At 47.8% G+C, this 142,712-nt stretch overlaps 4 protein-coding genes across 10 annotated transcripts; all 4 read left to right on the top strand.

The window, feature by feature from the left end:
* The first annotated feature begins 4,033 nt into the window (after positions 1-4,033).
* On the top strand, positions 4,034-13,719 carry HIGD1A (HIG1 hypoxia inducible domain family member 1A). 3 transcript variants are annotated; one of them, XM_067530404.1, is made up of 4 exons: positions 4,034-4,147; positions 7,216-7,323; positions 9,300-9,434; positions 10,460-13,719. In XM_067530404.1, exons 2-4 carry the CDS (start codon positions 7,221-7,223, stop codon positions 10,522-10,524), a joined length of 303 nt encoding a protein of 100 aa, XP_067386505.1. In that variant the 5' UTR covers positions 4,034-4,147; positions 7,216-7,220; the 3' UTR covers positions 10,525-13,719. The 3 variants fall into 3 exon arrangements, with proteins under 3 accessions (XP_067386505.1, XP_067386506.1, XP_067386507.1); XM_067530405.1 differs by having other exon boundaries at positions 4,063-4,147; positions 7,197-7,323; XM_067530406.1 differs by having other exon boundaries at positions 4,085-4,147; positions 7,194-7,323.
* A 7,302-nt stretch (positions 13,720-21,021) lies between these two features.
* On the top strand, positions 21,022-63,625 carry CCDC13 (coiled-coil domain containing 13). Of its 4 annotated transcripts, none has more exons than XM_067530408.1 (15): positions 21,022-21,242; positions 23,350-23,498; positions 32,955-33,097; positions 35,576-35,665; positions 36,734-36,850; positions 38,125-38,229; positions 40,228-40,392; positions 42,242-42,418; positions 43,690-43,896; positions 45,053-45,195; positions 53,968-54,051; positions 54,898-55,026; positions 58,299-58,453; positions 61,831-61,945; positions 62,698-63,625. In XM_067530408.1, exons 1-15 carry the CDS (start codon positions 21,022-21,024, stop codon positions 62,855-62,857), a joined length of 2,160 nt encoding a protein of 719 aa, XP_067386509.1. In that variant the 3' UTR covers positions 62,858-63,625. The 4 variants fall into 4 exon arrangements, with proteins under 4 accessions (XP_067386509.1, XP_067386508.1, XP_067386510.1 ...); XM_067530407.1 differs by having other exon boundaries at positions 45,050-45,195; XM_067530409.1 differs by lacking the exons at positions 58,299-58,453; positions 61,831-61,945; positions 62,698-63,625 and adding an exon at positions 56,012-56,350.
* Positions 63,626-82,426: 18,801 nt separating this feature from the next.
* Positions 82,427-116,968, top strand: HHATL (hedgehog acyltransferase like). 2 transcript variants are annotated; one of them, XM_067530477.1, is made up of 11 exons: positions 82,427-82,532; positions 84,071-84,138; positions 84,707-84,820; positions 86,677-86,871; positions 88,384-88,593; positions 104,280-104,451; positions 106,820-106,964; positions 108,095-108,130; positions 111,330-111,531; positions 115,223-115,364; positions 116,682-116,968. In XM_067530477.1, the coding sequence occupies exons 1-11, from the start codon at positions 82,427-82,429 to the stop codon at positions 116,801-116,803; spliced, it is 1,512 nt and encodes a 503-aa protein (XP_067386578.1). In that variant the 3' UTR covers positions 116,804-116,968. The 2 variants fall into 2 exon arrangements, with proteins under 2 accessions (XP_067386578.1, XP_067386579.1); XM_067530478.1 differs by having other exon boundaries at positions 82,467-82,532; positions 116,695-116,968.
* A 9,446-nt stretch (positions 116,969-126,414) lies between these two features.
* On the top strand, positions 126,415-142,200 carry KLHL40 (kelch like family member 40). Its single transcript, XM_067530476.1, has 6 exons — positions 126,415-127,702; positions 133,162-133,322; positions 136,112-136,219; positions 137,346-137,531; positions 138,573-138,719; positions 140,488-142,200. Exons 1-6 carry the CDS (start codon positions 126,557-126,559, stop codon positions 140,597-140,599), a joined length of 1,860 nt encoding a protein of 619 aa, XP_067386577.1. The 5' UTR covers positions 126,415-126,556; the 3' UTR covers positions 140,600-142,200.
* The last annotated feature ends 512 nt before the right edge of the window (positions 142,201-142,712 follow it).

Raw genomic sequence — 142,712 nt, 5'->3', positions numbered from 1 at the left:
AGTGGACGCACTGTACCAAAAGGAGCAGGAGGTTTCAGACTCACCCCACGTACATGCAGCTGGCAAATCGTCATCTCACAGGGGACAGCGCTGTGTTCCAATTGTGAAACTATTTGCTGCAGGACAGAATGGTACGATAATATCGATCCGTTTGGCAGAGAAGTTGCTATAGCTGTTTGCCAGGAGACTACAGGTTTGGGTACTTGCCAACTAGTAAGCCACGCAAGACTGGCTTCTCAGAAAGAAAGGAAGAAAAATCCGCCAATGATTTGACATCGGCAGGAGCCCCAGCTCACGCAAATGAATTGGGATTTGGACTGAATGTTATCTTGGTTGCCAAGAGACCAGAAGATATTCATAGCAAAGCTCTCATCAGTGGGTGGGAAGAAACTTGCCGTTGCATCCCTTGATATAGGACATGTCATTCTGTATAGGATTTGTGGGGGGAAAGAGAAGTTGCAGCATCTTTGAATGTTTGGCCACTTCCAGTCCAGACATTTAGAGGGACCATTTACACCAGTAATGCCCAACCTTATGACTCAGGAGGGCCACATAAACTTAAGCACATTCTTGTGTGGGCCATACAGATTCTACATCTTTTAATAAGATTTCAAATCATCTGTCTTGATTCATATTTTAAGTTCGGCTTGTTTCTTATGTATTTATTTAGATACATTGTTTCTATGTACAGTATTGTCTATTTACACACTTGTTTAACTAAAATGATGTAAACATGATGACAAAACACTAATGAATCGGTCGTTCGTATATTGTGTTGAAGCAGGCCATGGGCCTTATGAAATGCTCTGGTTGGACACCCTTGATCTACACCATAGGACTGAACCATTTCAAGAGTAAACATTATAGCTAAGTGTTTATAGTGCTATTTGAGCCTGAAATAGTTCAGTCCACATCATTATACAGCATTTCCTACCATCTCCAACAGATAAGGAAACATGCTACACGTTAGTCTCCCTCTCAGAACATGCAACCTTAATTACATCCTCATATCTCCCCCTCCAGAAATAAATAATATCTCCTGCTTAAACTGTGCATGTATGTCAATGTATGTTGACCTGTATCACTGCTGAATGCTTCCTAAGACTGCTGAGGTTGTAATTAAGGCTTTGTATCCTACTGTAAGGGAGACTATGTATTACTATTTATTATTTGTATTCTCATTTTACCTCACAGGCCCAGTCACAGATCAGAACTCCATTGTGCTAGGTGCTGTACAAACACACAACAAAAGGACAGTCCCTACCACGAGGAGCTTACAATCTAAGTATAAGGAAAGAGACAACAGATGGATACAGACAGACGGGAGTTACAAGGAAATAATGAGGCAATATTGATCATGACGATAGGCAGTGGGCTTAGCACACCAAGATCTTAACGCTGTCAGGTTTCTTATAGGCTTCACAGCAAAGGAGAGTTTTGACCAGGGATCTGAAGAACAATAAAGTGACTTTGTGGATGTTTACAGGAGCTCCTCCCAGGCATGAGGGACAGCACAGGAGAAAGTTATAAGGTGAATTCTTAACAAGTGGATGATGAAGGCTGACATCATGGGCTGATCAGAGGTGAGAGGTGACCTTTTGAGACCGGATGAGAGAGGATACATAGGCTAGGGATATCCATTAAGGACCTTGGAAGTGAAGACAAGTAGCTTACATTTGATGTGATAGAGAAGAGGGAGACAGTGAAGTGTTGCAAAGGGAGAGGAGACATCACGTGTGTAGTGTGTTTGCTTGTCTGCTGGAAGCAGAAGGAAGTTACTTGGGAAGATACGGATTAGGTCGCTGTCAGTGGAAACGTGCTGTGTGAATAGTAGGATACAATTAAGAGGTGTCTCATAACTTGATATTAACTTGCTTTTTAGGGTTTGTGTTGGAAGATGTCACACTTAACCGATCTTAATTCCTTTCCAAAGTAGTTTTTCTTTATGGAATATATATATATATATTGCCATGTATGTAGAATGATCTGTAATGAGTTTAGCTGTCTATAAGACTCTGGAAACCTCTGGGACAGGGACTGTCTTTTTTGTTCTACACAATGGGGTCCTGGTCCTGGTCCATGGCTGGAGGTCCTGGGTACTAGGGTACTACAAAACAAATAATAGTATCTCTGTCTTTTCAATCATTCATAACTGTCTGAAAGTTTTGTCCTTCATGCTGAAATTTTCCATGTTTGGTCTTTGCCTAAACATGGTTTTGTTGTTTTAAAAGTTTGAGTCAAAGCAATTTAGCCATTTTTCAGCATGAGGAAAGTGGGGGGAAATACACTTCCCCTATATAAGTTCTTGCAACTTTTTTAAAAAAAGATTTCTAATGTGTAAGCACTTTGGGTCAGGGGCCAGATCTACAATTGTTTGCACAGCTCCTAGCACAATGGAATCTCAATTTCAGCTCTGAAACTGCAATGGCAGGGGTTAGAAAGTTTAAATTTGACAAGGTTAACAATTGCTTGTTCAGGAGAAGTGCCTGTGAATGATCTGATGCAGAGCTATAGAACTTTGGACAAGTTCTGAAGCTTTGAACTTTGTCACTACCATCATTAAAAAAGCACTACACGTTTGCATTTTTGGCAAGCTGCATTTTCAGAAGGCAGGTCAGCTGTGCATATGGGTGCGGCTAATGAAGCTGTATGGTGAACACACACTCCCTTAGAACATGCAAAGCAGGACTCTAACACAATCCCACAGTGCCCTCATAATTTCCTTTCTAATGGAAGGAAGCTTGCTAAATGGTTTTAAAACTGGTTCAGCTAACCTGATTTTAAAACCAGTTGGAGTCACAATGCAGAGTTGTTTAAAGTTGCCAGATTTGTGTTTCCTTAACTGTTTTTTTACATTACAAGGTGAACAAAACTGGTTTAAGTAAAAATGGGTCAATCTCTATTCTATTATTCTAAGCAGTTTTAAAATCAGCTTAGGTGAATTGGTTTTAAAATCAGCTAAAACAGTGAGTCTCAACCTTGTCCATACTTGGATCAACCCTGGGACATCCTTTCCCTCTAGCCAGAACCCTGTTCCCATTTAGCAATAAACCAAGGATTCTACTGCTACTTGTTTGCTACCCCACGTGCAGCCAGGGTGGAGAATCTGTAAGTTAGAACATTTCCCCAGTCTAGATAAGGCTGTCATTCACCTGGCGCTGGGAAGGCTGGTGAAAGGTGTGCAGGAGAATTTGTTACTAAATGGTTTTAAGGCACTAGAAGCATGGATAGGATCATTGGCCACAGGGGCTCAAGAGCTGCTAAGAGGCAAAGGGGGAGGAGGTGAACTGCCTTATAACTAGGTTTGTTGCTCATGCACTGCTGGAGCAATTGAGTTAGGATTTGGGATGAGGCGGGACCCAACCGGTAAGCAGCCTGGCTCCTCTCCAGACAGCAGCCTGGCCAAGTCTCACGCTCTCGGGCGTTCTGCTTCAAGCCCCACCTGCATGTGATTGGGTGAGACTCTCAGCTTTGGCTTTACACACATGTATATATATATATATATATATATATATATATATACACACACACACACACACACAGAGCCTTTTCTAGGCCTGGCAGCAAACAGTGGCTGGTTTTTGCACCCCCCGCCTGGGGCTTTTGCAAGCCTGGCTCGTGAGTGGCTGGGACGGGAGGGGTCGCGTGGCTCCAGCCAGCAGCCTGGTCCCGGTTCTGCCGAGTCACTGTTGTCCAGCCCGGCCCCTCCTTACTGCTGCGCGTGCCCGAGTCCCGGACTCCTTTGACCATATTAGGATCTGGCGGACGGGGCAGGCGGGGAAACGTCATGGCCTGTTTCCCATGACGTCACAAGCTTCCCATTTGATTGGCTGATAACGTGGAGGAGGGGCGAGGATAGCGAGCTCAAGCAGCGGCATTGGGTCCCGCGGGGGGAGGGGGCAGGGAGAGGCTCTGCGTTTCCCCGAGGCACGCTGGGAGTTGTAGTTCGGGGCGGGGCCGTAGGCGTGTAACCCCGAGGCACGTCCCCCCCGCGCGGGGTTGGGCTGAACTGTCAGCCAATAAGAGCAGGGGGTGGAGCCAGCGCCCGCCCGCCCGCTTACAGTGTCAGAAGCCGGCCGGTTTCGGGGCGAGCTGCGAGTGAGTGACAGCGAGTGTGTGTGCGTAGTCTGCGCTCGTGCCGTGAACGGTGAGTGCGGGCCGGGGGCCTGACTGGGGGGCGGCGGGACTGGAGCCGCTGGAGTTGAAGGGGCCTGACGGGGGAGGCCTGAGGAGAGGCGGCGGAGCCGGGGCGGGTGGCGAGTGGCGAGGGGAGCTGGCCCGGCCCGAGAGCTGCAGGGGGCCGGTCGCCGGAGCTGCCAGTCGCGGGGCCTCTGGTGGCCCCAGGTCACTGAGCGGGGGAGGGGCGCGGCGCTCACTGGGGAGGGCCTGGCTCGCGGGGAGAGGGACGCTGCAAGGACACGGGGGGAGGCTGGGGGAACGGGAGGGAGCTGGGCCGGGCTGGGCCGGGGGGGGGGGGTAACGGCGGGGGAGATCTAACGGGGGGGGGGTGGGCTGGGGGGGGGTAACGGGGAGAGGGGGCTGGTAACGGGGTGGGCGGGGGCTGGGCTGGGGGCCGTTAACGGGGTGGGGGCTGGGGCTGGGCTGTGGTGTAACGAGGGAGGGACTTCCTGCCGGTAGATGGGTGGCAGGTGACTGTCATGACGCAATAAGGCTGCACTTGAACAAATCGGGTCTGGGGGGGTCGCACTCACATGGCTCCTTGTGTTAGTCCTTGAGGCCTACCTAGCCCTACGCACACCCCCACTGGTGCCGTCCCCCTTTCAAACACTCCCGGTGAGTTCGGTGCCCAGCACGTCCTGGGGTTTGATCCCTTGCTAACGGTCTGGAAACCAATGCCCTGGGCTAGGCGAGGGCATGGCTTGTAGGGTTGTCTGGGGGGCTGACCTCCTTGTGATTCTACTGCCTCCTCACCTCGCTGTCTCCTCTCTGAAAGCCACCTCTGTGACCTCTGGCTGAGTTGAAGGTCATATCTAAACAAGTGTGTTCTCTTGCATTTGACTAAAAATCCTACCTTCTTCTCCCTCTGGGAGAACACACGAGCATTTAGTTTAACTCCACCTTCCCCTTTCACCAAAATGTCAGGTGCTGTTCTGCATGTTCTGTAGGCGCTGTAGGTCTCATTTTATAGTTCATGACTCTAAATTGTTACTTATCCATTTAGAACAGTGGTTCTTAACCTTTCCAAACTACTGTACCCCTGAAGCCTGAGTCCCACCCCCACGGGGCTGAGGCATGTAACTTAGTTTCATGGTGCCCCTGTGGCTCCAGGCAATTGCCTTTCTTGCCACCCCCAATACCAGCTCTGCACTTGCGACCCCTCTAAAACCCCAGGTTAAGAAACACTGATTTAGAAGATTGTCATAGCTGCTAAATACTGACAGTCAGATTAGACCTGGATATAGTCATAAAATATTGTGATTTCTCTCCTTCTGTACCATATATATAATGAAGTGGTTAAAACCTCCTGTGGAAATATAAATAAGCCACTCTATTTTTAATTTCAGGTGTATATATTCATATTTAAACACTAAAGACATCAAAGTTTGAAAATTATGGTTTGTCATGTGCATATACAGTAACTTGCTTTGAATGAAATAGCTCTTTAGAAATTATGAAAATGCTCCATGGTATTTAAGTGAATCCATTTACACTGCACTGTCGGAGATTGTAAGCTTTGTGAGGCACACGCTATCTTTATGCCCTGCAGTGCCGAGCACATTGTAGCAACACTCGGCCAATAAAAATACAACCTAATCAGCCTGGGTATGGGGTCTGTAATAGTTACTGAACTGACCATCTGAAGTTAGCCTTTTTTCGGCACTCCTGAATTATAGGACCATGCTAGTGCCAGAGTCTGAAGAAGGAAGTAGTCTTCGGTGACATTACTAGAGGCACGTCTTTTTTTAAATCCTTCCCTATGAATGAGCTTGCTGGAGATATTGAAATTGGGTCACTGGCAAGGCTTGATATAAGGTTTTCTTCATTTTGTGTAGTCACCAGCCTGAACAGTGGTGTTCTGCTGTAAGCAGTTACTCCTTTTCACCACTCGATCTTGATAGGAAAAACAACTTTCAACTTGAATTTTTAATTAAAGATGAAATAGTGTTGCATGGGAAAAGCATTCACTGATGTTGGAATGATCCTTTTTTTTTTTTTTAAAGTTGACATGTCCCACATGCAAGCTATGGTTTGTCCACCAAACAGGTCTGATATCAATACTAGACCCAGTACCTATTCTCTGTTTAAATATTAGATGTCTGGTTCTTCAGCAGAAATCTGAATTGACATAGTTTAAACTCAAACAAAGTGGAGTACACTGGTGGTGAATTTTTCCCTGCTTGTCAAATGTGTGGCTCACTAACCTTCTATAGTGGCTTACTGTTTTTCCTCACGAAATATTTCAGGGACTCTTTCCCTCCCCACACTTCCTTTAAATCCAGTGCTGGCATGGATGAGTAGCCCCACAGAAACAAACTGATGTGATCTGAGGACCGAAATTTTGCAAGCAAAGGCTTCTGATTCAAGCTCTCACTAGCTTAGTTTGTGGAAAAACCAGACTTGACTGTGCCTTTCAATGGCTATTAGCCAGGATGAGCAGGGATGCAAAACCATGCTCCGAAGTGTCCCTAGCCTCTGTTTGCCAGAAGCTGGGAATGGGTGACTGACAGGATGATCACTTGATGATTACCTGTTCTGTTCATTCCCTCTGAAGCACACTGTCGGAAGACAGGATATTGGGCTAAATGGACCATTGGTCTGACCGAATATGGCTGTTACGTTATGGTCTTTCATGAAGGTGCTGGGAACTCATTTCTTTGTGAAGAAAGTATGATGGGAAGCTGTTACCTAATGGCTTTCTATGTCACCAATCTGTTTAATATGGAATTATTCTACCAATGCACAGCCTTACTCTTGTATTGTAAAAGCCACTCATACATTCTTAGGTTTTTATATTCATAAACTTAAATTTAACTTGAAGGTTTATATGAACATAGTAATAGTTGGTGTATGGCTTAATCCACACCATCTCATCAGTTCAAGTTTTTTTGACTTCTAGCTGGTTTATAACTGACTAAACAGTGGAAGATGCTGTACTTTGTGGTATTTTCAAGGTCTTAGTTCTAAAGAACTCTCAAACTTGGAAAAAAAAACTTTTTTTTTAAATTCTAAAGCAGACTTCCTTCTTCTCTGCAGTCAACATGTCCTCCAGTCAGGAATCCGTTCTTTCTAGCTATGAGACTGATGACAGCCAGGCATCAAAACTGATGAAAAAATCTAAAGAGTCACCCTTTGTACCAGTTGGTAAGTTTCACTTATACAGTGCAGTGCTCTGGAGTAAGATGAATAAACCTGGGAAAATACACAATTGCCTAAGTGTTCTTGTAATGGGCGGTGAATATGGTAAACTTAGTCATACACTACAAACAGGAAACTGCTGTGAAATGTTACTTCCTCATTAGGTATGGTACTATGTTAATTTTGCACTACCTCTTGTACCTATAAGGTATTCTTTCTGGATTAATACTCTTATCTGGTAGCTTTATCAAACACTGTAGACTTAAAATGTCTCTGAACTCCTTGTAATTCCTTTTGTCTTCCATTTGAAAGAGAGCTGCTTACACACATCTTATTTCAAATTTTGGGTAGTGGATCCTATACTTGGGGGAAAATGTATCTTGCAGCAAGCCCAGAGGCCTGGAAGTACAGGGCTGTTGCAGTTCAGGGTAATTGCATCTGTGTTCCCTCTCTATGGTCCAGCAAAGGCCACGCTCGAGGTTTCCAACTCCTCTGGCCGTTACATCTCTTGGGAGGGGAAATATGAGTGTGTCTATCTTCTGACCTGGATACTTCCGGGCTGAACAGTTCATTGCCTTCACTGTTCCCAGCAAGACAGGCTGTCTAAGCAGACCTTCTTGCTTTCTCTTCAGAGGCAAACTGTGTAACTGCCCATTGTTTAGCTACTACATGAATTTGCTACATAAAATTGCTCCTATATGAACCAAGCAGCCATCAAATGATAACTTTTGACTGATACTAATCTGAGCTGGATTTAAATTGGTGATCTAGAGGTGAAATGCTCTGCCCATTACCAATACTTAGTTATCCAGTTCCCATGGCCTTGGGAGTTTTGCTGTCTAGGGTGCTGGAGTCCAATGTAAATGTGTCAACTTCTATACATGTGCAAACTTTTCCAAGTTTGGTTTGAAACAATTTGCAGATCTTGTGTCAGAACTAGTTTGCAGGCCCTAAAGTGCGCCCCCAAAAAAAAAAAAAAATTTGGTTTAACCTTATTGCTGTATATATGACCCACATGCAAGTGGAGGTTTACAGAGTCTACTCACATGGACTAGTAATTAATATTTGGGGTTAAGGTAAATCATATCCCATTTATCTAGGAAATTATTGGCATAAGAATATATGTCTATAATTTAATTGCCATCTTCCCATGAAACTGGCATATCACTGATTCCAAATACAGAATGAAAGCTCCCAAAATTGGGAACTGCAGGAGGCAAAATACTACTGCATGTGAGAGTACTTAAGTAGGCTATTGCCTGCAAGGTTCAGGTTTGGGAGTGTCTCAGACTTTATTTTCTGTCTGTGAAAAAGCTAAATTGAAATCTCATCTGTGAAAACAGTTTTTGTTGAACTAACTCTCCAAAGCATAGGACATTCAAGTGAATCCAGGGTCAAATTTGACACATACCAAGAATAGCAATCTTCATTTGTGGGTCTCTAAACCAAGAAATCTAGCACTGCTGTTAGTGCATGGATACAGTTTGAACTTAGTTCAGAGCTGAATTTAAGAACTCCTGTTTGTTTTGAACTATAGCTCTAAAGGGCATTCCTCTGAAAAGAGGAGGCAGGTAATTTGCTCTTATGGCAGTTTCTGACAAATATCACAGCAGGCCTGACATCCATCTTAAGACTACTATTCCCAGCTGTCTATCTGGAAAGAATGTTGTGCAATGATATGACAGTCTTATTTTTTTAACCCAGTTCTCCGTAACAGAGTACCAAAACTCTGTTGAGGGTCCACTCGGGACTGGCTTTTGAGTCAGGCTAGACGTAGCCTGGGTGGGAAAGGAATTACCTGTGAACTAATAGCCTACTCAACAGGAACTAACACTGTAGGTGTTACTGATGGGGCTTGTGGGGTTTTTTATAAGGAACTTTTGCTTTAAAAGTAAAAGCAACTGAAAATGTAGCAAGTCTTATGACTGAAAAACTTAAAATCATTGTGTAATTACTAAACACTTGTTTATTCTGCTTTATAGGAATAGCAGGCTTGATTGCAGTTGTAGGCTATGGACTGTACAGACTGAAGCACAGAGGCGATACAAAAATGTCTGTTCATCTGATTCACATGCGTGTGGGAGCCCAGGGCTTTGTTGTCGGAGCAATGACATGTGGTATGTATAAAATAGGCAGTTGTTGTCCAGCCCTAGTTATCTCTTAATGATGGCAGACTTACTTAAAAAACATTCTCTACACTACAGGATAAAATACCTTGGAGTAGCTTGTAAACCATTAACCATGTCTAACTGCACCGGAAACTTGCAATCACACCGTTCCGTTAGCAAGGCTGAGCTAGTAGACTGTCTGGTTTCTTTGCTCAGCGTCCTAATATTAGCATGCTGGGTATTTAAGTAGCCATGTTTGAAGACATCTTTCCAGTTTCTCCCTTCACTTTTTACATGTGTGTGCGCATGCACGAATGCACGAAATTGTATTAACATTGGGGGCAGTTGGCTTGACTCTTTCTCCAGAAGTGCTAAGTCAGTGAGGAAAACAAAAAATACAATTGTCCCATGTATGTTGTGGCTATTCTAGGGTGTTTCTCAACTCTTCTGCTTTCTCCAAAATTATTTGACCACTTCTAAGCCTTTCTTAAACTCATTTCTCCATGGGAAAGATCAGCAGTTGGCTACAGCTTGCATCTAAATTGAAGGTCTAGTTCAGGGTGGCCAACCAGTCAGAGATGAAGAGCAGCAAAGAACCACATTTACCTTTTCTGTTTCCCCGCATCTCTTACCCTCCAGGAAAGGTTGCTCAATTTCAAAGAGCAAAGAGATGCAAAGAACAAACAGCAAAGAGCGGGAGCTGCATTTGGATGACCAAAGAGCCGCATGCGGCTCGTGAGCCACGGGTTGGCCACCCCGATCTAGTTAGACCATAAGAGTGTGTGTGTGTGTGTGTGTGTGTGTGTGTGTGTGTGTGTGTGTGTGTGTGTGTGTGTAAAATATTGTCCTTCATTTTAACAAATTAGTTGTGGCTATTACTGAACTGAAATTCTGTATGGGAAGTAAGATTATAATGAATACAGACTCCCATGTTTTCTCTCTTGTTAGTAGTCTTCCTGTCCATAGCCAGTTCTTGAAATAGTCTTCTTCTTTAATAAAGGATGCATATTCAATTACTTGTATTTGCCTTTCAGGTGTGCTCTACTCAATGTATCGGGAATACCTGGCAAAACCCAATGAGCAGAAAAAGGATGACTAAACTCTGTGCGCGCCTGATGGTGGTCTATGTATTTCGGTTATAGACCTCACATTGAGGTGTCATTTTCTTTTCAATAAATACAAATTCAAGGATGTGGTTCTACAATACTGTACATGTCTTGTGCATGGTATTGAATCTTTAAGTTGCCAGTCTGAATCTAGCACAAGTTGGTGGTGACAAAACTACCACCATGTGTTGGCTCTTTTGGACTGAGACTACCATACACCAGTTCTAGTGGGTATTGTACAGCATAGTGCCTCTCTTCCCTTTCCCATCCCATCTCCCTACACACAACTGGTAACTTATGGCATTCTTGACCAGAAATACAAGGATTGTGAACAGACCTGGAGACCAGCTACCTTCCTGCATGGAAGAGGTGGTCCCTCCAGCTCATGGCAAAGGCACATAGGCAAGACTGCATGGAGAAAGTTGTTCTCTTGCCTATGTTGTTTCTGTCCTGTAGATAAAAGGACTTCAGTCTCCAAGGTTGCAGTCCAACACTTTCACTAGCACTAGACTCACAACAATTCTTAAACTTGCATAGAGCAAAAGTGGTTTTTTTTTAAAAAAACACTTTAGTTTAAGGTATGAGATGAGCATTCACTAGTGGATAAAACTATTTAAACTATTTATTACACCATACTAACAATCAGTGCACAGAAGCCCTGTTTTTAATAGATTATGGATTGCAGTTTCTTGGATTATTGAATTTGGTAACTGCTCGTTTGTTTTTTGCAGTATTAGATGTATAATGTAGCATTTTTAAATGACTTTTTGAAAACTAAATCTGTACTTGGTGATGCATTTTAAGTATGTAATTAGAGTGCCTGACTTAATTTGTGTGAATTTGCTGTTTCAATGGGAGCTCTAGACTGCTTAAATCTTGGCCTCTATTATCCTTGATATGAGATCATATGGAGCTCTCTTGCATTAGTGATTTATGGTAACTTCATTAAAATCGATCTCCGAGCCAAATATATTGATCAAATGAAGCATGAATCTGTAAACGTCCACTTTCTCAAACTTGCTGGCATTCCATGGAGATAGCATGGTGTCTAATAGTGTTTGTAATAAAGACAGTAAGCAGCTCCAACCTGTCTCATCTTTTACTGTGAATTAGACATGCGGAGACCTGAAGGCCATTGCTGGGTTCATACACAAGCAGCGTTGCTTAAGGAATCCCTGGATGTTATGAAACTCAATCCTGCCTTCCTGTTTTGTGGCCACCCCATCCCCTCTATGGGAATGGTTGCTACAGAAGCTACCTCCTACTCCAGGATGGGGGAGGGTGATGGCTTTGCAAGCAGCATGATAGGGTGGGCTCCTGGTGCTGCATGGCACTCTTTAGTTACCAGGTAACAGAGCCTTACATATTTACTGTATGTAAATTGGAAATGTATTACTGGTCTTAGGAAGTGATTCAAAATGAAGAGGTTATAAAACAGGATCATGCCTTATTGCTACATGAAATTGTTTATGGAATGTGGCGTAACAAGGCACACTGAAAACTCCATGATAGGAGGATAATTGGTATGGTGTAATTTTGAGTATGCAGATGTAGGGGGATAAAGGGCCTCGGTTCACACAGTGTTTCCAACTAAACTTGGACTTTGATGGTATGTTTTTAGTGTGTTGCTTGAAATCACGATACAGGAACCTGAACTTGACCAAAATCCCAACTAGACTCTGTCCAGGATGAGGGATGTCCCATCCTGAATGCAGGACTAGCTAGTGGATTCACAGCTGTCCCTTAACCCACAGTTCTAGTTGACCATTCAATTCATGCACATCATAGGGGTTTTAGACCTGTCTGATGGTGCAGGGAAGAACTGAATATTGTAAACATACCAAGGTTGCATCCTTCTTTTCAGTGCTCCTTGCAGATAAGATTACAGCTTATCAGCAATGAATACAGGATCTTGCCAACTTAGGTGTACACTCAGGACACATTGTATATCCCTAGGCAAATACATGGCCTTGATCCCTGGGAAATTTTTATATCTGTAACAAGATTGGAATAGGAATGTCAATTTGGAAGCGGGTGGATGGAGAGGAAAATTTGTAGGCACTATCTTGCAGGAGGATGCTAACAGAGTGATAAACTCAATATTAAAGGGACTTCAGGGATTGTTTACTTAAGGAAAGAGTCACTATTTAAAACATGCATAAAATAGCCCTGTTTCATGAAACCCAGGCAAAAATTCATCTGCTAATTGTCCATAATGAACAAGAGAAAAAAATACATGGGAAAGGAAATTATTTGTTCTGCAGGGGGCGACTATCTATTAAGCACCATAACATTTACTTTTCAATTTCTTGAATGAGGCAAGGTTCTAGCCTTAACTAAGGATGAGCAGTTACTCACCTGGTACTGTCCTAAGTGTTTTGGGGTCTATAGAAAGTGAAGATAGTTGTTCGCAGTGTTGCCCACAAATTTCTTTTGCCATGATTTGGCATGTAGGATCTGTGACTCCACACCCTAATTAAAATTCATTTTATTTAACAAGGAGCTGTATACTGACAAAATCCTTGTATGTCTCTGTGTCACTGTCTGGATTAGGAGTGATCTTTTATAATTTTTAGTATCAATAGTGCAAAATTACAATAAATTTGTGATATGCCATGTCCGGTACCATTGGAAAGATTATAATTTTCTAAATATATTGTTTGGGTATGTATCATCTTTAGTACTGTAAATTATAATTATATATGGCATATCTGTACTTCAACTTGTGCTGTGGTTCTGGGCAACACCCCAGAGAGATTGGCAGCAATAAGCCTGCTTAATGGCCAATTAAGGGAACTCAAAGGTACAATGAACCCAGGGCTACACCTTTGTGTCATCAGGACTTGCCCAGCTGACCCTGGACTCCATCTTGTTTCTGTGAATTTCCACAAGCATAGCAAAGGGACATGAAAGGCAGCTGCTCCATCCCATGTTTTCATTCTTGCTTCCTACCTCTGGATCAACTCATCTACAAGTGAAGCTGTGAAACAAAGGACTGAGACCCATCCAGCTACTGGATGTGCACCAGAGGGACTGTACAATCCTGGAAACCCCACAATTCTACTGAGAACCTGATATATATGGACTTTCAAATCATTTGTATTTATCTGATTTCTTTAATCATATAACACCTCTCATCTTGTTTGTTTCTTTCTTTTTATAATAAATCTTTAGTTTTCATTACTAAAGGATTGGCTGGCAGTGTGGTATTTTGGGCAAGATCCAAATTTATATTGATCTGGCAATGTGGCTGACTCTTTGGGTTCAGGAGAACATTTTGGTAGAGGAAATAGCATTTTAAATAACATCTCTTTACTGGACCTAGCTGACTGGGAGCCAGAGACTGAAATGCAGGAAAAAGGGCTGGGTATTTTTGTTGTTTTAGCTTCTTGATAACTGGTCTGGGGAATCAGAAGCACTGTTTGTAACTGGTTGGTGAATCTAACTGTAATGCTAGCCATCAGTTTGGCAGAGTTTGTTCTCCTTTTTGTAACCTTCCTTGACCTTGGCATTTTCAGGTGGGCCACCCTAAACACAGATGAGTCACAGTCTCATTCACAGTTTCTTTGCCTGTGTTTGATCCAGATGAGTATGTATATAGCCAATGCGCTACTGTCCACTCAATGGGTCACCTCAAAGTTGACATCTACTGAGAGCATCTCAGTGTACCCTTACTGGTGGTTTTCCAGCCAGAAACTCAAACCTGGAAAACCGCACAGGTGGCCTGTTGTTCTGAAAAAAGATGTCAGTTCATTTGCAGGTGTGATGTGTTTGAGATAAATGCAGTTTTGTGTGGAATGGAGTATGGGTACCAACAGCAGAATTGATCAGCAGCTGACTCAGTTTCACTGACCAAGTGAAAGGTACCAACAGAAAAAGTGGCCTATAGTTAAGTCCCTTTGTTTTCAGTTTAAATCTATATTTACCAAAAAAATCCTGGGTTTTACAAAAAGTATTATTTGTTTTCTCCCCAATTTTCACCCTACTTTTATATCATTCAAATATATAAAAAATAACTTGTTTTATTAGGAAAATACAATACATTGCATAAGATATATATGTATTACGATAATATATTAGTTTGTGTGTATACGAAAAGCTGCCTGTTGAAGTAAGGCTAGAAGATACACACAGATTACTGTGAGTCTGTGCTATCTAGGATTTTTGGAAATTACCCTGAAGGACTTCACATAAGACTGAGTGTTAATAAACATTTTAAAATATTGGGCCCAATTATTAAATGTAAATATTTATAGACTAAAGTTCCAAGTCTACAACAGTAAACTGTTTATTCCAGTAGTTCCCAACCCATGGCCTGCAGGATCTTTCAAAGAGTCCCACCACTCCCCTCCCACTGGCTGCAGAAGGGAGCGGCCACGTAAGAACCCAGGCGGAGCACGTTGCTGTGGGGCTACAAGACTGGGGCAGGTTCCTTGCTGCAGCCAAGAGGAAGGGAGATCAGCGCTCCCGTCCACCTGACTACAGAAGGGAGCTATTGCCTAGGGACCCAGGTGAAGCGCACGGGGTTACAGGATGTGTGTGGTTTCCCTGCAGCAGCCAGCGGGACAGACGATCAGCGAGGACTCTTTCTGTTGAACTGCAGTGAGGGGTGGGGAGCTTCTGGCAGAGGCTGATGGCCCTTCCCAGTTCTAAAAATGATTAACTGTGGCCCTTGACCCAAAAAGGTTGGGAACTACTGGTTTAGTCAAAGTTTTATGTGGGGATTAAAGATATATTGTTTCCCTAAACTCAGAGGTGGCATTGCACTTTGAGTTCTGTTGCTATTCTGCAGCAAACCACCCTGAATTCCAGCCATCCAAGCAGTCATTGACCAAATACTCTTTTCCCCGTCCGTCCGTCTGCCAAAACAAAGCAGGGTATTTACCCAGAAACATGATTAATAGTTGGCTGTTTGGGGTTTTTTGCACCCATTTTCAGCTGGTGTCTGTTGTTGCAGTAATAAACCCTGATCCACTCCCCGGGGGGAAATTAAAATAAAAACCCATAAGGAAGGGCCCTGCCTACGCGATGGGGAACGCACCCAGAGAGCAAGAATGAGACACATCAGTGACGTCACGTCACGCGCAGCGAGGGTGGGGGGAGGAGGGGACACGGCCGGGGGGGCGGGGCTCAGTCCAGCTTCACCCCCCCCCGAGCGGCGTCGCTTCAGGAGGGAATTCCCCGGATGTCGTAAAACTCCACGCCGCCGTCCTGCTTTCCGGCCGCCCCGTCTCCGCGGAGATGGTTGCTGAGGGAACCGCGTCCTCCTGAGGGAGGGAAGAGGACGGCGCGGGCGGGGTGGGGGCGCTGCCGGGCTCCGAGGCGGGGCGGGACGGGCTGAGGGGACCCGGTCACCGGCTCGCGGGAGCTACTTCAGGAGCCGCCGCAGCCCGGGAGGGGCCGCTGGAGGTCGGTGCGAGGTGACCCTTGCCGGGGCTGGCGGGGGGGCTTCTGGTGTAGCTGGCTCCAGGCCGTGCCCCGGCGGGAGCGGGGGCTCCTGGCCAGGCCTCTGGGGGCAGGAGGGGGGCTTCACTCTGTGCCCGTGGGGGGCAGGTGTGGCCCCGCCCTGTGCCCGTGGGGTGTCGGGGGGTGACCCCAGCCAAGGACTTCGCCAGGGCAGTGGCAGGAGCTGGGCTCGGCTTATCCCCCTGGGTTGAGGGCGCTAAGCCAGGCCGCTGGGGTGAGGGAGGCACCCCGCTGAGCCCCCTGGCAGAAGGGAGCGCTGAGCTGTGCCTGCGGGATGCATGGGGCTCACGCCCCTGGGCCCTGGAGCGCACTTGGCAGCCTCACCGACGCTGAATTGTAGTGTAGAATACCGGCACGATGCTGTATGTCCACATATAATCGACATACCCTTCTGTGTTTGCACACACCCCCCACCCCACCCCCCGTGCCCATGCGTATATCTATATATATATATGTACATTATATATGTATCCGACTCTTTAGTCACGTGTGGTGTTGCAGCACAACACAGTAACTGAACTACATTGGCACTTACACCATCGTCTTTCGAGATGGATGATTACCATTCGTTCACCCTGATGTATGTTTATATGTCTGACACCCTGTGTCTGAAAACAACACCCCCAAAAACCTCATGTTCGCCAGTGTCATATAATTGGCATGTTCTGTACAAAGTATGCCTTGTTTGGTGTTATTTTAAAAGTCTTGATCTGCTAAACATTAATATGCTGTTGGATCGTATGTGCTACCATAGTATGTGAAGTTATAAAATACTGTTGTAAATGCTACCAGAACATGTTGCAAGGTGGGAAACGCGCACAAACAGCCTTCCAGGCACAAGAGTGGAGTGGCCAGACAGGGTTAATGGCTATCTCTCACCCATTCAAGAATAGATTCCACAAATAGGAATTGTTTACAGTGAAGACTTCACTGTTGGAAGCACGTTTGCAGTGGGTTGCTTGACCAAAGGGAAGCAGCCGCCACATCACATGCATGGACTGATCCAGCAAGCTAAAACAGACTATAAAAAGGGGCGCTCCACTCCCATACAACTCACCTGAAGAGCCCTCTGGAAGACGAAAGGACTTTGAAAGGGACAAGGGGAGTCCCAGGCAGGGAAGGTTGCCTAGCCTGTGTTTAAGAGATTGCTCGTACTAGCTAACAAGAGTGAGGCATTGCTAATTCAAGAGCTTGTTAGTGTGTAGAACTTAGACTGTGATCTTATGTTTATTTCATTTGGTAACTACCTTTAATCTCTTTACACTTGCCACTTTTAATTACTTAAAATCCATTTTCCTGTAATTAATAAACTTGTTTAATGTTTTGTCCTAACCAGTGGGTTTTTGAGTGAAGTGTTTAGACAAACTGGTCAGTAACAAAAGCTGGTGCACGCTTCTACCACTTGAAGAGGAGGGTGGATTGGATAATAATCTTCACTGGTCAGGCATTTTGACTAGCTTTTTGACTTTTTGATAGTGTAATCCTGGGGTCCCTTGACACGATTGTTGTTTCATGAGTGGCTGGAAAGCATTCACTGAACTAAGTTGGGTGTCTGGTGCCACTTGCTGTTGGGTTGGTGCTAAATAGTTGATACGGGTACCCAGTGGTTCCACAGCTCCTAGGCTGTACCCAATATGCTTGCATATATAGTATATGTATATGTAATATGTGAAATAAATTTTGATCACTATAGATATTTTTTCTTACCTTAGAGATTTTTTTTTTTTTTAGATCCTGTCTGAGTTATTTTTCCTTTAAAAAAAAAAATACGTTTGGAATATTTTTAGTACTGGGTAGACAGCCCAGGAGACTAAAATCTGCTACCCACAGACCAAAGACCAGTCTTCCCCTACACTGCCTCATGTAGTTCCTCAATCCTGTTTTGATCTGACTGTCTGGAGGGAAAGTGTACTTTGTTCTTCATGCTTGTGACATCCTCAGCCTTTTTGTCAAGAAGGATGCCCAATAGTTGTCTGAGAGGGGTTGTATCACATATCTGGTCATGCTCCACCTGCTGGATACTCAACAGATTGCTGTGAAGGGATCCAAGCACTGAATCCCACATGCCTTCAGCTTGCTGGAGCTGGACAGAGTTTAGGTTCCGTTCTTGACTTTGGGCCTCTAGACCTGCACTCCAGCTGTAGACCTTATGTCTGACATCCCTCTTGGCAGTGGGGACCCTGCAGCCAAATTGTCTGGGTCCTGAAACTAGTGTCATCTCCCCCAAGCCTTCCCAGCAGCACTTCTGTGTTCCCCAGAATCCCACTGAAGGTGTGAATCTTCTGGTTTACATTTTACTTCTTCAGGGGTCTGTGACAGTGAACATCAACAGACACACAGACAGACTTTGCATAGGATTCTAAAACCCCATTCTTTACTTAGCACGAGAAACATACAGATCTATTCAAAATAATGAACATAAGATGTATGCGTTTCCCTGCCTTAGTATCGTGCTCCTCTGGAGAGTTCTTTGGGCTTGGGCAGAGCACTCTGGGATTACTGGAATCCTTCCCCTGCACCTCCTGATTTCTCTCCAGAAGCAGAAAGCCTCTTAAATCAGCTATCTTTTTTATGCTCCTTTGCTGGTCCTGCAGTTAAACTGCACACCCTATCCCCCACTATGAAAGCATTCCTGTCTTTTCCTCTCACCTGCCCAAATCTTCCTATGTGTGTCTCAAGTTTATACATCCTACCTCCACCTTATTTCTTTGTTCTGCTGAGGATTTTCCACTTGCCCTCTCTGCAGAGGAGTTGGAAGAGCTAGCTTCTCTGCTCAGGCAACGACCTTAACATATCCATTGTGTGATCAGACCACAATCAATAAGGATAATGACTATGAATTGTCCCTGGTCTGGTAAGTATGAGCTACCTGTCAGCAAATGGTGGATTCCACATTCACACAGAAGTGTATTCGATGAACAACAATTTACTAACAACTTGTAATATCAACCATAATTTACAGGTTGTACATAAACAGATTCCCCAAATTGTCACAGGTGCAAAGAATGACATTTGTTAGGAACTTGAGTGAGATTATTACAGGCCAAATGATTTGTACAGCACCTAGCACAATGGAGCCACAATCTTGTTTGGGTCCTATGAGCTCTACTGTAAAGAGATAAGAGAAGGCAGTTCAATCTCCATGGCCTGATTCAGTTCTTAGCCTTTTTGATACTTCCAACAATGGGGATAGGTGGGGGAACTGGACTGAAGCCAGCAAACTCATTTAATTCACACAAACCACTAACCTGCTACTAATCAACCTGGGTGGATTTGTGACCTTGGAGTGGAAGTTTTTCTAATTACCAAATCCCTTAATTAATCATTACTTCTGGTTAATTCTTCATTAAACCAGTACTGAAGGTTTCAGTCAAGAAAAATGGAATATTCTCAGAGAAATATATCTGTACTAATTACTTTTTGGAGGCCCAGACTTTGAACATTATTACTTTTTATGTATGTCATGCCAAAAGCGTTGTAGATGCTTTACAGTCAGCTAAGAAGACATTCTCCTTGCTCAGAGAATTTACATTCAAGATATATGTCAAATGCAGGAAGCAGAAGGCAGGGATCACTGAGCCAAAACTTAGCAAGATTGAAAAAGGGATTGAGCATTTATATGGATAACAGGTATATCCAGAATGAAAAGTTCCAGAGGGATAGCCGTGTTAGTCTGTATACAGCAAAAACGAGAGTCCTGTAGCACTTTAAAGACTAAAAGATTTAATTTCTGCAAGCTTACGCTTTCGTGGGCTGCAACCCACTTCGTCAGATGCAAGAAATAGAAATCAGATAGGGGGTTATATACATCCAAGGGTAAGGAACAGCAATGGGGAGGGTAGGTGTTAGCAAAGTCCATTCAGTTAGTGTAGATGAGGCCTACTCACAACCATTGATTAGAAGGTGAGACTGTGTGAACAGTGACAATTACTTCTTGGAATGAGAGAACCATTCCAAGTCCCTATTCAGACCCAGTTTGATTGTGTCAAGTTTGCATATGAGTTCCAGCTCTGCAGTTTCTTGCTGAAGTCTGTTTTTGAAGTTTCTTTGTTGAAGTATGGCAACTTTCAAGTCAGCTACAGAGTGTCCTGGGAGATTGAAGTGCTCTCCGACTGGTTTACGGATGTTACCATTTTTTAATGTCTGATTTGTGTCCATTTATTCTTTTGCATAGTGACAGTCCGGTTTGGCCAATGTACATGGCAGAGGGACATTGCTGGCACATGATGGCATATATTACATTAGTAGATGTACAGATGAATGAGCTCCTTATGGTGTGGCTGATGGGGTTAGGACCTGTGACGGTGTCACTAGAGTCGATGTGTGGGCAGAGCTGGCAACGGGGTTTGTTGCAGGGATAGGTTCCTCGGTTAGTGTTCTTCTTGTATGGTGTACGGTTGCTGGTGAGTATTTGCTTCAGGTTGGGGGGCTGTCTGTGAGCAAGGATAGGTCTGCCTCCCACGGCTTATGTTCAGAGTTATAATAGTTAATGATAAAAGATTTTGGAAGAGATATTAAACCACATGCTTCTGGTTTTAAGCAGAACTCTAACAATTTGGGATTAAGAGGAAACCTAATGTGGGACAAGATTATCCCACATCTGCCTAATGTGGGGTTTCTTGTACCTTCCTCTTAAAGCATCTGGTACTGGCCACTGTGAGAGACAAGAGCTTGGACTAGATGGACCACAGGTCTGATCCAGTCTGGCAATTTCTATGTTCCTATTAATCAGTAAAGTATAGCATATGTCTTGTTAGTACCTTGGTTTTTGTTTTGATTGTCTTTTAAAATGATTATTTAATTCATTGGTTTTTAAACTTCAAGTGTCGGGGAAGGCTACCTGTGGTCTGGTTTGTAAACCATTACCAGAGGGAAAGACTGGTTTGTGGCATCTAAGAGTCAGAGCAGAGGAGAGAAAGAAAGGATGCAAAGGGGCCTGTTACATGGGAGCCTAGTTTTGAAAATGCTATCATTCTATAATCTTTTGCTCTGATTATTTTTTCTTGTTTTGTTTTTAGTAAACTATGGAGTCAGACAAAGGACTGAATGAAAATTTAAAAATCCAGTTTAAGGCTCTACAGGAGCAACAACAGAAAAGGCTACAAAATCTGATGGAGAAAAAGAAAGAAAAGCAGCATGGTCAGAAAGGCAGCAATAATAACGAAAAAGAGACTTTTGGAGTCCAGGATGATTTAAATCTGTTTAAGGTAGATGGACAGCTGTCAAATGAAGATATCAGCAAAAGGTAAAGGAACAGTCTACCTTATTTGTGACGAAAGTTATAGAAACTGTACTTGGCCCTTCATCCTACAAACTCCCACTGACTTTAATATAAAAACTCACTACTGACTTCACTGATTGGAAATCTATCTGTAGTGCTTATCAGGCCCCCTATGTATCTGAGTACCTCATAATCTTCAATGTATTTATCCTCATAACGTCCCCGTGGGGGAGGAAATGCTATCTGTGATGCTTGCAGACTAGGTGCCAGCTCATGCCAAGGCCTCACTGAAGGGTTGCCAACATTGTATTTAAAAAATAAGGAACTGTTTTCTTAGCACCCCAGCCCCACCTCTCCTCCCATTATTATTATTGTTATTATGATTATTATTTTCTTATTATTATTTATTAATAACAATATAATTAATAAGCAGTATTCACCTACATTCTCCAGGGATATTTCTTGTTGCTTTTTGCAGCACTCAGCAACTTCCGATCTTGTTGTACAGAGATGAAAATATAAGGGGCATCCCTTGTAATAAGGGACATCCCTTGGCAGCCCAGTACTGACATATGCATAGCTGGAAACCAGTCTGGCTTACCTGGCCTGTCAGCATCACAATTGTATTTAACCTTCCACACCAGTAATGCTTTAAAGGACCATATCTTCTAAAGTTTATACAGGGAATATGTATCTAAAAATAAACATCTAATATGGGCACAGAAAACACCTCTTTTTGCACAGGCAGGATTTAGTCTCCATTCAGGAACTGACATTTATGGGGAACCTTTAAAGGTTAAAAGAGAGGAAAGATGGTCCAGTGGCTAGTGCACTAGCCTGAGCTCTGGGAGACCCCCATTCAATTCCTACTCTTCTACCCACATCTTGTGTGACCTTGGGCAAGTCATTTATATTCTCTGTGCCTCTCTGTTAAAAGGGGAGAATAGCACTGCCCTTCCTCAGAGGGGTGTTGTGAGGGTAACTACGTTAAAGATTGAGAGATGCTCAGATACTGTGGTGATGGGAGCCATGTAAGTACCTAAGATAGATAAGTTCCACTGTTATATACAGTGTAATTGTAGCAGTGTCAGTCCCAGAATATTAGAGAGACAAGGTGGGTGAAGTAATATCTTTTATTGAACTGACTTCTGTTGGTTAGAGAGACAAGCTTTTGAGCCACACAAAGCTCTTTTTCAGGTTTGGGAAAGTTATGCCTAGCATCACAGCAAAATGCAAGATGAAACAGATTGTTTAGCATAAGTAGTTAGCTCATATTGTAAGGGACCAGTGTAGGTAGAATAGCCTGTTACCTTTTTTTGTCCTATGACTGCAGTGGTGTTGTTTAGCGGGTTACAGATTGTTGTAAAAAGCCATAAAATCCAATGTCTCTGTTCAGGCCATGATTTTTGGTGTCTAACAGAGTAATGAATTTAAGTTCCCAGGCTCATCTTTTGAAAGTGTCGTGCAGGTTTCCTTTGAGGATGAGGACTGATAGGTCAGCTATAGAGCAATCTCTTAGTGAACAGTATTCTCCCACAAGTGATAGGGTGTTTTTGTCTTTTATCAATTTCCTGTGTGAGTTCATTCGAGAGCATGGTGATTGTCTGGTTTCACTCACATAATTGTCATTGGGGCATTTAGTGCACTGGATGAGCGCATGTTGTGATAGGCGTGTGTGGAATCCAGGGATCTTAAAAGGTGTGTTGTGGGAGGGTACTGATCATTGTAGCAGGTATAGAGAAAGAGACACTGAGGTGGGAACCTGTGTGGTTTTCTCGGAAGAACCAGCTATATAAAGCTAAGGACAATTAACTCAGTAACCTAGACAGGAATCCTACCAGAGCCACCTTTCTTGTGATATTTCCACTTCTTGTCCCAGCCAAAACCAAGAAGCACAAAAGCTTGTGTAAATGAAGGAAGAAGTTAACTGAATTTATTGACTCTCAGAACGTCAGTTCGTGATTTGGTCTGAGGTCCAGGACATACCACTCCACTTAATGTCCCTAGTAAACATAGCTCATTAGGCATGGTTTTAGATATAATCAAACTTATTATTAATTTTATTTTTACAAGTATTTATTTGAAGCCCATCATTGTGGTATCTGCCATGTTTGCTGATTTGTTTTTCTAGGTTGCTCGAAGATGAAAATGAGCAGCTTCAGGATCAGCTTCGAGAGATCGTAGATGAAAATGGCAGACTGTACAAACTGGTGAAAGAGAGAGATTTTGAAATCAGGCAGCTCCGAAAGAAATTAGAGGAGGAAAGATTAGCCTTGAAAGGTAAACAGAACAAATGTACAGACTTACTACTGCAGCTTTACAGGCCATCTAGTAGGAACTTGTGTTTGCTTAATGCTCATAACAATTGCTGGTAACAGGACTGTGGTAATAGTTTTTAGTGAACTTAAGTAAGCTCGTTGCAATGATTTCATGTCATCGCTTCACTTCCCACACGCTACAGCTCCCAGTACTCTGCACCTTCAACCCTTCCACTCTAGCACTACCCAGCTTGCAGGTGTTACTGTGGATTTTCGGTGGCACTGAGCATTCACAGATTCCACTGACTTTTTGGAGTTGGAGGTCAGCTCTTTGAAAATCATGCCCTGTAGAGTTAGAGCTGTAGTAATTCCCCTGCATTGATGCCACAGGAGGGAAACTGATGGCTCTGGGTCTGATGAATGAGTAAGGTCTTTTTAAAAAAGACTAACTGCCTGAGAGGGTTTGGAGCTGTCGCTATTTCCCAACTATATCACAGATGTGTCTTACAAGGGACCCTCTTTCTCCTGATCACTGCTGTATTTTAGGGTTCTTCTTCAAAAGCTTGCTCATGTCCATTCCACTATAGGTGTATGCACGCCTCCATGCATGGTTCCTGGAACTTTTTTCCCTTAGCAGATCACATAGGGCCGGCTCTGGCGCCCCCTGGAGCTCCTGTGCACATGCCACGGTATATTAGGTGCTGCCGGCCCTACGCCCCCTCAGTTCCTTCTTTCTGCTCATGACCGTTGCTGGAACTAGCCTTGCTCTCAGCAAGTACTATTCCCCTTCTTTGAACTTGTTTGTTATTCTAAGTAGTTTAGTTAGTTAAGTAGTTGTTAAGTGTTGTTAAAAAGAGTAGTTAGAGATAAGGCAAATCCCTGCGGGGACTTCAAGAAGCCGGGCTATGCCCTGGTCGCTGAGATTCAAGCCGTGTGCCTCCTGCGGAAAGGACTTGCTGCTCAGCGACTCCCACGACCGCTGCCTTAAGTGCTTGAGAGAGAAAAGAAAAGTGCAAGATCTGCAGGGCTTTTAAACAGAGGACTCAGAAGGACCGAGAAATCCAGTTAAAAGCCCTGCTGATGGAGGCAACACTCTGCCTGACGTCCGAGCTGGCCCACTTCATCTCGGCACTGAGCGTGACCTCGGTGCAGAGTGCACTGCCGGCACTGGCCTTGACTTGGCACTGCATCATCGCCGGCACCAAAGAGGAAGAAGCAGCACACAGAGCGTGGACACTCCCCTGCGCCGTCGATACGGGCAGGGTCGAGTTCGGAGATGCACCAGCCCCAGCGTGTTGAGTCTTCTCCGGTGCCTGCATCTCCAGTGAGGGAGCCTCCCTCGACTCCTGGGAGTGGGAGAGTGCCCCTGCCGACGCCGTCGACACTGGAGGCTTTTCAGGCAGCAAAAGCCTTGTTGGCCTTGCCTACGCCACCTCCGCCCCCCCACTACCTCCCACTTCACCAAGGGAGAAGGAGCCGGTCTGGTACCTCTAGCTCTTTGGAGCACACCACCGTTCATCGGCACCATTCATGGCGACAGAGGCAGTCCTTGTCGTCCCCCAGATCAGAGGCATCAAGAGTGCGGTCCCCAGCATGGAAGGGCGCCCAGGACCGAGGACGTGCATGGCACCACCGGTCCAGTGACTTAGGGTCTCCCGGGGGGACAGCCATCAGGAGAGCCGATGCCCCCACTCAGCGTCACAGTCTGTGGCACAGTCAGCCCCAGGTTGGCCCCAGGGTCAATGGCTGCAGCAGTGGCCTTATTGGGCCCCATGGGGTACCCAGATGGGACTAGGGCTCCAATCCATCCTTTCATTTGGGATGCAGTCTGTGCCTCAGGCACAGGAGGGGGCCCGTAGACACCACTTCTCGGATGAGGAGTCGGACCCCACAGAGGGACCCTCAACGGGTGCAAGCCTTCGCCAGGAGGGGACGCACCCGCAGGACATGCCTTGGCAGTCCTCTTCCTCCTCACCGGATGAGGCAGTCTCCAGGGACCACTCAGCGCCACTGGAGCATTTCAGGGCGCACCAGCAGCTGCTCATGAGGGTGGCCTCCAACTTGGGCCTGGAGGTGAAAGGGTTAGAAGAGGCCGAAGATAGCCTCTTTAATGTGCTGGCGGCGGCAGCCCCAGCGCGAGTGGCCCTCCCAGTCCATGAAAGGGTCCTTAAAATTGTAAAGGCCCTGTGGCAAACCCCTTCCTCAGTCGACCCTATGTCAAAGGTGGCCGAGAGAAAGCATTATGTCCTGGCCAAAGGATTTGAGTATCTGTTCACTCACCCGGCACCGGGAACCCTCCTGGTAGATGCAGCTAACCAGCATGACAGGCAAGGTCAGCCAGGGTCCACTCCCAAGAACAAAGAGAACAAAAAGATGGGTTTGTTTGGGAGAAAGGTTTACTCCACGGCAAGCCTGCAGTTCAGGATTGCCAACCATCAGGCCCTCCTGGGTAGATATAACTTCAACTTGTGGGACTCCCTAAGCTGGTTCGCTGAGGCCCTGCCCCAAGGCCAGGCCGCAGACTTTAATACCATCATGGAGGAAGGAACCACGGTGGCTAGGGCAGCGCTCCAGACGTCCTGTGACACTGCTGACTCAGCAGGTAGGGCCATAGCCTCCACCATCTCCATGAGAAGGTGCTCGTGGCTGCAGTCCTGCGTCAGTCACGGCCCGAGGCACAGCAGCAGCCAAGGCTTCTGCCCAGGCCTTTTCAACCCTATAGGAATAGGGGGTTTAGAAGGAGAAACCAGCCCCCCAGCTCATCCTCAGCCCCCCAGCAGGGGCCCCCAAGGGGTCGGGCAATCAGAGGAGACAGTTTTGATGGTGTGCCCGAGGGTGGTGTCCCAACTGCTTTCCTGGATCCACCCTGCCCCTTCCTAAACAGGTTAAGACCCTTCTATCCCGAATGGGCAAAGATCACTTCAGACAGTTGGGTCCTTGGGATAGTCTCAGGGGGATATGCCCTACAGTTTACATCTACCCCCACCCAACAGCCCTCCCCCTACGTCCCTCTTCAGGAACCCCTGTCACGAGCAACTCCTCTTGCAGGAAGTGGACACCTTCCTCAACATAGGAGCAGTGGAAATGGTCCCTCAAGACAGAAGGGGGAAGGGGTTCTATTTGAGGTACTTCCTCATCCCCAAGGCAAAGGGGGGTCTGAGACCCATATTAGACCTGTGTTGTCTAAACAAATATGTCAAATGACTCAGGTTTCGCATGGTCTCCCTAGCCTCCATAATCCCTTCCCTGGATCCAGGAGACTGGTATGCTGCCCTCGACCTCAAGGACGCATACTTTCATTTGTCTATCCTCCCCAGCCACAGGCGTTTTTTCCGTTTCATGGTGGCTGGCTCCCACTACCAGTTCACAGCCCTCCCCTTTGACATGTCCTCGGCTCCAAGGGTGTTAACCAAGTGCATGGCGGTAGTGGCTGCCCACCTGAGATGAAAAGATGTACAAATTTTTCCTTACCTGGAGATTGGCTGATGAGGGGCAGGTCCAGGTCCCAAGTGCAGGAGAGCGTGACCCTCACTTGCTCCATGTGCAGCAGGCTGGGACTGCTCATAAATGAGCAGAAGTCCACACTAACCCCAGTGCAATGCATAGAATTCATTGGGGCCACCCTGGACACTTCCCAGGCCAGAGCCTTCCTGCCTCAGCCACGTTTCGAGGCGATGGTCTGTATCATCTCCCAGCTGCACCGATGCCCCACGACAACAGCCATGTGCTGCCTACAGCTGTTAGGCCACATGGCGGCCTGCACATTCGTAGTGAGAGTAGCTCGTCTGAGGCTCAGACCACTCCAGGCAAGGTGTTCCTCTGATTCCTGACAGGCAGAGTGGTGCAGGTGCTGATGGACAACACCGCAGCCATGTTTTACATAAACAGGCAGGGGGGAGCGCGCTCCTCGGCACTCTGCGAGGAAGATACCCGTCTGTGGGACTTTGCTGTGAGGCACGATTTCCACTTGACTGCCTCTCACCTCCCGGGAGTGAGGAACGACTAGGTGGATCACCTCAGCAGGTCGTTTCTACCCCACTATGACTGGTCGTTGCACCCAGAGGTGGTGGCTACGATCTTCCAGAAGTGGGGCGTTCCCCAACTGGACCTATTCGCATCGGCCTGGAACACCAAGTGTCTGGGGTTCTGTTCACTCCGGGGTTGCGAGACTGGGTCGATTTCCGACGCGTTCCTCGTGAACTGGATGGGGACCCTCATGTATGTGTTTCCGCCCATTCCGCTCCTGCCCAAGGTCCTGCTGAAAATAAAGAGGGACAGGGAAGACATTATACTCATCGCTCCGGCCTGGCCGAGACAGCACTGGTTCAGCATGCTGCTGGACCTTTTGATCACCTCACCCCTGAAGGCTGCACGACCTTCTATCCCAGGACCACAGTCGCCAGCTGCACCCAGACATGGACTTCCTGCACCTCACAGCCTGGAGGCTCTGTGGCTGATGGAGAGAGAGCCTGCTTGGTGCAGGTCCAACAAGTCCTGCTTGGCAGCAGGAAACCTTCCACACAGGTCATGTATTGGGCTACATGGAAACGGTTTACCTCTTGGGCGGACTTCCAGAGTATCCTGTCCAGCCTCTCCTATACAGGCGATCCTGGAGTACCTGCTCCAGCTAAAGCTCCAGGGTCTGGCGCTGGCCTCGCTGAAAGTTCACTTGGCAGCTATTTCGGCCTTCCATCAGCCGCAAGAGAGGAGATCGCTGTTCTTCCATCCCATGTCAGTCAGATTCCTCAAGGGGGTGGAGAGGCTTTATCTGCAGGTCCATGACCCGGTGCCTCTCTGGGATCTCAACCTGGTCCTCTCGAGACTCATGGGGCCCCCTTTGAACCCATGGCTTCATGCCCTCTGCTCATGCTTTCATGGAAGGTAGCCTTCCTGGTGGCCATTTCCTCAGCTAGGAGGGTCTCCGAGATTAGGGCCTTGACCTCGAAGCCCCCTTATACAGTATTCTCTAAGGATAAGGTGCAGTTGAAGCCGCATCCAGCCTTCCTGTCCAAGGTGGTTTCCCAATTTCATTGTAATCAATATATTTTTCTCCCCGTGTTTTTTCCCAAACCGCACGGTTCGGAGGAGGAGAGGAGACGGCATTCACTGGACATGAGATGAGCCCTGGCCTTCTACATCAATCGTACAAAGCCGTTCCAGAAATTGGCGCAGCTCTTCGTCGCAGTGGCTGACCGGATGAAAGGCTCACCTGTCTCCACCCAATGCATCTCCTCATGGATTACATCATGCATCAAGTTCTGCTATGAGCAGGCGAGGGTGCCGCTTCCAGGAACCATCACAGCGCACTCAACCACAGCTCAAGCCTTGTCTACAGCCTTCCTGGAGAGAGTGCCTCTGCAGGATATCTGCAAAGCTGCCACCTGGTCATTGGTGCACACCTTCACGTCCCACTACACCATCATTCAGCAGGTGAGAGAGGACGCGGGATTCGGCAGAGCGGTGCTGAAGGCAGCTCACCGGTAACTGCTACCCACCTCCAAAGGTATTGCTTGTTAGTCACCTATAGTGGAATGGACATGTGCAAGCACTCGAAGAAGAAAACAAGGTTACTTACCAGTAACTTATGTTCTTCGAGATGTGTTGCTCATGTCCATTCCACAACCCACCCTCTATCCCCGCTGCCGGAGTTGGCAGAAAGAAGGGACTGAGGGGACATAGGGCCGGCAGCACCTAATATACTGCGGCAAGTTCATGGGGCTCCAGGGGGCGCTGGAGCCGGCCCTACGGAATCTGCTAAGGGGAAAAAAGTTCTGGGAACCATGCACAGAGGCATGCACACACCTATAGTGGAATGGACATGAGCAATACATCTTGAAGAACATCAGTTACTGGTAAGTAACCTTGTTTTTCCCTACAATCATATAAGAATCCTTAGAAGCTTTTCTTCTTCCTGAACAGCAGGCATTATTTGGGGATGGTGGTGTCAAATTTAGACTGCATGGCACCTTTCTTCCACTCTCTGGCTGGTCCCTGCCACTGAGATGGCATGCAGAGACAGCGAGCCCAGTAACTTCAGGCCAGAACACCTTTAAAATCAGGAGAAAAGCAGATCAAAAAGCAGTGTGCGTGTAATCACAGCCGATGAGGAGCATCTCTGCTGCACTCTGTACATGTATTCATGTGAGAAAAATGCTCTCTATAGTGTATGTGTACTGTTCTCTTCCCCCTGCTGAATCCAATCTAGGACTATATTTGGCCTCTTCCACTAGCTGCCAGTGGCTTTCACTGTAATCTCCAGAGGCCTCTTCAATGTGTTGCCTTAGGCCTTTGCCACTGACTACTGTGGGCCTCTCCTTTTGACTACCAGAAGCATCTTCCATCAGCTAGCACAGGCCTTCATGTTGGCTACAGGAGGCCTCTCGTCACAGGCAACTTATATGGGCCTATTCCAGCTATAGTGGGACATAGTGGAATTGGTGGTGAGGATTAGAGGTCATGCTCCTAAACTTTGTCTTTGTCACTGAATCATTGTTATGATGCTCGTGAGTTTCTTTCTCATGTGCTTGTAGAGGAGCTGTTAGAACCTTCTCCAAAGATGCAAAGCAACTGTATCACCCTTAATGAAACCATTTGGGTGCCTTTAGTATCATCACTCAGTGTGTAGTTCTTCTCCTGTTAAGATCTCACCATTTCTATTAATGTTTTTATCTCTCTTATACAGAAAAATTTGGGCTTGCTAAATGTTGCTTTTTCAGTCATATTGTAATTACATGCTCTGGTTATCATTTTTCCCTTAATAAGCTCCAGCTAGGATGCATTCAATTCAGATCTCTCAACTGAGGTGGGAGTTGTGGGTATTGTTCAGGGGAATGGGAGTCTGGACCTCTGGAGTTTAGTGCTGGATTTGCCACTGACTCACTATGTGGTCTTAAACAAGTCATTTAACCTCTCAGTGTCCTCATCCATAAAATGGGAATAACGACACTTCCCTATGTCAGAGGGAAGGATACTCTAAGGATTAATGGATGTTTGTGAAAGAGCTTTGAGATTCTCAGATGAGAGGTGCTTAAAGCAAAATATTATTCTTTATTAATTGTATCTTACAGGAAGCACATCACTCATCTGAGTCACAAACTGACCTCAATTCAACACAGATTTGTTGTTAGCTGTTCATTACTGACATAAAAAAAAGATGAATCCTGAAACTCAAATTTTAGAAACTTTATTTGTGTTGAAGAAACAAATGCCACAGCCTCTTAAATTCCTCCTCTGTTATTTTGTGTTGTATTCCTCAATTTGGAGCTCTACGCTAATTAAATGCTTCTATCATACACACTTGGGGCCATGGCTAGGTGGAATGCTATGAATATAAACTGTGTAAAGCTTTTAAATGGTACTTGTGTCATAGGGCAGGTCTGCACTATCACTTAAATTGATGTAACTTACGTTGCTCATGGGGCGTGAAAAAGCCGCTCCACTGAGTGATGCACGTCACAGCGACCTGAGCACTCTCCACATTGGCACTATGTTGGTGGAAACGCCGACATAGATTCTGCCTCTTGTGGAGGTGAAGTAATTATGCTGACGGGAGAGCATCTCCCATCAGCATACAGTGGTTTCACCAGACACACTATAGTGGGACAGCTGCACTGATGCAGCTGTGCTGATGTAGTGCTTCTATTGTAGACCTGCCCATAGAAATTGCTACTTGTGTTTAACAATTTAGACATGCAATCCTAGTGTTTTCCACCAGGTGTCATTGTTGCCCAGAGTAGCTGTGATGACTGAAATAGGAAAGGAGAATAACTGTAATAAGCACAACTGAATGATGCATATCTTATACCTTCATGCTTCATTGTTACTTACCTCTTATATTTAATAACCAAAAGACAGTATGTCTAATGGATTAGAGATAGAAACTGAGAGCCAGGACTCCTAAATTCTGTTTCTGCCCCTGCATCTGACTCACAGGGTGGCCTTGGGCAAGTCACTCTAGGCCAGATTTTTAAGATATTTAAGTGCCTAATACCCATTGATTTAAATGGGAATTAGGTACCTAAATGCCTTTAAAAATTTGGCCTCTGTACCTCAATTTTCCATATCTGTAATATGGAGATAATGATCTTTACCCATCTCTCAGAGGTACAAAACACTTCAAGACTCTTGCATGAAAGTTTTCTTTGTTTCTTTGTTTTTATTATAATACTCATCACTAATTTTTAATTATTATGAAGAGGAGGAGGAGAAGTAATAGTTCCCAGAGATGGGAAGAAGTGTTACATCAGATGAAAAGAACAAGAATGATTCAGACACATTTTTAAATAATAGATGAATTATTTTCTTTGCAAGGATTTTAAATAGTAACATTGGGTCACATTCTCCCCTGGCCTACACCCTGTATAACCCGTTTGAAATAAATAAAGTTGTATTAGGCATAATGTTTCCATAAGAGAGTTAGAAATAATTGGGTTCCTTACACTTCATCAGAATTCATTTGTGTGAGATACTGAAGATCCTTACAGACACTGGCAAACAGGTCATCACAAAGCATGGAACACTGTGTGGCTAGATTAGCAGAGCTCAGCATGGGGGCTTGACAGTTAATGGCAGTAAGCCAGCTAAATCTTCATATACCCTGCAGAAGAGTTACAACTCAGGGTCTTTACTTCCTGTGTATCATTGCAGAGCTAGAGACAGTCTTGTACATTTTCTAAATTATGATTGTACTTTTACATAGCACCTTTTCATCATTTAAGTGACACGGCAGTCTGAATGGTATACAGAGATTACTTTATCTACAACTCTGGAGGGGAATGTAGCATCTGTTTGACAGTGTAAATAACACTGCGCAGCTGTTAAGAACCCATTTGAAAGTGCAAGGGGTGTTTAAATTGGCACAGTGTAATTACCCAGTTGGTATGTAGCCAGGACTCTAACCCTTTAGAACAGTGAAGGAATCCGGCAAAACTGGTATCTTTGCGTTCAGCAGCTGCTCCAGTGCTAAAAGTTGCCATTGCCTATGGGGCATTGGCATTTTCACCATCATGTCACGAAAACCTACTCAGAAGAGGCTCTCACAACACTGTGATCAAATCAGCTGAGCCTTGTCTATACTAGTGCTAATGCCATTGCTACTCCTAGTGTAGCTGCATTCTTGCTGACGTTTGCCAAAATGTGAGTAATAGCTTAGCATGGACAATGCCTTTGTGATAAGGAAAGGGCCGCTGCTTTATGTCTCATGCCAAAGATGGTACCTCCAGCAGCACAGTGCCTCCAGCACCATGACAAGATATTGGCTGAGCACTAACTGAGGTCTGAGTGCGTAAATTGGATCATGAATGCCTCTCTTCCCCTATCTATGCACTCTTTCTTTAACCATGCGTGAAGGAGGTTAGGCTATAAAAATACAGTCTGCTCTTGGTAGAGAACAAAAACATCAGTTAATCTGGCTTCTGCATCTAAGATTTTCCCTTCATTTTATGTATTTCTCTCCCCCCCACACCTTTTTTTTTTCCAGGGATATCTGGTTTAGCAGGGGATGTTGCAGCTACTAAAATTGTTGAACTGTCCAAAAAGAATCGTGAGCTAACTGCTGAGACAGAGAGTGAAAAAGCCAAAGTGAAACAGCTGAATAACAAAGTCAAAGAGCTTGAAAAGGAAGTAAGGTCTCTTTCTTTTGTCATGATAGAACCTTGAAATCAGGCCAGTAGCTTTCTGAGGGCAATGTTTGCTTGAGAAACTGTGGTTTTGATTTCTTGTTGCTTGTTACAGCATCAGCTCTTGCCGGGGGTTCTTTTCATCCCTGCCCTTGGGAGAACAGATGGAGTCATTCTCTTAGCAGTTTCCATCCTTGCTGGAAGGATGGGAATGAGGTATAATGAGCCCGAGATTCATGACATGCCAGTTAGAAATACTAATTTGTATCTGAAAATGCAGGTTCTTGTCCTAGGGGTAACCATAGCAATATTCTAGTTCTTTCTTCTGGGGTGGCTGTTTTTTGATAGTACGTGACCCCTAGCATTAGATCCCAAATGCTACCTTCTTCTTCTTGCTAGTCATGGATCAGGCCCCATTGTGCTGGGCAATGGACATACATATATAAGAGACAATCTGTGCCCTGAAGACTTTACACTCTAAATAGACAAGGGAGGGGAATCAGAAGCACAGGAAGGTGAAGTGACTTAATGAAGGCCACACAGCTGGTTAGCAGTAGAGCTGGGATTAGAACTCTGGTCTCCCACTTTCTAGTCCACTGCCCCCACTTCCTAACCCCCTTGCCTCTTTCACCATTGTCGTTATTAAGAACACATTCCCTAAAAGTCTCAATTTCTTCAAGGAGCTCATCAAGATAATAGGCTAGTCCTAAATAGAGCATGTGGGATAGTAAAATTTCCACTTCTCCTTCATTCTACACTCTTATCTTTCCCCTTGTGATCCTTTGTACATAGCACTTCACCCTGTAGGCACTAGGCAGGGGAGAGTTAGACATGTGAGCTCAGAGCCACTGTTCAGCAAGTAGGAATTATTTCTACCCACCTCAGAGAATGAGACCGCAGACCTGTAGATCTGTTCCAGCTAAACAAAGGGAATCCTAACATTATTACTAAACCTCTGCCATGGGGCATTACACAGCAGGAATTTTTCCCTTTAAAATACCTGTGAAGTCATAGAGTTAGGTAAAATATTTTACTAAATGTTTCATGATTTTCATATAAAATAGGTGAATTGGAATTAAAAAATCTACATTTTATTGAGCAGACAGTAAGATGTGGGCCTCTTAATAGGATGTCCAAATCCCAGATCTCGATCTCCATTGAACTTGATCTACATTTAGGTACATAGATACCTGCTTTATGTACCTGACTCCTGATGTGAGAATCCCTCAACAATGCCCACATTTGATGATTCATCCCACAATTGCAAGTCAGCAGTTGGTTGCAGTTCCTTCTCTTAGTAAAATAACACAACCTCTCTCAGGGAAGATTTAATTATATGTTTTTGAAATGTGTATTTATGTGGTTATCCTGACAATTTAGTGGAAGATGAAGACATTTTTGCAGGAGTAATTAAAAGCTACTCATCCTTTTTAGGTTGTTGTTATCCTTCCTGTTTGCTCATTAAAAACATATAGAATCATAGAGTTGGAAGGGACATCAGGAGGTCATCTAGTCTAACCCCCTGCTCAAAGCAGGACGAACCAGGACTAACCTCAGCTAAATAATCCCAGCCAGGGCTTTGTCAAGCCGCACCTTAAAAATCTCTAAAGATGAAGATTCCACCACCTCCCTAGGTAACCCATTCCAGCGCTTCACCACCCTCCTAGTGAAAATTTTTTTCCTAATGTCCAACCTAGACCTCACCCCCCTGCAACTTGAGACCGTTGCTCCTTGTTCTGTCATCTGCCACCACCGAGAACAGCCTAGTCCCATCCTCCCTGGAACCCCCTTTCAAGTAGTTAAAGGCTGCTATCAAATCCCCCCTCATTCTTCTCTTTTGCAGACTAAACAAGCCCAGTTTCCTCAGCCTCTCCTCATAAATCTTGTGCTCCAGCCCCCTAATCATTTTTGTTGCCCTTCGCTGGACTCTGTCCAACTTGTCCACATCCTTTTTGTAGTGGGGGGCCCAAAACTGGACACAATACTCCAAATGCGGCCTCACCAATGCTGAATAGAGGGAAATAATCACTTCCCGCGATCTGCTGGCAATGCTCCTATTAATGCAGCCCAATATGCTATTAGCCTTCTTGGCACCCAGGGCACACTGCTGGCTCATATCCAGCTTCTTATCCACTGTAACCCCCAGGTCCTTTTCTGCAGAACTGCTGCCTAGCTCGTCGGTCCCCAGTCTGTAGCTGTGCATGGGATTCTTCTGTCCTAAGTGCAGGACTCTGCACTTGTCCTTGTTGAACCTCATCAGATTTCTTTGGCCCAATCCTCTAGTTTGTTTAGGTCCTTCTGTATCCTTTCCCTACCTTCCAGGGTATCTACCACTACCCCTAGCTTAGTGTCATCTGCAAATTTGCTGAGGGTGCAATCTACCCCATCCTCCAGATCATTAATCATTAATAATTAATTAATATCTGTGTAAGCTTCCTGGTCATTGTATGCATTCCATAATGTGTGTGTGTATGTTTTCCAGTTACAAACAGCTATGGGAAAAATCCAATCTCTTGGTGGCAATGGCTCAGGAATCAAGCAGTCGACGCTGAGGATGATGGAAGGAAACTCGGTTTGAATTATGTTTTTTCTAGAAAATTTGTTCCTTTCTGTTGTGCAGTCTCTTTCCTCATGAGGAAATCTTCTATCCCTGCCGCTGATGTTAAAATCTGTCCTAAATGCTCTATGTTTGAGAGGATGGTTGTAGTGTTGGAAAAGGAAAGGTGTTGTGACCTTGTCAGTCGATCTTCCCTCTCTCTCTGATGCATCTTTACAGTGCCTCAAATTAAAAGAGGGCTATAGTACTTCTCAGCTTCAAAGCTCACAAAGCAAGCCATGATCTACCACATACCATCATAACTGTGGGGTTTACAGGTGAATTGATAACTATTTACATACATAAAAGAAACAATAATTATTAATCTTTAAGAGATGCCTGCCAAGTTCTGTCAGAGTTGCATTCTAGCTTGTTTTTTATTTCCTTTCAATAACACAACCTGGTTAAGAGGTTATTCAGCAGCTTGAGAGCCTAGTGGAAGGATGGTAAACGAGGATTTGGAGAGGCAGGCTCACCCAGAGGCTAAAACACAGGATTTGGAGTCAGGGAGATCTTGGCTTTTTTTCCTGGCTCTGCCACAGACTGACTGTAGGATCCAGGGCAAATCACTGAACCCTCAGTTTCCCCATCTGTAAAAGGGAGGTAATAATAGTTACCCATTTCACCTGAGTGCTGTGAGGCTTAATTCATTATTGTTTGCAGAAGCACTTGTGAGGGTTCACCAGAAGTACAGAATATCATTGTTATTAGACGAAGCACAACCCACTGCTACGCAGGTAATGTGAAGAGGCTGACTAGGACTTGGAATCCTCCAGAGTTATTGCATTCAGCCTGTGGTGAAGGGTACTTCTCTGTCTTCTCAAGCCAGATGGGTTTGGACAGGAGCTATTTCTAGACCGAGACCTCCTTTGCTGAAAGGTCACTGTATCTCTCAGAATGCACATGTACATTGCTCTTCTGTATCAAAACATTCTGAGACACGTCTGAGCCTTCCTCGTGGTCACATATTGTCCTTTTTGGTTGTCAGTTCTGTTTTCTATAGTGAAGTTCATCCTTATCAAACAAATTTTCCTTCACTCAAAGCCTGAAAGTCCAGAGTTGAAAGCTTTGCAAGAAAAATTAACTGCAGCCAACTTTAAAGTGATGGAGTATCGCAATCAGCTCCAAACAACAAAACAGGACCTAAAGATGATGCAAAAGGTACTAGTCTACATCTTGGAATGTGTAATATTGTGATCTGGGCCTGATTTCTGTAAGGGAGACTGTTTGTTAAATCAAGAATGGTGCTTCTTTTTCTCTTTATTTCTTTTGATTAGGCTCCTTGATGCACGAGGAAGGAAAGCACAAGAGGGGTAATAACACTGTTTGGATTTTAATGTGGACAGCACGGAGCTACATGAAATTCCTGGTCTATCAGTGCCACTGCCACTTTCCAATATTTCTGTTGATAGAACAGCTCTGACTCCTGTAACACATTTTTGCCCCGATTCAACAAAACAACTAAACTTGTGATTAACATTAAGCATGTGCCTCAGTGCATCTCTATTGAGCAAAGCATTTAATCACATGCTAAACTTCAAGCACAGGCTTAAATCCTATTCAAGTCAATGGGATCTAAGCCTGTGCTTGTAATTAAGCACATCCTTAGGTACTTTGCTGACTTGTGGCTTCAGAGCAATTTATTTTGTCCGGATCCACTCTGGCCCCTTAGTGCATTATTCTGCACTCTTTAACACATGACACTTCCTTTGAGATCACTACTCCACCTGCAGTGGAGATCAGAGAGGAGGCTTTGCCCTAAAAACAGGTCTCTGCTGACCCTTTTATAAAAACTGAAATGCACTTCACAATAACTCACTCTCCTTAGTGTGGCTGCTTGGGAATTGTGTAAGACAGACAGCCCCAGACCTGTAAGGGTTTGCAAGATGTCAACGTTTCCATTGTGCACCTGATGTGTTTTGATCAATGTCTGATTATGTGTTTGTTATATCAGAAGATATTTACATATTTTGAAACCTGTTAAGAATGGTGACTAAAGGGATTTCTGGCTGTCAACATTGGTGGCCATGTAGTACAATTTGAATGCCCCCTCCACATATATATAGTATTGATTCACCTTTCACTGGAAAGACAGTTCAGACATTTTGTTGAGTGATTCATTTCTAAAGAAAGATGAATATCCAACCTTTATATATTGAATTATTTCAGCAAGACTTTGTTGGTACTTTGATGCCTGATGAAACAATTAATATTAGCCAAAATCTGGTCCAAAGTGGTGCTTTGTTGTAGTATTGATCTGAAAGAGTTGCTTTACCTGGATTGAATATGTGTTATAGTTACCAAAGGGATACAATAAGTATGTGTATAAATTCAGTATTTTGTGTTTGCTGGAAGAAGGGCCACATTTTTCTCTCTCTCTCTCTCTCTCACACACACACATACACTCATTGTTAATATTCCTGGCTCATTCACAGCTTTTATCAAGTGAAGTTGGTGAAGATGTGAATATTCAAAATCTCTTGACCACTTCTGGCACTTGGCGTGGACGGGCCCAGCAAATACTTGTTCTGCAAGGCAAGGTAAATTACTACTCTGGGTCTTTTTCTTAATCTATATGTAAAGTTATCTTTCTGGTGTTTACAGCTGAGTGAAAACTCACACACACACACTGGACCCTCCATATTTGTTGCAATTATGACATTTTCAGCATGGACATATTGTATAGTGCAGTCCTGCAAAATCCCACCTGTTCATTCACCTGTGGTGTGTATTTTTTTTTTTTCTTCTGATGAGGAAGTAAAATATCACTAGCTCTTTTGCTGTCAATAAGTCACAATCAATGCTAGGCGAGTAGTGCAGTCACACACAAAAAAGGCTAATATCATTCTGGAGTGTATTAACAGGGGAGATAATTGTCCTGCTCCACTCGGCACTGGTGAAGCCTCAGCTGGAGTACTGTGTCCAGTTCTGGCTGCCACACTTAGGAAAGATGTGGACAAATTGGAGAGAGTGAGGAGGAAAGCAACAAAAATGATCAAAAGTTTAGGAAACCTGACCTATGAGAAAAGGTTTAAAAAACAAAACAAAACTGGGCATGTTTAGCTTTGAGAAAAGAAGACTGAAAGGGGACCTGATAATGGTCTTCAGCCATGTTAAGGGTGATCAATTGTTCTCCATGTACACTGAAGGTAGGACAAGAAGTAATAGCCTTAATCTGCAACAAGGGAGATTTAGGTTAGATATTAGGAAAATCTTTCTAATTATAAGGGTAGTTAAGCTTTGGAACAGGCTTCTGAGGGAGGCTGTGGAATCCACATAATTGGAGGTGTTAGGAACAAGTTAGACAAACACCTATCATGGATGATCTAGGTCTGTTTGGTCCCGTCTCAGTGCAGTGGGCTGGACACAATGATCTTTCAAGGTCCCTTCCTGCCTTACATTTCTGTGATTCTAAAGTTTGTATTTGGCTGGTAAGTTTTCATGCTAGTGTTACAAGCATGGCATGATGCAATGGCCATATTGGTAAACTCATGCCTTAAAGAAAAGCTATGGGAAAGCTTGACGTGTATTTGGGGGGATTGGAGGAGATTTTTGTTTAGAAAATACAAAATTTGTTATTTTAAAAAGTTTGATTTTTATCTTTTAAAGTCTTGCAGCAACTAGCGCTGTGTAAGTCAGGTGCTGGGGCACTGTCCGTAATCATGGGACATTTTTGTTGTGAATGAAAAAGAAAAATTTGTAGTTCCTAATGTATTTAATTCTTAATTTGTAGCCATTTGTATCAACAGCACTTGCTTGCAGCATGTGGCCAGGAGTACAGAAATGATTGAATGCAAATAAATTACTAGTCATTTAGTGCTCAGATAAACAGGCATTAAAATAAACAGCTCTAAAAATATATTGAAATCTGGGGTTTCGGTTTTTGGTGGTTGTTTTTTAAACACACACACACACATACACACTCAGGAAATTCTGCATAATACATTAATTAAACTTTTCCAAGCTTAAGCTGTATTGGTGTTGGGAACCCTGCACTTACAATGAAGATCTTGGTCCCAAGATGCTTAGCATTGAACCTTACTGTGACATCTTTAACTCTCCATTACTTCTGAGGGGTTTAATCCACGTTACTCCCACTTGGGAAATGGAAAAAAGCTGCTGACACCTCACATAAGGCTTCTCTCTGGTTGTTTTTTATGTGCTGACACTTCACTGCTATTAGATGTATACAGCTGAACAGGGACTTTTTCACTTTCATTGACTAAAATGGCAAACTCCAGCTTTTCTCTAGGCAAAATGTGTCTCCCTCCCCCCCCACTCCAGACATACCTTCCTGTGTCTTGTTGTGCCTTCCTGCCCGGTGTAGACATCTATGAATGGGAATTTGAAAGAGTGGGCTCTGCTGCTGTGCTAGGTAACTGATTTGTAATGTCAATAACTATATGACACGACACAACACTCCACTCTGGACCAGTCCTACCTTTGGATGTGGGGCAGTCTTTGACTTCAATAGGAGCAATGCATGCACAGTCAACGCCAGAATTAGCTCCTGAGTGTATTTTCACATTCTCTTGTAGGTTCGAGAGCTGGAGAATCAGTTGGGTCAGAGCAAGAGCAGAGCATCAATGAACAATGTTGATGAGGAAATGCTGGCCCTTACAGACCCACGGAAGTTGTCAGCCCAAGAGAAAAACCTGTTGCGGATTCGCAGCTTGGAAAAAGAAAAGAAAGAAGCCTTGGAGGTAAGGCATGGGGAGCTGCTGTAGACCTGCATATAATACGTAATATGTAAGAACTCTGCCTCCCTTTATGTGGGTGCACTAGAGAAGGGATAGGGCACTGTCACACCCACTTGGGGCTAAATATAAGTAGGCTCCCAGTGCCCAAGGTTGGGGAGGTGGCTAACACTGTTGGACGTTCTAGTGGCCCCAGCAGGTGTGGAGGATGCGTAGGGCCATGGCAGCGAGATATGCACAGAAGCATTGGCTACACACAGCGCAAAGGTTCAGCAAGTGCACTTTCCTATAGATCCTCCCCACCACCAGTTGTTAGAATGCCTCAGCTACCAGCACTGAAGTTGAGACCCATCTTCCTTCTCCCCACCACAGTTCAGCCTTGCAGCCAGTGCAACTGAGCCGTAGGTGTCCATATGCCTCTCACTCTTGACAATGAGGATAAAATCGCCATTCTGCTGCCCACAATTACACACCCCACGGGCCAGATTCTGCTCTTCTGCCAATCTGGAGTAACTCCATTGTTGTCTGCCTGTCTCAGGCACCATTCGCAATAGTTGCTCAGTGTGGAACTTCATAGCTTCTAAGGCCAGAAGGGACCACTGTGATCTAGTCTGACCTCCTGTATAACACAAGCCAGAGAACTTCCCCAAAATAATTCATAGAGCAGAACTTTTAGAATAACATCCCATCTTGATGTAAAAATTGTCAGTGATGGAGAATCCACCATGACCCTTGGTAAATTGTTCCAAGAGTTAATTACTCTCATTAAACATTTATGCCTTATTTCCAGTCTGAATTAGTCTAGCTTCAACATCCATCCATTTGCCTTATGTTATACCTTTTTCTGCTAAACTGAAGAGCTCATTATTAAATATTTGTTCCTCAAGTAGGTACATATAGATTGTAGTAAAGTCACCCCTGAACCTTCTCTTTGTTAAACTAACTAGATTGAGCTCCTTGAGTCTATCAATATAAGACATGTTTTCTAATCCTTTTATCATTCTTATGGCTCTTCTCTTAACCCTCTCCTATTTATCAACATCCTTCTTAAATTGTGGGCACCAGAACCGGACACAGTATTCCAGCAGCGGTCGCACCAGTGCCAAATACAGAGGTAAAATAACCTCTCTATTCCTAGTGGAGATTCCCGTTTATGCATCCCAGGATGCATTAGCTCTTCTGGTCACAGTGTTCAGCTTATTATCCACCATGGCCCCCTAACATTTTTCAGAGTCACTGCTTTCCAGGATCAATCCCCCATCCTGTAAGCATGGTCTGCTTCCTTTGTTCCCAGATGTATACATTTGCATTTAGCTGTAATAAGACACACATTGTTTGCTTGCACCCACTTTACCAATCTAGGGTTCATCTAGATTTCCACTGGTCTAACTCAGATTGGAATCTGGCCCAGTGTTACCAGTGTGTTTGTAATATATAATTGTATATATTTATATTTTGATGCTTTTTCTTCAGAGGAGAATGTTAATTAACGGTTCAGTCATTTCAGTTGTGGGGCAAATGGCAGACCAGTAACACAGTGCTTCAGGTTTTGACACAAAATTATCATTTGCTTCATTGCAAAAGCTGAATTTGCTTAAGTCCAACCAGATTCCTGAACACACAGATGTCTTGCAGTGCCAGTGAGTGAGTGATCAGTGAAACACGCAAGAACAATATATCTATATTTCTATTTACCAGAGGTGAGTCACTTTGTGACTGCCAAGCCAGTGCACAGCTCTGGATTCTCAAGGACTCCGTGTGCTTCTTTGTATTCTCCTAAGTGAGAAGGTGCATGTAGACTAGGACACGATTGATTACTTCTGTCATTTCACATTATTTGTTTACATAATTGCAGAAACTCAGTGGGGAACACAATACTCTCCAGAAAGATCATGAGGATGTGAAAAAAAAACTGGATGCATCAAAAGCCAGGAACAAAGTGCTATCCAGTGAGATGAAAACACTGAAAGGACAAATCCTAACGCTGCTGGAGAAAGGAAAGCATGACGATGAGCTCATAGATGCCTTACTGGTACAGTCTGACCATTGCAATCCAGCCCAAGCATTACAGGATTAGTGCTCTTTCTATAATTAGCAAACACGAAGGCATCCTATAACACAGTGACAAAAAACTAGGATAGTTAAAGGCCTGTAAAATCCATGGGGCAGTCCTAGGTCTAAGAGTGATCCAAAACTTCTACATTTTATATTGAATTGGCTTCAGACACTGGTGAAGATTTAGGATTGTCACAAATGGAAAGACATACTTGGTGTCAAGGAGATGGCTATGAGCTGCATGTCTCATAAGAAATGTCTAGCAGAATTGTCATAAAAGGTGGAGACAGGGTTGTCTGTAGGTAGAGAAGGGGACTGGGAATCAAGATTCTTTAGATTCTATTCCCAGTTCTGCTACTGACTCACTGTGTGACAATGGGCATTTGGTTAACATTTGTCAGGAGTGTCTATTAATTTTGGGTGCTTCAATTCTTTGTTGCCCGACTAGAGACACACAAAGCTTGTTTCACAGAGGTGCTGATCCAACTGCAGCTCCCGCTGACTTCAGCTGGAGTTGTAAGTGCTCAGCATCTCTGAAATAAGGGCCTGAGCTGGCAGTCAGAATCAGAGGGTACTCTGAAAGTTTTTGTCCATGGTCACACAGTGGGAATGGAATCTAGAGAGTCCTAGTCCTGTATGTCAGTTTTACCACCTGCAAAATGGGGATAACAATAGTACATTCTTTGTCCAGGCCTCACCCCTTTTTAGTATGGTCATTAAGGAGTGAGCCTTCTTATCACCACTTACTGTACAGAACTACGTCAAACACTTAACCTTACTCGTAGCTGCATGTAGGCTCCGTTCACACTCGCACAACAGCCATGCACACCCTTCCATGCGCTATGCAGGGCCTTACAAGATCAAGGCCTGTGAGTACTGAATCATCTCCTCTGCAGCATGTTGCTCTGAATTATGCAAAATGTGAAATCCTTGCAGTGAAAAGATGCTGAAAGTACTTGACAGTCAAATCAGTCCCAAGACGCTATTAGAGTAGTAGCTTAGAACATGGTGGACCAAATTTATCCCTCGAGTAATGTCACTGACTTTAAAGAACTTACACCAGGGATGAGTTTTTGGCATGGTATGTTAATACTACAAAATGTGGATTCTGGTCATGTGGTGCACTAGTGATACCAAAATGTGTATCTTACTTGGGAATAGATTTAGATGTGAAACACCATTTTATGCATATTTAATGATCTCTATGTACAAAGAAGAAGACCTCACATGTTGTTTTTGCTTCACCAGAACCAGCAGAATCAAATGCATGAGATCTTAAAGCACCTGAGCCTGCAGGATGAGAAGAACAAGGAGTCCCAGCAGAGTCTAGGACAACATTTGAACAGCGAGGCTCAGAAACAGAGCAGTCTCATAGGGCAGCTCCAACAGATGGTGGCTGAACGTGAAGCTAAGATTAAAGACCTGGAGGAGGAGATGGGGCTGCTCACGCTTCAGGTAAGCCTAGCAAAAGATATTCACTATAACAGCAGTTCCCTGAGGGAATTTAGTTCCTCTTTTTAAAATGTACTTTTTTAAAAAACGCTTCTTTCCCCACTTAATCTGAGATTTCTGCTGGGTCAGAATACCAGCATTCAGCTGTTTCAATAGCTTCCACCACACTGCCAGGGTGCGCTATCAGGGAGACTTTCTCTGAGTTTCCGCCACACCTGCGTGGAGATGCCCAAAAGCTTTGAGGAAATATGAGTGTAAGTCACATCTAAGCTTTGCAACGTGATCTTCAAAGCTGAGCTACAATAAAGAAAAGCCCCATGTAAATGCTATAAAAGCTGTGACACAAACTACCAAAGTCTGGAAAACTAAACAATTAGAGTGATATTGGTTGTTAACTTGCAGTTGTAAAGAAAGAAGAAAGCTGCATTGGTGTGAGATAAGGAGCAATTAGTCCTCTCATGTGACTACTTATCTCTGGATTATTTTGCCAGTGGAATAATATAATAAAAGTTTCATGCCTTTCCTGGTCTATTATGTTTTTCTGCTTTGGGATGTTTTACAATCCCTTATGAACTAGCAGAGGCAGGATGGTCCAGTGGTTAGGGCACTAACTTAGGTTTTTCAGAGACTTGGGTTCAATTCCTCGTACAGTAAATACTTCCCAGGGGACCTAAGGCAAGTCACGTAGCCTGTTTTGTGCCTCAGTTCCCCATCTGTAAAATGGAGAGAATAGCACTGCCTTACTTCACAGTGCTTTGTGTTATGATGATAAATATATTAGAGTGTGAGGTGAAAAACTGCAGTGCTGGGCGCTGTATAAGTACCTCAGAGAGACAGATAGAACTTGAAGCAGAGTACAGGTTAATCTTGTGGACCATGATTATGGTTTGATATGAAACTCTGAAGTTTCAATTGAGATTCAATTCAAATTTGGGGGAGTTGTTCAAATCTGAAACTCAAAGTGGAACTCATGGGGTAGAAACTTCCCCACACGGACAGGAACCAAAGGTTACCATGAAAGCTTGTAAACCAAAAACTCTGGAATGCGCACAGCTCTCTCTGGAATAAACATATCAGTTCTTAGTGCAGTTCTGTTCTGCTGCAGCAGTTGAGTGAAAGCTGAACAAAGCATGATGAGCTTTATATTTTGCTCCAGCAGCATCAGAAGAAAGAGACCACTGAGGAGGGCAGTTCAGATGTTGCAGAAACACCATCTTCAGAGCACTTAGAAGAGCAGAGTTTTACTCTAATCAAAGCACCGGCTTCTGCAGGTGATCAGGTTGGAAGGATCGGGTCTGCTCGGTAAGAAAAACTTAATTTAAGTCTTTAAAATAGATGCAGATTATTCAAAGGAATAACATTTTTTCTTCAAATGATGTCCCAATGGATGCTCCGCTTATAGGTGCGGCAGCGCCCCCTGCACGTGGGATCGGAGATCTTCATTAGCAGTGCCCATCATATCACACTTGCACACCTCCCCCCTCTCGCACTATGAGCGAGATGTATACATAGTACTGTGCGGTCCCATCTGCCGCGCCCCTCCCCCAATTCCTTCTTTAGCACCTTTGGTCTGGGATGGAATCCACAGCTGAGCTTGCTTCTCCTATTCCTTCATTAGATAGTGCCTTTCCTGTTAGTTTCATGTAGTTAGTATTTTTCTTCTCCTTTCTTTCTTCTGTCTTAAAAAAAAAAAATGTGTTTTGTTTAAACCTTACCTTTACAGTTATTTCAGAGCTTAGGTTTCTGTTTTCCCTGCTTCCTGCCCTTCCCTACCAGGAAGCCATTTTCCTTCACCCTTATGCTCGGATTTCCCTGGTTTAAGAGGTGCATTTCTTGTGGGGCCACCTTCCCGGTAACAGACGGCCACCCACAGTGCATTCGCTGTGTGGGAGAGGAACACGTATCATAAAATGGTTCCCACTGTCTCAGCCTGAAACCCAGAGCGAGAAAAGACTGGGACATTCAGTTAAAGCTTCTCCTCATAGAGAAATCGCTGCGACCAGATTGGACCCGGGTCCAGACTCTTCCCCAGAGAGGCCCTCATGCTCTGCCAGGTCATCTGCTGAGTCGTGCTCCCCATGTACCTTGAAGGGAAAATCATCTCTTTCTTGCTTGGATGAAAAGAAATGGGCTCCCTCCTCACACTTTGAGGCACAGCCCACCAGAACACCATCCTCGGTGAGGTCTGTTGCCTTAACCTCATCTGATAGGGGGCATAGCTCCAGAGCTGTCTGAGTACCTCCAGTATCAACACAAAGAAATGGTCTAAAAACCCTAACCGGGCAGACCTACAGACACTGTTTCCCACCTCTAGGGTATGAGACAGGCCGACTTCAGGAGCTATAACACCGACAAAACTGCCGGCACCAGCACCCTTTCTGGCACTGAGTAAGCTCTCTGCATCAGCTCAGTCGTTGGCACCAGCCAAGTCTCTGGTGGCGTCTATTGACACTTTGGGGGAATATTCCCTTCAGGACCAAGATATTCATTGGCACCGATAATGCTTCCAACCCCCTACCCCGCCGACAGACTTTAGATACCTTAAGGACCTGTTGGTATCTGACACTCCCAAGTCTCCACTCCTTTGACATGACTGCCCCCCACTTCCACCCTCCTCTCCAGACTCACTACACTCCTCCCTGTCTCCGCTGAGAACGTCAACTCCCTCCACACTGGTCAGATTGGGACCTTTGGGCCATGTACAGGGCACAGTTCAGGAACCCTCCCATGGAGCAAAGAGGGAGACCTATACCTCTCCCTTCTCCATCAGTCTCTCAACCTCCAGAGGTTGAAGCTCTACCGATGCCAACTGAAGAGGATGAACAGGAGGAGGAAGTTCTACCAACATTGCATTTTTCGTTCTCCTCCTCTGACAAGGCTATCGTGCCTCCACCCCTTAATCTGCTGATGACGTCCAACATTTTCAGGACTTATTCTGCAGGATTGCAGACTCCCCCTCCAGATTACCTTGGAGGAAGTCAAGGACCAGCAGTATAAACTGCTTGATATCCTCCACATATCCTCTTCCTCCAAGATCATATTACCGATCAATGAGGCTCTTCTCGACCCTGCGAAGATGCTGTGGGAAACCTTGGTGTCCATCCCTCTGACCTGTAAGCGCACAACAAGAATATTATGTTCTATTCTCACACCCCAGTCCAACTTTTTTGTGATCAGTGCGGTGCAAGAGAGAGACTGTCAATATCAGTCCCATTCTAGCCATCCATACAGAGATTGGAAACACGTAGGCTTATTTGGATGTAAAACATATTCATTAGCCACACTCCAATTTAGAATTTTGAACTATGAAGCTCTCATGGCTAAGTATAATTATTTAAATTACTCCTAATTGGAGGAACTCTGCTATGACCTACCCAAGGCCAAGAAAGAGCAGTTGCAATCCCTAGTATCGGAAGGACATCTCCCAGCCCATACAGCCCTGCAAGCCTTGTTAGACTCCGCAGACATCGCTGCCTGATCCATCGTGACTGCTGTGGTCATGAGGTATGCATCATTGCTCCATCTCTCAAGTGTTCCTACAGAGGTACAAACCATGGTAAAAGACTTACCTTTTGAGGGCCAGAAACTATTCTTGGAGCACATGGACTATTCTCTGCACTCCCGAGCTACACTTAGATCTCTCGAAATTCACACGCCAGCGCTGAAGAGACGCTCAGGGAGGTATCATCTCCCCCCATGTCCTGATCACAATAGTACATGCCTCAATGGCACCATGACTCCCAGCACCAAAAACAGAGGGCTCCTACCAAACATAAGCAGCTCACTCCTCAAGGGGCTATCTCTCACGAACCCCCATTGAAGCAACAATTTTGAAAGTGTGGTCGAGGCCCCAAGAAACCTCCCTCTCTCCCAGTCATCCCCACCATCTTGCACATTCCACCAGTGTGGCAACCAATGAGTTCTGTTTTTCCCATCTTGGAGACTAATCACCTCGGACAAGTGGGTTTTAGAGATAATCAAGGAAGGATACTCCATCTCCTTCCTATCCATGCTGCCCTGCCACCCCTCCTATCCATCCCTCTTCAGGACCCCTTCTCACAAGTCCATTATACGAGGATAAATAAATCATCGTCTGCAACTGGGAGCAATAGAACCGGTCCCTTTCTAGTACATGGGACAGGGTTTCTACTCCCACTCTTTCCTGATCCAGAAGAAATCCAGCAGCTGGCAACCCATCCTGAATCTTTTCATTCTAAACAAGTTCATCAAACTGCAACACTTCAAGATGGTTACCCTCTCCACTATTATCCTAGCACTGGAACAGAGTGACTGGTTCGTGGCCCTAGACCTCCAGGACACATACTTTCATATTACAATACACCCTGCCCAGAGGCGATTTCTCTGATTCAGTGTGGGAGATGACCACTATCTTTTGGTACTGCCTTTTGGAATGCCCATGGCACCGCGGATGTTCTCCAGGGTCCTTGTGGTAGTCTTTGCCTACCTAAGGAAACAAGGAGTTGTCATCTTTCCATACTTGGACGACTGTCTCCTGAAGGCCCCATCCAAAAATGATCCTCTCCAAGCCATTCACATAGCAATGGACCTGTTCATAATACTAGGCCTCCTTGTGAATCTGGAAAAGTCCACTTTAAGGCCCATATAACAAGTGGAATTCATCGGTGCATAGTTCGATGCCTTGCAAGCCAGAGCCTTCCTACCACCTCACAGATTCTCGGCTATAGTAGATCTGGTATCCAACGCATGGGTCTGCCCCCAGATCTCTGTCAGAACGTGCCTCTAGCTTCTAGGCCACATGGCAGCGGCCACTTCCATGGTCAGACACGCAAGACTACACATGTGATGTCTTCAGGCATGGTGCCGTACGTATAGCTCTTCCACAAACTCTTATCCATGCCATTGAAAGTAAAGGACTCACTACTTTGGTGGACACAACCCAAAAACTTCTGTGTTGGAGTTTGTTTCTTCCAGCCACCACCAACTATGATCCTAACAATCAGTGGTTCCCTAATCAGATGAAGAACGCATCTCCATGATCACACAGTGCAGGGCAGATGTTCATTAACTAAATCTACCCTATACATCAACCTCCTAGAACTATGAGCAGTCTGCAACACCTGCTGACATTTCATCCCTCTACTAGAATATCGTACCATCAGAGTCATGATGGTCAATCTCGCCTGCATTTGTTACATCAACAGGCGGGGTGGAGTGAGGTCCCACTCTTTATACTCTGAGACACTTAAATTGTGTAACTGGTGTATCCAACACAACATCACCATTTCAGCAGCATACCTCCCTGGACACCAGAATATCACCTCACACGCATTGAGCAGGAGGTTCTCCCACAATCACAAGTGGGAACTGGACATGCAAGCACTTCAGTCCATCTTCAGCTGATGGTGGTGCCCCACCATAAATCTTTTCCCACTGCCCTTAATTCTGTTCCAGAGCAGGACTGGGACCCTGATCTCTGGGAAAGACATTCCTCATGACATAGGGTGCACCACTCCTTTATGCCTTCCCTCCCTTTCCTCTCCTATTCCGAGTACTTCGCAAGATACAGGAGGACTGAGCTCATATCATACTAATAGCTCCAACATGGCCATGACAGGTCTAGTATAGTTACCTCCTCCACATGATGGTATGCCAACCAATCTCTCTCTATCCAATACCACAGCTCTTTTAACAGGACACAGAACACATTCTCCATTCCAATCCACAGATGCTCCACCTCAAAGCCTGGCTCCTGCATGGTTCTACAATTCAGAAATAACCTGTTTGGACAGAGTCAAACAGATACTTTTGAATAGCAGGTGTGATACAATAAGATGCACTTACGTTCAGAAATGGCCTAGATTTGAATGCTGGTGCACCTCCCACCAAGTCGATGCAGCACTCACTCTGCTACCACTTATTCTGGACTACATGCTACATCCTAAATAGTCAGGATTATCCATCAGCTGCACTTGGATACACATGGTGGCAATCACTACTTTCCAGTGTCACATAGACTGTCATTCCGTTTTCACACATCTGCTCACGAAACGGTTTCTGAAGGGCCTTCAAAATCTTTATCACCACATATAAGACCCTACCCCTGCCTGGGACCTTGTCCTTGTCCTATGTTCTCTCACTGGACCCCCATTTGAACCAATGGCAACCTGTTTTTACATGCATCTATCAACGAAAATGGCCTTCCTTGTCCCCATCGCTTTGGCCAATGAGTTGGCGAAATCCACCATACATATTATTTTATAAGGGTAAAGTTACACCATGCCCACAGCCAGATTTCTACCTAAGTTCCAACATCTTTCCATCTCAACCAACCATTACACCTTCCTTGCTTCTTCCCAAAGTCTCACAGTAACCAACGGGAGGCAGCTCTACAAATCCTAGATGTGAGAAAGGATTAGCTTTTTAGTTGGACAGGATTAAACCTTTTTGAAAATCACCACAATTATTCCTCTCTACCACCGAAAGACCCAGAGGCACAGCCATACCTAAAGCTACGCCTTTCAAAGTGGATCTTGCAGTGTATACATTTATCTTAGAAACTCCACAATCGACAACCTCCTACCACAATCAGAGCACATTCCATACGCTCATTATCCACCTCGACTACCTTTCTCAATAATGTCCCCATTGCTGAAATTTGCAAAGTGGCTACATGGGCATCAACAGACCCCTTTGCCCATCACTCTGTTATTATGCACGATGACGCAGCAGACACTCTCCTAGGACATCAACAGTGAATGTCACTCTGAAGCCCCAGCCTTTCAATTAGGAGCATTGCTTTCTAGTCACCTATAAGTGGAGCACCCATAGGGACATCACTCGAAGAAAAAGAGAAGGTTACTCACCCTGTGCAATAACGGAGGTTCTTCGAGATGCGTGTTCCTTTGGATGCTCCACTACCCGCCCTTCTCCCTCTTCTTCCGAGTCAAAAACACACGCTCTGCAGCAGGAAGAAGGAACTGGGGGCAGTCAGACAACACAGCGCTATATATACTTCGCGCTCACAGCACGAGAGCGGGGCGGTCCGACGGGCACTGCTGATGAAGATCTTCAGTCCCAGGTGGAGAGGGCGCTGCCACGCCTACAAATGGCACACACATAGGGGGAGACATCTCGAAGAACCTCAGTTACTGCAGAGGGTGAGTAACCTTCTCTTCCTGTCAGCAATACCAAACCACAAATGCAGCTTCAAAATGACTGTGGCAGCTCATTTGCGTTATAAAGGAATCTCTTAATCATGTTATCACCTTGACATTTGTCCTGGGACACAGAAAGATCTACTTACCCACAGATATTACGCATTTGGCATGTCTATAATACAGCTCGTTCTCTCTCTGACTTAGATAATATTCCCATGGTTGGCTTAAGTGCCTTTGGTTTTGTCACAGAGAAACAGGGTAGCTAATGGATAGACTTCTGTAGGAGGCCTTGAAAATTAATATGCAACTCTGTTTTACATAAGCTATAAATCAGTTGCATATTTGTATAAATCAATAAAGCTGCTTTGTGTAGGATTTATTCACAGAAAAGTAGAAAGATTTAAGACATCCAATAAATTGGTTCCCTTGAGTACACAGCAACCAATCCTACCCAAGGAGCTGTCATGTTGTTTACCTTAGTTTTACCACAACAAATACAGGGCCTGATTCTCATTTATACTCGGGCTGCTTTAGAACACTCGGGCAGTGTGTAAAGATGTGTGACGTTGATCTGTAGGAGAGCCACGCTGAAATTGCTTAATTAAGGCAAAACTGCAAAGAATGGGGCAGGCAGACCCCCAATACTGGTGTCTGTTTCTAAAACTTAGATTTATCAAGCCAGCAACAAACAGCTTCTAATTATCTTATTGGTTATCCGGAAGCCAAAAAACACAGTTCCTTTAAAGCCACACAGCCCTTTGGCGTCCACCCAGACAGCCAAGTCAAATATGATGGAGATTACTGAAAATCTTTGTCCATCATATGTAAAAACATTCTACCAAGCCCAAAGGATCAGGCACATCACCAACCAGGTCAATGAATATTTCAGATTTTATCCAAATACACACTTATAGCCAATACTTATTAACTAAACTAATATTTATTTAAAAAAAGAAGAGAGGGAATATTGGTTAAAAAGGTCATTGTACATACAGATGAGAATAAAATCCATAGGTTAGTTTCATAGTAGCGATGTTAAAGTAAGTAGCAAAAGTTCTTCCAGGATCAGTTTCACAGGTCCAATAGATAGTCCATATATAGAGTCTGAATAATTTCTTCCATGAGAAATAGTAGAGTGAACCAGTCTTATAACTGGAACCTTAGACTGATGACTTGAACTCCCCCTGTTGAAATCCAAACAGAATTAAGATGACAGGATCAGGCCCTGAAGCTTGCTTTATAGTCCTTTGCCAGGCCACTGACAGTCTCTCAACAGCAGGTATTTCCCTGAGTGGATAATAGGTAATTATTCATAGCTTTGAAGTAAAACCTCTTGTCTATGTACACACAGTTAATTAGCTGTATTCATTATCATAAGGTAATTATTCATTCAAAAGTAGATTAGTACACATTTCAAAGAGAAATAACATTATGACATTATTACACCCAAGTTTCATCTAGATGTTAATATTCCCTTTTGATCTCTGAATCAATAGACCAATAGTAATAGACAGGAAAGCAGTTATCTCCATTGTTAACCTCTGACAAGATATAGATAAACAACATCACTATCTTCTTTCAATTTCTAACAATACCATTTGACATTTCAAAGTTTTAGTCTACTTATAAGGTATGGCCCTCATTATCGTTTGTATTTTCCTTTAATATGTCTTTTAAAGGTCGGATTTGGGCCGTGCAGCTTGCAAAGCTGCTTAACCCTTTCTGTCCCAGTGTCACAAGGTGCAATACAAATAGGCATACATTATCTCAGCTCCCTGTGCACGGCTGGAGTGGTGTGAAGTGGTCTTTATGCAACTGAGACTCAGGCTGTCAGTGTAAGGTTTTAATGAAATCTCCTTGAAAACTAATGCACCAGTGTTAGTTGAATCAAAGAGGTTGTAATTAAACAAAACTGTTGACAATTTTTGTTGTGGTGGGTAGATTTGGGTCTGATCCTTTGATGTCAATGGTAGGTTTTTGCATTGATTTTAATGGAAGCAAGATCACATTCTTTGTGTGATGTTGTGAGCACATTGCTATATATTGGCTCATAGTTTAGAAAAGACATAAAGGTCCTTCCGCAGTTAGAGAACTTCCTCTCACTCCATTGGTACAACCCTGATTTGGGAGCTGTGGTTTATTATGGAGTGGAAGCATCTCCAGTGTTATAGCCCTATGATTTTGCTTCTCTCACTTGTAACTCCTGAAAACAAGTTGTTATGCTTTCAGGTCGCAAACCCATATGTTATCCACTAGACCACAGTGCTGCTTCTACAACGTGCCTTAACTCTCTCTTCACAGTAGGAAGGCCACCAGTAAAATTAGGCTAAGTAAGCTTCCTGCCTTTAAGTGGAATGCATTCCTGCCAGTGCAATGCATTAATGTTAGCCTAACTCGCATGGCTAACGAAGCTATGTAAGGAGAATACTTATATAGTCAGGTGTTCACTGAACAAGGCCAAACTTTGCAAGACTGTTGTTAGCTTAGCACTGCTCGCTCCTTTAATAGTAATGTTTTGATGAATGATCCTTTCCATTTATTTTTAAAAAATGTAAAAGTGGATCTTCTTTTACTTACAGAGACGATAAAATGAATACTGCTATAAAGAGGGGATAAAAACTGGCATCGGAAATTCCAAAACGAAAATACTTCATTTGTGCTAGGTTAGAGCACTGTTGTTATTACCAGCCTGGCCTACTCTTGGACTGGATTTAACCAGCTGTAACCCATGAGAGGTGTGTGCTTGTGCTGAGCATTATGGCTTACCATACACCTGTTGGTGGCAGCCCCCAGAGGGGGAGAGACATGATCACATGCACATAAGCTGGTCTGACATTCTGTCCAGTAGAGGGCAGTGATGAACACACACTGTAGGATCACAGACGGTACCAGACATAGGACCTTATTATGTAGTGTTTTCTTTTCTTCCTCACAGCACTGTGTCTAAGATGGGGCACACACTTGTAGAATCTGCAGCCACTAAGCCTTCACTTCCAAGTAACAGTGTCACACCTGGGAGGTACGTATACAATCTTTTGTATCGGTGTGGGGAGAATTCTATTGGCACCTGCCAGACAGAGACCAGCATACTCTTCGCCCTAGCTGCATCAGCTAATGACTCTAAACCTAATGAGAGGCCCTGATGTTTGTAGCAGAAAAGCTCCTCTGTAGCTGATCACATCACAGTGGTTTGACTCAGCCTGGCTCTTGTTTGTGTTCTCTTAGTTTCTGAAAATAAATGCTGGGTTCTGTCCTACCTCCTAGAGCTCACAGTACAGGTGCCTGTCCTGGACATTTCTGTGTATGTCAATGGGAGAGAAAATAAGGGAAGTACACGATGGGGTACCTGGGAAGATTGCCTAGTTTCTTGTGGCAGATTGCAAGCTAAAGAATGCAAATCCCCTGCACTAACATTTGAAGCCTTTCTGTTGGGTAAAATCATTGCCAACTGAAAAGCTATTGTTTAATAGATTGTCATAGCTATGCCCAGTGCTTTGCAGAATACAAAGACAGGCTTGGTACAATGGCTCATGGCACAGGAATGGGAGCAGGTGTTCGTGAATAGATCAGTGTTGGAAGGTTTAACAAAAGAAGTGAGAGATTTGAAGTGGGAGAAGGAAGATTAGCCAGTGAGAGGCTCTTCCACGTGAAGTCCCACAACTGTTTTATTTCTACCTATTGCATGCTGGGCCATGGTTGGAGTCAGGGGGCGCAGAGATTGGTGGCACCTCTATTTTGTATTCTGGCTAGTAGACTTAGTGCCCAGTCTAGTATGCATTTGGTGCAATTTCCAAGCCTATCTTTGTTTCAGTTTCTTTCAGTCATGGAAAATAAAGCGATCCCTAAAATGTTTGCTATTTTTTAGGATTGCTGACAATGAGAGCCCAGACCAGAAAGTGTTGCAGACACAGATCACAGAGTACAAGGCTCTTTGCCAGGCTGCCGAGGTGGAAAAAGACAGGCTCACAGAACTAGTCACTGTCCTGCAAAAAAGGTAGTGGCTGATTTTGATATTTCCCTTTGTGATATTATTATGTCTGGTGGTGAAGAAATCCTTAGACCTATATTCATTTGAAAGACTCTGTAGTGTGTAACCCCGCATGCCATCAGATATAGTTGGTGTGATATTTTGTTTTATCTGAGTGCTTTGTTGCTCAGCATATAGTCAGTTACTTCCTTTTATGTCCTGTTGGAGTGAAGGGCAGAAAAAAACAGACACATCAAGCTTGTTAAGCCCAGAATTCAGTGTATTGGTGTGTCTGCAGTACTATACATGCAATAATATCAAAGTACTAAGCAGCAGCAAATTCTCTAGTTTCAATTATGCAGGTAGTCTGACTTCCTTTCCAAAACCTTTGTTTTTCATGGGCTCATAACTTTCTCAGTAATTCTCCTTTTTCCGCTGAAATTTCCCATGCATTATTAGCTTCAAGGTAATGGTGACTTTTTTTTTTGCTGAAAGTTTTAGTAAAACCTGTTCACCTGATTGTGTTATAAAAGGGTGAACTAAACATACCCTTTCCTCTTTAAAAACATTTAAGATGCTTTTTTTTTTTTGCACAGCAATAAAATCCAGAAGTTATGACTCCCAGTCCTGTGCTTTAACCCCTAGACTCTCCCTTGTCTACACAATAAATTTTTGTCTGCTTTCTAATGCAGTAAGTTACATAAGAACGGCCATAATGGGTCAGAGCAATGGTCCATCTAGCCCAGTGTCCTGTCTTCCGACAGTGGCCGATACCTGGTGCTTCACAGGGAATGAACAGAACAAGTAATCATCAAGTGATCCATCCCCTGTCGCCCATTCCCAGCTTCTGGCAAACAGGCTAGGGACACTTCAGAGCACTGAGGACATTGTATCACTATAACAACACTGGCATAATAAAGCGGTATAATTTTTTAATGTAGACAAGGCCTACGTTTGCAGAGACCCTGAAACAATAGCTCGGAGAGGAGTCAGCTGTCCCTGTTCATTGCAGTGGTGCTGACTCAGCTGCCAACCCTCATGCTTAAAATGCCAGTCCTGTGATGCTGTTACTGCTCTTCAAGACAGAGAAGAGAATCACAGGGCAGATCGACCCTGAGCACTAGCTGCACTTGGAGCCACCCAGGAGGCAGTCGGGAAACACCCTCACATGGCCCACAGACTGTATCCCCATTTGGGAAAGCCTTCCCCCAGCCAGTGCCACACACTCTGCACTGGTGCAGTTTATTGACTTTGGGATCTGTTGGTGTCCAAACAAAAGAAAGTTTGTTTACTTATTTTACATTGGCTATTGTGTGTTATTCCACTTGCTTGTATTTTGGTGTGTAGACAGTAAAATATATATATATTTTTAAATAAAATTTTAAACTTTAAAGAGGTAGGTATCACTCACTGCTTCTTTAAGGGCTGATCCTGCAAACACACCCAGGCAACTGTATTCAGTCACACAATCCCAGTGACTTCAAGGGGCTACTCAAGTAGGTAAGGATAGACGTGTAAGTGTTTGCAAGACTGGGCTCAAATTAACATGAAATAATGACCCAAAACACCCAAGTCAATAGAATTCACAGATAAGGGTGATGTGTACTATATATTGGTGACTCTGCAATTCCACAGTCATTACACATTGTCATGGGCTCTCCCAAGATTTATTGCAAAAGTCTCACAAAATTCACTTACAAGACCTCTGGATAATATAATATTGTTCCTGTAATATTTTTACCATGAATATATAGAAAAATGATCAGCCCCCGCTCACTTAGGGGATAGGTTGCCCAAAATCAAGTAATGTAGATGAGGTTAATGTCAAGAGAAGAACAATGGAAGTGGTTAGATAAGTGGGACCAGTGTATGATGAAGGACTGTACACGTTACCATGATTTACGACTCCATCATGCAAACACTTAACCACTGAGCATGGTACTTACCCTCTGAAGTCAATGGGATGACACTCAGTAGTAAATAATTGCAGGATTGAGCCTGATTTTGGAAAGGAGAACAGCTGGAGGGGACTTGATTTGAGTTACTCATAATTGATGGAGGCTGTCGCAAAAACTGATCAATTCCTCACTTTCTCCCTTCTGTCTAATATGAGAGCCAAGGGGATTTGATGGAACGAAAGGGCAGTGAATTTAGAACCACTAAAAAGATATACTACTTTATGCAGCATGTCAGCAGCCTTTGGATATTCACTGCCACAAGAGGTCAGAGTCTCTGCTACTCTGGCTGGATTGCTAAAAGAACTGTATAATTTTTTGCTTATTATAACACGTTTAGCTATGCAAGCTAAGAGTAATAAAAATAATAAAATCTATTGCTTCAAGAGGTAAGCAGTGATCATCCCCAGAGCTCAGGAAGGAAATTTCTCTTCCTTTGTATAGCACTACACAATAGAAGAGGGTTATTACAGCTTTTACAACTTCCTGTGAATCATTTGGTATCAGCCACAGCCCTAGCTAGGATACACCATTGGTCTGATGCAGTTTGGCAGCTCCTGTGGTCCTTCGTGAGATTTTCTGATTAATCATTTAAGATGCTGCAGGGGTAACTATAAAATAAAGACACATTCCCACTGTTTGGCCTTCAACTGCTCAGCACTAAATCCTGTCTAACTGCATTCTTAATACCATCACTATGCACAGTACACCCTAACTGTAAAATCTCAGGCACATTTTTGCACAGTACTTTCTAATGGCTGAATTAATAAAAAAAGGTGGGGCGGGTGAGGTTCTGTGGCCCGCAATGTGCAGGAGGTTAGACGAGATGATCATGATGGTCCCTTCTGGCTGTAATGTATGAGTTTCTCTTCATTTGTCACATTTCAAGGAGATGCTTATGGAAATCTTTGCTATTTACATAGGAGAACAGAACGAGTAAATGTCAGATAACGCTGTTAGAACACTTTTACTAGTCCAATGCATTCAAAATAGAAGCAGTTTGTTACTGATAATTATTGGTCTGCCCTCAACCACCTCCAGCATCACTGGTTATTTGTATGGGAAGCTTACAGTTGTGTCCATTGATGAGGCAGCTGGGCAATTGCCATCACTAAAGCAATTCTTTATCAAATATATCTGAACCCGATGCTTCCTAGCTAACTCCATCTTACAAACATGGTGGATGCCTTTTGGATGAATTGCACTGGAATATCTGCCCTCAGATGCATGCACTGGTCTCCCATTCATCATACTATGGGGGCAGAATTTGAAACTAAGGCTGGACAGTACAAAAATCTTTATAGCCTGAGCGTAAAAAACTGAACCACCTGTTTTGAATGTCAGGGTGGTTGAAAGCAGCGATAAAGTTTTGGAAGCTGAGAAGAAGCTTCAAGAAGAGCGACGTCGAGCAGTCATTTTGGAGCAGCAGCTTGAAAAAATGAAAATCAATGCAGGGAAGAATGCAAACACTCAGAAACCCCTCCCGAGGAACAAAACAGGTGAGGAGCAGCATGGCATAGGCACTGCCAGGGAGTATCTGTCATCTAGTCCACTTCCACATTTGGCAGCCAGGAGAGGCAACTAACATTAGAATCCCGAGTTTGCGCAGACTTACACATGTGCTTAATTTCATGCACATGCTGAAGCCAATGGAGCTGCTACCGGTGAAATTCTGGCCCCACCAAATGCAGAACTTTGCCATTGATTCAATGGGGCCAGCATTTCACCCACAATACACAAGCCTTTGTGGGATCAAGGCCTAAGGGAGAAACTTGAAGCTGCTGTGCACTGCCACCGATTGCAGCACTTCTATTCTCTCTAATCTTTTGCTTGAAAGGTTCATCTGAAGGTTAAATTAAGAACAGAATTAAAAGCTACATCCCGATTTAAGGCCTGTCAGTGTCTATGAAAAACTATTGCTGGTGTTGAAGTAATTAGATCCGGTGTCATTTATTACCACTAAAACATGATAATCTGCTGCTATAAATATGTAAGCCTCACAGACAGTTAAAGAATAGTTCACTGTGGAATGTTAATTTTTTGTTGCCTTGATTAGATTATTTTATTGTTTATGGACTGTAATCCTGCAAAATATCTAAAACAGCGGTTCCCAACCTGTGGCCCAGGGGCCAAAAGTGGCCTGCAAGGTCTTTCAAAGTGGCCCGCCGCTTCCCTCCCACTTGCTGCAGAAAGGAGCTGCTGCCTAAGGACCTAGGCAAAGCGTGTTGCCACGGTGCTACAAGATCAGTGCAGACTTCTTGCTGCTGCCAAGGGAATGGGAGATCAGCGCTCCCCTCCCCCTGGCTGTAGCAGGGAGCGCAGCAAAGAGCTCTGCCTGTGTCTCTAGGCGCTGGGGTCCCTGCTGGAGCCAGAGGGAGGGGAACACTGATCTCCCATCCCCCTGGCTGTAGGAGGGAGCCACTGCCTAGAGCCCCAGGTGGAGCACATGAGGATGTGTGCGGTTTCAGGGAGGACTCCTTCCATCTGGCTGCCCGGAGGAGGTGGGGCTGCTGGCAGAGACTAGTGACCTTCACGGTTGTAAAAATGATGACTGCCAAAAAGGTTGGGAACCACTGGTCTAAACCAATCAAACTGTGTATATTCTTATGGAAACTGTTACAATAGTTCCCCTTTATATATATATATATACTTTAAATATAGAGAGGCTATTCTGTTTGGTAAAGAACTCATCTTTGGTAAGGAATTTAGCGCTAGTGCTAGCGGAGGGTTGTGGGCATAATACAAAAGCAGCACATTTGTTTGTCTCTAAAATTGCTCCTGTTTTTGTTTTTCTTGTTCAAAGAAAAAAAATGCAGCGCAACTACTCCCACTTTGTTGAGTAAAATCCAGTGGGGGTGTAGGTGAATACTGCAGCGTTTGTTGATCAAAGATAAGAAAGCAGGGCAAAGGCATCTTCTCCAGTACACAATGTAACCAATTTTTCTCATGTATTTTACATCTCTTCACACCCACCAATTGCTGCATTTCCAAAAGGAAGGATCAACTTTCAAAATGGCTTTAGTGATGAGTTTTCCTGTCTATCTTAATTGTTGGGAACATTCATGTTCCCACAGGCCCCAGTTCAGGAAAGCATGTCACTTTAAGCACATGCTTAAGTGCTTTTCTGAACTGACGCCATAATTGCTTTCATGCTGAAGATTCAGAAGTGCTTTACGAAGCTGGTCTCTGTAAGGAATACAGATAAATATTTAGACAGCACCAGTCACTGTAGTACTGAGTGAAATACAGTTTCAAGAAAAGCTTAAAAAATAATCCTAATCAGTTGTTCGCACTTCCCATTGGTTTGGCCCTTGCACATTATTTTATATATTATAATTGTATTCTTCCCTGCTGTAGGCTGGTGGCACGGTCCAGCTGGGTCATCGCGACACTTCCTCAGGCCCAGGCTCCGAGGAAGGCCACAGCGCCTTTGTCCAAGGGAATGAGCTCCTGGCTTATGAGTCTTGCAGCCCCGGCCCCAAGCAAAGCAGGCTTTCCCTGCAGTCGGTAGCCCCCTGGCCCTCACGTAGGGCAGGGCTCGTACGGCACCCACGACCCCCGGCCTTCCAACATGCGGAGCAGGCGAGTAGTCTATTGCCCCCAGCCCTCAGGCAGGGCGGGGTAGGCAAAGTAGTTTTTGGCCCCCGGCTCTCAAGCGGGGCTGGCAAGCACACACAATTTATAGCCCCCAGCCCTAAAGCCGGGCGGGGCTGACAAGCAGTCTGTTGCCCCCAGCCCTCAAGGAGGCAGGTTAGGTAAATAGTCAATAGCCCCCGACCCTCAAGTGAGCAGGGCAGGTCAGCAGCTTACAGCCCCAGACCCTCAAGCCAGGCAGGGCTGGTGAGGCAATTAATAGCCCTCGGCCCTCAAGGAGGCAGGGCAGGTACAGTGGTCTATAGCCCCCGGCCTTATGGTCAGGCGGGGCTGGCAAAGCTTGGTATCCTCTGGCCAGCAGTTCAGGGTGGTTAGGGAAAGGGGGAGGGGGACACAGGCCCACCCGACTCCACTGCGACCCAACCCAAGGCCCTGACTGGGTTGGCCACTGACTCAGCCACTCTAGTCAGCTGACCCTGGGCTACTTCCTCCCACCCAATCATCCAGTCGTCTCCCTCCAGGTCGCTGGGGTAGACAGCAAGTGGGCGTCCTGCGAGTCCCTCACCATCAACCAATGGCAGGTCCAGAAACTACTCCAGGTCATCCACGGGCAGCTCCTCCAAGTCACAGGGTTCCAGGGGTTCCTCCAGTACATGAGGTTCAGTCCGCTCCCAGGGGTCCCCCGTGTCAGGCAGCTCCTCCAGGTCAGGGCTGGCCTCGGTGGGTTTCTCCCACCCAGCGGGCTCAAATAGCTGCTCACAGTCACTCAAGCCCAGCAATCTGGGCAGGCTTTGGAGGCTCCGGTCAGTGGGGCAGTTGCTCCAAACAGCCGCTGGGCCTGAGTCAGGCCTGGACCACAGCCTCAGGGAAGACACATCTGCCTCCAGCAGCAGCTTCCCCCTGACTGAGCAGCTGGGCTGGCCTTTTATACTTCCCTTCCCTGTTCTGGCTCTGCCCCTCTGCTTCCAGGTGGCTTGGCCTGCAGGGCCTGGTTCTCTCCCGTATGGGTGTCATGACCCTTCCTCGGGCCCAGGTTCCAAGGAAGGCCACAGTGCCTTGTTACTCCTGCACACACACACACTCTCTCTCTCCACTCAACTCACCACTGATCATGTTACAATTTCAATGAAAGAAGATTACAGAAATCTACCCTATATATTTACATTACGTTCATGTGTGTGCTCAGACTGACCCTCCAGCTCCTGAGTTTTAATGTAAAGCCGTGTGCTTTTGACTGCAAGGAATCCTGTAACAGAACTCCATGCTGTGATTAAATTTACAGGTCAGTCTGCTAATAGCTCCAGACATGCCTTGATTGTGGGCGATAGGAAAGATCTCACTGCCGCGCAGCTCTCAGAGGTGCCACTAACATCTCAGATAGAAGAACTGACTACAAGGTATGACTTTTTTCTTTTCGTATTCTGTATCACTTTCAATTTCTTTGAAATGGGGCTACAATTAGCCCCATCCTCATGTAGATTAAACCAACCCGACTTTTAGGGTCATGATTCTCTGGGCCACATCCTCAATTGGTGTAAATCAGCTCCAGTGGTGCTTCTCTGATTTACCCCAGCTGGGGCTCTCTACTTCCATCTTTGTTGCTGGGAATCTGACAGCAGCATAAGGATGGCCATGCTGGGTCAGACCAATGGTCCATCCAGCCCAGCATCCTGTCTTCTGACAATGGCCAGTGCCAGATGCTTCAGAGGGAATGAACAGAACAGGGCAATTATCGAGTGATCCATCCTCTGTCATCTACTCCCAGCTTCTGGCGTCAGAGGCTTAAAATCTCATAATAATTATACCAGTACAGATTCAGGAATGCTAGGTAGACATAAACCACTAACAAGAGAGGAGCCTTTTATTACCCATTGAGCCAATGCATGTTATTGGGAGTTCGATGTTTGTCAGTGGCAAAACAGATCTCAGCAATATCAGGATAAAGAACCCTGGCTTCAGAATATCCCCCTTTGTCTCAAGGGGATGGGAAACAAGTGCTTAAAAGCCTGATATTTCTCACTTCCATCATAGGATTCCCAGCGAGCACAGGTTTCAGTATTTCTGTCCTTGCAGCCGAAGCACAGCTCCCGTTTGCTCCATTCCTGCTCTCCGAAGTGGGAATGAAAGTTTCCCCTTTGCATTCACTTAGGCTTGCGATCCAGCTGGATGACAATGAAGCCTTGAAGACTGCCCTGGAGAGCACTGTAAAAATAAAAGAGGAGGACTTCAAACTGTACCAAGAGACAATGGGCCAGGTGAAGGAGATCTTCCTACAAGCTTTGAGACAGCAGAAGCAAGAGAAGAATTAAAGCAGGACATTCAGAATACTTTTGGCGTGCAGCAGAGGGAGAGTCAAAGAATAGCTCCAGTGATTTGAAATGCAGCAGAGATGTCGTTTATGTAGCTATTATCCCAGATCGTTTTATTTTTTTTAACACTTGCAGGAGAGGGTGAGAAATAGAGTTGAACCTTATATTGTAAAGGACTGAAAGTTTGTGTTTCAGCAAATTCCAGGCTATCAGAGTCAGCAAGAAATGGGTTCTCATAACCTTTTAATACTGTCCATGCAATTGTTTGCACACAATGGAGCTTCACTGCTGCAGTCTTAATATGGCCAAAACTCCCAGGGGTTGTAGTGGGAGTTTGTTGAATCAGGCCTTATCTCTAAATGCTGCTATTTTTATCTGTAATAATATTTTTCACGATATTAAGTTCATCTGCTTTATGAAGCTACGGGGACTAAAGAGAAGTTTTAAAAATTAATGTAATTGGCCAGAGGCAGCACACTGGTTTGTTTTTTTTTATAGCACCCTTCACTGTAGTACCCATGCGCTGAACAGGTAGGTTAGTTCTACTTGCCAGTAACTGCAGTGAACTTCATATAGAATTCTGTTCTGTGCCCATCCTAGGCTCCGAGTGCTCTGTTTGTGTTGGCTGTGGCAGGACAGCTTCAGCAGGTAGGTGTGGCTTGCAGGTTACCCCTAAGATCAGTCAGACTTGCTTCAGACTACTGGTCCTTCCACAATGACAGGCCTCGACTGAGGGCACTGTATTGCCTGCTGTCCCGCATTTGTCATTCAGTGCAGCTCTTGGTCTCCCTTGGAATCAACAGCAGCAAAGACACTGAAAAAAACCAACAACATTGGTGGTGTTCCCCAACTGAAGCCACTAGTTTTGATCTGAAAATATGAGTGTCTCTGTCCAGTATCCTTGTAGCCCAGCGCTGGAGTCAGCAAGACAAGTGACATCAGCTGCAAGCCAATTAGGCATCAACATGCAGCCAACAAAAGAGATTGGCAGTAAAAGCCTGGCATAAGAACTGGCTATTAAGTAGATTTTGAATAGCGTTGCTCTGTTTCTTAACAGTCAAAGCCTCTTTTAAAAGCAGCTTCTTTTTCCTTTCCCATTAGCTTGCACGTCTCGTTCTGATTATGTTTCATTCCACAGGGGTGACGTTTCTCAGACACCATCCAGAACGGTAGGTGAAAAGAGGATTCACCATCATGCATTTCAGAAGCAGGCTATGGACTCAATTCCTTAGCCTAGGATCAGATTATATTGATGGGTATGTCTACACTGCTGGCTCCTTGGGGTTGATGCAGTGGGATCCATTGAGCAGGTCATGGAGATGCACTCAATCCATCCCGGAAATGCTCTCTGGTCAATGCCATTTATCCACCTCCTGGAAAGGAGTAAGGCTGTGTCTACCGGAGAGCGTCTCTGGTCGACTCAGTGCAGTGAAGATGCCGTGGTATGGCAACGTAAATGTCGATGGGAGATATGCAAGCTCCTTTAGGGTTAGGGTTACTTTATATAGCTTGCATATCTCCCGTCAACTGCCAGCAGCAGTGTAAACCAAGTCGATGTAAGGCTGGAGTAACAAGAGAAGGAAATGGAGTTATTTCAGCTTTAGTGAGATCAGAGTCTGGCCTCTGGTTTCCAGATCTTTGGCTGGGGTCAAAAACTCACACATGAAAGGATTCTCCAGAGATCCCTTATAGGCTGTTGACCCTAAGATGAGGGTTCAGTTTTAGGGAGAATCCCATTTTCCTTCAACTCAAAGACCTAGAGAGGACATTCCAAGAAGAAAACATACAGGTTCTTATCAGAGTGCTGACAGCATGTATTGTTGATTTTAAATCACTTGGGCCAGATTCTCAACTGGTACAAGTCAGTGTAACTCCCTTGAAGCCACCAGAGCTATGTCAGTTTATACCTGCTTAGTATCTGGCCGCACAAGGCTGAGTCAAATTTCCAGAGAGGAACACCAAAAATGTCCAGCTTCAGGTACAATCCCTGCTTGTCTCTCTTTTAGTGATGCAATGAAGGTGGCCACTTACAAAAAGTTGACCACGATCTGTCTAATTTTTCTAGAGCAAAATGCATCATAGCATCCATTACACATGAACCTGCAGTGAGAGAATTAAATCCCTCTCTACTGAAAAAGGAGCCCACTCTAAACATGATTGGCCTTTAGCCTGATTAAAGCAAATGACTGCTGGGGCTCAGCAACCCACGGAAACTCTGCATCTTATGAGCTGGCTTTATCTCCCTCTGGGGCCGCAGGAACAGAACGGGCAGCAACAACTCTCAGCCAGATCCCTCCCTTTCATTCTAGCAATGGAATCTAAGAAAGAGGCAATTTGTGGCCTACAATCTCCCCCATTGTGAGAGCTTGTGGCTGTCACCTGTGACTCCTAAAAACTGCAACACGTACAATCTTCCATATCCAAATGCCATGAAAAGTCTGGACAACCGACAAAATTATCAGGTTGAGCCATAGATACTGGGGACGCAGCCCTGCTTTGGTGAACACGGCATTTTGAACAACCAAGGCTTAATTGTATTGTACCAAACCCCCAGTAGACTGCCACTGCTATGTATAATTCCACTCTGTAGATGATAACATTAGGCAGGAGGAGAAATCATTCCTGCTCAAAATGTACTATTTTGGGGATCAGCAACAGTGGGACAAGAAACCCAAAAAGTTCGCTGAGTTGTAGCAAAAGCTCTTTAGATGCAGCAACCTTGTCGTGTTGGGTGCTAAATTTAAGCCTGCACCTTCTAGAGATTCTGAGCTTGATTCTGCACTCGCTTACATTGAGATGTAAATCAGGAATTACCTCCACAGAAGTCAGGGTGTAAAAGCAGTGTAAGCAAGAGGCAAGCTGGCTCCTTTTCTGGTTTGTGGGCCTCAGAGTTTGCCCCCTTTCTGTGTGCTTCAGTAGCTGGGCTCCCACCAGAACTGTTGTGAAACTTACTCAAGTTACGTATGGAGTTGTCTTATGGGAGTTGTGGAATGGCCACAGGATTCCAGCATTGGCTTTATGTGAAGCGATGTGCTTTTGTAAGCATGTTCAGTGAAAACACAGCCTGACATTTCATTATTTAAACCTCTTCTTTGAAATACTGCAACTTTCCTTAAACACATTCTTGTCCCTTTTGTACATGTGTATAGTTATGGGGAGAAGGAGTGAGCATATAAACATTTTTTTCAAAATAGTTGGGTTTTTTTTTAATACAGAATATCACAACATGCCTTAAAGAATAAGTAAGATCCAAGGTCTAATAGTTCACGCATCAGTAACCCTTCTCTGTTGGGAAACCTTGTAAATTTGCTACATCGCATTAGAGAGAAGTGTGATCTGAGGAGAGGACTGAAAGCCAGGACCTCCTGATGTCGAAACCCTGCTCTGAATTAGATTCCCTTTGTCTCATGTCTGCCTTTGGTCCCCTATATACGTGTTGCACAGATTGACTCGCATTTGCACATCGCTTTGAAGCTGTAGGGTTTGATTGCCTGTTGCCATGCACCTTGTGCCATCCTTCACAGCAGTGCACAGTGAGTGTAAGCCACTGGCAAATCACTGAGGTGCTTGTTTTGCACTGATAATGCAGTGATGACGCCAGGTGCAGGGCAGTAGAGACAGACCTCTGAGGTTCTATGTAAGTGCTTAGGTAAGAGTGTTCCCACTGCTTTCTTACTATATACTATATCTGGCAGTTTAGACACCGATTCTCACCAGCAGCTAAGCTGTTTGATCCTTCAGGTTTGTTTTCTCAATAGAAAGCTGCTATAAACCAGTTCACTGAAAGGATGTGTCCACACTAGGGAAAAGGGTGTATGCCCAGAGTTTAAGTCCAGAAGAGACCATAGGATCATCTAGTCGGACCACCTGTATAGCAAAGGCCCCTGAATTGAGTCCAATATCTTGTTTGGCTAAAGCGTATCTCCCAGGAAGATATCCAGCTTTGATCTGAAGACAGCAAGAGATGGAAAATCCACCACTTCCTTTGCTAGTTTGCACCAGTGGTTAATCACCCTGTTTTATGGCATCTTGACAGATGAAAAGAGACACAACAAAGTTGGTCCCTCTGTGTTGCTTAGCAATGTTATGGGAATAAAGCCTGATCACATGCAGCAAACTTTCCCATAGAGAAGGCCATGATGGAAGTTCCATGCCAGATGGAAGTTGAAGCATACTCTGCGTCCTGGCTCGCCTGCGGGCCTCAGTGACTACACCAGGCTTAACCCGGCTTCTCCAAACGGAGCGATTGTGGGCAGGATTTTCCCCTGTGTCAGTGGAGTGCTGAATTTCTTGTGGCCTTGCATGTCTTTGGATTCCTCTGCACCATGGGCAGTTCTTAAAGTGGACATAGAGCACAGCCTGTTAATTAGCGTTAAACCTACAACTACCTTGTCTTCACTAAGAGTTTATCATGTTTCCCTACTCTAAACAAGGCCAAAATAACTGGACTGAGGCATAGTTTGTTCTACTCTTTGCGGGTAGAGGGATTCTACTGAACCCCACAAGTTGTCCACTGAATGGATACCATTTTAAAAAGTGCAGTCTGAACTCTGGAAATAAAAGTACCATAAAGCTTTTGTTAGTGGGTGGGGATTTGCTTTTTAGTTGCCTAAAGGCATCAGCCTGAGAACCATATACAGCATGGCAGTGTTGTAGCTCATAAGATTGATTAATACGAGTGTGAACAGAGTTGCATTATAACTAAATAGAGCACATACAGAGCTATTGCTAGTGTTGGTTCCTGAAAATATAAATGTCTTCCATACCTTGAACTCTGCTAATCCAAGGAGCAGGTGAACAACCATTAGATCAAAAATTTCCCATTGTAATTTTATAAAAATCTGTAGAAACTGACTAAATTGGTGACACTCTTGAGTACCTTTCCCAGCTCTGAAGAAGCACTCTGTGTAGCGCTAAAGCTTTTCTCTCTCACCAACTGAGGTTGGGCCGATAAAAGATATTACCTCACCCACCTCCTCCCTCTAAATCTGCACAGGTTTAATCCCCAGCTTTAATATATTAAAATTAATGTCCAGTGTTTTTAGAAGGGACCAAATGGCTTAGATAAAGCGATCCAACTGCCCATCACCTTAAAGTCCTTGGTTCAAGCCCAGCTCAGGTAAACAGCATCCAAGTACAGTTCTCAACTGATGTCTGCTGGGCCACCATGACATGAGTCTGCCTGGCTCAGAAGGGATCACAGACCCCACCCTTGTTTCTTTTATTGGACACCAGGGCTGGGAGGGGTTGGAGACCATTTCTATTGGCCCCCAGAGCTTCTCTTTCTTGGGTAGGGTCCAGAAGGTGTGGAGGAAGCAGCCGTTCCATCAGCTAAGCAGTGGCTTCTTTCTCTTGGGCTATTAGGCTCACAGACATATTTTCCCACATGTGGGGCTCTTGGAATAGGAGGGATTGGAGCAAGGGCTGTGATATGGGCCCAGTGGGCGAGAAGAGACCTTCCATTTGTGCAGCAGTGGGACAGGCACTTCCCTGGACGTGTTGCCTGGATAAGGATGGCAGGATTTAGCTCCCCTCATTGCGTAATTTGGGGCTCTCCAGGCATGTGAGTGTGTAGTGCATTTACAGACCAAACTGCAGCCAACGCAGCAGCTGCTGCCACCACACAAGCAGGGGGGCCAGTTGCTACGTTCACAACAAGGAATGAAGCGAGGATTCAAGTGGAAAAAACTGTATCAGAGCCACCACGCTCTAAATTAAGCTGAGTATTGGGTTTCATCCTCACTGCTGCCATGCTGGCTCCGAAGGCCTGTTACTCCCACAGGACAGGATGGCCTCATGGTACAGAAATACCAGCTAGATCCCCACTCCGCTCCCATTTCAAGCTGATGGCTTGGAGCCCAGATTGCAGATGGAGGGTAAAGTTCTAGGTTTTAGACGTTTTCCTGCCCTTTTTTTTTAAGGACAGAAAGAACTGTCCTCCCTGAGGACAACAGAAGAACATTCAGGGCAGGGCAAGGCAGGCTGCAGAGTGCAGCAAGAGACACAGCTTTGTAGCTATTCTCCCTGTGACCAAGGATGGTTCAGAGGCTAGAGCCTAGCGTGGAACTCTGGGTTCAATTCCCTGCTCTGCTGCAGGCTTCCTGTGTGACCCTGGGCAAGTCACTTATAAACCAGAAACACCTCCTGCAATGGGGACAATAGACAGTCTTGTCGTCGAGGAGCAGCGCAAGGGTAAACATGTTAAGGTGCATGAGGGGCTCAGAGCCTATGGTGGGGGGGTGGATCAGTGCCATGGATAGATTTTCATAGTGTTGGAAACATGCAAACTCCCTGCCCAGCGGGCCACTCTTATGTCCTTTGAAATCAAACTCCAGCCCAAACCCTGATCTCCAAAGCAAAGCATGGGGTTTCTGCAAGCGCATGTTGGTACAGGTGATAAACAAGATGCCACCCCTGCTGGCTGGGGACACAGCACCTGTTTACAGCTGGCTGTAACCAGAGTGCCCGGGCATGGCCAAGAGGAATGTGATCACTGGTGCGGTGCAGCTGCAGGGACGCTGCCCCTGCTTCACTCTCCGACTGGGTTGCTTTATTCCCCCTCATTGGGTGGCAGGCGTGTCCTGGGCACGGAGAGCGCTAACACGCAACACAGCTTCACCCAGGGCACCTGATAACAGCAGGGTCCAGGTGGGGCCAGCGTAGGCTGGCTGCACGGGGAAGTGCTTTGTTTCAAGCCCAGCACTGTTCTGGATTTACTCCTGGACCTGTCTGTCTCCCCCACCCTCCTTTAGCTGCCGCACAAGAGCCATCAAGCAAGCGGGCCAGCCCCTGCTGCCCAATCCTTGGGGCCCCGCCAGCATTTGCTATGTCGCTCTGGCCCCCGCAGTGGTAGCCTGATCATTGCAACTCAGGGCTTTGGGGAAAGGCGGGAACAGCAGGTGGGGCACGACAGGGACCATTGCCTCTGACTTGGCTTGGCCAGCTGATGAAATTCAAGGGCCTGCGCCGCCTTCGGCTGAAAATGGCCCAAACACCCATTGACGTCCACAGGAGCGGAGGCGCTTGCGCTAACCTGGCTTAAAAAGGGTTGGTTTAGTATTTACGGTAAGCCGTTTCCCGTCCCCCCTGCTATCATCTAGCCCTAGTAGCCCTGCTATTCGGGACTGGGCGTGATGTATGGGCCAGATTCTGTCTCTCTCATGCAGAAATCGCACCACTTCCGTGGGCAAGAGTTAGAATCTGGGCCAACTGACCCGGTGAGCTGAATCCGGGCATTGGCGCGCGCTCAGCCGATGCAGTAGTAAAGCCAGGTCTTGCCCAAGCCCAGCACAGGTGGTGACGTACAGCTCTGCTCCGCTTGTCTCAGTTAGCATATGATCCCTTGGGGGCTGGCCACACTGCCAGGTAAGCCCAGCGTTAGCAGCACTTACGTGCGCAGCCCTTGGGTGTGTTAACCTACAGCCTGCATGTCTACACGCATTTGTAACCCCAGGGTCGGACTTGTTAACCCCCCGAGTGTCTGCATGCAGCAGGCGGGCCTGAGGCCAGCCAGACCACAGCCCGGGCTTCCTAGCACCCTGCCAAAAATGTGGGCGCGCCAGCCCCTTGTTTGTGGTGCAGTATGGGCCAGCGGACAAAGAACATCAGCTCGGGGCTACTTTTGGCGGCTGCCCAGAGCACAAAGCCGGGGCGGGGGGGTGTTTGGCTACACAGCAAAGCAACGGCTTGAATCCCGGGCCCCAGCTTACTTAGGCTTGGGCCCTCCACCCTCCTGGGGGTCTGGGACCCTGGGACTGAGTCTTGGGTTAGCACAGTTTTTGTGTAGATGGCCGGGGGTGTGTGTGTGTGTAAGCGGGGGAGGTTGCGTGTGCCTGAATTTGAACCCTGGGCTTACGTTGCAGTGTGGACATGCGCTTAGTCACTATAGCCAGCCTCTAGAGGGGCCCTGATTTATGCAGCGGCTGTGGTGTCAACCATGGCTGGAAAGTCAGAGAGCTGTAAGCAGCTCCCTGGGAATCTGGCCCTCGACTGCCTAGTAACCGTGCCCGTGTGTGCGCCAAGCCCCAGGACGAAACGCCGGCCTGCCACGGAGCAGGCCTTTCCTTTCGCTGCAGAGCTCAAAGGCCCCTGCTTTTGCTGCAGAGGCTGCAGTCTTGAAGGTAACCGTCTCCCCCAGCGGCTATTTGCACACGTCACACGGGTGCTTTCCAGCCCCTCAAGGCCATTGACATCCAGGGCTTGCTGCTGCAGTGTCCCGGCCGAGTCATTTAGCTGTCACTAGCGGCGTCACGTACGTCAACAACTTCCTGGCTGCCGCTAACAGGTTGGCCCCCAACAGGGACAGCAACGTACATGTACAAAAATGAGAACAATCAGGCCAGCATACGCCATCAATCCCCATCACTCATAAAGCACCAGCCTCGGGGTACTACAAACGGGTCCCGCCCTGAGGCCGGCGTGTTAGTCACATTACAAATAAATCGTGTTCTAGTAGAAGTAAAGTTTGGGGGTTTTAAATTACCGGAGCCATAAATTAAAGCTAAATGAGTTTTAGTGCTGTGGTTTCCAGGATTTAATGAAACCTCACCCCGCCGGCCGCCATGTGTGTCACGCCTGTTATCCAAGAGCCAGTCCCTTAACCTCGCCGTGCCTCAGTTTCCCCAGCTCTACTATGGGGGATAATGAGCCTTTGGGAAGTGTGTGGCAAGCCTTATGCTGAGGTTGAGGGGTGGCTGTATCTTGGAAGGCTGAGTGCAGGCGGTACGAGTGACAACGGGACTGAGTATTACACTTGGCACCCGGTCCAGCAATTCACCGGGGTGTCTTGTGGCTTCCTTGGGACAATGTTCCTGTTCTGCAGGGAGACTCAAGGTCATGGCGCCTGTGGGCTGGATTTTCTGTTTCTGGCTCCAGCTCACGTTATACTATCACTGAGCCGCTGTAGCATCTCTGCTGGGGATGGGGCTGGAGTGACTGCCCAGTGGCTTTGCTACCATTTGTCATGCACCCCGGCTCCGCAAGAAGGGAACCCCCAGGCTGAGTTTTCTGGGGAGATTAGCGACATCCTTGACTCCCACCATGGCCTCTCCCGCTAATTTCACCAGGCTGGCTGTTCTGTACCGGCTCCCTTATACAGCCCGGGGCAGATTTTGAGCTCAGTTACACCAGTGCAACCCTAGAGCGACTTCAGTGGAATTACTCCCAATTTAGCCCGTTGGCTCAAAGATCAGAATCGGGCCCTGTTTCTCAAAGGCTGGGTGTTGCTGGGTGTTGGTGTCCACACACACACACCATAGGCTGCAGCCACTTGGCAGGAGCTGTTGGGAGCGAAGGGAAAGCCGTGAAATCAGCACCGTTTTTGTTGCAGTTTCTATGGCAGTGCCACGAGCACATCCCTGCCCCCCACGGCAGCGCTGGGGCTCAATGAACCCAGACAGACACAGACGCATTTGAGCCTTCCAAAGAGGGGCTTGGGGGCCCAGATTAAGCAACTTTTCCCCTCCCCCATCAACCTGCTGAGGTCTGCAGAAAGGGCGAACCTCCTTGTTAGCCCTTTAGAGGGGAACCGTCTCCTCCAGCCCCAAACCCTCCCCGTGCGTTACACGTTGGGCTCTGTCCCTGCAAGGGAGAGAGACAGAGACAGGGGAGTTCAAGGGCAGCTGCCGTAAATAGGCACAAGGGAGCAGCCAGTGTCGGGGGGGGGGAGTGACACTGACTCACGCCAGCTGAGAACACGGCCTTTCCTTCCTCTCCTTAAAAGAACCAGGGAAGCGAAAGGCTCCAGTAGTCCTGCAATGACCTGGCCGGAGGGCTAGAGCTGCCTTTCCCACGCTACTGTACTAAGGCAAATGTCAAACTCTCTTGGGATCAGAGCTCACGCAACTAAATGTTAAAGGGTGTGGCCGTCTCACAACTTGCTGTCGCCAGTGTTGTGTTACCTGGCAGGGCGGGGGGGGGGAGGCTAGCCATAGTTCCCTGTCATTTATCTTCAGGGCCAAGTGGGCATTGGATCCTTATCCCTGTTCCTGCATAGGCGGCAAGAGAGAACGGATTTATTCACTAATGCCTGGAGCCCTGCAGGCTGCGCTTTCTGCTGTAGTGCGAGTGGTCCTGCTTAGCAAACCCCCATGCGACCCTCAACCTCATCTGGGGCCCCAGTCCTGCATGACCGAGGCCAGCGGATGTTTTCCCATTGACTTCATCAGGGACAGCAACAGTGCAATGAGCATCGCGCCTCTGACTCCATACAGACAACGGAGGGCTTATATTTGAACCCAGATCAGCGCTCTGGTGTCTGGTGATAGACTTGTAAAGACAGATTTGCCTCGTTGGTTATGTCCTGGGGGCACAGTAGGTGCTCGGTGAGCCAAGGTCTCTTCCATGGGGAGCCGTTCGCGGCCCTACACGATTTAACCTTTTTGTCAATGACATGGAAGGAAACGTAATCCTCACTGACAAAGTTTGCAGGTGACCCAAAGAGCGGGGGAGTGGTGAGTGATGAAGAGGCCGGGTCACTGCTACAGCGTGAGCTGGGCACATGGTCCCAGGTGATGCTGTGGCCAAGTGGGGCGCTGTGATCCTTGGACACATGCACGGAGGGATCTTGAGCCGGGCAGAGAGGTTATTTTACCTCGGTGCTTGGCACTGGTGTGACTGGTGCTGGAATAGCGTGTCTAGGTCGGGCGCCCACAGTCCACGTGCTGGGAGGATAGCCGTTAACAACTGTGAGGGGCACGGATACCACAGTGAGGGGGCCGGCACGGTAAGTGCAGAGAGAGAGCTAAGAACTGGCTTTCTGGTGCATCTCCAGGGCGGGCGGCAGCGTGGGCCCATGCACAGGGGTGCCTGTCTGGGACTCCAGAGAGCTGGGTTCACTTACTGACTCTCTTCCTCATCTTAGATGAGTCACTTTGCTGTGCCGTGCCTCAGTTTCCCCACCTGTGTAACGGTGATTATAACACCTACCCACCTTCGCTGCGTGTGGGTGGCCTGGAACTGTGCCCTACACAGCAACCGTCCGAGGGAGATTTTGGCATTCTGAAGTGCGAAAGAGAAGCTAGATGTGCGAAAGGACCGGGGAGAGGCTAAAGGTCGAAGAAAAGGTTTACGGGGCGTAGGGTGCAGGGAGGGAGGAAAGGATCTTATCTTCTCCCAACGTTTACCCAGCCCAATTTACACCTATTAATCCCTGAGCTTCAGGTGAGGAACAACGTCCTAGTCTGACAGCTTTCAATTTACGTGCAGTGGGTGAACCTTTCCCTTCTCCTGGCTCCTCCTGGCCTCGCCCCTGGGCAGATCTGTCCCTCGGCGCTCACTTTGCACAGCTGCTCCCCGGGGGCTCCTGGCTTGCCTGGGGCCTGGCATTTCTCATCTCCCACCAGCTCGTCAGGAGAGACCCAAGCCGCGAAGGCGGAGCAGAAGGAAGCGGGGATGGCAAGGTCGCATTGAGGCCTTAGTGCCATTGTCACGGTCGGGGAATTTCCTGGGCCAGACGCAGGCGCAGGGAAGCTGACGCCGGTTCTGTGCAGGTATCGGTCTGGCTCGCAGGCTGCATTTGGCCCCAGCTGTTTCAGTGCTGGAAAGGCCGTTCTGGAATGGTTTCCCCCTGCCTGGTGCAGTGTCTGATTCACAGGTGCCCAGCACTTGCAGGATTCAGAGCTGGGCATGGGTGCAGCCTTGAAATTTAGCCCCCTGGGCTCCTGGATCTGTGAGCATCTAGGCCACACCCAGATTTGGAATGGAGGCCAGAACCAGACTAGAGTCGCACCTTTTTACACAGTGGTAGCCGGGTCCAATTCAAACTGAGGCACCTTTCAGCAGCCCTTGGTAAGCAGAGAAGGCCCCAGCCCTGCACCCTGCTCACACTCCCACGCAGAGATCCGCTGCCGTTAGCTGGGCGTCGACCCCTGCAAACCGCGTCACAGGATGGGGGCCTAAATCCACGGCCCACGCTACGACGTGAGCAAAAGGCCTTTCATGGAGTTCCTGGGTGAATGTGGTGGGCTGTATAGCCGGGACGTGCGGCCTCCACGCTCCATGGCGGAAGGTAACACTGGCTGCCCTAGAAAACACACCTGGGGGGGCCGTGATTTGATGCCACTGACCCAGAAGCCCGGAGGTAAAACTCTAACCAGCTCTCAGCGCGAGACCTGATATGGAGCTGGCACATCTCCAGCCTGCCGCCCTAGTCTGCCAGCCCTGCCTTCACCTCCCCCACTTGCCCTGAATTAGCTTTTGCTGTCATGACAGGTCCTCTCTAGCAGCCTGTTTGACAGGCAGCTTCTGAATCAACCCCCCTGTGTGGGGCTGATCTAAAATAAAACTATCTCCAGCCTGCCGCGCTCCACTCCCAGCGAAACTCCCTCCCGAGATCCACCCCAGGGGGACTGCAGCCAAAAAACCAAAGAGCCACCGGACGGCCGGACGGATGCATTAGCGGAAGGACAACTTGGTTTTTTTCGCTTCCTTCCCACCCAACTTGCAGTGCTGGGATCTGGATTTCCAAGGGAATCCTGCAGCTCCTGCTCTGCCTCACGTCTGGGCTGCGAGGGAGTGCTGCACCGCGCCAGCTGCCTGCCCAGGTCAGTAGCCGGGAGATGCATGTAAAAAAGGAGGCTAGTAAATCGGCTCATTGTTCAACGACGTCTTCGCCTGGCGTGAGCTCGCCGTGTCGTGCATTGTCTTGGCCACCCGGCCCTGGCCCCGCGGCTGAGCTGAATGTCTGTCCGTCTCCGTGGCTGTGCTGACGGCTGCTGTTAGCTGCAGCTGCAGCGGCTGGGACGTGGGGAGGGGGTGCTTTCACCGGGCGGGGTGCAAGGACTGTGTGTGAAATCAACCTCTTGCACCGGTCCACTAATCCACAGTGCAGCAGTACCGGTGACGTACTCCTCATCTGTGGACGTAGCACGGAAAACATGCTGGCGCGTCCCATCGCCTCCCAGGTGCAGTGCGGAGCAGGGCGGTGGGGGTGTGGACCTAGCATTCCCCCAGGAAAGCGCGCGCAGGAAGGTGGGTTTGGGCACTCACCTACCAGCAAAGAGCCCCACAGCAGCCAGGGCCTGGCACCCTGGGCTGTCACACAGCACCGCAGCTGTAAATAGGCCAAGCTAAATTTGGAAAGGGCTCTGTGCTCGGCAGAAGGAGGCTTTTTTCCACCTCGGCCTCACACCAGCTTCGGCGGCGCTGCCTTCCCCTTTACGTAACTTTGCGCCGTTAACCTTCTCCCGCCCGCTCCTGCCGGGATCAATACCTGGGATGCCCTTGAAAAACACCCTGCCAAAGTCATGACCGAGGGGGGGAGATCTTCTTAAAGAGACGTCCACGATGAAGGACAAAAAAAACCCCCAACCAAACACACCCCTCCAAGCAGGTTAAAACTAGCCCGAGCTAAGCAAAGGCAATCTGACCAGAAGACGTGGTCTTGCACCACAGGCGGGAAGATGCGCAATGGGGCCTAGTGGTTAGAGCCCCGGATGGGGACTCAGGAGATCCGGATTCTACTCCTGGCTCTGCTGCTGGGTGCTCTTGGGCAAGTCACTGCCCCATTCTGTGCCTCAGTTTCCCTATCTGCAAAGTGGGATAATGGTACTGACCTTCTTTGTAAGGCAGGTTGAGACGTGTGGCTGGGAAGAGCCGGCTGTTTTCCAGCACTGAATGCTGACCCAATCTGAGAAGAGAAAAGGCACAGGACTCTACCGTAATGATCCCGGCCACTGCAGCACCACGCGGTGACAGCCGGGGGCCACCCAGCTGCCAATGTGCGTCTGTAGCTAGCAGGGGGCTCCGCGTGGTTCACAGTAACCATGCGACACCGTTCAGTTAGTTGTGAGCACTGCGGCAGGGGTCAAATCGCCCCCTCGTTTAAACCCAGGGACCCTCACTGCTGCCGTGGTAGGGCGCTGAATTGTGCCCTCCACTGTATTCCCCAGTGCAGGGCCGGATTTAGGGGCAGGCGACCCTGCCGGGCTGGGGAGGGTGCCAGGCTCGGGGTGCTGTAAGGTGTTCAGAAGTTTAACAAATGGGGAGAAGACGCTTCTCGCCCGCAGTGCCATTTGGTCTAGGGCTGGCCCTGTCCCAGTGCGTTCGTCTGGTTATAAACATGCCCATCCCTGTTCCAGCTCATCCCCATGAAACCCAGCCTGCTATTCCCCTGGCCTGTGGGCGAGTCAGGCTCACGTGGCCGCTCCCGACTGGGGATTCAAACTTGCGTCGCCCGGCTCCACGGGAGCGCTCCCGCCACTGGGTGTAATGGGCTGTACGGACACAGCCCACCCGCTCCCAAAATTCCTGAGCTGGCTGCCCCCCGCCAGCCTTTCGTGCACGGCCGGGTGCGTGCTTTGAGCACACCCAGCCGAGAGGGCCCCGCAGGCCAGGTACCCGGGGAACGCACGGTTCAAGCAAGGGCGCGGGCGGGGACCTCAGGTGCCGAGCGGTGAGGCAGCGCCAGGACTCAGGTGGCTTTGCCCAAGGGCATTAGCAGACACTTAGGGTGCCGAGGGGACGTTAGGGGTGGGAATTGAGGCACCTCCAGGACTAGTTTAGTTTGCAGCTGAGCGGGAGCTTTGGGGATCTCAGCGGCACCCAAATGTTGCACTTCAAGTGGCCCTGAGAGACTTGCCCGAGGTTACACAGGAAACCTGTGGCAGAGGAGGGACTTGAACCTGCCGCAGGTGTGCTGATGGGAAAGGAGGGTAGGGCCAGTGCCAAAGACGCCCATTGACTTCAGCGGGCTTCGGGTCAGGCCCCTCGTGAACACCTTCGGTTGGGAAGCCACGGTGCAGGCTGACCCGCCGCGTTTGGTGCCGCGACTGATCTGCCTCTATGGGATCAAAGACGGCTCCAGCTTTCAAAAAGTCAATTAAAAAAAACCCCCCAAAGGCAAAAGCTTTTCAGGTCAGCCATTAAATCAGGGACGCCAGGGTTGTTTTTCCACTGTAGCTCACACATGCACTCACCTTCCTGATCCCCCTTAAAGTTCACTCTGCTCATGCCACTGAATACCCGGGATGAACTGCTCCCCGGCCGGTGCGTAGTTTCTGCATCTCGCTGCAAGATAGCCTTGCGTGGCTTCCATCTCAGCACAGCTCCCTGGGCTGAGCCATGCCCTTTCGGCTCACCGGCCTGTGGTCAGCAGGGTCTGGCTGGTGGGTCTTGCCCACATGCTCAGGGTCTAACTGATCACCACATTTGGAGTCAGGAAGGAATTTCCCCCCGGCTCAGATTAGCAGAGACCTTGGGGGGGTTTCTCCTTCCTCTGCAGCATGGGGCACGGGTCACTTGCTGGTGTAAATGGTGGAGTCTCTGTAACGATGTCTTTATAGCATGATTTGAGGACTTCAGTGACTCAGCCAGAGGTTAAGGGTCTATTACAGGAGTGGGTGGGCGAGGTTCTGTGGCCTGCGATGTGCAGGAGGACAGACTAGATGATCACGAAGGTCCCATCTGGCCTTAAAGTCTAGCAGCATATGATGCTCAGCAGCGGTCATAGAGGAGGTTGAGTCACTGAATGAGTGACTCTGCTAATTGGTCAAGTCCCCTCCAGGGTAGAAATTCACCAGCTACTACTACTACTGCGTATGTCCAGAGAGCCTGCGGCAGCGGGGCTCCCAGCCCAGGTCGACAGGAACTAAGAATAGACAGTACTTGGAAGCTGCAGCTCAGCCAGAACCAAGACAAGGACAAGTGCAGAGTCCTGCACTTAGGACGGAAGAATCCCATGCACAGCTACAGACTGGGGACCAACGAGCTAGGCAGCAGTTCTGCAGAAAAGGACCTGGGAGTTACAGTGGATAAGAAGCTGGATATGAGTCAGCAGTATGCCCTGGGTGCCAAGAAGGCTAACAGCATATTGGGCTGCATTAGTAGGAGCATTGCCAGCAGATCGCGGGAAGTGATTATTCCCCTCCATTCAGCACTGGTGAGACCACATTGGAGTATTGTGTCCAGTTCTGGGCCCTCCCCTACAAAAAGGATGTGGAGAAGTTGGAGGGAGTCCAGCAGAGGGCAACAAAAATGATGAGGGGGCTGGAGCACAGGACTTATGAGGAGAGGCTGAGGGAACTGGGCTTGTTTAGTCTGCAGAAGAGAAGAATGAGGGGGATTTGATAGCAGCCTTTAACTACCTGAAAGGGGGGTCCAGGGAGGATGGAGCTAGGCTGTTCTCGGTGGTGGCAGATGACAGAACAAGGAGCAATGGTCTCAAGTTGCAGTGGGGGAGGTCTAGGTTGGACATTAGGAAAAAGTTTTTCACTAGGAGGATGGTGAAGCACTGGAATGGGTTACCTAGGGAGGTGGTGGAATCTCCATCCTTGGAGGTTTTTTAGGCCCGGCTTGACAAAGCCCTGGCTGGGATGGTTTAGTTGGGGTTGGTCCTGCTTTGAGCAGGGGATGACCTCCTGAGGTCCCTTCCAGCCCTCATCTTCTATGATTCTATGATCAGAGCCCCACTGTCGTAGGCACCGTGAGGAGGAGACAGTCCCTGCCCCCAAGAGCTTACAACAGCAGGAGACAAGACAGGCAGAGGGTGAGGAAGGCAGGACCATGTTACAGCTGGGTAACTGAGGCCCTGAGAGAGGCAGCAATTTGCCCAAGATCACAGAAGGCCATCCTTGCTCCCGGCCAGCTTTTGCTGAACAAGCAATGCTGACGCCCTTAGCTATTCCTTCAGCAGCATCCGAACAAATCTTAAATGGAAGGCGATCACGCTATCAGACAAGCAAATACATTCAAAGCAGTTGCAAGCTGGTCACTAAATCTTTCCAAGCCATTGAAAGCCAGACTGCATCATACCCTCCCCGTGAGACCTGCCTTCGCAGTCCTTACAGCAAGATGCTATGTAGAGCAGCCATGGGGAAGGGGTATGTTTAGGTACCAATGTGCCGATCTCTGATCCCAGACTGGAGAGTGGGGAATATAATATACAGGAGTCCCACTTCAGGTCTAGAAGGTTTTGATGGCTCTGGAAGCTCTAAATCCAGCCCTAAAAAAATGTGACCATGTTTAACAGTATACACACTATACTGCAAAAACTCTAATAGCTTTCGCTAGCTGTAAAGTGCTGAACATACAGAGGATACCACCAGGTACCTGTTGTACACGACACGGGGTACGTCACCTGTATATTGACAACGATACCAAGAACGTTACCCGTTACACGCCATTCATTGCCACTGCACACGGCCAACTACCCACACCACATTGCCAGCGATGCACCGCCAGCTATTTCCAGGATCCAGTGTCCAACATGCTGTGCCGTTACCAGCTAATCACAGGACACAGGGGTGTGTCTTTCCACGGGACATGCTAGCGCAGAACTAGTCAAAGCAGATTAGCGCTCTGACAAGTTCCTGATGCAGCTTAAAGTGCCCAAGCGTTTGTTATTTATTATTATTTGTATTGTGGTATCTTCCAAAGGCCCCAGTCGGAAATCAGGGCCCCGTCATTCTAGGTGCTGCACATAGAAAAACACAGTCCCTGGCCCACAGACTCCAGCAGAGATTCAGACCTGTTCAGAGGGGTTTTATCCACCACACACTGCCCCCGGTATTTCTGGGGAACTCCAGGCTAAGTGGAAGGGCCAGCATTTCCACACTTGATTTCCTACGTTAGGCACCAAAAAGACATATTTTAGCATCTCTTTTTAGAATTGCTGAGCCGCCCCTGTCTCCCAGCGCTCACTGACCTCAGCGTTTAATGCAAGAATGCTGCCTAGCTATGGGCTCTCTTGCACGACCCCGCCATCATGCCTGTGTCCCAGATCCCCATCTGCGCCTGAGGCCCAGAGAATGGTGACGGTTCTAGCTAAGACCCTGGCTCTGGAGATCCCAGGTTAAAATCCCCAGCGTTGGCCAAGATTTCAGCGGCCGTCATTTCATGATCTGGCTTCCTGGCCCTGTGGGGATTGGAGAACTGCGGTCCCCCTCTGGTGCTGTCCCAGTGCTAGCCTTCTCCGGGAAGGGCATCGGCACAGGCAGCGGCCTGGACACACACAGCCCCAGACGTCTTTGAAAACAGTGGCTGTGCCTAGATGATTTCCCAGCCACAGGTTTGTGAGCTTTAGCTTCATTTAACTCCTCTCCAAGGCAAAGCACCAATACAGGTGACTGGGGGGGGGGGAAGGGGAGATGGTTTAAATGAAAGGAAGTGGCTCGAGGCCAAGCAGTGCAAACCCTGGAGGCAGGGATCCTCAATCTGGTTCTTTGAGCTACACGTGGAGCAAGACTCCCACACCACCCATCCATTGACAGGTGTTCCACGCCCACGGCATGTGTCCCGGAAATACCCAAAACCCATCTAAGGAGGCAGCATCAGCCAGAGAAGATAATCCACTCGGCTGGGAGTCAGGGGAGCTGGGTTCTGGTCCTTACCACTCTCCGTGCCCGGGGAACGAGGACGCCTGCCCTCTAGCCCAGAGAGCTCTGAAATCTAGGGATGAAAAGTGCCGCCCAGGTGCAAATAAATGAGGTAGAGGCTGAGAAGCCTGCCAGCCTCTGCTTCCCAGCGCCACAGGCAAGACTGGAGCTAGTCTGCAGGAGGGGGAGCTCCTCCCTCCAAGCAGCTGGGAAGGGGTGAGAGAGGGGCTGTCACTTTGTAATGACGGGACCTGGCAGGATTGGGACAGCTCCAGGTGTGCATGGTGGGGTTCTGCTGTGGCTCGCTGCCAGGCCAAAACCAGATGAAGAAGCTGGCCAAAGCTGAGTAGCCCCGCCTTGGGGAAAAGGGACAACAGCCGAGTGTTTCCAGCAAGTGCTCCGCCATACGAAGGCACTGGAGGCTGTGGTGCCACGGACCGTGCTATCTCCCAGCAGGAGGCGAAGGGGCGGCATTGGCCCTGATTGACAGGCAGGGGCTATTGCAGCGGCGAGGGGCATTAGAGTCCTGAGATCGGATCGTGCAACGAGGCGCTGCTTTTGCGCAGCTCCCTGCACTCCCAAGGGAAGTGGTGGAAATACCATCCCCCAGGATACTTAAAACCAGACTGTAAACCGAGCCCTGCAAGCAGAAGCAGCAGCCCTGCACCAGCAGAAAGAGCAGGCACATGCCTGAATAGCCCCTCTGATTGCTGTGGTCAGGAGGTCTGCTGCAGATGGAGTGCAGTAGATGGGCCATTGTGGCGTTGAGTCAGCAACACCTGTATTCCTAAAATAAAAGCAGGCTGGAATCACAGGGCTGAGGAAACTCTCCTTCTGGTAGGAGAAGGACATGCCAGCCCAGAGCGGTAGGTAAAGGAGCACGTCACCTGGGAGAACACTGATGACAAAACACGACAAAATGGACCCAATCCTCCAGTTTCGAGCCAATGGTGAAACTCCCACAGCCTTTCATGGGAGCAGAGTCAGGTCCCAAAAGCAGGTCACACATTTATCAAACGCGAGAAATGTCTGAGGAACTGGATTATTTTAGCAGCTGCCCCTGTTAGTGACCTTGACTCATTCATGTGTCATGAGATCACACACCCCGGGGTGGCTGTGGGTGTGTGTGTGGGGGGGGGGGAGGGGACATGGACAGACGGACGGATGGACAGTAGATATGGACACCAAACTTCTTCTTTCTCTTTTTTTCTCTGCCAGATCTGGAGACCCGGGGCTGCTGGGGTGGTAACCCACCGACATGGGTATTAAAGCAGTGTTACCCAGTTACGAGCTGGGCTTCTACGCTCTGATCTTGACTTGCGCTGTGGTGTACAGTGGAAATGGGATCTTTGAAGCATCGCGAGGTAATTTTCCTACTCACAGCTAGCCAGAGGAATGTGTGTGTGTGTGTGTGTGTGTATGTGTGTGTGTGTGTGTGTGCGTGTAAGTGGTAGGTGTATTTCAAATGGGCATTCTTACAATCCAGAGTTCAAAAGGAGCCAATTTCAATTGCAAATTCAGTTGCAATATTTTTTCTTAGGAATATAAGTATAAAGCTCTTGGATTTCATTCCCTGCTGAGAATGATCTGGTGAGTCACTTACACCTGAGCAAAGCAGGTATGAAATGCTGCTGATCAGCGTGGGACTGTTTCTCACTCACCGGGCACAGGTGTGAAGGATGACCTCCGTTGCAAAGCGGTGGAGAATCCCCCTATGCCAACGCCCTAGACAGGCAGATACATTGTCTTCAAGGGCGCTGGTCATCAATAACTCAGCACATCTTTTTAGGCAACACCAGCCAATGACAGCTAGGTCCCCCTCACCCTACGAGAGCTCCCGGCTCTTCCTATCTGAAGTGTATCATCTCATGATTGTTCCTCAAACAGGCAGGGTCAGCATGTTGGAGAAATGCCTGGTTGGAGGCTCTTTGGTCTTTGTCCCTTTCCTCTGGCTCCTTTAGCAGTGCAAACAAACCGCTTAGGGACGATCCTTCTGGGTTGAGTCTGAAGCACGTTGTTGGGGTGATGTGGGTGATGGGTGGACTGCTGCTGCCTGGGAGGTATCCATTTGGAGAAGAAAGAGGGGGCTTAGGGTGGTCATGCCAGCCACCTCCAGCATCCCTCCATTCACACAGATAACTGTACATAGCTGTGATTGACACGACTGGACCAAGGAAATCTCCCGGGCCTGGGGAAACGTGCAGGGCTGAGGAAGCAAACCGATCAGCTGACCAAGAGCCTGACCCTAAGCCTGCTGAAATCAGCGAGGCTCTTTTTAGTGTCCTCAGTAGGCTTTGGATCAGGCCCGCAGGTTGCAGAAGAGTGGCACTGCTCCCAACTCCCCTGGGAGCCGCAGGTGCTCAGCCCGTCTGTGCTGGCTGTAGAGGTAACAGAGAACCTGTCTAGAAGCCCCGCGAAGCATCACGCCCCAAGCGTGCAGGGGGTGACTTGACTTGAAAGAGCTGGAGTGACGGAGAAGAGGGCTCGTTGTGCTGGATGGGCTTTGCAGAGGTGAAGGAGACACGTAGCCACACGACTCCCAGTCATCCCAACAGGAGTGTGCAATATATCCCCAATGTTGACTTTGAAAACCGCAGCTGCCTTATCTTCCATCTGCAGCTCTTTCTTCTCCCACCTACCGGAAGGAGACAACTTAGCTGGGGAAAACCCCTCTCCTGCTTACCACCAATCACAGGGAAGACGTGCAGTGACATCACGACACAGGCCCTGATTCAGCAACGCCCTTCTGCACATGCTTCACAAGTGCATTGGCTCCACTGGGAGCTGAGCCTGCGCTTCAAGTGAAGCGTGTGTTTCGGTACTTTGCTCAGCTGGGTTGGGAGCAGAAGACAGCTCCAGCCTCACCGTGCTTTCTCCCAGGGTAACACCTCTTCTTTTGCAGATAATGTGAACAGAAAAGCCTTTCGGCAGGGCATAAAGCCGGGCTGGCACTACTTCGGCCGGAAAATGGTAAGCAACCCAACAGCAAGTCTTGCTAAGCCATTAGTTGCTTAAAGCACCACCACCACCAAGGCTGCTGGCTACAAAAACGAGCCCTGACTTTTCCGCTGCTCACCTCTCTTTGCAGAGGCCCCGTGAACCTTTCTGCTGCATGTCGAAATGACCGTGTCATCCATGATACGTTCGCTCACTACGGAATGTGTTATTTACGTAGCATGGGCAGGGTGCATGGTGCTTACGGGCACCGGTCGACGCAAGCGATCCCAGCAGAGCTCGCACGGGGTTGTTGGAGCGAAGCTCACGTGCTTTGAAATCCACGGGATGGCAGAAAGCGCATGAAAATGACATGAAATGCGGGCCTGCGCCTGCATGGTGCCAAGCACCCTCGGCTCCTGTTGGAGTCACCCAGCCCCGAGAGGCAGCAGGCCCTGTTCCCGTGCTATCGGATAGAGAAGGACGTTTGGGGGAGCTGGCGGCTTGGGTGGGAAGAGGGCTACAAAGCAGGAAGTCAGAGATCCGGGGGCCTGGGGGCGACTTCCCCTGGCTTGTTCGTGCTGACGTGGCTCTGTTCTGACAGGACGCAGCTGACTTCGAATGGGCCATGTGGTTCACCTCCTTCAGGAACATCATCATCTTTGCCCTTTCAGGGCACATCCTGTTCGCCAAGATCTGCTCCATGGTCGCTCCTCAGGTGAGCAAGGGCCAGCGCCCGGGCAAGGATTTAAAACGCAGGGGCACGCACGGTATTGCGGGGCAAAGGCAGATACCCTCACCAGCTGAGCAAGGAGAGGGGTCATTGGAAATCCCAATAAACACTCTTCACGGGGCATGTTCCTTGGACCTGGGGGGGCTTTTTTAGAGAGCTGCAAATGTCTCATGATCTGACCTGCCTTGTGGGGCTAAAGGCTTGTCTGCACTTGAAACGCTACAGCGGCACCACTGCAGTGTGGACACTTCCTACGCTGATGGGACGGGTTCTTCGACGGAAGAATTCTTCTGTCGACCTCGCGCTGTCTACGCAGGGAATTAGGGCGGCTAAATTACGCCACTGAGGGGCGTGGATTTTTCACACCTCTGAGTGACGTCGTTATGCTGACCTAATTTTCTAGTTTAGCCCAGCCCTAAAAAAAAAAGAACACAGCTGGGCCACTGAGATTCCACAGTCACGGGTCTGTGATGGAAGCTAAAGACTTGGACTTCCGGGTAATATAACAAAAACCATCTGTGTATATTGGGAATTTGAGGCGAGAGGGGGAATCACCAATGAATGGTCTTCCAGTTGAGTCCCGCTGTAAGTTCTTTGGGGCCGGGATTGTCTGTCACTGAGGCACTACCACAGTAAAACTAAGAAGAAGAATTGCTGTGGGTGATCAGACCATGAGTGGCTGTGCCTGGAGAGAGATGCTGAAGGACTCTTTAGTTCTTGACTTTACAGCCAATGCTGCTTTTTCCCACTCACACTTTTTGGGATGGTTTTTGGGATGGTCCGTCATTTATTTAATCAGGACAGCTGCATAAAAGCAAGATTGTTGCTCATGATTTACGACAGCTCTTTGTGGGGAAAAGGGAACCATTTCATTACGATTGTTTTCGTTTTCTAAACAGGGTCATAAAAACATCCACAAATCGGAGTCCTCCAGGCTCAGTTTTTGCAGCTCAGAGAGGACAGATGGTCTAGTGGTTAGCGCAGTAGCCTGGCAGCTGGAGTCCTTGGGCAAGTCACTTATGGCCCAACTTTTAAAGGTGTTTAGATGCCAAAGTCCCATTGATTGCAATGCAGGTTAGGTGTCTAAATACTTTTAAAATCTGAGCTTTCCTCTCTCTGTGGCTCCGTTCCCCATCTGTGAAGTGGGGATAACAGCACTTCCCTGACTCACTGTGGGGGTAAACACATTAAAGACTGTGAGGTGCTCAGGTGATGAGAGGCCGATAAGTACCTGAGAGAGAGAAACTCATTGGTTGAGATCCTGGCCCCACTGAAGTCAGCGCGCATGTCACCACTGACTTCAGCGGGGCTAAGATTGCACCTGCTGCATCGAGGCACGATGTCGCAGGCCTGCCGGATAATCAGCTGAACGTGAGATCCCAGGGGGATGCTGTTGTAAGAGGACTAAGGCGAACAAGGAGTGGGGCAGAAAACTTCCCCATCTTGGCTGAATGTAAAAAAAAAACCCACATGCACTGATCTGGTCTAGCGTAAATAAAACTGTAGCACCTTAAAGACTACCACATGTCTGCGGGATGTGTATCTATACCTCCTATCTGTGATTTCCATTTCGTGCATCTGACGAAGTGGGCTGCAGCCCACGAACGCTTATGCCCGCAGAAATTTGCTAGTCTTTAAGGTGCAACAGGACTGTCGTTGTTTTTGCTGCATACAGACTAACACAGCTACCCCTCTGTAAATAACTCCTGTTCCCCCTGTATCTGCATGGCACCCCTGGGGTACAGTGGGCAGTGGTGCAGAGAAGAAGGTTCTGTTGCCGGTGGGCTCTGGGTGTGAGACTCGCCAAGGGACGGCATGAAGCACCTTCCCTTTTCTCACAGCACAGATCTGTGGTTTACATGCTCTATGGGATGCTGGCCGTGCTGGGCGCCATGGGAAGCGCCTATCTGATGATCGTCCTCGCTCACTGTGTCGTGCTCTACACGGTCGCGCTGGCTAAGCAGAAGTGGCTGTGCTTTGCGGCAGGACTTTGCAGCCTGGCTTCTTTCAGGCTGGAACCTTTCAGCACGTGGCAGGTACGTGGAGCCGGGGGCCTCGGTTTCTTGCCAGCTCGCAGCTCCGTTTTGCACCTGGTGGGGTCGTGCCCTGGCCCGGCCCAAGCATTGATGTGTGTGGGCCTATGATGTGATAGCGTGTGTCAGACTGAAACATTCGAGGGCGAGGCAGGGGTATGGAGACAACATCCTCTAGCGGTTAGAGCGGGGGTCAGGACTCCTGGGTTCTATTCCTGGCATGTCACTTGGCCCGGCTGTGACTCAGTTTCCCCACTTTGAAAACAGAGATTATAATGCTTCCAGATTAGCAAAGCTCAGGAGCAGTCCCGCTGAAGTGACGAAAGTCCCAGTGCAGGCTTGGGGTATAGGGCTCTGCCTCCGGCTCTGCCTCGAGTTAGCTGGGTGACCTTGAGCAACTCATTTCCCCTCCCTGTGCCTCAGTTTCTCCATGTTTTAAAAGAGTACTGAACTCATTGGGAAAGCGCTTTGGGCTCTGTGGATGAAAAGCTGTATGTAAGAGCCGGATACCTTTATTACATTACTAGGCATATTGCTTAGCTAGTTTCCGACTCAGGACCGGTAACACTTCCCTTCTTTACCGCAGCATTATAAGGCTTACAACCAAAGCCCTGCCTACCCACGGTCCACAGGGGCTCAACTGCAGAGATGCTGAGCACCCCCAATTCCCATTAGAGAAAAGAGAAGCTCTGGGTTCTCGGCACTTCGGGATATCGAGCCATGGCCTGTCGCACTTTTCGCAGATGTAAAGGTGCTACGCCTCGTTTCCTTGGCCCAGTCCCACCTCTGGCAATTACTTGCTGTCAACCTAAATCTCCCTTGGCAATTTTGCAGCTGCAATTTTCCATTCCAGCCATTTGTAGAGACCGGCTAGCAGTCGCATTCCACCCCAGAGGTGGCTGCAGGCCAGTGCTGGGTGAAGTCATCCCGGTGTGTAATATTCTGTCAGGGTGCCATTCACACCTATTCAGAAGCCCAGCACAACAGCTCTGCAACACTTAAGCCCTACATTGAGCTCTTATGTGCACCAAAGGCCTCATGCTAGACTCCTGCACTTCGGTGAATTTCAGCCGAAAGTTTTTGTGATCCTTCTGGGTATAAGAGCCAGACAATTCAGGCTAGAAATAAGGGGCAGTTTTTTTGACATTGAGGGTGATTAGCCACTGGAATAACTTACCTAGCGAGGTGGTTGGGTTTCCAGTTCTTTAAGGCTTTAACTCAAGACTGGATGTCTCTTAAAAGATACGCGATAGCTCCATGGAGATGATGGGCTTGATGCAGAAATTAGTGTGGGAGGTTCAAGGGTTCTTGTTACGCAGGAGGTCAGACTAGATCATCATAATGGTGCCATCTGGTCTTGAACTCTGCACAGATGTGCTCTCAGAAAGTACGGCACCATTCATAGAAAAACGTACATGAAGTAAGACTCAGTGGTAGGCGATGCCCACGGCAGCCAGTTACACGGAGGAGGCGCTTTTCAGCCGTATGATGCAGCAACTCTTCTTTTTGGTTTAGAATGGATTTGTAACAAGAACTTTTGATCTTCAAGATGTTCTGTTTTACGGAGGAAGCGGCTTCACTATTATGCGCTGCATGAGCTTTGCGCTGGAGAACGCCGAGAGGAAGGAAGGGATTTACTCCATCTTCGACCTGCTGAAATACAATTTCTACCTCCCGTTTTTTTTCTTCGGCCCGGTCATGACCTTCGATCGATTCCACTCTCAGGTATGAGCTTTGTGGTTTTCCTCCTTCCACCAGGTTTTAAAAGGGACCCTCAGCCCAGTTTCCCACTTTGAACCTGTCGTTTTACTCCCACAAAGAATTGCTGGCTCAGTCGGTTTCATTTAGACATACTGTTACCTGAGTCGAGGGCACAGTCAGGTGGCTAGACATCAAGGTGACATCAGTTGCACCTGTGACTAGATGTTGGAACAAAATTGCAGATGCAAAACAGGACGCTGCTTCTAAAAAATCAACACCACTGGGGCAAGTTTTCAAATGTGGCAGCTGAGCAGTTCCTACCAAATATCTGGGAAGAAGGGTTTTCTTGTGGTGAAGTCATTGGACTAGGATCTTAGTTAAATTCCTGGCTTTGTTGCAGGCTCACTGTGCAACTTTGGACTTCATTTCTCTGCGTCTCAGTTTCCCGTCTCCAAAATGGGGATGATAATTCTTCTCTACTTCCTAGGGGTGTTGCAAGAATAAATTCATTGTTTGTGAGGAGCTGAGATAACTCTAGGGGCCAGGTGACAACCTAGACAACCTACAGACAGAAGTCGCACCTGCAGGGCACTCACCTGTGTGCAGATAGTTAACTGCCCTTACAAATCCCCATTTGGACATGCAATGATCCCCTTTGTGCATATGCTCACATGTTCTGCAGCTGCCACGTAGGCCCCAGTGTGGACTGGACACATGATATATGGTTTGTCCTTCTGTGCATCACACCATGTGCTACCTTTACATCTGTCTGTCCTCCCACAATGTCCATGTGCAACACTGCCTCCTATTGGATGTAACGTCAGGCCGGCTTAGGCCGTCTAAGACACATGATCATGACACCCTCTAGCCGCTGCAGCCTACAGAGACTGTGTGCCTTCATACAAAACACAATTTCTGTGGCCAGTCTAGAGCAGTGGTCCCCCAACATTTTACCCTACACCCCCTTACCGCTGCCCACGCCCCCTCGTTCTGCCCCCCGCAGCTGGGGCTAGGAGCAGGGCCGCAGTCAGGGCTGGGCTGGGGACTGCAGCTGGGCCCGGAGCAGAGCTCGGGGCAGAGCGGGGTTGGGTGGTGCTCCTTCCCTATCCCTCATGGGGGCTGTCCCAGGCCCGGCTGCAGCTCCCCCCCCCCCCCCGAAAATTCCTCTGCACCCTGATGGGGGGGGCGTTCCCCACAGTTTGGGAGCCTCTGGTCTAGAGAGACAATGTGGGTGAGATAATATCTTTTATTGGACCAACTTCTGTTGGTGAGAGAGACCAGCTTTCGGGCTACACAGAGTGAAATTTTATATTGGCCTGATTTGCAGAGGTGCTGAGTGCCCGAAGCCTCACGGAAGCAAATGGGAGACGTAGGTATCTAAGGCTCAGAAAAATCAAGCCATTGATCTATATATAGATAAATGAAAATGGTCAAAAGATTTTTTTAGAATGGGAAGTGGCTGAGCAACTAAAGCTACCGGTTCCTCCTGCTCCCCCATCACACTCCTGTGTCTGTCTATACGTACACAGACACACATTAAAGCACACACAGACATCACACGTTGGTACAACAAAGAATGGATGTTGGCAAGGAATACTTCCAAATGTATAAGTCAACCAACCCTGGTCGTTGGCCGACACCCAGCTGTCTGTTCAAAAAGGAGAAACAGAACCCACAACTCAGCAGGACACTAAATAAGGGGGAAAATGTTAGGCTGAGTTTCCTTTTTCTGTCCAGAAATCTGAAAGAGACGCATTCACAGCGTGGGAACGCAGCTGACAACTGTGTGGTATTTGAAATGTAAATGCAAAGCAACAGAGCAGCACTGTAGCTCTTTTTCATCCTCCTCATCACAGTTTGGTTTCTAAAATGATTCAAAACCTAAACATTAGCAAGTCAACAAAACTACATGCCAGGTCTGGTTTTTTATTTTCTCCACTTCTCCCCAGTAAAGCCTAGGAAGGAATCTTCACACACACACAGCCATGAATGCTGGCAGATCATGTAATAATAATCAGCCCTCTTTAATTTTCTGTTAAGTCTAAAATTCAGGATCGGAACACAAAAACATTCTATAAAACCTAACACAAATAGAAATCTTTTCATGAATTCAAAAATTATTCAGTGAAAACATGGGGTTGGTAAATGGTTCCCGGCAGGGATGGAAACTCCAACATGACAGCATTGGTGCAGAGGCAGAAAAACCAGAAAGTGAAACTATCTAGTGTATCCCCGTTGCCCAAGTGGAGTGGAGTACAGACAGCAAAACAGAGTAAATGGCGGACCAAACCTTTCCCTTTTATCAACCCATATTGGTATTAGTAACGCAGGCAAAAATGGCTTTTGTATCTGCACCGTGTCACTTTAGTTTTGAAGAATAAACCAGCACTCTATTAATCTTTCACTGCATCATGATGACAGCGTAACTGGACTTGTGAGTTTAGTCCATGTTGTTTTCCAACAGCCTTATTATGTTTCATCATGTACTGCAGCCGCCTCGCTGTTTTCTCAGTATGAAATGCTGAGCGCCCTGGTAACATAACTGGGTGTTGCAGCCGCCTCTAGGGGGCGACCCAACATCAAGGATAACAGCCTGAGGTTGCTGTCAGCTAATAGAGCTCTGTTTTGCCTCCAATGATGGAGAGCTGTGTTTTGATGCATAAGTTTCTGGGTTCAAACCCTGTTGATGAGAGGTTTTGTTACACCCTCATCTGCTAACGAAGTCAATAGGAATCGAGGCTGCATCTTATAGGACTGGGCCTTATCTAGCTCCAATAAGTGACACACCGCGCTATAAATAACCTCTCCAAGTTAATTCGAGTATTCCTCCCAAAGCGTATGCTGAAATATCCCGTCCATTCTTTCTCAGCTGCACGCAGCGCGGACAGACATAACGCTGACTGACAGATACCGACAGGATGAGCAAACCCATCCATTAAGCACCATCCCTGGGGAACTCCCAGTCAAACTCCGTTTGCAACCTGCACAGCTGCTGCCACATAAGTTCTAGAGTGCAAGACTGAAAAATATGATAGGACGTGACATCAACACAGCGGGCCATACCCTGCTCTCCTTTTCACTGGGGTAAATCCAGAATTGGCTGATTCACACCAGTGGAATGACGCCAGGTATGCAGTGGTGTCCCGGAGAGCAGAAGTTGGCCCACGATTACAAACGGCTGTCATTAAGCCTTTCAATTATTCGGTGCCACCAAACCTTATGAGCTTTTAAGTTTCTAGATTCACCCCACACCCACTCCGGCCTTTTTGTTTCGTCCCATGCAGCCTGGTGCACAGACATAAAAACCAAAAGCAACCATTCAGATCATCCAGTCCCTCTAACCTCCTGTATAGCAAAAGGTGCGGAATTTCACCCACTGATTCCCGCACTCAGCCCAACAGCTTCCTTCCAGGATGTAGTGCTCTGACCTACCTCTCTCCTGAGTAGCCTCCTCTGAGTTCCTGTTGTTTCTCCCGAAGGCCCACTCTCCAGTGGTGTTGCCTTTAAAAACCAAAAAAAAGGAAAGATTACTAGAGAAAATAAAGGGAAACTCACAAACAAGCCAAACATAAAGCAGAACAGAAGCACAGCTGTACTAGCCCACGACTGCATAGCTAGCTAAACCCTATATATATATATATATATATATACGAGCTAGGTCAGCATATCTCCCACACACTCAACTGCACCTGCAAAATCTGCCAGACATCCATTACAGACATGCGAAATGGACATGCGACAGCCTCTTCTGCCCTTCTCCTTAAAGAGGCAGGCTGACAATCTGGCCCTGAGGGGCCTTCTTACATTTTGAACGTGCTGTGGTTCCTGGTAGGGATAGCAGGTCGTTGGGGGCAATGGTGGCTCATGGTTGGAGCCGGGAACAGAGTGTCAGGACTCCAGGGCTTCCCTCCTGGCCAGGAATAGCATAGCTATTTTGCCAGCCAAGGTAAAATGTTTTTGGCACCCCTACCTCCCCGGTTGGAGAAAATAAACGGGATTCTATGGGAGACACTGAACACTCCCACCAACAATTAAACAGCTAGTGTCTAGGTCCCCCTTCCGCAGCCATCGTCGGAGCAGTCAGCTGGGTAAATGGCAAAACTCAGACTAAAGCAAAACAAGGAACAATTTATTTGTGGGGCAAATAACAAACGAGCGTCACTCGGGGATTGAACAAGGTGCAGCTTAACTCCAGATTCTTTCCCAACTTACCTAAACGACCCAGGCCCAACGTTAATAAGAACTACTCAAGGTCTTTTGTCACCCTCCTGGGGCGTTGTTCACGACTCCCAGGATGATGAGCCAGGAGCTGCTGATGGACTCAGGGACCGCTGCAGGTAGGGATGCTGATCTCCTTGTGTGGGGCTATCCATGATGTTCTTCCTAGAGGCGTCTCTTCTTCTCTCCGCGCATGACGACACCTTGCTGCCTCTCGGGCGGACAGCCCCAAGCTGACTGGCTCGCTACCATTTATAGCATCCTGCTGCCAGGCGGATCACACTCCTTTTCACCTTACCTTGCCCGCCTTTTTCCCAGCAAGGGCGGGAAACACTGGGGAAGAAGACCTCCAAGATGGAGCCCTGGTTGTTCTTTCACCATTTCAAAATGGTGATCAGCTTAAACATTTCATTTACTTAACACAATAATTCCCACACAGGATTTTACCCATAAGGACTAGGGAACACAACACAAGGGTATTCTCAACCCAGCACCCTCCGCCACCCAGCAGCAGAGAAAAACAAAATGCAGCTGGCCACTCAGAGGGGAACAAAAAAAGACAAGCGGTAGAGCTGTTTGTCACCCCCCAGGAGCTAGCATCCAGGGCGACTGCCCGGCTTACCCAAGCCTAGAACCAGCCCTGCTCCTGGCTCTGCCACTAACGGGCTGGGTGATTGCTGAGAAGTCGTTTAGCCTCTCTGGTTCTCAGTGATACCGGTAACGCCAATTAACTCAGGCCTGGTTTACACTAGAAAATTAGGTCGGCAGAACTGTGTCTCTCAGGGTGTCAAAAATCCACACCCCTGAGGGCATAGTAAGCTGACTTCAGACCCTGTGTAGACAGAGCGAGGTCCACAGATGAATTCTTCTGTCACCCAAGGTCCCGCCCCTCAGGGAGGTGGATTACCTACCCACACGGTAGAGTCCCTCCTGTTGTCGTACGCAGTGTCTACACTGAAGCCCTACAGCAGCACAGCTGTGCTGCTATCGCATTTTAAGTGTAGACAAGCCCTCGGACTAGACAGTCCCTTCTAGCCTTTAAATCTGTGAACTTTCTGGGATGCTCTGAGGCTAATTTGACTGCAATGGAAGGTTCCCTGAATGAAAACGGAGTAAGGACCTCAGGACTCGAACATTAATACATCAGAAACGTACATCTCTGAAACCCTCCCATCTTCCCCTCCCTCATTATCCAAACTTGGGCTACGAGCTTTGATGTGCATTGTTGCATTGAAGTGTCCATTTCGCTTCCACGCCTCCCCAGCTCTGTTCAGATGAATACGGTTGCGGTGGGTCGTGTTCAGGGCGTCGCTTGCCCACAGAAACAAAACGCGCTTTTCTACAGTCTTGGCAAACTCTTTTATAGGCCCTGATGCTGTAAAAAGCCGCCCAGGCCTGACCGTGTCAGAGTTTGTCAGAGCTGAACTTTCCTCTCCCGTCTGACCTACTTCTCAACACTTCCCCTCCAGGCAATACCAGAGCCCCCCAGAATCTCCCAGACTACACATTTTGAGGGTGCTTAAAACACAAGACGTCTCCGCCCACCCCAGCAGCCATTGACCCCTTTCAGAGACAGTGGTCTCTACACGGCAGAGGACCTGCAATGTTGTTGGCACAGTGCCTTGTTTTAATAATAAAAATAAGTAATAATTTCATAATAGCCAAAGGTGGGATGGGTGCATCAGAAAAATCCAAGAACGACTTGGTTGCCATCCCCAAAGAGCTCTCAGGGTAAGGATGTGTGTACACTAGGGAATTTTAATTTGTCACGGGTGTTATCACTGGTTCACTTGCACCAGTGGTAGGATTGTGGGCGGACCAGCGTGAACAGGGGTGGGAGGATCTCGGGGGGAGGGGCAGAACAAGAGCAGGGCCTGGGTGGAGGTGGAGCAGAGGCAGGGCCTCAGGGTGGAGCCAGCCTCCCAAATGCAAGAGGTATGCGCCGCCTATGATGAGAGCCCAGTGTAGACAAAAATTTCAGAAGCTCTGGTGTTTTTATCACCATGCTAACTAAACCCACTGAATGCAGGCTTAATTAATACAGTGGTGAAAACAAGGTCAGCTGCGGGAAACTTGTCTGAGTTAGGGCTCCAACTAGTCTTAATGCTAGTTCTGCTGACTGGACGGTTGAACTAGTGATATTTCCCAATGGAAACCAGGCTTTAGGCTGACTCATGGGATTAAACACTATTCAGCATAAGGGCATCAGCAGCAGTTCCTAAACTCTTTGGTGTGTGTTTTGTACAGCTCCTAGCACAGTGAGGTCCTGGTCCAACTGGGGTTGCTAGGTGGTGCACTAATACAAACAACAAATAATAATTAGATAAATGAATTTAACACTTTGAAAACATTTCAGGAAAGCATTTATTTTAATCTTGGGCCAAACACATCTTTGGGGTAATTTCACTGGCTCAAGGACGTTAAACTTGAGTTGACTGTCCTATGAAGGTTTGCGAAACTATATCTTTACTAATACAAAACATAAATGGTGAGTCTATTTGTCAGCATCTCGTTAAAAGAGTCTGAAAAGAAAGGTCATTTTAAAAAGTGGGGGAAATAAAGAGGCATCTAAATACCCCAAGGAGTCTCTGTAACAGCCATTGGACTGTATGAATTCCATGATCCAGGCTGGATCAGACGAATGGTCCATCTAGTCCTGTATGCTATCTCTGACAGCACCAGCTGCATAACAGCAAGAAGTCCCCCAGAGTGGATGATTATGGACTAACCAGTCCACAGGGGAAATTTGTTCCTAGCCTCCATCAGTCAGGGTCCGATCTAAAGTCCATTCAAGTCAGAGGGCTTTTGGCTCAGGTTCCTAGAGGATGGGTTCTGCGCTGAAGCAGGAGCATCAACAGCAAGCCTGTATTTCTATTACACACACAGAGAAGAACATTGCAACCTGAACAAAGTCAAGCACTCAGACGTCTCAAATGCCAGAATTAAGGTTGCCTGAGCAACTTAATTCCGGCTCTCTTGTGCATATGTCTTATGATACAGTCTTTAGTGACACGACCAGATGCCATTACGTATTACTAGACCTTGTACTCTTTCTCCGCAGGACCCTTGCCTCGTTCAGTTCACAGAATGGACGGGCAGCCTGTATGGGTAGCTATTCAATATTTCTGTTCATTCAGCATGTGGCCCCAGGCCTTATTTACTGTGCGCCATCCAATCTCGGCCCTGAATACACAGCTGTTCATTTCCCCATGGCTGTTGCTATGGCGCTCAGCGCTACAGTGGCCGAATGCTTCATGAACATGGATGCATTTCTCTTTTATAAGCTGGGCGGGGGGGAAGGTGTTATCCCCATTTGACAGATGCAGCTAAGGCACACAGAGATTAGAGCCAAAAGGTCCCCAACTTGAGACACCTGGGGCATGATTTTTCAGAGTACTTGGCGTTCAATGGCCCTTTGTGTGTTCAAAGCACAGCTCTCCCTGACCTCAGCTGCTCAGCACATCTAGTCCCAGGGGTGTGACCAGATAGTTGCCGAGGAGCAAAGAGTGGGAACAGGAGGGAAGCTGGCAAAGGGGAAACCCCCATTAAATGCGCCCATGGGGATATTCTACGGTATCCCAGCCTGCCAGTGAAATAGACAGTTAACAGGAGCCAAGGCCGAAGGCCGGATGAAAGCATGCGTGTCTCCAGATCGCCCTCTCCAATGATATTAGGCCGAGATGGGGCATATTTCCCAGGACTCTTACAGAAGCTTCCCTTCGAGCCGGAGTCTGGGGAAGACACTCTGGAAGAAACACTAGGAACTTTTTAAGTCTCCAGAGAAAGAAATGGATAGAAAGGAAAGAGGGGAGATAGGTGAGCGAGGCAATTCCCTCCCTAAGCATCATGGGAACCATGGACTCCGTAGTCAATCTGAGCAATGCAGAAGATGCTGAGGAGGAGTTTGACAGACTCAAACGAGACACCCCCTCTGCAGCTGGACCCACAGAGGCTAAAAGGCTTCTTGAATTTCCGGGTGGAGCAAAGAAACGATGAGACTTTGAACTGGATCTTCAGACAAGTACCACCGATAGACGACACCCTCTTTGAGAGAATAGGAATTGACTCTCTGACCTCCTAGAGCAGGGGTTCCCAAACGGTGGGTCGTGACCACAAGCGAGGTCGCTCCATCAGCAGATGGGGTCACGGCCATCCCCAGCGTGCAGAGGACGCCATTTTACAAAACAGTCGCCCCTGCACAGCGTGACCTCACACGCGCTGCATGCACAAGGGCACATGCTATTTTGCGCTACAAAGCGGCGCCCTCCATGCCACATGACCTCCTACGCACCGTATGTGTGTGAGCTCATGCAGTCCAGAGGATGGCGTTTGGTACAGTAAAATGGCAGCCTCCTTGCAGCGTGATCTTGCGTGTGCAGTGCATGTGAGGTCACACGGCAGGGAGGACACCATTTTTAAATGGCAACTTCCATGCTGTCTGGCGTAGTGGGAAACAGCACATCTGAAAATGGGGTCACGCAGGGAAAATGTTTGGGAACCGCTGCCCTAGAGAACAGTGCCTCCAGACGCCAGCTATCCTTGTTATCATTGACTATGCCAAACAATACCCGGAAGCCATACCACTCTGGTCAACGAATGCCAAGACTATTGCTAATGAGCTATTAAAGGTCTTCGTGCAGGTGGGGATTCCCAAAGAGATCCTGACAGACCAGGGAACAAATTTCATGTCCCGGCTGATAAGAGAGGTCTGTGGCCTACTGAAAATCAAAGCATTACCCACACCCATGTACCATCCACAGACATATGGCCTAATGGAAAGATTTAATCCGATATTAAAGGGAATGCTCAATAAATTCATTACCCAGGACCCTAGACACTGGGACCAGCTACTCTTGGATCTACTGTTCCTCATTAGGGAAGTACCACAAACTTTAACAGAGTTTTCACCATTCAACCTGTTACATGGGCAGCAGCCAAGAGGCATGCTTGACTTGGTGCAGGAGACATGGGAAAGCCGGACTCCAAGAGCTGAAAACTTTGTACAATATGTTCTAAAGTTACGTGAGAATCTAGAGACTCCAGGGGCCTACGCTAAAGAAAACCTCAAAGCAGCACAGGAACAACGACAGTGATTTTATAATAAATGGGTGTGACTATGCACCTTCCAGCCAAGTGACAGAGTTCTATTGCGTCTTCCGAGCTCTGATGATTGGAGGTAGGAATTGTGGACTATTTAATCAGAGAACTGGGGGTGGGGAAGGAACCACATATTTACCACGGACATTTCATGAAGCCTTGGAAAGCCAGAGAAACCCTCTTCATCATGCCATATCCTGAGGAACTGGAAATGGAATCCCAAATTAACGACTGCCTGAAAGAACGCTCAATACCCCCACAGAGAACCTAAACCAGAAATAAAAGGAACAGGCACTCCAACCGGCGGCTACTTTTACAGAAGTATTCTCAGCCCACCCTGGGAAGGCATCCACGGCTCACCCTCACATTAATACGGAACCCAGTAAAGTAATATGGGAAGGGCTCCAACCAATCCCCAACAAATTGAGGGGGGGCATCGAGAAATAGCTCAGGGACATATTAGAATTTAGGAGAACAGAGGAATCCCAAAGTGGCTGGAGGATTCCTACTGTGCTGATTCCAAAGACAGACAACTCACCGCATTTCTGTATAGACTTTGGAAAGGTGAACACAGTTTCAAAATTTGATGCTTACCCCAGGCCATCAGTGGATGAATTCTTAGACGGGTCGGGAGAAGCCCAGTATTTTGGATTTGATAGAGGGGTACTGGCAGATCCTTTTCATGCCTTACTCTCCGGAGAAGATGGTTTTTTCGACACTGCTCAGACGATTTGACTGTAAGACTATACCCATCGGGTTACGTGGGATGGCAGTTACTTCTCCACGTTCGATGGAGCAATTACTGCAACATCATAACCAATGTGCAGTGGCAGACCTGGATGGAGTAGTCATTTACAGCAAGGATTGGGATTCCCATCTGGACAAAGCAGCAACTCTTCTCTATCACGGAGGGAAGCTGAGTTAACAGCTAACCCTGCCAAGTGCACAGTCAGAAAACAGGAAGCCCGTTACCTGGGATATATGGTCGGTAAAGAGCGAGTCTGCTCCTTGATGGCTAAGGTTCATGCCAGGCAGGCATACAAAACTCCCACCACCAAAAGGCAAGTTTGGGCCTTCCTAGGCCTAGCCAACGTACCGCCGGTTCATTTCCCCACTAACCAACCCCATTAACTAAGGACATTGCCCCCATCAGGTCTTCTGGATGCTCAGCTGCGAAAGGGCCTTTCAAGAGCTCAAAGACATACTCCGCAGACATCCAGCGTTGTATAGTCTGAACGCTGAGAAGGAATTGATATCGCAAACAGAGGAGGGCCTGGGGCAGTCCTTTCCCAAGACATAGCTGGAGAAGAACACCCGATGCTGTACTTCAGCTGGAAATTCTTTCCTCACGAGAGGGTACACTCGGGGATGGAGAAGGAATGCTTGGACGCCACGGGGGTGAGAGAGAGCCTGTGGTATTACCTCCTGAGGAACGAATTCTCATTAATTATCAGACATGCCCCGTTGCACTGGCTGAATGTAATGAAAGAGACAAACCTGAGGCTCACGAGATGGTACCTTTCCTTGCGACCATATGCCTTCCCAATACAACAGAGGGCAGGAAGGTTGCCTCACAATGCTGATTTTCTATCAAGAGAAGTTGCCTTTGCCAGCCAAGACCAGGCCTCGGCCATAGAATCATAGAAGATGAGGGTTGGAAGGGACCTCAGGAGGTCATCTAGTCCAACACCTGCTCAAAGCAGGACCAGCCCTTGCGGAGAAGGATGTACAAAGAGGTTTACAAACCCCACACTGAGCATAGGCAGAAGGGAGAGAAGAGTCTTCCCCGCTCACAGGTGTAATGGACTAGGGCGTAGGAGGTCTGGCCTAGCGGTCACAGCTGGGCTGCCGTCCACACATCAAGGATGGTAGTCAGTGAGCAAGGGTCAGAGGAATTACTAGAGCTGGGTTCAATAAGCAAGAGTCAGAGTCAGGCCGGGGTCAGAGATTAGAGATAGGATCAGGCTGCAGTCTGGAGGCAAGAGTCAGGCTAGTGGGGGCAGAGACCGGAGATGAAAAGATGAGATGAGGTCTGGAGTGGCAGCAGGCCAGGAGTCTGTGTGGATGCCTAGACAACTTCCTGGGGCACCTGCCAGGTCAATAGTGTGTTTTGCCACTCGGGGGGGCGGCACTGAGTCACTCTGGGCCCTTTGGGCTGTATATCCTGCAGTGCCTCGTCTCCACCATGCTGCCTGGATGGAGCTCTCCGGGCGGGAACATCGGCCGTCCTAGGCTCTGCTCTGCCGGTGCCAGTCCACAGATCCTTACAACAGGCAACCAGGCTGTCTACACCCCAGCACAACTGCCAGAGCTGCCCACCATGGAGACAGGCACCTACCGTGGGGACCAACAAGGGAAACAAGCCCAGCTGTGAAGGAAGGAGACCAGAGAGTGAGAGATGAGGTGGCAAAAAGGCCTGGGAAAGCAGAGGGATAACTGCCTCACCCCAAGCTGCCAGGGAGACAGAGGAAGTCTGCAAGCCCTGGACTTCAAGGGCTGATGGACTGAGCTAATTGGAGATGGACAGAGGGAGACCAGGTAGCAGAAAGCTGGGACCTCTAGGGAGCCTGAGCCAAGAGCAGTTATCCCGGGTGGTATTCAACTGGCTGGAATGTCCTGGGTGGGGGCCTGTGGAAAAACTAGTAAGTGATCATGTAATTAAAGATTGGCTCATTACATATGCACACAAGGGGGTGGGGTTGAATTAAGGGCAGCTTTAATTTGGCATTAGCGAGCTTGTCAGTACTGGACTTGGCAATCTTAACCTTAGTTTAGTGCCTGTGATTTTTCTAAGGCTTTTAACAAGCAAACTGACCAAGCCCCGTCCTGCAGAACCATATCGACCCCGCCAGGGGTTGGGATCTTGAGAGCAGCAGGCTCTGCCGCTCGGGCTAATGGAATAAGTGGTCCCGGGACTTAGCTACGCGCTAGGTGGCCCAGCCGCTGTGATGATGGGCGCTTTCCCAGCGGGCTTCACAACCATTTTGCTGACAGCAGAGAAATGATGGCAGTCAGGAACTTTGGGTTCAGCTCCAGGTTCTGGCGGGGAGTGCGCCCTAGTGGCTATAGATCTTTCTGCTTTTGTGCCCCCAGCTTGTCCTCATTTCCCATTGCTCCTATTGACCCCACCCCCGCTCCTGGCACTGTACCCCTCTCCTCCTAACTACCTCCCATCCCGGCTCCTATCCATCCCCCGCTGTTCATATCCATCCCCTGTGTCTCTTGCCCCCTCCCTCTCCATTTTGCTCCTATCCACACCCCCCTCCCCCCCGCCGTGACTATTCTACCCCGCAGCTCCTGCCCCTTTTCCTCTCTGCACCTATCAAATGTCCCATCCCCTGGTTCCTGTCTCCCTCTCCATCTGTGTCCATCCACTGCCTCCCATCCAAGCGGCTGCTCCCCTGTTCTGTTCCTATCCAATCTCGCCCATCCCTAGCTCCTGCCCCGTTCCCCTTCTATCCCTGCCATGGTTCCTGCTCCCCCTTCTACCTCAACCCCCCCGCTCCTGCAAGCCCTGGCTCCTGCAACAGCTTCCCCTCCCCCTCTCCATTTCCCAACCTTTGCATTTGGAGCCTGGGCCCAGCAGGAGGGGCACTGAGAGCAGAGGCTCCCTCATCCCAGATTCAGTGCCTGGAACCCCAGCAGCGCCCCCGTCAGCTGGCAGCAGCCCTGGTATGGAGCATGCTCGGCGGGCATGGCACAGGCACCATCAGGTCACACGCAGGCACCCCAAGCGCTGGAGGATGCCCGCGGCAGATAGAAACTTCGGAGATTTTAGCTTCCAGACTATAATTTGGCCAAACGTGTCTGGATGTCCACAGGGGCAGCAAAAAGCACCTCTTTGACGCACAGGCCACCTCCCCCCACTGCCAAATTTCCCAGCTCCAAAGCATGGCGGCTCTAGAGCATCTCAAAGAAAAGATCGTCAGAATGTTTTAATCTGGGCAAAACAAAGTATTTCCCCCCAATTTGCCCCTTATTCTCAGAAACGGCTGAGCCAGTTTAGCTGAAACGTTCCAAAAATAATTCAGCCTGCGGCAGACACTCCGTGTAGAAAATCGCAGCCCAAAGCAACTGAAAAAAGGTCTTTATCACAGAAAGCATTGGGCAACTTCATTCCTAGGCTTAGACATCCCCAGTTACCATTACATCTGCTGGCCTCACAATCTTTCATGCACAGTCACAACACGCCGGAAGGACAGGGCCAGGCTATTATTCCCATTGTACAAATGGGGAACTGAGGCCCAGAAAGGCTAAGTGAGTTGTCCAAGGTCACACTGGAAGTTGGTGGTCGACTAGGGAATGAAGCCCCCGTCTACTATCTCCCACAGTAAAACCTTAACTCCTGCAATATTCTTCCTCTGGGCTACTGGCTGCACGGTCTCGGAGTACAACTAGACGGCAGCTGACCATCCTTCCAAGGCGGGATGAATCACCTGGAAGGATGTTGCGTGCGCTATCCCTGGGAATGTTGCGTCAGGAGTTCCATCCATCCCAACGCCCAGCCCGTGAAACTGCGTAGGGGAGGCTTTGGAAATAGAGAACGGAGCTGAGGCCTTTGTGATTCTCTGCAGCCCCTTGCACTGCGTCACAGAGGTTTCATCTTAGACCTCAGTGTCCCGGAACCCATTGTTAGAGGGGTGAAATGACAGCTGCCTGGGATAACCGGCCGGTAACAGCTGGTCCCCTTGGATTAAACTCCCGTGGCTTCTCTGGTTCTATGTTTGGAAGCCTCTTCATTTCCTGAATGCAGGGCTGCTTGCGGGATGATATCAAAGGCCGCGTGAGAGTAACATACAGAAGCGATGCTGGCAAACGCTTTAATCCTTGGAAATCATCTGTTTCTGTCGATGGGGCTGTTACAGCAGCCTTCAAAGCGCTTTCCGAGAACTCCCGCCCCATGGGGAATAAGGAAACAGTAATAAAGATAAGCAGATTTTTTATTCAGCAGCAATTTTACGGAGCTGCGGAGAGCCAAGGCTGTCAATCTCCCCAGCATAATCCTGAAAAGCTTGCTCTGATGATTATTATATTTATGATATTCCAGGGAGGCTGCGGTTACTGGGAGGAATGGCACAGCCTGTTACTACAGAGCACAGCAGCGAGCCACAGAAATCAGAGAGGGAAAAGACGGGTTAGATCAGCCCCACCTGATGCAGGATTCTCCCCTGCTCTGTGTTCTGAGAGCCTTGTCCAGGGTGGCGATAGGGGCTTCCAGCCCTTCCTTTCCTTTATTACAACGCTCGCTGCACGGCAATGAAACTGCGGGCAGGGAATACGCACACGGAGCTGTTGCAATTCTAACACGCCCACGGACGTTACTGCAGGTTGTGCCTTTAACGCATAGCCCTAAGGAGGGGTCAGCGTGAAGTCACCCTGCCCCAGCAGGAGTACCAGCCGGGATTGTGCCTGCCAGAGCTTCTTGGTGCACATGGGTCACTGTATACCCCGTGCACCGTCATGGCCGGCCTGCTAGCTTCACTAGCCAGTGTATGGACTGCAGCCTGATGCAGCTTTCTCTCCGTTTCCTTTGGGATGGGTAATGCACCAGGTGGCATGAGAATGTCCCCATGCCCTTTAGAGTGTAAGGAACATTACTGTGGCAAAGGGCACGCAGGGATGGGTGTGTGGGTGTGTCCCTGCCCCCTTCCTACACCTGATTCACCCACGCAGAGGGCCTGCCATAATCTAGATCTGAGGGGAAGCTTTAACCAATCACTGTGAGCACTTCTTCACCCTCAAACGTTTCTCCGCGTTGTGACACTGGCCTCAAACTCCCCAGTTCTACCCTTTTTCCAGAAATGAAATAAAAAAAGACCCCAAAAAAACCCCACCTCAAGCCCTTCCTTACACTGAATGATGCGTTGTTACCATTTCCTGTGTTAGTGCCATGGGAGCGCACGGCCCTCATCGGAACTAAATGACACAGGCCCTGCCCAGAGGAGCGTACCAGCCGGTGCATTGCTGTTTCTCGCACACCAGCAAGGCAGAGCTTACAAGTGACACGCTGTGCCCAAGATTGAAAGAGAAAAGGGGTCATTAACTCTGTGCTGGGATTGGTCCTACCCACAGTCAGCATCAGCCGCGGCCGTTGCTAGTGCAGCCGGGCAAAGTGGATTGCGTGACAGTGGGGCTAAATGGCATTAGTGTCAATTTCCAGCAGTTTCCCCAGTGTACACGCAGCATTGGCAGTGCTGCACCAGTGGCTGCCACTGACGACTGAAATAGGGGCAAAACCCCTGTGCAGACACAGCTTCAGGCAGGCTTGGGAAATTCGAATAGAGATGACCATCGGTGGCTGCTTTACTCTCAGCACATTCTCTGGGTAGCGTCACCTTGTGAATCAAACACATCCCTTTCGATTCAGCCCATTCCCTTGTTCGTCTTCCCGACAGGTGAGCACCAGCGAGCTGAGCCGCAAAGACAATGAGATGTGGAACATTCGCGTCCACGCTTTTCTCCACCTGGGGGCGATCGTCACCGTGGATGTGTTTTTCCATTTCTTCTACATCTTGACCCTTCCCGCAGACGTGAAGTTCGTGAATCGGCTCTCGGACTGGGCGTTGGGTGAGTGACGCAGAAGGATCACCTTTCTTTCCTGTTCCTTAGCCTCTCCATCACTGGCACGCTTTTATTCCAGAAAGTTTAGGAAGTTCGAGTCTTAGATGGAAAGGAATATTTTTATTCAGGTGCCTGCAAGCTGTCACGTAATAAGGCAGGTAAAATCCAGGCCAGAACAGTTCAACGTGAGTGCTTGAAATTGGGCAACTAAATCATTACCGAGGCAGCTAAAGTAAAAAGGTCTGAGATGCAGACATGCCGAGAACCCAGCCACTCCCCTGAACTTCAGTTGGAAGCGTGGGTGCTCAGCACCTGTGAAAATCAGCCCCAATGCGTCTCAAGGGGGACACACGTAACCCACAATTAGTGGCCATGTAGGAACATTTTGGCCAGGGTACTCCTGGGCCAAAGTCTAAGACAACTAGAGACACCGTCAATGTATCCATGTTCACGTTCAACAAAGGCTTCTCCACAGTTTGTGACTCTATAGTCACTGGGCCAGAGGCTGAGATTCTGATCTCAGCCACACCAGCATGAGTACATGAGGTCGCCAGACAGTAAAACAAGGAGGACTTCAGTGGAATGGCGCCAGCTCTGCACTGGTGTAACCGGGATCAGAATCTGGCCTACTAGGGGTGTGTGTGGGGACCCGGGCAGAGGCATCGCTGGAGACAGAGCCTTGGATCACAAGTCATCGGCAACAATCAGATAAAGAGAAAACTTACCCCTGCAGCTGGGCTCGGCTCATTTCAGGTGGAAGGCATACGTGCTGTGCTGCTTTCTGAAACCACAACCTGGCTGTAGTTCAGCCTCTGACTTACGGGAAGGTACCATTTGAGAATGGAAGAAAAGCAAACTTTGATTTGTTTTGAAGTGTGATGCCTGGGTTAACCTGGGATATCAGTGCTGAGACGACTGGCATATAACCATTCTCCTCGATGGATCACAGGCAGGAACGATATCCGGGAGCTCTAGATCTCAAAGCACAAACCTCTGAGTTGAACAGATCAGGTCTGCTAGCTCAGAGGAAGTAGCAAAGTCCTAACCCTAGTATTATTATGTATGTGTTATGGTAGTGCCTTCCTCTGTGGCATGGGGCACGGCACACTTGCTGGTGGATTATCTGTACCTTAAAGTCTTTAAACCATAGAATCATAGAAGAGTAGGATTGGAAGGGACCTCAGGAGGTCATCTAGTCCAACCCCCTGCTCAAAGCAGGACTAACCTCAGCTAAATCATCCCAGCCAGGGCTTTGTCAAGTCACAGCTTAAAAACCTCTAAAGATGGAGATTCCACCACCTCCCTAGGTAACCCATTCCAGTGCTTCACCACCTGCCTAGTGAAAAACTTTTTCCTAATGTCCAACCTAGACCTCCCCCACTGCAACTTGAGATCATTGCTCCTTGTTCTGTCATCTGCCACCACTGAGAACAGCCTAGCTCCATCCTCCCTGGAACCCCCTTTCAGGTAGTTGAAGGCTGCTATCAAATCCCCTCTCATTCTTCTCTTTTGCTGAGTAAACAAGCCTAGTTCCCTCAGTCTCTCCTTATAAATCTTGTGCTCCAGCCCCCTAATCATGATTAGAGGACTTTAATAACTCAGTCACAGGTTAGAGGTTTATTACAGGAGTAGGTGGGTGAGGTTCTGTGGCCTGCATTGTGCAGGAGGCCAGACTAGATGATCATATTGGTCCCTTCTGACCTCAGAGTCTATGAGTCTATGCCTAGGAACCCCAGTCACGGAGCAGGACCCCGTTGTGCGAGGTGCCATGCACACTCACCACAGAAAGACGGACCCTGCCTGAAAGAGCTCACAATCCATGTAACTTCTAGATGTGGTCCAGATGCTAGGGAGAACAGAGCCACTTTGTGTTAACAAGAGCGGGTTAAATGCACGGTCTGTCAGAATATGCAGTTGCATCTAAACCAAAATGCTTTGTGAAATCTGGGTCAGCTGCAGCAGAATTTTTGTTTTGGAAGAAAAATGGGATAGCAGGGGGGAACTCTGACACTGTCAGAGCTTCTCTTCTCAGCATGTTCCACAGGAAACATTTCAGTTTTTCTTTTGAAACAACTTTTCATTTAAATGTTCTTTATTTTGTGGGATATCCTAATATCAAATAAAAAGGGCAACTTTGAAACAAAGAGTTTCAAATGACGCCAAACGATTTTTGTTTTGAATTTGTCCTTCCCAGGGAATTTCAAAACCTCAGGGTTCTGTTCCTATTAAGAACTAAGCCAAATTTAGAAATCGCAAAATCCGTCACCAAAAGGAACTTCTGTCTTCTGCTCAACTCTAGTGTTAACGTTATTTCATCCTGCTGTTTACCTGCCTCTCACTTGGCTGTTCCCTTTTTTTGATGCCCCCCACACAGCCGGCCTGGCCTACTCTAACTTGGTGTACGACTGGGTGAAAGCTGCAGTGATGTTTGGAATTATCAACACCATTGCGAGGCTGGACCACTTGGACCCTCCGCAGCCCCCAAAATGCATCACCATGCTCTACGTCTTTGCAGAAACGTGAGTGCATCTGAAATGTTAATGGAGCAAGGCAGCAGGAGAATGAGCCATTCGGTCGAAAGGAAACCTACTGAGAAGGAACACGACTTTGTCATTTGTCCCTTCTTGCAACCAGTTGGAGAACACCTAGTGGGTCAAATAGTCCCTAGATCTTCTTGGATAAGGTTGCAAAGGGGGGAGAAAGATCATATGCTACATATATGTTACCTAGATAGATAGATGTGGACATGGGCCCAGATCCTCAGCTGGTGTCAGCTTTCATTACTCTGCTGAAGTCCATGGAGTTGGGCGAGATTCTCAGCTGGTGTAAATCACTGGTGTAAATCTCACTGCCAACAGACACCAGAATGGTGTAAACACCTAGGATGGAGAGAAATTATTTAGCATGGTACATGGGGATGTAAATAAAGTAATGGGATGGACTTAAGCGAAGGGACATGTAGGCTGAATATCAGTGAACTTCCTGACGATGAGCTGTATTATCCTGTGCAACAGTCTCCAAAGGGAAGAGGTGGAAGTCCCATTACTTGTGACATTTTAAAAGCTAGACACTAGAAAATTTAGGGAATAGTCCACCGAGAGGTACATTCAGTCAGTGAACTACGAAACCTTTCCCATCTCCAGAGTCAATGATGGATCCATTAGGACAATGTAGGATTCTTCCCAGACATTCAGAGCATTTCAGTGGTGTGTGAAAGAAGAATGAGGCCCACTGATTCACACTATTACACCTATTTTCTGGCCCACACTTCTGCTAAAAACGTAGCTTACATCACTATTTCTATCACTGAAATCAATGACCCAGATACCTCTCTGGAAGATACAGCTGCTTACTCCAGGTCTCAGTGTGGCCCACTGACTTCTGTGGGGTTTGCAAAGGAATAAGGGCAGAATTCCTGCCAAATCAGATGCTTTGGTTAAACATTTGTATTGGAGACAGTTAACGTTAACGCTGGTATTCTGAGCCTGTCAGACAAACTGGTTAATCAGGAAGAAGTTCAGTGGTGTTATACCAGTGTGAAATGGGTGCACGTGAGATCACGCTTCTTTGAATGAATATTTCATATAATGCAATGGTTAACCCTTCCCATTTTAACATTTTTCTCTTGCTTTGCTGGTCTGTGTTTTAGGCACTTTGACAGAGGGATTAATGACTGGCTATGCAAGTAAGTCTCCTTAGAAGATCTGTCGTCTCCACTAGGGTTTGGGTCCTTCTCTTTCAGGGTATAACTCCCTGAATGGCAAAGAAACTGTCCCTACAGGGCAGAAGGATGTCATGCATTATTCACCCTGTTCACAGACAAGCTGTGACCGTGGGGCCTATGATGGGTCACGCTGAGAACACCAACTCCTGCAAGGAATAGGGCAGACCAAGCCCCAAACTGCTGGTTTATTTTACAATTAGATTCACCAAGCCAGTAACAAAACAACTTTTGTGATACCACACTGGTTAACCAAAAGTCAAATACATTTCCCTTTAGGCAATCCAGTCTTTAGCTCCCATCTAGACAGCCAAGTCTAATATAGTGAGGGGTATTGAAAAGCTTATTCACCATACTTAAAGTTCTATCAATCCCAAAAGACTGGACAAATTACTCACCAGGTCAATGAATATTTCAGATCTCACCAAAATACATGCTTACAGCCAATTCTTATTAACTAAATCTAAGATTTATTAATAAAAGAAAAAAGAAATAGTTGTAGATAGTTAAAAAAAATCAATATACATACAGATGTGTGTAAAATTCTTAGGTCAGTTTCAGAGCAGAGATGGTGAGGCTGCTCTGGAATCAGTTTAAAAGGTTACATTCCAGTTGGCAGTCCAGATGTAGAGTTTGTTAAAATTCTTCCATGAGAATTCCAGGGTAAATCCAGCGTAAACCTGGAGACCTCAGTAGTCTTGTGGCTTAGATCTTCCCTGTCAAAGTTTAAGCAGATCTGAGATAAAAAGGATACGGCCCAAGCTTCCTTTATAGTTGAAGCAAGATGGGCACTCCCAAGTAACTCCACCCATGGGCTCTGATGAAAGCAAGCTGACAGTTTGATCTGTACTCAATGGGTCCTTCCTCAGACAATACAGTCAGCAATAGCCATTCAAACCATCAAGTCAACCCCTCAAGACAGTTGACAGGTATTTTACTATGTAGATTTTGCAAGTTTCAGGGAGAAATGAGTACAATAATATTATTACACTACAAATCCCATCTCAGTGATCATATTCCCTTTTGATCTCTGAATCAACAGAATACAGTAATGAAGCATTGTGAGACAGTAACAGGATTTTAGCATCTCCAGGCTGTTTAGATCACATTGTCAAACTTCTAACCCGATATAGGTGAACACAGCCAAATACACTTCGCATCTACTCTGGACTCTCTAACAATACAGGCCAACATGTGAAAGAGTCGAGTGAACTTAACATGGCTTTAGTAACTAACTCTACGCAATGGCCCTGTTTACCGCGGCAGCAGCCTTTTTGATAGCTGCTTACGGGTTGCTTCCAGGTCACCTATCTTGCTGATTGTTCAATCTTCGCTGGCTCAGCGTCACACCAGCCTAAAGCATCTCAGTTCTCATCCCCTTTGCTGAGCAGATCCCTAAAGAGCGAGCCAGCCAGTCTGTTGTTTTTTTAAAAAAAGGGATGAGCCCGAACCATTACCCAGAACTTGACTCCAACCTTTTTGCTTTACGACACTATCCCGGCTCCCCTCCAATTGGATTCTCTCCCACTCCGCCCAATCTACCCTCCCCAAAATCTCTGGTGACCACATTCTGATCATACCCCCAGGCTTCTGCTGCATCCACTTCTTCCTCCCCCTCAGCTGTTTGCAGCAACAACAACATGCTAGTGACTCTGAGAGGAAAGCGTGCAGGTGGTCTGCGATTAAACGTTTGTGCGCCAGGGAGCCTGGTAAATGGCTCATACATGGTGGGGTGAGCAGGGAGAGGCCTCACGGTAAGCGTGTACCGTAAACCCCATATCCCTGGGGGAGAAGAGCAAGAGGAACTGCATTAGTGGCGTGTACTATGGCGATACAAGCTCATTGCTGGAACTGTCCCAGACATCAGCCTTCCAGAGCCTCCAGTAACACGGCCTGCCAGGCCCCGCCTGCTGCAGAATCCCATCCCTGGGCCCAACCCCCCATGAAAAGCCTTGTCATTCATTACCAGCTCTCCTCCTTCTCAGTTGTCCCCCTTTCCCCCCAGCAGGGTGTAACCCTCACAGTGCCAGGCAGCAGGCACCGCCCAGCGCCTCACCATTCACCGCCCAGCAGATGTAGCTTTTTCCATAACCAGGGCACCCGTACAAATCCTTCCTCTTCCCGGCAATCCCCAGGAGATAAAATGCCTTCAGAAGAAAAGTCTTGGAGTAACTTGCTTGGAAGCCAGCAATCTCCCTAGGGTGCTGGAGGGAGGAATTCTCTGCTCTAGCCCAGAAGCTGAAACAACCACCACTAGCTTTTACATAGCACTTTTCAGCCATGGGTCCCAAGGCACAAAGGAGGGTCAGGATCATTTTCTAAATGGGGAAACTGAGGCACTGAGCAATGCTGTGGGTTGCCCAAAGTGACCCAGCAGGACAGTGACAGAACCCAGGCCCCTCTGCTCCCATTTCAGTGTGCTCTGTCCTCTGGACAAGCCTGTCTCCAGGAAGAAGGTTCTGTGGTCCTAGCATTGGGGACGGGCCCTGCCATGCTCGTAGATCTCACCCGTGCACAGAGTTCGCCTAATAAAGCTGGTCTCTGCCGTGCGCATCGACTGTGAACGTGATCCTCAAAACCTCCCTCCCTTCTCCCGGGGCAGCAGTGCACCGATTCCGCTGCACGAGAGTTGTCCGTGGACCAGGGAGAGACCGGGATTTGCAGAGTACCTCCAATCCCGAGGTGTCCATCATGCTGAGGTTCTCCTGTAATCCCACGCTGGGCAGGGCTCTCTGCGTCGAGAGAGGGAACAGAGGGTCAGGATTGCCGTTGGAGCAGCTGCTGACTGCGAGCAGCTTACACCACTGGGCAGCTGGTCTGCAGCGAGAGGTTAGGTGAATTCATTGCTAGGACCTACAGGCTCCTCCGTATCCCACTGACTGTCTCTGGAGCCACCCATGTTTGGGGAGTTTGCAGTGGGGGGGGGGAATAATAATAAAATGCCTAGTTCTCATCTAGCATTTTTCATCAGTAGATCTCAAAGGCCTTTGCAGGGGGGAGGAGGTGTGGTCAGTATCATTATCCCCATTTTACAGATGGGGAAACTGAGGCACAGAGGGGCACCGTGACTTGCCCGAGGTCAGCCAGCAGCCCAGCGGCTGAGCCGGGAATACGACGCAGGTCTCCACTAAACGATATTGATCCGCTTAACTTTGACCCCTAGGTACGTGTATGATCACCTTGGGGAGAACCACGACGACGTTGTGAAGGAACTTCGGGCCACCATCTCCACCTTCGTGATCACCAGCCTGTGGCTGGGCCCCAGTGAGATCGTTTACATCTGGGCTGTCTGCAACTGCTTTGGGCTCAACTTTGAGCTCTGGGTGCAGAAGTTTTTTCAGATGGAGCCCTTCGCCAGCATGGAGGTAAAAAAATCCCACCGCAACCTGCTGCCGGGGGGGAGGGTCCTCTGGGGGGTGGGGTGATCTATAAGAACATGTGTGACTTCAGTGGCGCTGCACCAGTTTACACCCCTGGCCCAAGATGCTTGCTTCATATGGCCTTTTAGATCTCAGATCAAGTGGGACTGTAACTCAGAGACCTGGACCCTGAACCACTCGGCAGTCTGCCGCAGAACTGCCGTTGTCCCTGCCTCGGTTTCCCTTGTTTTTTCCAGGAATGGAACCTAGAGCCATCAGTCTTCGTCCGTCACTCCAGCCTGCCGGCTGCGTTACTCATCCCTCTCCCCTTTCAGGACTGAAAGGTGTCTGGCCCCATCCCAAGTTCTTCCCACCCCTTTCGTGGACCTTCTCTCAATAGTCCCGGGAGTTTGGTCTTTCCTCCCAGAGTCTCTCTTCACCCCTTCTCTGGGGCTGCCCCCTTTACAGATTTCTTCCCTTCTTCCTTCGGCAGAGCAGAAATAAAGTCAGATAAAGCAGGAAAACAGAGGCAAGGTCCGGTATCCCTGTTATTGGTACCATCCCTGGTCAGGGTTCTCAGCTGTGTCTACCCCAGGCTAGGCTAATAGGGGAGCCAGGCCTGCCCGCTCAGCCCAGCGACCCAATTGGGGACTTGTTTATTTAAATCTGCTGCTGCTTCCTACCTCAGGACCTTGGCTGTTCCTCCTGCCTGATAATCTTCTCAGTTCCTTTCCGGCCAAGAACTGGTTTCCCACCACAGCTTCCTCCAGTCTGCTGAGGGGCGCCCCTTCCCTGATCTCCTCTGTATCTCCAGCCACCCTGTTCTGGCTGAGCCTTGTATCCCCGGCTGGTGTTAGCCTGCCCACCGGCGCGGCTGGGGCACCGATCGCTCCCTTTTTGAACTCTTTAGGGTATGTCTGCACAGTTTGGGGTAGCAAGCCCCGCAGCCCGGCGTCAACAGACTCAGGCTCGTGTTACTGTGCTAAAAACAGCCGTGTAAGCCTTGCGGCTCAGGGCAGAGCTCCGAGTCTAACGCCCACCCCTTCCCCCGAGGCTTCGGAGCCAAAGTCACACTGTCTACACAGCTGATTTAATGGCACGAGCCTGAGGCTGTCATCGACCTGGGCTGAGCGGCTCGCTGCCATGAGCGGTGTAGACACCCTTAATGTCCGGTCCCTTGAAGAGTCTCTACACTGCATCACAGGGACATTTCCCATCTTCAGATTGGTTCATTTTGGTTTTGAAAGGCTGGCAGATCTGAAGGGATCACCTGTAGGGCAGAGAGGGCAGCTCAGTCTCCATGGCCGTTGGGTCCATGGCCTTTCCTGCTGGGATTATCAACATGGGCCCGGAAGGCAGATTTCGCGCTCCTAGCCCCTCAAGTTCACGTGCAGCAACATGCACACACAAAAATGCCAAATTCTCTCCCCACAGAGCCTGCTCCAAAGGCCACCTGAGCTGCTGTGGTGCTTCATGGGAGATTTAGTCCAGCCAGAGAAGCAGAGCTTCCCTTAGGGGCAAACGGAGAGGGAACAGAGAGACCCAGATCTACCACCCGTGAAGCACCCACAGTGCAACTCAGGGGGAAGCAAAATTAATGCCACCCAGAAACAAAACATTGTAATGTGTCCCAATGGAATTTTTCCAGAAATGTTTTCATTCTGCACAAAAAAAATGTTGACTTTTCAACTTTTTATCCCGATTTGGGATGAAAACAAACAGTGAAATATTGCAATTTCCCGCAGGGCTGAGATGCCATTTTTTGATCAGTTCTAAAGATCAGTGACCCATCTAAACCTGCGAGCCAGGGGCCAGTCGGAGGATGCTTCCGAGAAAGATGCAAGAAATCACAGCAGGGGAACATTTCTGTTGTTTTGACCAAACCTAAACCATTGGACCTGACAACGACACAGTTCAAACAAACCTTTTAGAGATAACCACCCCCTTTGTTCTTTCGAATTGAACTTTTAATGAGATTATCATAAACAAAGCCAGAGAAATCGTATTGCCCGAGGCAGCACAATTCTCACCTCCAAGGGGGCTGGGATTTCCAGTTCTCTTTGAAGATTGCTATAAACCACATCCCTTCTCCATTCACAGCCCCTGCGCTGAGGATTATGTGCAAGTGACGATCACGTTCTGCTGTGGTCACAGAGCTTTAGGTTTTTTTAAAATCTTAATAGCTTCCAGCGGAAGCGTGGAATGATTTGCACATAATGCTGATAACATTCACGACAAAGGACAGCTTTTGCCGGCTTTGCGAGCATCCCTCAAAGCAGCGCGCTGTTACTAAGGTGCACAGGAGAGGCAAAAAAACCTCTCATCATCTGTTGATGATGATAAAGTTTCACAGAGCACTGCAAACAGCGCTTTGCAAACATTGGGCCTGAGCCGTCCCTAGTCTACCTGAGCCGGACTCAGTGCAGGTCCAGAGGAGAAGTTTTAACACACCCTTGTGCTCCCCCAGTCCTCAGGTCCCTGGGTGTTAATAGAGCCTAAACACTATCTTCTCACAGTCCCAGGAAACCAGTCCCACAGCCGCATGTAGCAACATCCCAGCCAGGCCTCCCTCCCCCAGGCCAGGCCCCTTCTCTGGAGGCCAGGAGGGATGGTGGCAAAAGAGCTGCTCCAGCGAAGGAATCACAGCTCGAAGCACCTGTAGTAAGGTGTGAACCTGGACCGGTCTGCCTGCCTGATGACAGGAGGGGCTCAGTTCTTCCACACCCATCAGCCCCCATGTCCTGCTGAGCTCACACTCTAAAGCAGGCAAGGCAAAGGAACGCCGAGGAGTGGGGAGTCCCTGAAGTGGGGCGGGTTTGCGGGGCGAGGTGGCGAGAGTACCCAGGCCCAGGCAGCTACGTGAGAGGATGGAGCGGGGCGAGGGAAGGTGAGAAGAGCATAGGGAATGGGGAAGAAGGCGGGGAATGGAGTAAACGAGCGTGAGCGCCTCAGCTGCGTGCGCGAGCCAGGGCGAAGCACGACGAAGTTGAGTTAGGGTCTCCGCTCTCTAGGCCGGACTCTCGGCCGCCGTGATGCCATGGGCCACTTGGAACGCAGCCCTGCAGGGCGCACACCAGCCCGTCGTCTGGAGCACCAAACTCCATGGCAGGGGTGGCCAAAGGCTGGCTCTGCGCACGTCTTAGCCGCGTTGCTGGACGCTATTGTCCATTAGAGAGAGGGAGCCTCCCTAGGTCTTAGGGGGCCGCAGGCCCAGTCCTGGGAGTCCCTCCTGGAAGGTGCTGAGCACTCCCCCCCCCCCAGCACCCACGGACCTCAGGGCTGAGCACGACACAGAATTGGGACCCGCTGCTGCCAATGGAGGGATACAGCGAATAGGCCAGAGTGAGGCAGGGCTAGACTAGAGGAAAGGACGGTCCAGGGGTTAGTGTGCTACCGATGGCTTCAGGAGGGTGGTGTTCAACTCCCTCCTCGGCCACTGCATCTCTGGATGACCTTGGCCAAGTCACATGGGCCTGTTGAACTCAGTGGGAATTAGGCGTCTGTACACCTTGAGGCCTTAGTCTACCGCCCCCCTCCCCCAGTTCCCTCTTCCAACATCAGGGGGGTACTCGCATAGCTGTACCTCGCAGGGACGCGCTGAGGATAAATAGGTTAAAGACTGCGGGGTTCTCCGATACCCCTGCAATGGAACCATCCCTGCTTCCTGACACTTCTGTCCCACCATTCTTCTGGGCAGGCCAACATGTCGGAGCCGATGTCTCGGCGGATTAGAGGGATCTTCGGGGCTGCCAACTTCTGGGCCATCGTCCTCTACAACGTCCTTGCCCTCAACAGCCTGGCCTTCACGCTGCTGGTTGCCAAGAGAATCCTCCTGACGGGTAAAGCCCCCCCCCCCCCCGCCCTGCAAGGGGCATGTCTTTTTTCTGTGCTTACTGGTGTCACTCTCCCAAACTCAAACCAGTGACAACTCTCCTCTCCCCGCCCCACCCACCCCTGCCTTATTGGGAGGAGAGTTTGTGGTTGGATTATGCACTCCTTGGTGCAGGGACCATCACTGGGTGCTGTGTTCGTACAGCGCCTAGCACAGTCTGGCTCTGACCATGGTTTAGACCGGTCAATGCCATTGAAACATAAATAACGATGAGGGGGATTTATTTCCCCACTGCCCCTTCTTCTGCTACAGCCGCTGGTCCCATGTTCAGCTGAAACTGGCAGAAACTCGCCAGCCTAGTATTTTTAATAGCTTCTTAGGCAGCTTTATTTGATCCCTTCTCTTATTAAATCCCAGGCGTTCTCCCACCTCCCAATCAATAGCCCTGACTGTGCGTTGCTCACTGATAGGTGGCAGCAGCGTGTTGAAGCTTTTGGAACCGCCTGGGCTACCTGTCGCTGACTGAGTGGTGTCCCGTCCCCCCCTCCCCCCGTACCCTTCCTGGCTCCCCCACCGAGACTGACCGTGGCTCAGGAGAACATGACCAGCTGGGTTCAGCGTGTCAGATGTTCCTGACGGCCGAGCTGGCTGTTGCAGCCGGTCGCGTTACTCACCGCGAGGTCCTGTTTTAGCAGGCACAACGCCTGGATCTCTTTCTCTGTTCTGCTATTGTGGCTTCCGAGACTGCCAGATCCCTGCCCCGTGGGATTATAACCCTGCACTATACAGGCTGCTTCCCCTGGCTAGTAAATATTTAGATTCTAAATGAGGGCCTGCGAATGAAACCCCCGTTACCTAGGTGAGAGAGAGCTGGATAGCTCAGGTGAAATCTCCGGGGCAGTTTTACACCGGCCCTTGGGGCTCCCAGGCCCAGTGTTTACAGAGGGGCAGGATGTTAAGGATTGCCCGGGGCTGGCTGAGGGGGACGAAGGAATCCGTCTGAGCGTGGGGAGCTGAGAATGTCTTTCCACAGGTGGGGAGGGCTCAAAGCTGGGAGGGCCTCACGGTTTGTAGAAGACCAGGCAGATCTGGGCCCGCCCCTGGAGAACTCCAGCCCACAGTCTGAGTGCAGAGCATTTGGGTCAGCTCCAAAGCCCTCGGGAGTCGATGGTAAGACTGCCATGGATTGCCGTGGGCTCATCACCTCCCAGGACCTGCCCCTCACCCAGCAAGGATGTTGAGTTGCATTCAGACTAGTTCAGAGAAGAACCTCACCTGTTCCTTAGCACCTACGCCAAGCTGACTATATCCCTCTGACTCTCAGGTTTCCCACTCAGCACCTTGTCCATCTGGTTCATCACCTACTGCGGAGTGCAGCTGATCAAGGAGAGGGAGCGCCTCCAGGCGGAAGAAGAGGAGAAAAGAGACAAAGAAAAGGCAGCGTAGAGAGGAGAGGCGGATTGGCCCAGAAACCTCAGCCGCAGCATCGCTTCCTCCCAGCCAGCAAGGACAAGACGCCGGCAAACTGGGCTCTCCAATATGATTTGCAATCAAGCTGCTGTATCTTATCCATGTACAAACCACCTGTAATAAAAAAACTTCTTGCTTAAATAAAGATTTTCTATAAGACTTTAATGGGCTTTTAATATGCAAAGAACATATGGCAGGCTACGTTATGCTGAACCATGTAATAGATTCAAAGGCCTAGCGTGACCTCCTGCATAACACAGGTTGTAAGATTTCACCCACCTATCCTGGTGCCAATCCCATAACTTCTCTTTGAGCTAAAGCATTCAGTCCTGCTGCAAGACACAGCACTTGATGTTTCAGAAGAAGGCATTTCCCCTGTAATGCACCAGGCTAACTGTGCTTCCCATAGGAAAGGAAGGATTCCTTCCTGTTCCCAGAGATGGTCATCTTATACCCTGAAGCATGCAATTTGGCTACTGTTTTCTTATCCTACTTAACTATAGTTTCGTAAAATGGATCGGAATATTTCCCAGCCCTTCACTAATGCATTCTGGTGCTATGCATACGTTTCAATCTAATTTCTTTTTAACAACAGAACTCAAAATAAAATTTTTATAACAAAAACAAAACTTTTTAAAGCCCCCCCAAATTATTTGAGGACTGGAGAAAATGCTTTACAGACTTAAAGAGCTCAGTCTTTAACTTGCCAGGAAGAAAATCGAGCGGTGACTTGAATACAGTGTATCAGTACCTTCACTGGAAGAAAATACCAAGTACTGAAGGGCTCTTTAATCTAGCGGAGGAAAGGCATAACAAGAACCAATGTCTGGAAGCTGAAGCCAGACAAATCCAAGCTGGAAATGAGGCACAAATATTTAGTAGTGCGGGTGACTAACCATTAGAACAAACTCGCAAAGGAAGTGATGGATTCTCCATCTCTTGATGTTTTCAGCTGAAGATGCCTTTCTGGAAGATATGTCATAGTCAAAACCAAGGTATTGGGCTCGGTACAGGAGTACCAGGGTGAAATGTAAGGGCCTGTGCCGTACAGGACGTAAGACTAACTGATATAAAGGTCCCTTCTGCCCTTAAATTCCATGAATCTACGAATGAATATGACAATGAAGAATGCCAGCAGCAGCGCAGAAAAGAGCAAGTATTTTCCAAAACATCGTCTGTGATGAAGACGGATGCAAACAAGTCAGCGAGTTTCACCTGGAGTTGTGAGCACTCAACCCTTCCGCAAAACAGGCCCTTAGCCTTTCGTTTTCAATTTCTCTAAAACTAATTACATTTTTAAGCCTATTTAGTGCTCATGGAAGGTGCCTGATTGACAGCCTGGGAGAGCACGGCCTTGTACTTATCTCCAGAATGGGCATTTACAAGCAACCATCGTGCAGACTTCTCACCCAGCACTCCACCAACGTGGCTCAGGCCTGACCTGAAGGGCGCCACCTATCTAGCTAGGAGAGTAGTGTGACCTCCACGGCATTTTTGATGTTGGTTTCTCTGACATAGATACCTGTCCACTAGCAATCAAATAGAGACCCACCAGTTTATTTTGCCCTGGCCACTGAAAAGGCTTAAGATCAAATTCACGCAAGTGACTGAGAAGTAAGAAACTCCTACCACGCATCCCCTTAGCCATTGAGACCCTCCATATAACGTTTGAGTGTTTCTGACAGATTCACAGCTGGAGCTTGTGATAGGAATGGATCAACAGATGTGCACACAGAACCAAAGAGCAGGTTCTGAGATTTACTCTGAATGCAGGCTATTGGCAAACTCACACGCTGGTCTGGCGACAAATGTTGTGGCTTTGGGAAACTGCTCCTTTGAACTAGACTGGATGAATGCATGTGGGTGTGTTTTCTACATACAGCTATGTCAGAGGAGAAGGATCTTCCTGGAAGGAAACATAAAATCAACACTAATAAAGATTGCAGAAGACATCAAGATTGGGGGGGCGTGACAAACTATAAAGAGGACTGGTCACTGATGCAAAATAATCTGGATTGCTTGGAAAACTGGGCACAAGCAAACAATAGACCTTTGTAATAAGGCCCACTGTAAATGTATTCATCCAGGAACAAAGACCGTTGGCCACGCTTACAGGCTGAGGGACACCATCCTGGGAAGCAGTGACTCTGAAAAAGATTTGGTGGGATTGTGGTGGATGATCAACTGAACATGAGCTCTCTGTGCGACGCTGGGGCCAAAAGGGCTAAGGCAGCAGTTCCTGAACTATGGGTCGTGAACCGTCAGCAGATAGTCTGCAGCAATCCTGAGTGTGCGGGAGTGCAAAATAGCGTCCTCTGCACAGCGTGACCTTGCACGTACGGTGCACGCAAGCTCGCACTGCACGGAGGATGCCGTTTTGCTCTACAAAATGGCATCCTCCATGGAACGCGACCTCATATGTATGATGCCTGTGAGGTCCTGCAGTAGGGGGAGGGGAGACGCCATTTTTAAAAGGAGTCCTCTGGGCTGTCTGGGGTCACGGGAAGCCGTGCATCTGAAAATGGGATCAGGCAGGGGGAAAGTTTGTGAACCACTGGGTTAATGCATACACAGAGGAATCTTGAGTAGGAGTAGAGAAGTTGTTTTACCTCTATATTTGGCACCGGTGCAACTGCTGATGGACTGGTGTGTCCAGTTCTGGTGTCCACACAATTCAAGAAGGATGTTGATACACTGGAGGGGCTCAGAGAGAAACCAGGAGAATGATTAAATGATTGGAATTACAGCAGCCTTATAGTGACGGACTCAAGGAGCACAGTCTAGTTAGCTTTACAAAGAGAAGATTAAGAGGTGGCACTAGACAAGTTCTAACTGGAAAGAAGCCATGAATTTTTAACAGGGAAGGTAATTATCCATTGGAACAATTGACCCAGGGTCGTGGTGGATTCTCCATCACTGGCGATTTTTAAATCAAGATGGATGTTTTTCTAAAAATTATGTTCTTGTTCAAACTGGAATTTTTTCAGGGAAGGTCTACGTCCTGGGTTAGACAGGCGGGCAGATTAGATAGTCACAGTGGGGCCTTCTTGCCTTAGAATCTATGTATCCTATAGTTAAAGCACTGGGCGTCTTATTCCTGGCACCCTGATATAATCTCTTGCCTTGATTCTGCTCTCACATACACTGCTGTAAATACCAATGACTCCCATGAGTTTACTCCTGATTCATACCCGTGTATGTGAGATTAGACTGTGGATCACTCTGTGACCTTGGGCAAATCACTGAACCGTGTAGTGGTTCAGATTCCCCATGGACTATTCTCCATCTCATTCGCAGGCTGAATTCATTAATGCGTCTAGAGGAGCTTTGAGATCCTCAGGAGGAAGCACTTTACGAAGTTCCCTGTGTACAGGGACAAGGTGACATGACTGGACACACACGGGGCCTGGTTCTGATCTCACTTCCACTGGTGTAACTCCACTGATGCTTTCGGGTAAAAGCACCCTAAGGGCGAAGAGAGGCAGCCCACAGACCCTCATTCTCCATTCACACCAGTTTTACACAAGATGACATAACTCCACAGACGTTAATGGAATGGACGTCAGCAGGCCTGAGAAGTGAATCAGGCCACATGGAGTGACACACAGGTGTGAGTCAGATGCACGCTCTCTGTTACCCCAGTTTCATGCTACTGTAATGCCACTGAAATCAGAGTTACATGGCCATAAAACTGGAGCAAACCATAGTGTCAGGGTGTCTTTTAAGATGACCAAGGAGCCAGGCTGATTTGCTCCAGTTGAGAATACAATTGCGGGGGGCGGAAGGAGGGCACTGTCTTTCAGTCCTCTCTCTTGTATAATCTCATATAACCCACTCAGCTGCCAGCCTCCACCCTAACATACCTTCTGGTGCTGCGCATATGTTTCTTGGCCTAGCCAACAGCCCCAGAGATGCAAAATTTACCCATCCATGACAGCAACGCAGTCAGAAGAGTCACGTCTCCTCTTTATGAAATGCAGATCTCCTCCAGAATGAGCCTGAAGATGTATCAAGTTGCTGCAGGCTGACCCCTTGGGCTGTCCCCAGGAGATTTGAGTCAGGGTGCAGAGTATTCGGGCAAGATCATCCAGCCCCGGGCATCAGAATGAATGACAAGTGGCAAAGCTCTGGGTGACAGTGCAGGGCTGAACTGTCTTCCATGCACTTGGAGAAAAAATAATCCATTCACTAAGAGTCTAAATTTAACCGCAGCTGCACCTGCTGGAACTTTCAGCAGCAGCTAATCTTAGAAGCGGGCTGAGGGAGCAGTTTGCTGGAGAGACACTCAGTGAAAGATCTTGTGCATTTTTCCCCTCTAGCTGATGCTAGAAGCCAGCGTGGGCTAAGGGAAAGAGCCAGGAGGTCCTGAGATCTAATCCTGCCTCAGTGTTTAGCCGCGGGCCAAAAAATGGCAATCACTGGCAATTCTTAAATCAAGATTGGATGCTTTGCTAAAGGACATGCTCTAGCTCCAACAGGAATAATTTCAGGGAAGTTCTCTGGCCTGTGTTACGCATGATCACAATGGGCCTTTCAAAGTCACATTTGGTCCCAGTTTCCCCACCTGTGCAATGGGAATGCCAGCACTTGCCCATCTCCCCCCAGAGGTGTTGTGAGGCTTGCTTCCCCGGCTCTGTAAGTGCTAAACACGATCATGTTTTGCTCCTAACACAATCAGGTTCTCTGGCAGGACCGAGGCTGGCGGCCTCCACCGGAAGAAGGTGTTACAAACAATTGCCGCTTTAACTACATGCGGTTCACATCCAGAATGATCCCATCCAATTCCACCATGGCAGAATTACCAGAGGACAAATACTTTTCTCAGCTGCCAGATTATACCTTGAACACCACCATTGTCCATTGATGCAGGGACCAATCCAAACCCCACTGAAGTCAGTGGGAGTATTTCCATTGGCTTCGATGAGTTTTGGATCAGGTTCTCACACCCTGTGCAAATTCACTGAAATCAATGGAGGGTTCGGTTCAGATTTCGGTCCAGAGAGTAGCTTTGGTCCCACGCGGGACCCCAGAGTGAAAGAACATGACCTATGTATATTTCAGGATCAGTCTCCTCTCTGGAACTGGGTTAGGTCACTTTGCCTTATGACCCGAAAGCATAAGTAAATAACACACCAATAAAACGTAGATGACACCAGTCAGGAGGGACAAAGAAAAGAAAGGGATGTAGGGAGAGTAAAGACATGGATAAAAAAATGAGATTCAGCTTGGCAAAGTGAAAACTAACGAATGGGGGGGAAATAATCCAAAACCCAGATAGTCAGTGGCAGGGAGCATTTGGAAGCTGGCTTTGAGCGGCCACAGCACCCAGCCCTGAAAAGCAACGCTACAACGGAGGTGCAGTGCGGGAGGGCGGCTTACAAAATCAGCTCCTGAAACACTGCAGTTCAAAAGCCACAGGAGACTCTGCCTGAAAAAGACAATCAAAGTAGCTGATAAAGGTAGTCGGGTGAGAGCGTTCTAAGGGCCACGTTCCAATCTGTCACGCACCCACTGCGGGGCCTGTGGGAGTCAGCATGGCATCAGATATATTGTGTATATAGTGGCCACGCAGTCCACTCCTAGCCAGTTAAAAAGCATGCCCTGAATTGTGATGGGCAGTGTCTCTCTCTGGCTCCAAGGTGCCAAAATATATAACAGAAACGAAGGAGATGAAGAGAAGGTTTTAGAGCTCTAGCAGTGATGCCCTCTCCCCCCCGCTGCAGTTGTAGAAACTCGCATGCGTGGCTTAAACCCACCAGAGCCAGCCGGATCCCGTGCTCCAGCAGCAGATGAGAAACATCAAGGTCCCTGGCTTACAGATTCCTTGAGCTTCTGTCAGTTCAGTGACAGCCCATGTGACACTGTGCCGTTTCCATCAGCTTTGGTGCATGAGCAGAATGGGATGCAGCTGTATGTGGTCTGTAATGAAAAGTGACTGTCAGTCAAGTAGACAAACAGGGTCAGATCTGAGACTGTTACCACCACAAGCTCAGGCATACTTTGCAAGGTGCTGTCCCTTGTAGTGTCTCCGTTGTCTCCTATTCATTTCAGATCATGAACAACGGGCTGCTTTTCCCCATCTTTTGGCTGGGCAAATTGCTCCACATAAAACAAGACGGAGATCTGGGTTTAATTCCTGGCTCTGCCCCAGACTTCCTGTGTGACCATGGGCAGGTCACTAGTCCCAGATCTTCAAAAGTACTCAACCACCCAGCTGCTCCCTTTCTGAATAACGGGACTGGTGTTTGGATTCAAGGCCTAACCAGAGCTTGGCTTTGATGGCACCGAAGTCTCAGGAGCTGTTCTCACCGGAACAGACAATGGTTCTGCGAGACCAGTTGAGCTTAGATGGTTTCTGAATGATGGAAAACTCATCACAGCTCTGCCACCTCTAAACTGCATCCAGGTTAAATCTGGAAGAAGAGGTCCTTCTAGGTCTGGAGCCATCCTGAGCCCAAAACAACAGTGATGCATTCGAATCTAAAGCCCAGTCTATGCAGAAATTGCACCGCGGCAAGAAAACCTGTCTCTAAATAAAATTAGTTACATCGGTGCACTCTTCTTGTGTGGACACTCTTCAATCATTTAAGCCTGGTCTACCACAATTTTTGGATGACTATAACTATTTTGGTTAGGGCTGTGATTTTTCTCTGAAATAGTTATACCAGTACAACCCCTAGGATGGCTGTAGTCATACCAGTATATCTAGCTGCCCCTCTTTCTGTAGGAGAAAAAACCCAGTTTTATACGAATATAATGACATCCACACTGCAGGGACTAAGTTGTACTGATTTAACTACACTCATGAGAGCAGTTGATACCTTTGTACTGATTTAACTACATTGATTTAATTAAATTGGGGAAATTCCTGTCTGTAGACCAGCCCTGAGGCTATTTATTAAGGGAAGAAAATAAAAGATTATGTACCAATTTTACAATAGGTGCATATTGTTATACTGTAGTTACTCTGCTCAGCCCTGTCTGTCAAAACTAATTTACCTCATCACAATCTCTAGGTACAGAGCCATTTTCCTATCTATCTATCTTTGTTAGTCCATTAAAAGAACTGCTTGCAGGAGCCAGCATGGACCCAGGTGAGTTGCAATCAGGCATTTTTCTGTTCCCCTGATGTGAAAATCTCAGGTACAATTGACTGAATGATGTTCTGTCCCCGTGGAGAAGACCCAGCACGTGTGAAAACCAAGACTTCCTCTCCAGGCCAGTCCATACTCAGGATATTTGTACTGAGTCATAAACATGAAGTAAGGCTAGAAAAGACCATTGTGAGTATTTACTCTGACCTCCTGCTTTGCACAGGCTAGCGAATTCCACCAAATGATTCTTGCAGCAAGGCCACTAAGCGGTAGTTGAACTAAAGGATGGCTTGTGGGTGACCACGAGATAACTTGTAGTTAAACCCCATTCCCAATAGGGGTAAACCTCCCCGTTGCAAACTCTATATTACACCAATGCAGCAGATGTGCACTTGGGCTTTACATGGAGGTAGCTCCATGGGTACAATATCCCCAAGACAGAGAGGGGCTTTGTGTCTTTTAGGTTATGTCTACACTGCACCGTTAACTCAGGTGATCAGGACCCAGGTCAGCTTAGCCCTGCCCACATGACTGCCTCCTCACCGTTTCTGCACTCACCCCTGCGTCTGAAGGCCTATCCCAAGGGTTGTTGTGCTGAGAGGCTCTAGGATTCTTGTGTTAATTGCCGGCGAACTTTTCTGTCTTTTGGGGGCATTGTGGGAAGGCCCTGAAGAACCGTCACTACTTCAGAGACGTAGCGTGCATCCTCACTGCCAAATGGGTAGGTCCCAGCCCGAGTTAAAAGAGAGCCCAGGTTCTAACACCACCCTCTGCTTGGTAAGCTAACTCAGGCTTGAAGCACTTCCAAACCTGGGTCAGGATTTTGTGTGTGGACGGGAGAGGGGTTAGGGCGAGAATCTGAATAAAAGCCAAGGTTAACTGTACAATGTAGACACACTATTAGTAATAATTGGGAGGGGGCGGGGAAAGAGGTGCAGTATGACAGAACAAGGAGCAACGGTCTCAAGTTGCAGGGGGGGAGGTCTAGGTTGGACATTAGGAAAAAGTTTTTCACCAGGAGGGTGGTGAAGGACTGGAATGGGTTATCTAGGGAGGTGGTGGAATCTCCATCTTTAGAGGTGTCTAAGCTGCGGCTTGACAAAGCCCTGGCTGGGATGATTTAGCTGAAGTTAGTCCTGCTCTGAGCAGGGGTTTAGACTAGATGACCTCCTGAGGTCCCTTCCAACTCTATGATTCTATAGGGGAAGTGGTTGATCTCTGTTACTGAAATGTTGCAGTGCAAATCGATGACTAAATATAACTATATGGTAATAACATAATGGTAATTATAAGGGTTCCCCTGCCTGGCTCGTCCATTATGAAATGCTCACATGAGCTTTTTGAATGATCACAATTTTGCTTTATGATTGTAACAAAATTTTGACAGACACCGCAGAGCACCACAGGTGTCATGATGCTACATATCCTGGTCATTGGGAACGTCACAGAGACAGCAGAGGAGCTGGTCCAAAAAGCTGGATCACCTTACGCCAAAGAAACGTGCGCCTCTTTTTTCCCCCCCTAGGAAATTTTTGAAATTTTTTCCACTGTCTCTAGGCCGTGGGGACTAGTAGGCCATGGAAAGGAAGGATGGCCCAGTGATTAGGGTGATGGCCTCACATCCCTGCTTCACCAGGCTCTCTATGTGACCTTTGAAAAGTCACAACCTCACCGTGCCTCAGTTCCCCATCCATACCTGGCAGATCGTACCCCTGCCCTGCCTCACAGAGGGGCTGTGAGGATAAAAACTTTAAAACTGTGAGGTATTCAGACACGACAGTGACGGGGTTCCATACAAATACCATATAAAAAACAGACCCCAGAGCCTCATGCTCCAAAACCACAGGCCCCTACCACATGGCCTATAGGGGAACCTCCTTTATCTGCTTCCAGTAGAAGGCCTATGACATACAGCTGACCATGTAAAACACCTCTTTCCCCCCCACAGTTACCCTGAAACAGGTCATGGGATTGTCTCTCTTCTTTTTTTCCCCTCAGAAAATCAACAATCCAAATGAGCTGGAGAGCCTTAGCACAATGACAGGACGATACGATGCCTCATTGCCTATCTACAGCTTTGGCTTCATAGGGTATTTTTAGCTGGGTAAGGATATTGAAGAGAGGGAGGGGGAGGAGGGATAACAACCCCTATAGTTCACCAGCGAGGACGTAGGGTTTTTTTTTTTTCCTCTCTGATTCATCTGAAGGAAAAGTCGTTTCACCTGCATCATTAAGAAGGCAGCCAGTCACACGCTGGCCTTCCGGAAAAACCCAAACCCTTCCAGCACTGATTCATGAGCTGACAGGCCATTCCCGATGGGTCCAGGCTGCACGTACAGCTGTTCCCCCAGCTCCCCTCCCTTCTCGGCTGCCCAGTGTGTCACATTAGAGGGCGATCGGCTTACACATGCTCCAATATGGGTTCCCGAAGCTTTGTGAGGCTGTGGTGATATATAAAGCCCCTCGCTGAGGCTGAAGCGCACAGCCAATTGTATTAGCAGCAAGCGTTTCATATTCTTAGGGCTCCAGCTGTCGGGAAGCAAGGGAGAGCTGCACGCCCAGGTTCGAGTGAGTCTCTCTGCAGGGGAATAGGGAACAAGAAAAGAGAAGAGCAAACAAGCCCCTACTTGCAAGCATGGCGCTGCCTCTGGATCAAGCAGAAGAGCTGCGTCTCTACCAGCAGACGCTCCTGCAGGACGGGCTCAAGGACATGCTGGACCACAAGAAGTTCCTGGATTGTGTCTTGAAAGTCAAGGGGAAGGAATTCCCCTGCCACCGGCTGGTGCTGGCCGCCTGCAGCCCCTATTTCCGGGCGATGTTCCTGTCCGACATGGAGGAGAGTAAGAAAAGGGAGATCAACCTGGAGGACGTGGACCCCGAAGTCCTGGGCAAGATCCTCCATTACATCTACACCTCCGAGCTGGAGATCACCGAGCAGAACGTGCAGGACATTTTCTCGGTGGCCAACATGTTCCAGATCCCCTCTATCTTCACCGTCTGTGTCTCCTTCCTGCAGAAGCGCCTCTGCCTCAGCAACTGCCTGGCTATCTTCAGGCTGGGCTTGATGTTGGACTGCGCCCGCCTGGCAGTGGCCGCCCGGGATTTCATCTGTGACCGCTTTGTCCTGGTCTCCCGGGACGAGGAGTTCTACCAGCTCTCCCCAGATGAGCTCATCGCTGTCATATCCACTGACTCGCTCAACATTGAGAAGGAGGAGGCTGTCTTCGAGGTGGTGATGAAGTGGGCGGCGGCCAAGGACCGCGAGAGCCGGCTCCAGGCCTTGCCCGTGGTCTTCGAGAGCATCCGTTTCCGCCTCATGCCCCAGGACTACATCCAGGACCATGTGGAGAAGCACCCCATTGTGAAGTCCAGCCCGGAGCTGCTCAAGAAACTCCAGATGGTGAAGGATGCCAATGAAGGCAAATTCACAGTGGTGAAGAAGAAGATGGTGAAGAAAAGCAGTGAAAAGATAGCTGGAGATAGCGCCGTCAATGGAGGCGTGGGCGAGGAGGACGATAAAGAGGAGGATGTCCTCCCAGGGATCTTAAATGACACAATGCGCTTTGGGATGTTCCTCCAGGACCTCATTTTCATGGTGAGCAGCGCTGGGGCAGTGGCCTACGACCCCAGTGCTAACGAGTGCTATTTTGCATCCCTCTCGGCTCAGATCCCAAAGAATCATGTTAGTCTGGTAACCAAAGAGAACCAGATCTTCATAGCAGGTGGACTGTATTACAATGAGGACAACAAAGAGGACCCCATGAGCTCCTACTTCTTACAGGTACCGGCTTTGTTACTCTTTTATTCCCCTGGTCCACTAGAAGCATCACTGATTTTTTTAGCTTCTGTATAGCACAAAGCCAATGACACTCACCAGCATGTGTGTTATTTGTATTCAGCTTGTGTGTCTCTTATAAAAATTCATGCCACAAGCCCTTTTTTGTTCTGTCAGAGATTGTAGAGACTGATTGAATACTGCTCCCTGTTATGCATCAAGTCAATGGCTTCTTACATAGTAATATGTAGACTGTGAAAATATTTAGATACTAGCATGATGGATACTATAGAAAACTCTGAGATAGATAGATAGATAGATAGATAGATTAGATAGATAGATAGATAGATAGATAGATAGATAGATAGCAAAAAGTTTGGAATTTCCAAATAGGGCTAATGCGGTGATCGCTGGGTGAGGATCTTTGTCCTGTGTCATGAGGAGGTCGGACTAGATGATCATAAGGGTCCTTGCTAGCCTTGAAATCTATCAGGTGGGTTTCTATGTCAAAGCTGATTTGTCTCTCTCTAGCGGCAACATGTCTTGTGTGCTAGCTCCAAGCTAAGCGCTGTTTGATTCTTCCGCCTTCGTGTTCTCTGTCACAATCATCTCTGTCTTCTGCCACTGAAAACCACAATGGCAGTGTCATTCACCGCTACCGCAGGGCATCTATTTCCTTAGATAACAGTGTCTTGGGTGCACACTGAACCCCAGATATTTATGATCAGCGAGAGAGAGAGGGGCGCAAGCCATCTCAACCTAGGCCTATGCTATAATCCAAGACAATCTTTCCCTTCATCAAAATATGCAGCTAACACCAGGAGCCTGTCTCTCCCCCACTTGCTATGCTCTGGGCATGTAGACATCCAGCAAATCCTGTTTCCTCCCCCCAGCACTGCCCAATACCTGGTACGACAATCAGCAGTACTTTATATCTGATGCTCCAGAGGAAAGTGAGCAAAGATCACAATGCAAGAAGTAATTGTGTCTAATGCTGCACAAAGTGCAGAGGAGGTGAAACAACGAGCTGGACCCCTATAGGCATAACAGGCCTGATTCTCTACTTGCCTTCGCCATAGACTCCTGCACGGGGTGAGTGTGAAATGTTACTATTCTGACCGAATAGGGTTCTAGGCCCATTTGGTTCAGCTATAAGTGACACACGCAGACAGCAAGGCAATGAAGAATCAGCCCCTAGCTGAGAACTAGCTGCGTCCTTGGGCCTGCCTCGCTTGCCCACTGCATCACAGGGCAAGGACTAAAAGTGAAACAGAAGGGGGAAAGGAAGGGGCGAAAAGAAATGCTGTGTTAATTACTACACCCGTAGCCATTTACCTCCTGGCACTGCTCTTCACGTGGACTGGAGGCATTGCTAACCTGAGAACACAGACAGCATTTGCACTCACCTGGGAGAACTAATAAACAAACAGCTTCTCATTTCTGCCCATTTCTGCTAAGCAACGCTGACTAGTACGGTCGCTGAATGGTGCAAGGTGATTCCCAGAGGTCCCCTCCACAGCGCCCTTCCTTGCAATTAGCAGCTAGGCCAATTAACAGCCTTGGAGTCTGCTGCATAGGGAACAGAACAACTCGCGCTCTCTGCTCTTCCTGTACCAGCGGGTGTGAGTCGGCCCTGCAGAGTAAGTGAGGCCCTATTAAACCTTCATGGCTGTTTTGTCTAAAGCAAAACCGCAGAGCTGAAGTCTGCTGGGGACGATGGTCCTGTGAGGCTTTGGGCAAATCACATGACTTCTCAGTTTCCTCGTCCATAAAATGGGGACAATAATCTTTACATAGCTGGACGGCTAAATCCATGTTTGTGAAGTGCTTTGAAATGCCTGGATGGAAGGGGCTATAAAATGGCAAAAGTATTTGGTCTGGCCCACACTACAGAGTCAGGGCGACGCCAGGCAGTTTACGTCGACCTAACTATGGAAGTGTCTTTACTTAAATTTCGTTCCCCGTCAACGTAACTGCCCAGCTACGCCGACTTAATAACGCCACCTCCATGAGCAGCAGAGAGTCAAGGTTGATGTGGTTCGATTGACTCACTGTCAGCACAGACACTATGTTGCTTATATCGACTGTTACTGGCTTTCAGGAGCCTTCCCACAATGCCCCACATGGACAGCACAATCGATACAAGCGCCCCGGTGAGGACGTGCACTGCCGACACAAGGAGCAAAGTGTAGACACACACAAGCGATGTAATTACTGGGGCGGCTGTATGCTGACATTGACTTAATTTTGTAGCATAGACAAGCCCTTGGTTTTTACTGTTGAACTGTTGTTTTAGCTGACAGTGCCCTTGTGAATAAAAGGATGTTTCAAGTCTTTTTCAATTGGCACTTCAGACAGACCTAGAGAGACCTAAAATCATTGTAACCATATACGTATTACATACACAAATCTGTGTCCAACAATATTGGGCAATGCATCCACCGATACAAAATTCTGGGGCTCCAATTCTTCTCATTGAAGCCAATGGAGTTAGACTAAGGATAGATTTAGTCATACAAGTTAGACAGATACTGGTAAAAAATAAAAGTTCAGACACTGATTACAAAAAAGTTCTTACATCCCAAAATCTTATGAATTTTAGTATGAATGATTATTCAGCTGAAACGTCATATTTGAAAGTGCATTACTTGTTATTTGCTCCTTGCCATTTGTTATTCTCAAGGAAAATACACTTCAGTCACTCAATCAGGAAGAAGAAACAGTAGCATGTGACTAGTCACATGCCATAATCAAAAACAAATAAATAGGCTGAAAACTTATAAATAGGTAACATACACAGAAATAAAGATTATGACAGGTGCTCAGATGCTTTGGTGATGAAGACCATATTGTATCTGGGTAGAGAGATGGACTTGGATATGTCATAATTAGAGTTGGTGAACATTTTTCTAATGGCAGTTTTCCATCGGAAAATACTGACCTGACTAAATCAAAATGTTTCCTGGGAACATATGGATTAAATTTTTTGACAATCGATTATCAAAACATTTCATTTGGATCTGGTTGAAATGTTTTATTTTGATTTTGACATGTTAATAGTATTATATCATACCATAGTGAATGTTATAGTGAAATGGTAAAGTTGAAATTCAACATCTCAAAATACTTCATTTTGCAAAAATTTCCAAGTTTGTTGACCTTTTTAATCCCATTTCAGGGCAAAACCATAGAACTTCCTGCAGAAACAAAAGTTCCATTTATTCAGCCAGCTATAGTTACAATTCACAATGACTATTAGCGGCAGGAACTAGGCACTCAGGGACTACGGTGATGAGGGCAGCATAAGAACATAAATAGACTAGAATAAGTATTATTCAGCCACCTCTACTCGTGATGCAAAACCCCTTAGTGTTCTTTCCAGTAACAGAGCTAGCATCTCTCCAGGTGCGGTGGGAGGATCAGCTGAGCGAGTGAGATCCCCTAGACCACACTATCTGCTCACAGATACCGTGTTCTGCTTTTGTATATTAATTCCCACTGCTCACCTCCAACATGGCACCATCTCCTCCCCCTCACACCTGACCATCAGGGGGAAAAAACCCCAGGGAACAGGTGAAATCAAACAGCATTTATCTTCAGTGGCCTTCTAAGGTATTGTCAGAAATTGGTTGCCTTCAGAGAGATGGGTCTTTAGCTACAGGTCTAACAAAAAGGTACTGGTAACCTTGGAAAGAATGAATACTGGGCTGTCAAGACAGGACAGGCCATTCCTGTAGACGTCCCTCAAAGCCTTCAGCAAATACGGTGAAAAATAACACCCGTCCCTAAACACTCTCCCCCTTTCTGACTGTCCATGCCATCCTACCCCACCATTTGTTTTGTTTCCCCACAAAATTTAGGCTGTAAAGTCCAGAGCCTCCTTCCATGGATGGTCACTAAATACTTGGGAGGGTCTAGGCCTCCTCTGGGCAGGTACCTGAAACCCAGTTCAGCCGCAGCATCATGGGGACTCCTCCCTTTGATTCCGCTTCTCCTGATGTTGCCAGGGCTGGATTTGGCCCCTGCCTGGCCATCTTTGTGGGTCTGTGACAACCGCAGCCAAGGTGCTACAGCAATAGCAACAATTCCCTGTCTGGGCTCATTACCGCAGCAGAATAGCTGGCTCTGGGCACTAGTGTGTGACCAGGCCTTTCCCCTCCAGGTCGTCAGTTCAAATCCACCTCTCCCTGGTAGCACTTCCTCTCTGCAAATGCTAAGCTCTCTCTCTCTGGGTGCGACGGCTGCCCCCTCGCGACTGATAACACACTCAAAGGCAGCACGGCCACGGTTCTCATTCTCCGTGCTGATCCCCACCGGCAGGCGTTCCCTGCTGAACGGCCCTCTCCTGCTATTCCCCACAGGCTGGAGGGCGGCGCACGTGGAGGATGGTGGAGGGTTTCTGATAGTAGCTAGGTAGCATGGGGTTCGATCCCCCTCGGCGACTCCTGCAGACCCTTACACCCAGCTACGTCTGCTCTGGAAGCCGGTCAGGAAATCGCTAGCTCAGCTTTAGTCTGGGGAGGCCTTGAAACACCAGCCCGTGACAAACAGGCTTCAGGCAACATCTAAAGCAGACGCTGCCTAGTCCCACAGAACTGGCTGGAACAGCCGCTGAGCAATGCAAGATCACTCCCCTCCTCCCCTCTCTGTGAGCAGTCAGGCTTCAGAATGAAGCCAGCAGCACCACACTGTCAATGGTACCTACCTGGGCCCAGTCAACCTCACTACCTGAGTACCTGGTTATCCTCACAGCGCCCCGTGCGGTCAGGCAGTGCCACTCTCCCCAGTGTACCGATGGCGAACCGGGGCCCAGAGAGGCTAAGGGACTGGCTCAAGATCATGCAGGGAGAGCAGGCAACGCAGCTGCAAACGACGATGATGCAATATTGCACTGTGTCTTTTGAGGGCGGGGAGGGGACGCTAAAGTTGAGGTGGGTGTGGTAGCTGAGCGCCTCATGTCACAATGATTGCTCAGCTACTGGAAAAATTGGAGACCAGGCCATCCCAAGGAGACTGAGCTGTACCAAGTCACCGGACGGTGGCCTTCAGTGATCAGAGCAGAGGCGAGTCTTACAGGTCACTTGGGTCCTGTTATCATTTGTATCACCATAGCATGTAGGAGGCCCCATCCTAGCACAGGCCTGCCATTGTGCTGGGTACTGTAAAAATACCGAACGAAAAGGTAGTCCCTGGCCAAAGAGCTTGTAATCTAAGTATTAGACAAGCCACAACAGGTGGACACAAGCGGAGCACAAGGGACCAAGCAAGGAAAGGACCCTCAGAGAATCTCCAGCCGGGGCACGGCCTTTGGTACCGATAGAAATCGGCTCAGCACTGCGCACTTGGCCCCTGATATTTTATTCTCATTAAGCAAACAGACAGAGTAAGCCACTCCAGTCTTCATGCCTCAGAGCGGGACTCACGCAGCCGCATCCTGGCCCTCATGGCTGTTCGTTTCCTTGCAGTACGACCACCTGGACTCCGACTGGCTCGGCATGCCACCCCTGCCTTCCCCCCGCTGCCTCTTCGGCCTGGGAGAGGCCGAAAACTCCATTTTCGTGGTCGGAGGGAAAGAACTGAAAGAAGGAGAACAGACCTTGGACTCCGTCCTGTGCTACGACCGCCTGTAAGTGCCTGGGAAGAGAAGCAGCTGGGCTGGGTCTAAGGAACTGAGCTGTGCCGGGATCTAAACATTTCAGTAACATCTAGAGACAGGCTCCGAATGCTAGATCTGGTTACCACAGCAACTGGATCTGGCCAAAGCCAAACCCATCCCTTAGGGCTCTGCTCCATCTCTGGTACCATCTGGTGGCTTTACTGCAATTGAAACCTCCAGGGTCAAGGGGATAGAGGCCGTTAAGGGGCAGCCAATCAATGCTAATTTTATCAAGGGACAGACTGTGCTTTTGGATAAGTTCATGCAGGAACTGCCCAGGGATCTCAGAAGGCAGGAGATGGCCTTTCATGTTTTGCTCACTGGGACAGTCTCGTGGGACATTGTAGCCGTGTGACAGCCCTACGAGGACAGCGGGCAGCAAATGTTCCCCTAGTAAATGGTCACGGGCACCAAAACTGGGCTCTGGTCACAACATCAGTTTAGGGTGAGGCCAACAAAGAAATTCAGATTCTCTCAAACCCAGACAACTCACGGGTCCAGAGCCGCCAAGGTTTTGTTGAGGATACTCAGAGGATCAGGTCCATTGAGAGGTTTTTGGCCTTTGCACTCCCTGCCCCTAAGTGTGCTATCCTGTATCACCCAGCTGTTGATCATCACATGCTCAGAAGCACACACATCAATTGCCCTTGCAGTCTCAAGCCCAGAGAGAGTAGCTGCAGACAAGAGTAAGTGATGCAAGTGAGTGTAAACGGCCCCTGGCGCTGCGGCGCTTTGCACAGATCTGGCACCGAGTGGACCATTTCCCTTCCCTCTGGCAATCAGACCAGAAAGGGAGTGCGTACCCAACCAAATTCTCCTCACTCAATGGGAGCAAAGAAGATGGCATGATGCCAGTCATTTCCTGTAAAGTTAGATGCCTCATTAATATCATGCAGCAGTGAATTCCAGGATTAATTATCCATTGCATAAAGTATTTCCCTGCATCTGTCTGGAGGGATCTGCATTTCAGTTTGGTTAAGAACCATGCTGCAAAGCTTGGAAATTAAAGCATACGCCCACCCCTCTAGCTCTTACATTTTCCATAATCCAGTCATCCAATGCAACCCATTATGGACTCAGATGTTAATGAGCAAGAAGCAGTGGGTAGTCTGGGAAGACGGAGGTTCTTCCACTTTCAGCCAAGACTAGGCTAGCACATCAAAGATATGGTCTAGGTCACAAAGGAATTATTTTGGGGTAGTTCTATGGCCTGTATCATACAAGAGATCAGACCGGATGAGTACAATGATCCCTTTGGTCTTTATAATCTATGAATCATAACAGCTCCATTCCCAACACCTCACTTTAATCAACTCTACAGAAAGCCACATGTCCCAGGCGCTGTGAATTCTTCTAATCAGGAAAAAAGGTGTTGCACTGTCTTTTCCCACTAACGGAGCCGACGCTCCTGGAAGTCCAGGCGTACTGGTCATCGTCCCCACAGTAGAGACTAATCTTAGCAGATGCTTTGCAGGGTGCACTATGAACTGCTTGAAGTATTAAATCTCACTGGACAGCAAACAGAAATGCGAAACCATCCCTCCCTGGCTGCCTGCAACAAGCAGGCAGAGTTAGTGTGAATGAGGTGGAGTCTTTTGCTCAGTTTATATTTAGTCCTGGGCATTGTTTTATTTAGACATGTCTGTCTCACAGGCAGAGATTTGAAACCGAGTCCCATTCCTATCAGGCATGGTGTTTCTCTGTGCCTGGAGACTCTCTTGGGGGCTCTCCTTTTCTTCTCCATGCTAAGTGGTCTGAAGGGCATGTAGCTGAAAAACACGATCCAGGGGGAGCTTTCAGATCCATTTCTGTGCAACTGAGTGTCAGAGTGACCAGCACAAAAATCAGGCACTGCCCCACGCTATTGACAGCTGAGATTCAGCAAACCTTCTTGCCTGTTGATAAATGGACACACCTGCTTGATTTAGGGGTTAGGCTTGGGAGAGCTAGGACCAATTCAACCCATAACTTTTAGGTTTCCGTGGAAGTGCCTTCCTCCGGTCTGCAGTCTGTGGAAAGAGGACATTTCTCAGTGTTGGTACAGCACAGTGCAGTGGGTTGTGCAGTGTTAATAAACATGGGCTGAGTGGCTACAGAACAGGGCAGAGACAAAAGATTTATCTCCGTTCTAATCATGGCTTTGACTGTGACCTGCCCTGGAAACTCAGGCAAGACAGGTCAGTCCAGATGTTCAGTCATGGCCTCTCATTTTAGGTGCCTCCATTTTTGGGGTGCCCAGCTTCAGAAAACCAGGGCCTGAGTTTCAGAGGTGACAAACACCCGCAAACCCCACCTGAGGTCAGGCTTTAAGCATCACATGGGGGGCACCTGAAAACGGAATTGTCTCCCAACTTCGGAAACTGTGGCCCTTAACCTCTCTGTACATCAGAGCTTCCCCCTTCTCTAAAAGCAAGGACAGCGTGCCAGAGATATAAATGAATGAACGTCTATAAAGTGCTGGAGATCCTGGAGTAGAAGCTGCTGTATAAACATGAAGCCCAAACACAGCAAGCGAAGCAGCTGAGAGGTTGCTACAGAAAAGAATGTGCATTATAGCACGTATCCCGTGTGTCGTTTCTTTTTCTTAGGATCCCAACATTTAATGGTTGAATGTGACTTTCATTAATGAGTTTTAGGTGCCATGCACTTCGGGCAGGAAAGGCATCCACCTGTGAGCTAGGGAAGCACCTAGTGCATTCTGGATGCTACCCCCTCTAACCAATACAATAATATTCTTCCTTTCCGTGATCCTCATGCAGGTCTTTTAAATGGGGTGAGTCAGACCCTATCCCCTATGCGGTCTATGGCCATGCCGTGGTATCCGATAAGGATCTAATCTACGTCATAGGAGGCAAAAGAAGTGACAAGTAAGTAAAAGAGCAAGGGATATAAAAGGAGCAGGAAGGGCAAAACATCTCTGATGGCAAATGGGTTTGGCTGCTTGCACGTCCTAGGTCACCTCTAGAAGAAGGAAGTTGTGGAGGAAGCTCAGTGGGGAAGATAAGTAGGGGACTAGGTAACCAGCAGGTTAAGGAGTGAAGGGGAAGAGATGAACCAAGTGGGGCTGGGTGCTAAGACCCTTCGCTTCCAGGCCTCTGGTCTGCATCCTTGATTGTGTTGCTAGAATTTCTCCCAGGGCTGTCAGGCCCCCCTGCATTACTCCACTGAGATCAATGGGAGATCTGCACAAGGACAATATAAGAGAGAGGAGAGAATATCATCCTTCCTCCCAAAATAAACAAGCATAACAAATACCAGGAGAGAACAGAAGAGACATGGGAATGCCCCTAGCAGGGTAGCTGCCTGTCATCAAACCAGGACCCCCGCCTGCCAGCGCAACAAGACCCAGCTGTCTTAGCCGCAGCAGCAGCAAACGACCTCACAAAACATTACCTCAGGCCCAACTGCCATTTATTATCTGCAGGGAACAATGCCTCAGCATAAGCTGCTGGCTTTAAATGAAAATTGCAGCCATCGTAAAACAGCAAAAATAAATATTGACAAAATAAGCCCTGCATAACCCCAGTAAAGACAGACCCGGTGCCAAGGAGATTACAGTCTGGAAAGAGTGTATAAAACTCCCCATCTAGATTGTAAACCCTTTGGGGGGCGGGGATTTTCTTTATTAATTTCTAGTACCGCATCAAATTTCATCATCAGTTCTTAACAAAAAAGGCCTGCCCCGCTGGGTGCATTGACCTGATTTGCATTTCGCTAGCAATGTGTGTGCACATCATGTGTGTGTACACAACAGCAGGCTGCTCCTGTGTGTACACAAGAAATGCACATGCTGTACACAAGAAAGACATCTATTGACATGAGGTCAACAGTGAAATGCACGGGCCCCAGTTTTTAAAGTAAAGCAGCAGAGGCTGTAAGTTGTAATCAGCTGCTGACTTAGATCGACACCCCAGAATGCCCAGCCCTCAGCACAGGGGGAGGATTCCATGTAATAATTCACTGTGGTTGCTTTTCCCTCTTGCCCTTTCCCAGGAAGTGCCTGAACAAGATGTGCGTCTACAACCCGAAGAGGTTTGAGTGGAAGGAGCTGGCTCCCATGAAAACCGCCCGTTCTCTGTTCGGCGCAACCGTGCACAATGGCAAGATCTACGTGGCAGCGGGCGTGACCGACTCTGGCTTGACGGACTCGGTGGAAGAATATGACATTAAAGCTAACAAGTAGGTCCCACGTCTCATCCTTGGGATGCAAATGATTTTGGGAGTAGCTGCAGGCAGGTATGAAATAACCCGCCCCCCATCAGCCAACGACTTGGATCTGTCTTGGCTCCATCCATCCAGTTCACTGTGCAACTGATGCACCTCTTCGCCTAGTGTTAGCTATTGCCAATGGCCAGGGCTGGGCCAGGGGCATTTGTCTAGAGCTAGAGGCTTGCTGCAATATCAGGGTTGTAGCCTGAATGCACAGAAGGACTGGAGAGTTGGGGGGGCACTCAACCAGGACAGAGGCGGAAGGCCTGAGCCATTGCAGATATCAGAATAGATCACAGCTTCCAGGAGTGAATCTCTCTTCTCAGCCTGGGGAGGGTCTGGATGAAGCCCAGCTGGGAGGGGAAATACCAGATGGTTTACATTTCTGACCGCTTACTGCTCACTGAGAAGCCTGACCCCCGTTGACCTCAATGGGCTGGGATCAGCCCCGTGTATGTAATCTTAGGAACTGGGAAGGGAAGGAACCCTCTCAAGGGCTTTAGGAGCCCCCCCACTGACCGTGCTGCCCCGCCATGACTCTGTGTAGTCTTAGATCCATTCTGCTGCCCTATCCCAAAAGCCCCGGTGAGTCTGGTGCTCCGCAGGGGGTCCCCTTCCCCTCCCTACACCCGCCCAGCAGAAGCCCACCAGTCTGGCTGCGTGATGCACGACTGGCGGGCACTCAGATACTACCGTCATGAGAGCAGCGTAAAAACCTGTCTAGAACTGAAAAGGAGAGATTGTTTCTGCTGTATCCGGGGTCTTCTGAGTCTACCGAGGGGAGTTGTGGGTGCTTAGCACCCCTGAAAATCAGGCCCTGGATGTCTGAAGTTGGGCACTCAAAACTGGAGGCCGCTTTTGAAAAAAACTGGGCCTAAGTAACTTGCCTGAGGGCCGCACAGGCCGGTGAGCGGCACAGCTGGGATTAGCACTCAGAAATGGCCAGGTTCCAGGCCCACCTCCATGCTGAGACAGAGAGCGCCCAGGACATCTCACCTTTCTGCCCAGCAGGTGGGAGCCAGTCACTGAATTCCCCCAGGAGCGCAGCTCCGTCACCCTGGTGAGTTTGGCTGGCAGCCTGTATTTACTTGGTGGATTTGCCACAGTGGAGACGGAGTCAGGAGAACTGGTGCCAACCGAGCTCAATGACATCTGGAGGTAAGGGACGCTTTCACTGCGAGCAAGGGCAGTGCTTGGGGGCTGAGTTCTTCGCCAGCTCTGTCCCAGAGGTGGTTTAAAATCCGTTCCCTGGCCTTTACACGGCACTTGTTTTTATTGTGGTCCACTGCCTACTCGCTCCTCCCAAGTCATTTTTAAAAGGATATTACAAAAATGGAGTGGGTGCAGAAGAGAGTGGCACGTGATTCAGAGGCTGGAGCGAATGCCTGACAGTGAGAGCTTTAAAGAGCTCAGTCTGTTCAGCTTATTGAAAAGACGATTGAGAGATGACAATCACAGTGCATCACCTTCACAGGGAGAAAACAGCAGGCACTAACGGGCTCTTTAATAGAGCAGAGAAAGGCAGAATAAAAGCCACTGGCTGGAAGTTGGAGCCAGATCAATCAAACTGGAAATAAGGCATACATTTTTTAAGATTGAGGGTGATTAATCACTGGAACAAACGAGCAAGGGAAGTGGGGGATTCTCCATTTCTTGATGTCCTCTTATAAAGACTGGGTGTGTTTCTGGGAGATACGCATTAGCTAAACACAAGTTATTGGGCTCAAAACTGGGAGGAAATGATATAGCCTGTGTTATCCAGGAGGTCAGACAAGATGATCATAAAGGTCCCTTCTGGCCTCGACGTCTATGAAACTGGAAATTAAATCATCCTTTAACAAAGGCCTTGTCTGCACTAGAGAAATTTTGCATGAAGTTTCCTGCTATTGTTAACTCTGGAGTTGAGCCCCACTGGCATTGGCTTAGTCTTGGTGCTCAAAGGCAGCTCACTGCCCTGTGTTTTACACGCAATGCTGTCCAAATCTGCTTTGAAACAAGACAAAATACGAGACCACTTCCAAAGCAGGCTGATTGTCAAGATGCAACAGGCTTGCGAAGAGAGGGAACTATGGGTGAAATCCTCAGCTGTGTCAGTTCCCTGTGCGCCACTGACTTCATTTGAGCTATGGTATTTTACACCAGCTGAGGATCCGGCCCTATCACTTCTTTGGCATTGGACCATATCAAAGCGAGGTATTTACCAAGCGATAGTAGTTGGTCGAGTCTTGGTGGCCTCAGTCCAGTCTCCAGTGGAAAAATATCTATTTCCCCATGACCTCTCTAATTGGCACCCTTGTTAGCAGTCTCAGCAGAGAGACCTTTGCCATTCAGTCCTTGGAAACTAGCCTATCCCTCCCCACTAAATGTGCCCCCACCAGGAGTGGGTGGCCAGTATGCTGGCAGGGCAGCACAAGGAAGTTTGCTAGTTGATGTCTGTACTGTCGCTGTTCTGTGGAGCGTGAACTTAAGTCTTCAAAACTGTCAGTCTGGCATTTTTTCATCAACTCTGAAGTCCAGTCAAAAGCCTGTTTACTTCAATGGACTTTAGATAAGACTTAAGTCCATATTCAAAAGACAGAAACTGACTAAACACGTCCTACCCACCAGTCTTGGTAGCTATCATGATATATGGAATCCGAGTCCTTAAAGAAGAGGCATGTATTAAAGAAACCAAATTACAGCTACTGACACAATCAAACAGGTTTCCACACTGCTTGAGTTCCAGTTCTGTCTCTCTGTTTACCAGCTACCACACCCAGTCTGGAATTCTACACACAGAGACATCTAGTGGTTGAATAACATACTGCAAGTAAACATCACTAGCGCAGCATCCCACTGGATCTGGGTTCTGAATCTGAGTTGGGGAACACAGCTGATGGGAATAGAGTCCTTTGCAGATCATAATTTTTTGTCTTCCTCCCTATAGGTATGACGAAGAAGGGAAGAAGTGGGAAGGTGTCCTGAGAGAGATCCAGTATGCCTCAGGCGCCACCTTCCTTCCTGTGCGCCTGAATGTTTTACGGCTAACGAAGATGTAAATGGCGCAACGATTTATGTGGTTCTTGGCGGTTTTCTAAGTTTACATGTATTGATGTGAAGGGGTGGTTTTATTGGATAAGCCAGAGAAGCATCACGTCTGTGATTTGTTGCCATTTTACTTCATCCAGCAGGGAAAGGGGAAGGGAAAGATTTAGAATGGATCCTTATGGGAGTTTAAAGAAGGCTAAAGCACTATTTAGAACCGAGAGCTGGAGATCACAGGTAACTGTAGTGAGTGGCTGGTCCGGGAGTACTGGATTCATTCTATCCCCAGGAACAGATCCCTGGCTTCTCCTCAGTTGTCACCAGCAAGGAAGGAAGGAGATTGGTGCAGTGGGCATCTGGAAGTGATCCAAAGCACGTGGTGCGAAGCCGGGTGAGAAGCCTTGGCCATTCTTTTGAGGGGAACTCGCAATGGAAAGACAAGAGGGTGCGTGTGAGTGGGTAGGGAAAATCCTCATGCTGTAACCGAAAACCGTGCACTAGAAAGACAGGACTAAAAGGGGTGAGCACTGAAGAACAAGTGCGATCAGACCAGGCCGTGGTGATAGGTGCCTCAGACAGACAGACACCCTCAGACTGCCTACTGAGTTTTGTCTTCTTTGGCCTCCTTTAATCTCTCCATTCAGGTACTCAGCTTCCACTCCCTTTGAGCGACTGCTGGGGACAGAGGAGGGAGAATGCCTCCTGGATGCCATCAGTTATTAGCTCTCCTTCCCTGCTAAGCAAAGGACCTACACTTTGCTCCGTCTTTCTCTTACTCCTGAAGAACCTCTTCTTATTGCCTTCTATGTCCCTTGCTAGGCGTAACTCATTTTGTGCCTTAGCCGTTCTGATTTTGTCCTTACCGCTTGTGCTATTTTTTCTACTCCTCCTTAGCAATTCATCCACGTTTCCACTTTTTGTAGGATTCCTTTTTGATTTTTTCAGGTCATTAAAGAACTCCTGGTGGACCCATATTGGCCTTTTACTATTCTTCCTATCTTTCCTTTGCATTAATGGATAAAAAGTAAAGAGGCAGGAACTTACAACAAGTTAATAGATCTATTTTTACTGTCTTTGATGCCTGCACCAAGCAAGTGAGGGCTGCAGTGTGGGAAAAATCCTCAGTATTTGTGGTATCAGTTGCAGAAGCAGTTGACTGGTACATATGGTCCCAGCAATTTAATTTCTGTTCAGTTTGATTAATTACCTGGAGTCTGCCTCTCTCCCTTCTCCACAATCACAGAACCAACAAGTCACAGACTGCAATGATCACACACAGTTTTGCAATGCTTTCTTGCATCAACTTTAGTTTTTCATGGGCTGGTTTTATATTTTCGGTGTCACGCAAATTTGTAATGTCCTTTCCTTATTTTTTCTCAAACCACAGTTTGTAAAATAGATCAAGAAAAAAAAAAAAATCAAGAACTCAGCAGCTTTTGACTCCGTGATAACGTCCTACCAGTGACGTGTGCATTTTTCTAGTCTCCAATAACAATTTTTGATAGCGAGAAACACAACTGTACTTCTAGTAGACGGAAATCGCTGTTGAAGTGAAAGTCTGACTCTCATGTTACTTGACCAGTGTTTTATTTTACAATAAAAAAATTGTAAAAGACACAGTGTGTGTGTGTGTGTCTGAGTGTGTGTGTGTGACCGAGAGTGACCAGCTGCTCCATAGCAACTAAACATTAGCATCAAATTGCAGCTGCCTTGAGCAGATTTGGAAACTAGTTATCGTGAGCCCGGCTGACGCTGACCTTGGGCGCTAGGCAACGCAGCAAGCTCAGCTGGTCCCAATGAGCCTTCTACAAATGGTCGTGCATCCTGCCCGGACACGGGAGCCAGCAGCCCACTACTGGAGCCTGGCCGCGTCGGAGCAGAGTGGCTGCTCAACGTGTGTACCACGCCTGGTGCTGCGCTGGCCCTGCTTTTGCTTTCACTTCCTGCTCCAGCCCTGCACCTGCCTTGCTTCCTGCCCACTTCAGTCTAGTCCTTGCCTCCCTGCTCTGACTCTGACTCAGGATCCGACCTTTGGCATGGCTCCTCGCCCGACTCCGGCTTGGCATTCCTGATCCTGACTCAGTTCTGATCCTTTGGCTTTTCACTCAGCTTCACTCTTGGGCCAGT

This window comes from Emydura macquarii, unplaced genomic scaffold (genome assembly GCF_026122565.2).
Source record: "Emydura macquarii macquarii isolate MOO-44397 ecotype Brisbane River unplaced genomic scaffold, CSIRO-AGI_Emac_v2 contig_3080, whole genome shotgun sequence".
NCBI lineage: Eukaryota > Metazoa > Chordata > Testudines > Chelidae > Emydura > Emydura macquarii.
Note: the sequence above shows the minus strand (reverse complement) of the source record. Positions and strands in the feature narration are given on the sequence as shown.

Bases quoted from the DNA above. Each gene is read 5' to 3' on its own strand.
- KLHL40 (XM_067530476.1), top strand. From the start codon at position 126,557: ATGGCGCTGCCTCTGGATCAAGCAGAAGAGCTGCGTCTCTACCAGCAG. The intron at 133,323-136,111 runs GTAAGTGCCTGG...ATCCTCATGCAG, and splicing joins GTCCTGTGCTACGACCGCCT to GTCTTTTAAATGGGGTGAGT. The intron at 136,220-137,345 runs GTAAGTAAAAGA...GCCCTTTCCCAG, and splicing joins GGAGGCAAAAGAAGTGACAA to GAAGTGCCTGAACAAGATGT.
- HHATL (XM_067530477.1), top strand. From the start codon at position 82,427: ATGGGTATTAAAGCAGTGTTACCCAGTTACGAGCTGGGCTTCTACGCT. The intron at 82,533-84,070 runs GTAATTTTCCTA...CTTCTTTTGCAG, and splicing joins GATCTTTGAAGCATCGCGAG to ATAATGTGAACAGAAAAGCC. The intron at 106,965-108,094 runs GTGAGTGCATCT...TCTGTGTTTTAG, and splicing joins CTCTACGTCTTTGCAGAAAC to GCACTTTGACAGAGGGATTA.
- HIGD1A (XM_067530404.1), top strand. From the start codon at position 7,221: ATGTCCTCCAGTCAGGAATCCGTTCTTTCTAGCTATGAGACTGATGAC. The intron at 7,324-9,299 runs GTAAGTTTCACT...TCTGCTTTATAG, and splicing joins GTCACCCTTTGTACCAGTTG to GAATAGCAGGCTTGATTGCA. The intron at 9,435-10,459 runs GTATGTATAAAA...TTTGCCTTTCAG, and splicing joins TGTCGGAGCAATGACATGTG to GTGTGCTCTACTCAATGTAT.
- CCDC13 (XM_067530407.1), top strand. From the start codon at position 21,022: ATGGAGTCAGACAAAGGACTGAATGAAAATTTAAAAATCCAGTTTAAG. The intron at 40,393-42,241 runs GTAAGGCATGGG...ACATAATTGCAG, and splicing joins AAAAGAAAGAAGCCTTGGAG to AAACTCAGTGGGGAACACAA. The intron at 54,052-54,897 runs GTACGTATACAA...GCTATTTTTTAG, and splicing joins AACAGTGTCACACCTGGGAG to GATTGCTGACAATGAGAGCC.